This window comes from Carcharodon carcharias, chromosome 12, assembly GCF_017639515.1.
Source record: "Carcharodon carcharias isolate sCarCar2 chromosome 12, sCarCar2.pri, whole genome shotgun sequence".
NCBI classification, from domain to species: domain Eukaryota; kingdom Metazoa; phylum Chordata; class Chondrichthyes; order Lamniformes; family Lamnidae; genus Carcharodon; species Carcharodon carcharias.
Genome location: NC_054478.1, coordinates 17,490,050 through 17,634,228, shown reverse-complemented (window position 1 = coordinate 17,634,228; position 144,179 = coordinate 17,490,050). Strand labels below are relative to the sequence as shown.

General features: G+C 45.6%; 2 protein-coding genes across 6 annotated transcripts in view; both read right to left on the bottom strand.

Annotated features, from left to right (window-relative positions):
* The window catches only part of ptprnb (protein tyrosine phosphatase receptor type Nb), a 316,865-nt gene extending 306,996 nt beyond the window's left edge, over positions 1–9,869 (bottom strand). The window contains exon 1 of the mRNA XM_041201195.1: positions 9,769–9,869. The gene's annotated coding sequence lies outside the window, so the exon portion shown is untranslated. The remainder of the gene's footprint in view (positions 1–9,768) is intronic.
* Positions 9,870–57,061: 47,192 nt separating this feature from the next.
* On the bottom strand, positions 57,062–115,449 carry LOC121284957 (aspartyl aminopeptidase). Of its 5 annotated transcripts, none has more exons than XM_041200947.1 (16): positions 112,032–112,048; positions 104,118–104,208; positions 97,209–97,364; positions 92,317–92,405; positions 88,906–89,019; positions 86,430–86,555; positions 85,774–85,898; positions 82,417–82,501; positions 79,087–79,194; positions 75,827–75,904; positions 74,437–74,520; positions 71,792–71,952; positions 64,855–64,894; positions 62,554–62,655; positions 61,302–61,469; positions 57,062–58,089 (listed from the first exon to the last, which is right to left on the bottom strand). In XM_041200947.1, exons 5-16 carry the CDS (start codon positions 88,939–88,941, stop codon positions 58,039–58,041), a joined length of 1,164 nt encoding a protein of 387 aa, XP_041056881.1. In that variant the 5' UTR covers positions 88,942–89,019; positions 92,317–92,405; positions 97,209–97,364; positions 104,118–104,208; positions 112,032–112,048; the 3' UTR covers positions 57,062–58,038. The 5 variants fall into 5 exon arrangements, with proteins under 5 accessions (XP_041056881.1, XP_041056878.1, XP_041056879.1 ...); XM_041200944.1 differs by lacking the exons at positions 97,209–97,364; positions 112,032–112,048 and adding exons at positions 106,166–106,409; positions 107,012–107,678; XM_041200945.1 differs by lacking the exons at positions 97,209–97,364; positions 112,032–112,048 and adding an exon at positions 115,431–115,449.
* Positions 115,450–144,179: the final 28,730 nt, after the last annotated feature.

Below are 144,179 nucleotides of genomic sequence, written 5' to 3'. Positions count from 1 at the left end.
TAAAGACATCAAAACTTGTTCCTGAGCTAGGGGTAGTGGGATTACCAGCTGCATCCCCACTAGGTAAAGACAAGTTCTCCCTAGCTGCTTCAACCTGCCTTTGTCCCCAACCCTTTTGTGTTTGTAATTTTTTCTCCGGCATTTCCAGCTGGAAGGCTTGCTCTCAGACTTTTTCCTGGAACTCTTTTCCTCCCTCACCTGAAACTCCAACTCCAGCCTTCACTCTTCCAGGCGAATTTTGGCTGAGGTAAACTTGGTCTGTTTCAGGTAAAAGCCAAATACTGCAGATGCTGGAAATCTAATACAATTTAGCCTACTGCATTCGCTGCTCCCAATGCGGTTTCCTCGACATTGGAGAGACCGAACTCATACTGGGTGACCGCTTTGCGGAACACCTTCGGTCTGTCCGCTAGCATGACCCAGACCTCCCTGTCGCTTGCCATTTCAACACTCCACCCTGCTCTCATGCCCACATGTCCGTCCTTGGCCTGCTGCAATGTTCCAATGAAGCTCAACGCAAACTGGAGGAACAGCACCTCATCTTCCGACTAGGCACTTTACAGCCTTCCAGATTTAACATTGAGTTCAACAACTTCAGACCATGAACCCTCTCCTCCCTCTTGACCCCTTTTTAAATAAAATTTAACAATTAAAAGTTATATGTATTTATTCATTGTTTTAAAACCCTTTTTCACCATCCCCCACCATCATCCCACCCAACAAACCCCACCCCCCACCCCCTCTCCTTGATCCTGACACAGCCATCTGTCACTTATTGTGTTTTCACAGAGCACTGACCCTTGTTCTGCTATTGACATGTTCTGCTTTCTTACCTTTATGCCATCAGCACCTTTCAGCAGTCTGTACCATTACCAATCCCTTTGTTTTGTGACCATTACATCTTTGTCAATCTCTCCTCAGCTCCCACCTATCACTGACCTTCGATCTTACTCCCCCTCTTGAAGTTCCATCACATTTCTACTTCTCTTTAGCTCTGAAGAAGTCGTACAGACTCAAAACGTTAACTCTGCTTCTCTCTCCAAAGATGCCGCCAGACCTGCTGCGTTTTTACAGCATTTTCTGTTTTTATTGCTGGTCTGTTTCAGGTTCTATGTGTTCTACCTGTTCCAAACCTGGTGTGAGGTCTGGACGCTCAGCCTCCAGCTCCTCAAGTGTTTGGGGTACCTTGTCCTTACAGGGTAATCTGAGGTAGACTGGGCACTTTTCAGAACTGAAAAATTTGAGCAATAGGTGAATCTAGCTGTTTCACGCTGCTACTACGCAGCAGCAACACGAGTGGTATTCACCACGAACAGGATGCTGCCGTCAAGCCAAAAAGATGTTCTGCCTATCACACAAATGAGTAATGTGGTATGTGAATTTCAGTGCAAGTGTGATGCTGGGTATGTGGGCTGTACGTCCCAAAGACTGGCAGATCGTATCAAACAGCATGTCCCAGCCACTGTTCGCAACGGGCAGGGTGCAGACAGTACCCAACCAGCCCATGCCTACAAAACTCAAAACAGTGTCCAATATTAGATGTGATTCCGCGATTGGACAACACTTGCTAAATAATCCTCAGTGTCCGAAGAATTACACCAACAACCAAGTTGAGATTGTCAGTTGGGCTTGCAGTGTGGCACATTTGTGTGTACTGGAAGCTACATATATTAATACACAGGACCCTGTTCTTTGTAGACAGAAAGAACATGTACACACATTGCACCTGTTTCTGCTAAACAAAATAAGTGACAGCCATTCACTGGTTCATTCCTCAGGGCAATGCCTTGACCAGAGTCAAGCTGCTTGGTTTAAATTTCAAACAATACTTGGCAGTTAATGTCAGTCACCATTAACTGGTGCATTCTCCATGGCAACGCCTCTACCTGAGCCCACTTGCTTACAAATTAGCACTCTTCTCATACCATTTAAAGTTGTTACTTACCCTGACATTGGTATTCTTGAGATTGTTCTGATGAGTGCAAGTCAAAAAGCTTCAACAAAATGTCTTTTCTCAGCAATACTCAAGGCCTGTACTACCAAACAACTATCTACAAAATCTTCAAATTAAACAAAACCAATTACATAGATGTGAGGGGAGAACTGGCTAAGGTTAATTGGGTAAATAGACCAAAAGGTATGGAGGTAAATGAACAAAGAGAGTGGGAGACATTTAAAGAAACAATTCAAAATGTTCAATAAAAATAAATTCCATTGAAAAACAAAAACTCAGTAAGAAATGCCCACCTGTGGCTCACTCAGGAAGTTAAGGATAATATTACATTAAAAGTAGAGGCTTACAATGTTGCCAAAAAAAAAAACAGAAGCAAGTCTGAGGATTGGGAGTGTTTTAGAAACCAGCAGAGGGCCACTAAAAAATTGACTAAAAAAAGGGGGAAAAAAATAGAATGAGAATAAATTAGCCAGGAATATAAAAACAGATCGTAAAGGCTCTTATTAGCATAAGTAAAAGAGTAAATATAGTTAACGTTAGTCCCTAAGCAGCAGAAGCAGGAGGAATTATCATGGGGAATGAGGAGACGGCAGTGGCATTGAGCAGATATTTTTTGTCTGTCTTCACAGTAGAAGGCACAAGTTTCAGACCAGCAACAGACGGTAACCCAGGGGCTAAAAAGCGTAAGGAAATTAATATCAGTAGAAAAGAAGTATTGGAGAAACTTGAGGGGCTAAAATCCAACAAATCCTTGGGGCCTGATGGCTTACACCCTAGGGTTCTAAAAGAGATAGCTGCAGAGATGGTGGATGTGCTATGATTTTCCAAAATTCCTTTGATTCAGGAGCAGTCCCATCGTATTGGAAGTTGGCAAACGTTACACTGCTTTTCAAGAAAGGAGGGAGAGAGAAAACGGTGAACCGCAGGCCAGTTGTTGGGAAAATACTGGAACCTATTATTAAGGAACGCTTAATAATGCACTTGGAAAAGCATAGTATGATTAGAACAAGTCAACACGATTTTACTAAAGGGAAATCCTGTTTGACAAGTTTAGAGTTTTTTGAAGATGTAACTAGTAGGGTAGATGAAGGGGAACCAGATGATGTAATATACCTGGATTTCCAAAAGGCATTCAATAAGGTGCCAAACAAAAAGGTTAATAGGCAAGATAAGGGCTCATGGAATTAGGGATAATATTTTAGCATGGATAGAGGATTTGTTAACTGATAGAAAGCAGAGAGAATGGACATAAACGGGGCATTTCCAAGTTGGTAAAGTGTGACTAGTGGAGTGTGCTGCAAGGATCAGTGCTGGGGCCTCAGCTATTTACAGTTTGTATCAATGACTTAGATGAAGAAACAGAGAGTAAAGAATCAAAGTTTGCTGATGACTCCAAGCTGGTTGGGAAGGTAAGCTGTGGGGAGGACACAGAGAAGCTGCAAAGAGATATAGACAGGTTGAGTGAGTGGGCAACAAGATGGCAGATGGAGCATAATATAGGGAAGTGTGAAGTTATCCACTTTAATCATAATAGAAAGGCAGAAATTTTAAAAAAAGGTATGAAACTTTTAAGTGTTGATGTTCAAAAAGACTTGGGTGTACTCAGACAAAGAATACCGAAATTTAGCATGTAGGTGCAGCAAGTAATTAGGAAGGCAAATGGCATGTTGGCCTTTATTGCAAGGGGGGTTGGAGTACAAGAATAAAGAAGTTTTCTACGGCAGTACAGGGTTTTCTTGAGACCACATCTGGAATACTGTGTGCAGTTTTGGTCTCACATTTAAGAAAGGATATACTTGCATCGGAAGCGGTACAGCAAAGGTTCACTAGATTGGCCGCTGGGATGAGGGGATTGTCTTATGATAAGAGGCTGAGTAAATTGGACTTATATTCTCTGGAGTTCAGAAGAATGAGAGGCGATCTCATTGAAACCTACAAAATTCTTAAAGGGCTTGAAAGGGGTGATGCTGAGAGATCATTTCCATTGGGTTGGGGAATATAAAACACGAGAGCGCAGTCTCAGTATAAGTCAATCATTTAGGGCTGAGATGTGGAGAGATGACTTCAGTCAAGGGTTGTGAATGATTGGAATTCTCTACCCCAGAGGGCTGTGGATGCTCCATTGTTGAATAAATTTAAGGCTGGGACAGACAGATTTTTGGTCTCAGGGAATTATGGGATTTGGGGAGCAGCTAGGTAAATGGAGTTGAAACCCAAGGTCAGCCATGATCATATTGAATGGTGGAGGAGGCTCGATGGGTTGAGTGGTCTACTCCTGCTCCTATTTATTATTTTTTTTTAATTCGGCGTCGCTGGCTAGGCCAGCATTTATTGCCATCTCCAGTTGCCCTTGTTTAGAGGACACTTAAGAGTCAACTGCATTGCTGTGGGTCTGGGGTCACATGTAGGCCAAACCAGGTAAGGACAGCAGACTTCCTTCCCTAAAGGACATTAGTGCACCAGATGGGTTTTTATGACAATCGACAATGATTCAGACTTTTAATTCCAGATTTTTATTGAATTCAAATGCTACCATCTGCCATGGCAAGATTTGAACCCGGGTCCCCAGAGTATTACCGTAGGTCTCTGGATTACAAGTCTCCATCGCCTCCCCTTGCCCTTGTGATCTAGATAGTGGGCATTGAGTTTCGAATTCCCTTGCATCTGGTATGAAACATGGAGACAGACAGTGTTGGCCCATCCTTAAACAATGAGATGTGTGAATTCCACAGCTGGCTGTGAGTTACCCTCATCTATATCCATATTTAGTTGGGTATTCACCAGAGACTTGATACTGTCAATAGTTTAAATACCATAATTCACATGATTTGCAGCAGTTATCTTAACAGTTTTGTGTGTGTCCAACCTTTGAAAGTATTGACTGGAAGTTCATAATACAACATATCCTTTACTGGGCGTGCCAGTAGGGTGTCAATGTATTAGTACAGGTAACAGGAGAATGATTCTTGCTGTAAGGACCCCAGAGTTCATCAAATCATCAAGGATAAATTCCGACTCACTCTTACCCTTAAAAGATGTACGCTTATTAGCAAATCTTATTTGATATCAATTATTAAGAAATTATGGCTAGACATCTGTTTCTCAGTGATATTGGTTGAGGGATGAGTATTGGCCAGGACAACAGGGAGAACTCCCACTCTCTTCCTCAATATAGTGGCCATGGGATCTTTCTCGCCCATGTGGGGGCACTGGGGGGGGCTCAGTTTAATGTCACTCACTGGGACACAGAGCTGGAGAGAGACAGAATGATGGGAATATAGCCCTAACCAAGAACTTTTTCAGCTCAACTATAATGGCCTTGTCTTCTAGAAGTTCAGTGTGGCCTCTGGTCATGGTCTGGAGAAGGGAAGACTGAGAAGCAGCACAATAGCAGTGGCTGGATTTTACAGGGTCCCATATTCCACACCCCTCCCACCCTGGATGCAAATATTTTTTAAAAATTAAATTAATTTACTGGATGTTAGTGTCGCTGGCTGGGCCAGCATTTATTGCCCACCCCTAGTTGCCCCTTGAGAAGGTGGTGGTGAGCTGCCTTCTTGAACTGCTGCAGTCCATGTGGTGTAGGTACACCCACAGTGCTGTTAGGGAGGGAGTTCCAGGATTTTGACCCGGTGACAGTGAAGGAACGGCGATATATTTCCAAATCAGGACGGTGAGTGGCTTTGGAGGGGAACTTCCAGGTGGTGGTGTAAATACGAACATGCATACAAGCTAGGAACAAGAGTAGGTCACTCAGCCCCTCGGGCCTGCTCCGTCATTCAATAAGATCATGGCTGATCTGAATGTGACCTCAACCCCACATTCCCGCCTACCCCCGATAACCTTTCAACCCCCTGTTTATCAAGAATCTATCTAGCTCGGTCTTAAAGCCTCCAAAGACTCTGCTTCCCCAGCGTTTGAAGAGAGAGTTCCAAAAACTCACGACCCTGTGAGAGAAAAATTCTCCTCATTTGTCTTAAACGGGCGACCCCTTATTTTTAAACAGTGACCCCTAGTTCTAGGCTCTCCCGCAACAGGAAACCTCCTCTCCACATCCACCCTGTCGAGATCCCTCAGGATCTTAAAGGTTTCAATCAAGTCGGTCGGGAGCCCGCCCACGAATAAGTCAGCTGCCCTGCAGCCAATGAGCGCTTTACAGGGTATTAGTTGGGGCAGGGCGAGAGTTCCACCCCCAGCTGGGGAGGGGAGTCTGACCTCAGAGGCCCACCGGCCAACGTGATTGGCTGGCAGCTGGGTAATCCCAGCAGCGCCAGGTTCGTGTGGTGGCCACTGCCGGGACTACAGCCAGAACCCAAGGGAGAGCGGGCTAATGGAGGCCGGACTTCAGGCAAGCCTGGGGTATCACCAGGGTCTGACTGGCAAGGGGGGGTGTGGGGGGGGGGTGCTGAGAGAGAGGGGTGGGGAGCTGGGTTAGAGGGGCCAATTCCTATGTTTGTATGACACAGAGTGAAGATAATTGGCTAAAGAACAAAATGAGATGATGGGAATTTATTTATTTATTTACACAGTGAGTTGCTGTGATCTGGAGCATGCTGTTGAAAGAGTGCTGGAAGCAAGTTCAATAGGAACTTTCAAAAGGCAATTAGATAAGCATTTGCGGGGCTATATGGGAAGAGTCGAGTGGGACCAATTGGAAAACCCTCTCAGAGAGCTGGTGCGGACATGATGGGCTGAGTGAGTGGCTGAGTCATTGAGTGTATTTAAGAGCGAGATAGATAGGTTCTTGATTGGTAAGGGGATCAAAGGTTACGGGGAGAAGGCGGGAGAATGGGGTTGAGAAATTTATCAGCCATGATTGAATGGCGGAGCAGACTCGATGGGCCGAATGGCCTAATTTCTGCTCCTATGTCTTATGGTTCTGCTCTTATGGTTATGGCTGCGTGGGAGGGTCAAAGGCAGGTGTATGACCTTGGTGATGGGTGCCTCCAATTGGCACAGGGGACCCCCCCCCAGAGTCCCACCCCCCCACCCCACCCTGTTGTCTGACATCAGCCCCCGCAGTACCTAGTAACCAGGGCTACCTACCTGGCATGGACTTCCTCCATCGCAGGTAAACTGGCGGAGGAGGGACGAGGCACTTAAGTGGCCATTAACTGACCCCTTAAAGGTCTCAACAGGCTCAAGGCAGAGCTGGCCCCCAGTGCTGCCACCACCCCACCCCCCCGCCCCCCCAAATAAAATGGGAGACAGGTCAGGGGGCGGGCAGGTCACGCACTGCACTTCACCAGCCTCCCTACCTTCAAACGCAGCAGGGGAGCATCAAATCCAGCCTGAGCTGTCTAAAATTGGGAATGGGTCAAGTTAGGGCAGACGTAGAGAAAACGTCTCCACTTGTAGGGGAGACTAAAACGAGGGGTCATGAATCAGAGATAGTCACTAATAAAAATAGCGAATTCAGGGGAAATTTCTTTCCTCAGTGTGATGAGAATGTGGAAGATGCTACCTCAGGTGGTTTAGATATATTTAAGAAGCTGGAGGAGGGAGAAAGGAATAGAAGGATATGTTGTTAGGATAAGGGGAGGGGGTGGGGGAGTCTCACGCGGAGCATAAACACAATCGCGGACCAGTTGGGCTGAATGGCTGGTTTCTGTGCTGTGAAATTCTATGTAAAACAAAAACTCTCAGCCAAGTTCAATCAAGTGTCCAAAGGGCAGGAATCAATGATTAGTGGTGACAAATGCTGCTCTTTTACCCCCACCCATTCCCCATATCCCAGGGAACAGAGGTTATTGGATGCTCATTTATCACAACATAACTAACTTAGCTGGCACAGAGATTAGAGGTGGGCCAAATACCAAATCACACAACACAGGGGGACACCATTTGGCCCACCATGTCTGCACTGGCTCTTTGGGAAGAACAGGAGAGTGGGACTAATTGATTAGCCTGTCAAACAGCCCTCCAAATGTTTCCTTCTAAACTTTTTATCTAATTGCCTTTTGAAAGTTCCTACTGAACTTGCTTCCAGCATCCTTTCAAACAGCATGTTCCAGGTCACAACAACTCACTGTGTAAAAACATTCTCATCATCTCATTTTGTTCTTTAGCCAATCATCTTAAATCTGTGTCATACAAACATACGAGTTAGGAGCAAGGGTACATGGGAACATAGGAGCAGAAGTTGGCCATTCAGCCCATTGAGCCGCTGCTCTGCCATTCAATATGATCATGGCTAATCATCCACTTCAATGCCTCCCCCCGCCCCCAACAAAATGATCCACATATCTCTATGTCATTGACATTTCCTCATTCAGGGCTCCTCAGGGTAGTGTCCTCGGCCCAATCATCTTCAGCTGCTTCATCAATGACTTTCCTTCCATCATAAAGTCAGAAGTGGGGATGTTCGCTGATGATTGCACAATGTTCAGCACCATTCACGACTCCTCAGATACTGAAGCAGCCCATGTCCAAATGCAGCAAGACCTGGACAATATCCAGGCTTGGGCTGACAAGTGGCAAGTAACATTCACGCCACACAAGTGTCAGGCAATGACCATCTACAACAAGAGAGAATTTAATCATTGCCCCAGGACATTCAATGGCACTACCAGCACTGAATCCCCCACTACCAACATCCTGGGGATTGGGGATTACCATTGACCAGAAACTGAATTGGACCAGCTATACAAATATTGTGGCCACAAGAGCAGGTCAGAAGCTAGGAATCCCAACTCCCCAAAGCCTGTCCACCATCTACAAGGCACAAGTCAGGAATGTGATGGAATACTCCCCACTTGCAACACTCAAAAAGCCTGACACCATCCAGGACAAAGCAGCCCACTCACTTCACACCCCAGCCATAAACATTCACTCCCTCCACCATTGACGCACAGGAGCAGCAGTGTGTACCATCAACAAGATGCACTGCAGGAACTCACCAAGGCTCCTTAGACAGCACCTTCCAAACCCACGGTCACTACCATCTAGAAGGACAAGGGCAGCAGATAGATGGGAACACCACCACCTGGAATTTCCCCCTCTGAGCCACTCACCATCCTGACTTGGAAATATATCACCATTCCTTCACTGTCGCTCAGTCAAAATCCTGGATCTCCCTTCCTAACAGCACCGTGGGTGTACCTACACCACATGGACTGCAGCGGTTCAAAGCGGCAGCTCACCCCCACCTTCTCAAGGGGCAATTAGGGATGGGCAATAAATGCTGGCCTAGCCAGCAATGCCCAAATACAATGAATGAATTTTTAAAAATTAAAAATCTGTCAACCTCTACTTTAAACATACTCAGTGCCTGAGCTCCCACAGCCCTCTGGGGTACAGAATCCCAAAGATTTATCACCCTCTGAGTAAAGAAATTTCTCCTCGTTTCGGTCCTAAGTGGCTTCCCCTTGTTTTGAAATTGTGTCCCCTGGTTCTAGACTCCCCAGCCAGGGGAAACATCTTATCTCCATCTACCCTTTAAGTGTTTTGTAGGTTTCAATGAGATCACCTCTCATTCTTCGAAACTCTAGAGAATACAGGCCCAGTTTGCCCCAATCTCTCTTCATGAGACAGTCCCACCATCCCAGGAACACATCTGGTGAACCTTTGTTGCACTCCCTCCAGGGCAATAATATCCTTCCTAAGGTAAGGGGACCAAAACTGCACACACTACTCCAGGTGTGGTCTAGCCAAGCCTCTATACAATTGAAGCAAGACTTCACTCCTCCTGTAACCAAATCCTCTTGCGATAAAGGCTAACATTCCATTAGCCTTCCTAACTGTCTGCTGCACCTGCATGTGAGCTTTCACTGACTTATGGACAAGGACACCCAGGTCCCTTTGTAATCTCTTACCATTTAAGAAATACTGTGTCCTATGGTCACTGACCAGATAAACATGGAGATGAGGAGTGGAATCATATAGAACAAATTTTGATCAATTCTGATCACATCTCAAGGAAGGGGCAGAAAAAATGCGACTCCGATAATCCCTGCAGTGTGGGCCCCTGCTTCACGTTAATTAAAGGCCAACTCGCTCAATTCAAAGAGTCAGTAAGAAACTCTTGTGTTTTCCTCCACAACCTTGAAACCCTTTGTTGCATCAAAGAGAGAGAGAGAGAGAGAGAGAGCCATTGACTGTACAATTGTTCATAGAAAGACTTGGCCATTGCCATGGCAACAAAGCGAGCATGCGAATCTCTGGCTCATGAGGCCAGAAGCTGCGTTGCTGGCTGCGAGGGTAGAGTGTGCAACTTATTAAACGTGAGCAGACAGATCACAGGCTGAAGCATGAATTTAAACACTTTCACCAATCCCCCCTCCAAGCGCCTCACAAGCATCTTCCAAAAGGATTCTTTTCCCCCCCTCTTTCTCTCTCTCTCTCTCTCTCTGTCTTAAACTAAGCTGGGCAGGAGGGGAGGTTAAGACAAGTCATTGGGTTTTTTTTTCTTTCAGTTTCACTTCTGATGGTCTCGCATCGAGTACTGCAGCGTGAGTCAACCCCAGTGATGCAGCCACCAGTCACATCACAAGCTCCAGCCAATGCCATCGCAGCTTAAAAAGGGAATGGGAACGTCATAATGTCGACAGCAAGCCCCAGACTCTCTCAGATCATCAGACGCAGGATAAGAAACCACTTCATTGAATATCTGCATGGTGCCCTCCAATAACGTCTCCTACACTGGGAATGGCTCCCCACGTGAACCAACAAAGTTTTAACTCTACGCAATTTGAGTAAGATTGGCAATAATTAACTCCCGCCCCCACCACCTCTATGTTTTCCTCGCAAGGGAAGCAGTGACTTGCGTTTATTAGTGCCACATCATTCCCAGAATGCTTCACCTGTACAGAATCATACAGCAGAGGAGGAGGCCATTCAGCCCATCATACCTATGCCAGCTCTTTGAAAGAACTATCCAATTAGTTCCCCCTCCCCCGACTCGTTCCCCCAGAGCCCTGCAAATTTCTCCAGTTCAACTATTGATCCAATTCCCTTTTGAAAGTTCCTATTGAATCTGCTTCCACCGCCCTTTCAGGCAGCGCCTTCCAGACCACAACAACTCACTGTGTAAAAAAAATTTCAGCTTCCCTCTGGTCCTTTTGCCAATTATGTTAAATCAATGTCCGACCCCTCCTGCTATTGAAAACCGTTTGTGTCAGAAGAGGGTTAATGTGAAATTAGCAAAAAAGACAAACAACGAGGATTCTACCAAAGGCCACCCACTGCAGAAGAGGCTATTGCATGAATACAGAATTCTACACATTGGGAGTGAGGAGGAGATGGGTGTGGGGGGCCTCTGGGAGCGAACAGGAGGAGCTGGGGGTGGGGGGTGCTTCTGGGAACGAACAGGAAGAAACAGGGTCCACTGGGATTCTATACAAAGGGATTAAATCCATCCAAACACTTCATGACCTTTTATCTTTGAGGTACAGCAACTGCTGGAGACAAAGGTAGCCACCAATTTTGTGCACGAGAATTATTTATTTTAGCTGCGAGTGATTGAGGGAAGAAATAATCAACAAGGAATCAGGAGAAGACCCCGGCTTCTCTTCAAAACAGAACCCACAAATCCACCCAGAGAGCCAGAGGGTTAACATTTCATTGGAAATGCCCTTCTAATGACAGAGCATTAACTCCCTTGGTACTACACTGGGTGTGTCAAGAGCATATTTCAACAACAACTTGCATTTATATAATCCCGTTAACACAGTTAAACACCCCAAGGTGCTTCCCAGAAGAGTTATCGGATTCAACTTGAACACTGAGCCACGTAAGGAGATGTAAGGACAGGTGGGAAAGAGCTTGGGTGAGAGGAGTAGATTTTAAGGAGCATCTTAAAGGAGGGGAGAGAGAGAGATGCAAAGAGGTTTAGGGAGGGAATTTGAGATTTCAGGGCCCCGGCAGCTGGAGGTGCCACCACCGATGGAGCAAAAAAATATTGGGAAAGCGGAAGAGGTCAGAGTTAGAGGGGAGCAGGGGTGTTACTGCTCTGCGGGACTGGTGGTTAAGGAGAGGCGAGGCCATGGATGGTTCCGGATTAAGTATCTCATCTTGAAGGTGGTACGTGCGACAATCCCCCAGTGCTTCACTCGAGTGTCAGTTTAGAGGGCAAGTGGGAGAAGGGGGGGTGGAGGGGAGGGTGCGTCTATACAACATGGGGATGGGGAGGAAATAAAAACTGGAAAAGTGTGCGTCAGCACTTTACCCAAAGGATACCATTGAGAAAGATAGAGATTGGGTAAAGTTTGGCCTAGAGGGCGAGAACAATACAGAATTTCAAAGATGGACAGTGGGAGCTGGCAGATAATCAATGGGTCCTCAAATTTTGGCCTTGTCTGGGCACAGTGACCAGGACGAATAAGCAATTTGTAAACGGTTGGGCTGAGCTGTCACGTTATGGTGAAAACTCCTCCTCCTATTGGAATTCATGGGCTGGGCAATGCTGGGCCTCCTGCATGAGGCTTTGTCTGGTGAAAATTCCAACAACCAGGAAAGGGTTAAGAAACGACACTATTTCTACACCCCCCCCCACCACACTCTGACATCTGTGTCCTCACCCCCCCCTACACAGTTCCAACAAAGCTCAACAGAAACGGGAGGAACAGCTCCTCATCTTCAACTGAGCACTTTACAACCTCCTGGGCTCAACAGGAAGTTCAAAAATTTAAGGTCAGAACCTTTGCTCCCATTTTTCCCTCAGACAGCAGATGGTTGATACTTGCGCTGTTGCCATTTACACCTCCTCTAAATCCATCTTTTGTTTCTTTACTCGTCCAATTAACAACTCCTTTTTCACTATCACCCCTTTTGTTATTTAACCTCTCCTGCATTTCACACTAACACAGAACTTCCAAAGTGCTCAAGTCTCCAACTCCCCTCTTGCCCTCCCTTTGCGTTTGTGTAAAACTTGTCACATCTCTAGATAATCTGCGGGGGAGGTGGGGGTGTGGATGCAGTGGTGTAGTGGGTAGTACTGTGACCGGACTAGTAATCCAGAGGCCCAAACTAAAGCTCTGGGGACAAGAGTTCAATTAATAAACCTGGAGTATGAAAGCTAGACTCAGTAATGGTGACCATGAAACGATCAATTGTAATAACCCACCTGGCTCGCTAATGTCCTTTAGGGAAGGAAATCTGCATTCCTTACCTGGTCTGGCCTACATGTGACTCCAGACCCACAGCCACATGGTTAACTTTTAACTGGCCCGTGAAATGGCCCAGCAAGTGACTCCGTAACGTGAGCGGGCTGATTAATAATCTTGTTGTAAAAGGACATTTAGGGATGAGTGACCACAATAAGATAGAATTTTACTTTATGTTTGAAAGTGAGGTAGTTCACTCTGAAGCAAGGGTGTTAAAGTTGAATAAAGGAAATTGTGAAGGCATGAGGGACAAATTGGCTGAGGTGGATTGAGAACATACATTAAAAGGTATGACTTCACATAGGCAATGGATAGTCTTCAAAGAACTATTACATAGCTTACAGCACCTATACATTCCTTAAAGGTGCAAAACCCAAAAAAGTCAGTCAACTGTGACTGACAAAGGAAGTTAAGGATTGTATAAGATTAAAAGAAAAGGATTATAAAATTATCAGAAGTAGTAGTAAACCTGAGGATTGGGAGGTTTTTAAGAATACAGGAAAGGATGACCAAGAAACTGGTAAAGGGAGAATAGAATATGAATGCAATCTAGCAAAAAATCATAAAATTGGATCAAAAAAGCTTCTGCAGGTTGTAAAAAGGAAGCATTTGGCTAAGACAAATGTGGGTCCATTGCAGGCAGTCAGGAGAATCCATAATGGGGAATAGAGAAATGGGAGAGAAGCTAAATGATTCTTTCGTGTCTGTTTTCACTGAGGAAGATACAGAAAATCTTCCAGATTTAGAGATCCAAGGGACTAAAGAGAGTGAGGAATTGAAGAAAATTAGTATAAGAAAGAAGGTTGTATTGGAGAAATTAATGGGACTGAAAGTTGATAAGGGCTGATATCCTGTAACCCAGAGTGTTGAAAGAGGTTGCTATAGAGATAGTGGATGCATTGGTGATCATTTTCCAAAATTTCATAGATTCTGGAATGGTTCCTGACGATTGGAATGTAGCAAATGTCACCCACTGCTTAAGGGAGGGAGAGAGAGAGAGAAAAAAACAGGGAACTACAGGCCTGTTAGCCTTACATCAGTAGTAGAAAAAAAACCTAGAATCTATTATAAAGGATGTGATAAATGGGTACTTGGATAATCATGATCTGATTGGGCATAGTCAGCATGGATTTGCAAATGGGAAATCATGTTTGACGAACTTGGAGTTTTTTTTTGAGGACGTTACTAACAAAATTGATAAAGAATCGATGGACGTGGTATCCTTGGATTTTCAGAAGGGTTTTGATTAAATCTCCCACAGCAAATTGATTAGCAAAATAAAAGCACATGAGATGGGAGGCAATATACTGGCAAGGATTAAGGATTGGTTAACAGGCAGAAAACAATAGGAATAAAGGGGTCATTTTCGCACTGGCAGGCTGTACTTGGGCCCCAGCTGTGCACAATATATGTCAATGATTTGGATGTGGGGACCAAATGTAATATTTTTAAGTTCACAGATGATACAAAGTTAGGCAGGAATGTAAAAACAAAAAAACTGCGGATGCTGGAAATCCCAGTTTACATTTGGTCTCTCCAATATAGAGGAGACCAAACTGGGCGACCGCTTTGCAGAACACCTGCGGTCTGTCCACAAGAATGACCCAAACCTCCCTGTCACTTGCCATTTTAACACTCCACCCTGCTCTCTTGCCCACATGTCTGTCCTTGGCTTGCTGCATTGCTCCAGTGAAGCCCAACGCAAACTGGAGGAACAGCACCTCATCTTCCGACTAGGCACTTTACAGCCTTCCGGACTGAATATTGAATTCAACAACTTTAGGTCTTGAACTCTCTCCTCCATCCCCACCCCCTTTCTGTTTCTTCCCCTTTCCTTTTGTTTTTTCCAATAAATTATATAGATTTTTCTTTTCCCACCTATTTCCATTATTTTTAAATATTTTTAAATCTTTTATGCTCCCCCCACCCCCACTAGAGCTATACCTTGAGTGCCCTACCATCCATTCTTAATTAGCACATTCGTTTAGATAATCACACACACACGTTCACACACACACACACAGACAAACACACACACAGACACACACACACACACACGTACACACACACACACACTTATATTTCACCCCTTCCTGGGATTCACCTAGTTCTGCTGAAGGGTCATGAGGACTCGAAACGTCAACTCTTTTCTTCTCCGCCGATGCTGCCAGACCTGCTGAGTTTTTCCAGGTAATTCTGTTTTTGTTTTGGCAGGAATGTGTCTTGTGAGGAAGATATAAAGCAGCTAGAGGTGCAGCAGACAGTTAGGAAGGCTAATGGAATGTTAGCCTTTATCGCAAGAGGATTGAATACAGGAGCAGTGAAGTCTTGCTTCAATTGTATCGAAGCTTGGTTAGACCACATCCGGTTTTGATCCCCTTACCTCAGAAAGGATGTTATTGCCACAGAGGGAAGACAATGAAGATTCACCAGGCTTGTTTCAGGGATGGTGGGACTGTCTTATGAAGAGAGATTGGGCAAACCCGGCCTGTATTCTCTAGAGTTTCGAAGAATGAGAGGTGATCTCTTTGAAACCTACAAAATACTTAAAGGGATTGACAGAGTAGATGCAAGTAAGATGTTTCCTCTGGCTGGAGAGTCTAGAACCAGGGGGCACAATTTCAAAATAAGGGGGAAACCACTTAGGACCGAGATGAGGAGGAATTTCTTTACTCAGAGGGTTGTGAATCTTTGGAATTCTCTACCCCAAAGGGCCGTGAAAGCTCAGTCACTGAGTATGTTTAAGGCAGAGATTGACAGATTTCTGATTAACAATAACGTAAAGGGCTATGGGGATAGTGTGGGTAAAAGGCATTAATGTGTTCGATCAGCCATGATCGTATTGAATGGCCTTCTCCTGCTCCTCTGTTCCAGGGCAATTAGGGATGGGCAACAAATGCTGGCCTTGCCATTGATGTCCACATCCAATGAAAGAATAAAGGAAACTATTCCCAGTTCTGATGAAAGGTCATCGACCTGAAATACTAACTCGGTATCTCTCCACAGATGCTGCCTGACTTGCTGAGTATTTCCAGCGTTTACCCATTTAAGCACAGGCTGAAAATTACACTTCATGCCAAATCACTCTCCTGTTTCTGGGCTAATTAGTAAGTATGCAGATGACACTAAGGTTGGAGGAGCTGCAGATAGTGGAGAGGATTGTCAAAAGATACATCGGGATATGGATCGGTTGGAGACTTGGGCGGAGAAATGGCAGATGGAGTTTAATCTGGACAAATGCGGGGTAATGCATTTTGGAACCCTTAAGTGCATCGACGGGCAGAGGGATCTGGGGGTACAGGTCCACAGGTCACTGAAAGTGACAACGCAGGTGGATAAGGTAGTCAGGAAGGCATATGGCATGCTTGCCTTCATCAGCAGGGGTATTGAGTATAAAAGCTGGGAAGTCATGCTGCAGCTGTATAGAACCTTGGTTAGGTTACACTTGGAATATTGTGTGCAATTCTGGTTGCCACATTACCAGAAGGATATGGAGGCTTTGGAGAGGGTGCAGAGGAGGTTTACCAGGATGCTGCCTGGTCTAGAGATTATTAGCTATGAGGAGAGTTTGGAGAAACTCGGATTGTTCTCACTAGAGCGACGGAGATTGAGGGGCGACTTGATAGAAGCTTACAAAATTATGAGTGGCATGGACAGAGTAGATAGTCAGAAGCTTTATCCCAGGGTGGAAGAGTCAATTACTAGGGGACATAGATTTAAGGTGAGAGGAGAAAACTATAGAGGAGATGTGTGGGGTAAGTTTTTGACGCAGAGGGTAGCGAGTGTCTGGAATTTGCTGCCAGAGGAAGTGGTGGAAGCAGGTACGATAGTGGTGTTTTAGAGGCAGCTTGACAAATACATGAATAGGATGGGAATAGAGGGATACGGACCCCGGAAGTGCAAAACGTTTTAGTTTGACAGGCAATATGATTGGCGCAGGCTTGGAGGGCTGAAGGGCCTGTTCCTGTGCTATACTTTTCTTTGTTCTCAGCTTCTGATAGGCAGGAAATTTGTTCTTTCTTCCTCCCTGTCTGTTCGTCCATTCCCCTCTTCAACTCCCCCCATCCCAACCCCATTTCATAGAGAAAAAATTCCCAATCCTCATTCCTTTGTATCTTCAACCTGTTTTTTGTGCACCTTTCAAGCCTCTCCCTGTGGATGACACACTTTAAAGAGGCTGTTACGATGAAAGTTAATTAGAAGTTAAGCTGGATCAGGAGGAGAGCTGCCACTTCCACCCACACACACACAGCCTTGAAGGGTGGTGATTGAGGGGAGGGAAAACAGAGTGAGTCAGTCACTGAATATATTTCTCCCACACACTGGAAAAATTCGTCACTTCAACGTTTCAAGTCCTCCGAAAACGCACAGGGTCGAACCAGAGGGGGCCGAGATTGTTAAAGCACCTCAGCATACTGATTCAGTGACCACACCCCACCCCCCCACCCCCCAACCCCCCCACCCCTACCCCCCACCTTCATCAAACACCATTCAGTTGCATTGCTCACATTGTAAATCAGTTCAAACACGGGCAAGGAAACCTCCTGCTGATTCCCACCTACTGCCCTCATTCAGATGATGAATCAGTGCACTTCCATGTTGGACATCGCTTGGAGGAAGCACTGAGGGCAGCAAGGGTGCAGAATGTACTCTGGGTGGTGGATTTCAATGTCCATCACCAAGAGTGGCTCAGGAGCAGCACTACTGACTGAGCTGGCTGAGTCCTGAAGGGCATAGCTACTAGACAGGGCCTGTGGCAGGTAGTGAGTGAACCAACGAGACAGAAAACCATATTTGACCTTGTCCTCACCAATCTACCTGTCACAGATGCATCTGTCCATAACTGTATCAATAGGAGTGACCACTGCACAGTCATTGTGGAGACAAAGTCCCACCTTCACATTGAGGATACCCTCCATCGTGTTGGGTGACAGTACCACTGTGCTAAATGGGATAGATTTTGAACAGATCTAGCAAATCAAGACTGGGCATCCATGAGTCACTGTGGGCCATCAGCAGCAGCAGAATTGTACTCGAACACAATCTGTAACCTCGTGGTCTGGCATATCCCCCACTCTACCATTACCATCAAGCCAGGGGATCAACCCTGGTTCAATGAAGAGTGCAGGAGGACATGCCAGGAACAGCACCAGGCATTCTGAAAAATGAGGTGTCAACCTAGTGAAGATACAACACAGGACTACTTGTGTGCCAAACAACATAAGCAGCAAGTGATAGACAGAGCTAATCGATCCCACAACCAACGGATCAGATCTAAGCTCTGCAGTCCTGAAACATCCAGTCGTGAATGGCGGTGGACAATTAAACAGGAGAAGGCTCCAAAGTCCCATCCTCAAATTATGTCACCTCATGTGATATCAAGAAACAGCTGAAGGCACTGGATACTGCAAAGGCTATGGGCCCTGACAATATTCCAGCAATAGTACTGAAGACTTGTGCTCCAGAACTTGCTGCGCCCCTAGCCAAGCTGTTCCAGTACAGCTACAACACTGGCATCTACCCGGCTATGTGGAAAATTGCCCAGGTATGTCCTGGACACAAAAAGCAGGACAAATCCAACCCGGCCAATTACCACCCCATCAGAATACTCTCGATCATCAGTGAAGTGATGGAAGGGATCATCAACAGTGCTATCAGGCGATACTTGTTTAGCAATAACCTGCTCACTGATGCCCAATTTGGGTTCCGCCAGGGTCACTCAGCTCCTGACCTCATTACAGTCTTAGTCCAAACATGGACAAAAGAGCTGAGCTCCTGAGGTGAGGTGAGAGTGACTGCCCTTGACATCAAGGCAGCATTTGACTGAATGTGGCATCAACCAGCCCAAGCAAAACCAAAGTCAATGGGAATCAGGGGGAAATCTCTCTGCTGGATGGAGTCACACCTAGCGCAAAGGAAGATGGTTGTGGTTGTTGGAGGTCAGTCATCTCAGCTCCAGGACATCACTGTAGGAGTTCCTCAGGGTAGTGTCCTAGGCCCAGCCATCTTCAGCTGATTCATCAATGACCTTCCTTCCATCATAAGATCAGAAGCAGGGATGTTTGCACATTGTTCAGCACCATTTGCGACTCCTCAGATACTGAAGTAGTCTATGCCCATATGTAGCAAGAACTGGACAATATCCAGGTTTAGGCTGGTAACTGGCCAGGAACATTCATGCCACACAAGTGCCAGGAAATGACCATCTCCAAAAAGAAAGAATCCAGCCACCTCTCCTCCAATGGCATTACCATCACTGAATCCCCCATGATCAACATTCTGGGGGTTACCATTGACCAGGAACTGAATTGGACTAGCCATATAAATACTTTGGCTAGAAAAACAGGTCAGAGGTTAGGAATCGTGCAATGAGTGACTCACCTCCTGACTCCCCAAAGCCTGTCCACCATCTACAAGGCACAAGTCAGGAGTGTGATGGAATACTCCCCACTTGCCTGGATGAGTGCAGCTCCTACAACACTCAAGAAGCTTGACATTGTCCAGGACAAAGCAGCCCACTTGATTGGCACCACATCCACAAACATTCACTCCCTCCACCAGCAGTAGCAGCAGTGTGTACCATCTACAAGACACACTGCAGGAATTCACCAAGGCTCCTTTAACAGTACCTTCCAAACCCGTGACTTCTACCATCTAGAAGGACAAGGGTAGCAGATAGATGGGAACACCACAATCTACAAGTTCCCCTCCTAGTCACTCACCAACCTGACATGGAAATATATCTCCGTTCCTTCACTGTCGCTGGGTCAAAATCCTGGACCTCCCTCCCTAACAGCACTGTGGGTGTACCTACACCACACGGACTGCAGCGGTTCAAGACAGCTCGAGAATGATTAGGGACGAGCAATTAACACTGTCCTAGCCAGAAATGCCCACATCCCACAATGAGTTAAAACATAAAATAGCAATGCACATTCAGACTGATTAACATCAGGGAGTGAGGGGTCATTTCGCAATCACTTCTTATTTCTGTGGAATCAGAGATTGCTGAAGAATCAGAGCAATATCTCCATCACTTACCTCTGGTCCCACAGACCAAATCTGGCCTGTGTGTTAAGATCTTAATGTGCATCGCGTTCGATTCTGTCCCAATCCAGCTCCCTTGGGAATGGGTGCACAACATCAACTTTCAAGACAACTGATTCCTAATTAACACTGAACAACGGAAACACCTCAAACGGACAAACATAACATAATGTAACTGCAGTATTCTCACTCTGTATCCATGCTGTACCTGTCCTGGGAGTGTTTGATGGGGACGGTGTAGAGGGAGCTATTCTCTGTATCTAATCCCTTGCTGTACCTGTCCTGGGAGTGTTTGATGGGGACAGTGTAGAGGGAGTTTTACTCTGTATCTAATCTCTTGCTGTACCTGTCCTGGGAGTGTTTGATGGGGACATTGTAGAGGGAGCTTTACTCTGTATCTAACCCCGTGTGGTACCTGTCCTGGGAGTGCTTGATGGGGACAGTGTAGAGGGAGCTTTACTCTGTATCTAACCCCATGCTGTACCTGTCCTGGGAGTGTTTGATGGGGACAGTGTAGAGGGAGTTTTACTCTGTATCTAACCCCGTGCTGTACCTGTCCTGGGAGTGTTTGATGGGGACGGTGTAGAGGGAGCTTTACTCTGTATCTAACCCCGTGCTGTACCTGTCCTGGGAGTGTTTGATGGGGACAGTGTAGATGGAGTTTTACTCTGTACCTAACCCCGTGCTGTACCTGTCCTGGGAGTGTTTGATGGGGACAGTGTAGAGTGAGCTTTACTCTGTATCTAACCCCGTGCTGTACCTGTCCTGGGAGTGTTTGATGGGGACAGTGTACAGGGAGTTTTACTCTGTACCTAACCCCGTGCTGTACCTGTCCTGGGAGTGTTTGATGGGGACAGTGTAGAGTGAGCTTTACTCTGTATCTAACCCCGTGCTGTACCTGTCCTGGGAGTGTTTGATGGGGACAGTGTAGAGGGAGCCATTCTCTGTATCTAACCCCGTGCGGTACCTGTTCTGGGGTGTTTGATGGGGACAGTGTAGAGGGAGCTTTACTCTGTATCTAACGCCATGCTGTACCTGTCCTGGGAGTGTTTGATGGGGACAGTGTACAGGGAGTTTTACTCTGTATCTAACCCCGTGCTGTACCTGTCCTGGGAGTGTTTGATGGGGACAGTGTAGAGGGAGCTTTACTCTGTATCTAACCCCGTGCTGTACCTGTCCTGGGAGTGTTTGATGGGGACAGTGTAGATGGAGATTTACTCTGTATCTAACTCTGTGCTGTACCTGTCCTGGGAGTGTTTGATGGGGACAGTGTAGAGGGAGTTTTACTCTGTATCTAACCCCGTGCTGTACCTGTCCTGGGAGTGTTTGATGGGGACAGTGTAGAGGGAACTTTACTCTGTATCTAACCCCATGCTGTACCTGTCCTGGGAGTGTTTGATGGGGACAGTGTAGAGGGAACTTTACTCTGTATCTAACCCCATGCTGTACCTGTCCTGGGTGTGTTTGATGGGGACAGTGTAGAGGGAGCTTTAGTTCGAGTCTAACAAGCACAAGAAGAAAATAAATAAACTAACAAGGAGAAATCGCAATTCCAATCTTTAACAGTAGGAATCAGGACTTACCATTCACACAGTGCTCCTCATGTGAGCAGAGCCTCTCTTCAAACAGACAGCCTTCAAAATAAGAGAGAGAAATATCAAACAAGCTCGAATATTAGAATTTCTATTACAACAGTCTTCAAGAACTACTCAATATTGCAAACGACAGGCCTCCAGGCAACCCAGTGCCTAGCAACGGGACCATAGCAACCGCTCAGGATCTGACCACTTCACAGGAACAGCGCCAAGAATTCACTGAAGAGTCCACACCAATGTTTGCACAGAACACAACCAGCAGAATTACAGAGTTGGAGTTTGGAGCTGTAAACAAAACCTGACATCCCCCATCCCCCAGCCTGATTCATTTCACATGGTCCCGTCTCCCTCCAGAGGCCAACTGCCAGGTAACCATCTTTGCGAGGTTCACCGTCGCTCAGCTGGTGGCTCATACATGGGCCAGGAGGTCATTGGGGGTGGGGTGGGGGGTAAAGACCCTGCCCCAAGGACTTCAGCACATAATTGAGATCGACCCTCCCAGTGCAGTACTGGGAGAGTGCAGCACTGTTGGAGGTACCATCTTTCAGGCAAGGCCAATCCCAGGCCTTGTCTGCCCCCTCAGATGGACGTAAAAGACCAAGGCCGCTATTTCGAAGAACAGGAGGGGCAGTTCCCCCATGCGTACTGGGCCAATATTTATCCCTCAACCATTATCGTTAAGAAAGTAAATTATTTGGTCAGTGTGGTTAGCGGAACCTTGCTATACAAAAATTAGTTGCCATGTTTCCCTACATCGTAACTTCAAAAGTATTTAATTGGCGGTGAGGTGTCCTGAAGTCATCAAAGGCGCTATAGAAATGCAATTTCTTTTTCGTTTTTAACTGAGCATTTATGTTTGCCGCAGGTCTGGGTAGGGGTGGGGGGCGGAGTTTGATCAGCTCGGACACAGTCTCATGACTCCGAGAACACATGTGTACACAGATGCTGCTGGGAGAGGAGGTAGGTCCTGCATGCATCACCTGCCCTTTCCTCACACAGTTCAGTAGCCTTCCCAAAACTGACTGATCACTGGAGTGAGATACTGGGCGTATCGACATCTGAATAGCCGCACCTCAGCATCAATCACAGTTCAGCCAAAACTCTGCTACTCAGTCCCATGGGAAGACGGTGCCATAGTGGTAATGTTACTGGACTGGTAATCCAGCAGTCCAGGCTAAATTTAATTAATAAATCTAGAAGATATAGCTTGTCTCAATAATGGTGACCACGAAACTGTCGTTTGTTGTAAAAAAACCATCTGGTTCACTAATGCCCTTTAGGGAAGGAAATCTGCTGTCTTTACCTGGTCTGGCCTACAGTGATCATTGTATTGTATGTTTTAGGGTGATGATAGAAAAGGACGATAGACAATCCAGAGTAAGAATAATTAACTGGACAAGAGCTGACTTCGATGGGGCAAGAACGGAGCTGGGCCAGATAGACTGGAATGAAAGATTGGCGGGAAAAACTGCAGCTGAACAATGGGCTACCTCAAAAAAAGAATTGGTTCAGGCACAGTCAAGGTATATTCCCTCAAAAGGGAAAAGGTAGGACAAACAAATCCCTGGATGGAAAAGGAGATAGAGATTAAGATAAACAAAAAAAAAGTGTCACAGGTGTCATGTAGAAAATGCAATTGAGAATCAAGAGGATACAGAAGGTCCAGAGGGGAGGTGAAAAAGCATGTTAGAGAAGCGAAGAGAGATTATGAGAAAAGACTGGCAGCCAATATAAAGAGGAATCCCAAAGTCTTCTATAGGCATATAAATAGTAAAAGGGTGGTAAAAGGAGTAAGGCCGATTAGGGACCCAAAAGGGAATTTACACATGGACAAAGGGGCCATGGCTGAGGTATTAAATAAATACTTTGCATCCGTCTTTAACAAGGAGGTAGACGCTACCCAGGCCATGGTGACAGATGAGGAAACTCTGTCACTAGAAGGGTTCAAAATTGACAAGTTATTAGTATTGAATAGGCTGGGCTTGTTGGTACTTGAGGTTGACAAGACACCAGGACCGAGTGAAATGCATCCAAGGATATTGAAGGAAGTGAGAGTAGAAATTGCAGGGGCACTGGCCCTAAGTTTTCAGTGTTCTCTAGACTCAGGGGAGGTGCCAGAGGACTGGAGAATTGCGAATGTTACACCCTTGTTCAAAAAGGGATAAGCCCAGCAATTATAGACCTGTCAGTTTAACTTCAGTGGTGAACAAAATTTCAGAAACAATTATTCGGGATAGAATTAGTGGTCACATGGAAAAATACGGGTTGATAATGAAGAGCCAACATGGATTTCTAAAGGGGAAATCGTGTTTATCTAACTTGCTGGGGTTTTTTGAAGAGGTAACAGAGAAGGTCGATGAGGGTAATGCTGTTGATGTGGTGTACATGGACTTTCCAAAGGTATTTGACACAGTCCCACACAACAGGCTTGTGAGAAAAGTTATTGCTCATAAAATAAAAGGGACAGTAGCAACAGGGATACAAAATTGCCTGAAAAATAGGAAGCAGTAACGGTCAATGGATATTTTTTGGGTTGGAGGGAGGTTTGTAGTGGAGTTCCCCAGGGGTCGGTATTGGGACTCTTGCTTTTCCTGATATACATTAATGATCTAGATCTTGGTGTGTAGGGGACAATTTCAAAGTTTCAGGATGATACAAAGCTTGGGAGTGTTATGAACTGCAAAGAGGATGGTGTGGAACTTCAAGAGGACATAGACAAGTTGGTGGAGTGGGCTGATAAAGTTCAATGCAGAGAAGTTTTCTTTTATTCATTCACAGGATGTGGGCATCGCTGGCTGAGCCAGCGTTTATTGCCCATCCCTAGTTGCCCTTGAGAAGGTGGTGGTGAGCTGCCTTCTTGAGCCGCTGCAGTCCATGTGGTGTAGGTACACCCACAGTGCTGTTAGGGAGGGAGTTCCAGGATTTTGACCCAGTGACAGTGAAGGAACGGTGATATATTTCCAAGTGAGTGACTTGGAGGGTAACTTCCAGGGGGTGGTGTTCCCAACTATCTGCTGCCCTCGTCCTTCCAGGTGTCAGCGGTCCTGGGTTTGGAAGGTGCTGTCTAAGGAGCCTTGGTGAATTCCAAGTGTGAGGTTTTGCATTTCGGTAGGAAGAACATGGGCAGACAATATAAAATAAGGGGTGAAATTTTGAAGGGGGTGCGGGAGCAGAAATACTTGGATGTATAGGTGCATAGATCATTGAAGGTAGCAAGACAGGTGGAGAGAGCAGTTAATAATGCATCTAGTATCCTGGGCTTTATTAATAGGGGCTTAGAGTACAAGAGCAGGGAAGCTATGCTGAATTTATATAAGATTCTCATTAGACCTCAGCTGGAGTATTGTGAAGTAATCTGGGCGCCACACCAAAGGAAGGATGTGAATACATTGGAGAGAGTGCAGAGGAGGTTTATGAGAATGGTTCCAGGGGTAAGAAACTTCAGCTATAAGGATAGATTGGAGAGGTTGGGACTGTTCTGCTTGGAGCGAAGGTGGCTAAGAGGAGATTTGATAAAGATGTTCCAAATCATGAGGGGGCTGGACAGAGTAGATAGAGAGAAGCTGTTCCTGTTCGTAAAAGGATCAAGAACGAGAGGGCACAGATTTAAAGTGATTTGCAAAAGCAGCAAAAGTGACGAGAGAAAAAACTTATTCACACAGCGAGTGGTTCGGGTCTGGAGTGCATTGCCTGGAAGTGTGGTGGAGGCAGGTTCAATCGAGGCATTCAAGAGGGCATTAGATGATTATTTGAATAGAAACAATGAGCAAGGGTACGGGGAAAAGGGAGGGCAATGGCACTAGGTCACAAAGCTCATTTGGAGAGCTGGTGCAGACATGATGGGCCGAATGGCCTCCTTCTGTGCCATTAAAATTATGTGACTATGTGATACATGTGACTCCAGATCCACAGCAATGTGGTTGACTCTTAACTGCCCCTCTGAAATGGCTGAGCAAGCCACTCAGTTCAAGGGCAATTAGGGTTGGCAATAGGTGACACCCACGTCCCATGATAGGATAAATAAAAATCCTCTACAATTGCACTTGCTGACCTACATTGGCTCCTGTGCCAGCAATGTCTCATTTTAACCCTCCTTATTGTCATGTTCAAGAATACCTGCTTTGCCCCTCCTATCTCTGCAACCTCCACCAACTCTACCACCCTCCGAAACATCTGCAACCTCTTGAACATTTCCAGATTTCCATCGCTCCACCACTGTGGCTGGACCGCAAGTTCTGGAATTCCCTCCCTAAACCTTTCCCCATCTCTCTCATCCTTTAAGATGCTCCTTAAAACCTCCCTGTTGACCAGGCTATTGATCACCTGTCCCAAGCATCTCCTTATTTGTGATGTTTTAATACAGGTGCTACATAAATACAAGTTGATGATGGTGTTTCAGAGGAGAAGTGGAGAAAGTGTTGAAGATTAATGATCGGAGTGTTTTTTCCTGTTTCAACAGTAGAGTCAATGAAGTAATTTAAACAAATGAACATTGTTTTATAAATCATCTTCTGGAAACCTCTCTTTCTTTAAAAAAAAACGTTTTATTTTTAACCTCAAGTAATCAGAGCTAAAACTAATTCACTAACTCCCCCACACGAAATTGAAATAATATGTCAGACTGGCATCTAATAAAGCAGAAGTGGGTGAGCAAGGCAGACAGGCAGAGAGGGAGCGAGAGATACAATCAATCTGCAGTCCTCCAGGGGCCTGAGCTGCAAGTCTGTGACTCATCTCTCCCAACCCAGAAACTCATTTATTCACACTGTCCTTTCCCATATGATTTTATTTTAAATTTCCAAAGAGGAGAATCAGTGCAAAATTAAAAACGGAATTATCGCACTTGACGTAGGCATTGAGAGAGAGAGAGAGACACACACACAAAAATTCTGCAGTCCTTAACTGGATGAAAGCAGCTCAGTAAAATCTGAGAGAATGATAGTCACCCTGCTCTGATTATATTAGATCTGATATTTTAATACATGTATATCTGGATGCTTGTCTAATCAACTCTTAATGAATTCTCAGCCCACAGAGTGAATTATAAAATGTGGACATCACATCAAATTACATTGAATTTTACAGCACAGAAACAGGCCATTTGGCCCAACTGGTCCATGCAAGATGTTTATGCTCCACTTCAGCCTCCTCCCGCACCTTCCTCACCTATTCCATCGGCAGAGTCTTCTGTTCCTTTCTCCCTCATGTGTTTATCAGGCTTCCCCCTTAAATGTATCCACACGGTTTGCCTCACCTACTCCCTGTGGTAGTGCACTCCACATTCTCACCACACCCTGGATAGCGAAGTTCCTCCAAGATGCCTTACAGTGTGAGGCATCAGCCCTTCTACCCTGTCTCAGATCTCTCCAATTAATCACGTTCCTCTGCCCTCTCCCTAACTCCGTTCCATTCTCTCTCTCCCCGATACGTGCCTACTTCTCTTTGAAAAGCTCCTGCAGACTTAGCTCCCAAAACTCTGTTCCTGGTCAGCCATTCCACATACTAACAGCACTCAGTAAAACCAAAAACATTCTCCCAGTCTCTCCCCTCGTAATTATGGTGACAGTTTTCAACTCATTCCCACTTATTAACACCCACCATCAACTGAAAATAGTTCCTTTATCAAAAGGGGAAAAAAAAGCTTCAAATTTCTCGCACTAAGGAACTTGCATTTATATAGTGCCTTTAACAACCTCAGTCCATCTCAAGGAGTATTACAGCCAACCAAGTGCTTCTGAAGTTTAGTCACTGTCATAATGTCAGAAACTTGGCAGCCAATTTGCACGCAGCAAACTCCCACAAACAGCGAATGAGTTAACGATCAGAGAAACTGCTTTGGCAATGTCGGTTGATTGAGGGCCAAATATTGAAAAAGGACGCCAGGAAAAATTCCTGGGTTCACTCTGAAATATTGGAAAAGCGGCCATGAGGTCTTTTACGTTCACTGGAGGGTGCAGACGGCTTCCCACTTTAACGTCTCTTTTCAAAGGCTCCCTCAGTTAGTCACTTGGTCGTACAGAGGTTGAGCTTTGCTGAAAGAGGAGACATTTTGTCAATTCAGGACATTTCGCAAGAAAGTACCAAATTGCAAAGGGTACCACAGTTGCGTGCAGTATGAATTGTTGCACCCTTTACAATTTGGTATTCTTGTGAATTGTCCTAATGAGTGCAAGAGAAAAAACTTTGACAAAATGTCTCTTTTCTACACATCACCCAGAGGATGGGAGGATTGCACATCAGTCTCCCATGACAGCTTGAACAGCACCGACACTGAAGGGACAGCACTCAAAAGGCTGACTGGTCTATTCTCGTTATTCGCTTCTACTCAGCCCTGTGGCAGCTCGACACAAAATCACCTGCTTCATACAACGGACAGTAGCCATTTTGCTAACAACTGGCCTCAATCTAATTAGCGACAAGGTTACATATCCAAGTCTCTCTCTCTCATTACCTGCTCACAATGACCCAAGCAACTTCAAAATAGGACAGCGATGACCTTCATGCAGCAAAAAAACAATTAAAATAGATAGCTGCTTGGGTGCGTCTGCTGAACATTTGTGCATTTTGCTTCAGGACACCCTCACTCACCAAATTACACCCCCACCACCACCACTCCCCACCACCCCCCCCCCCACCCCACAACAACCGCCTGCCCCTTGCCTGCTCCATGCAGCCTCACAGTGAAGCAGGATTCACTGCCCGTCTTCAGCCTGGGTCCTTGGATCCATCACCAAGACTGGCTTGCTAGCACCCATACTGACCGAGCCCTGAAGGACATACCTGCAGAATAGGCCTGCGGTAAGGGAACCAACAAGTGGGGGGGGGGGGGGGGGGGGGGGGACCGACTTGACCTTGTCCTCACCAATCTATCTGCCTCAGGTGCGCTTATGCGTGACAGCAATCACCGGAGTGACCACCACAAAGTCTTTGTGAAGACGGTCTTGTCTTCATACGGAGGATACCCTCCATTGTGTTGCGTGGCACCACACGATTGCTCCTGTATCTCGTTATTTTCTCGATTAAAATGGTCAAAATCGGCCAATTACATTGCTGTCTGAGGGATCTTGCTGTGCACAAACTGGCTGCCGCGTTTCCCACTCTATAACGAAAAGTATTACATCAGACATTGAGCGAGATGCTTTTCATGACCTCATGATGATCCCTGTTGCAAAAGCTTTCCTGGTGTCCTGACAGTCCCTCCAATAATGCACAGATAAGCTGTTTTATATGTTCTTTCATGTGATGTGGGCTTTTCTGGCTGGGCCAACATTTATTGCCAATACCTAATTGCCCCTTGAGAAGGTGGTGGGTGAGCTGCCCTCTTGAACCGCTGCAGTCCATGTGGTGTAGGTACACCCACAGTGCTGTTAGGGAGGGAGTTCCAGGATTTTGACCCAGCGACAGTGAAGGAACAGCGATATATTTCCAAGTCAGGATGGTGAGTGACTTGGAGGGAAACTTCCAGGTGGTGGTGTTCCCATCTATCTGCTGCCCTTGGCCTTCTAGATGGTAGCGACCGTGGGTTTGGAAGGTGCTGTCTAAGGAGCCTTGGTGAATCCCTGCAGTGCATCTTGTAGATGGTACACACTGCTGCTACTGTGAGTTGGTGGTGGAGGGAGTGAACATTGAAGTTAGTGGATGGGGTGCCAATCTAGCTGTGGGATCTTCCTGTGCACAAGACGGCTGTGCATTTATCTACAGAGCAGCAATACCGCATATTGTGTGAAGTGCTTATAGTGAAGCTTGATATGCTGGTTTCAATCCAAGTCTTTCTTGCCCCGGTGCCTGGGCTGAACGGGTTAAATGATGAGAAGTCATAACACTAGGACCTGTACTCATTAAATAGAGAGGTCTGAAGGCCAATTTAATTGATTTATTTAAGATGATTAAAGAAGATAGAGTAAATAGGGAGAAATTGGTTCTTCTGGTTGGGGGGGGGGCGCTTGAAGAGATGCGGGGAGTCCAGAACAAGGGAGCAGAACTGTAAAAATTTAATCCAGGCTGTTCAGAGTGATGTCAGGAAGCATTTCTTCACACTAAGGGGGTGTGGAAATCTGGAACCTCCCCCCCCCACCCCCCCCACCCCCCACCTCACCAAAACACTGTTGAGGCTTCGAGTCACCTGAAAACTTCAAACACAAATTGGTAGGTTTTTGTTGGGCAAGGGTATTAAAGGGTAGAGGACTAACAGTGTTGGACTGGGTTAAGATACAGGTCAGCCATGATCTGACTGAAAGGGCGGAACAGGCTCGAGGGGTTGAATGGCCTCCTCCTGTTCCTGTGCTCTCCTCCAACCTAGCTGCATTAGGAATTGAGCTGCCCTTCCCCCCCCCCCAACCACCCCCCACCACCCCCACCCCCTCCGCATGAGACATTTTTAATTTGGTCTTTTTGCCTCGAGCGACACTGTATAAAATTAAAGTGAGCTGTTTGGGTGAGGAAAGAGTGGCTTCGCTGTTCCAAAAAAAAGACAAAATTCATGCTTACGCATAATTAAAAGTCAGCAGCTTGCCTCGGGAGTATTAATGCGAGACATTCAAATCAGCTTCACTGTAGCTAATGAGATAGATCACATCCCCCCCCCCCTCCAACCCCCCCAAAAAAAAGTGTGGAGATCGAGTCCGAATTCCGGGAATGACACCAAGACTGGAGCCAAGACTTCTAACCCTTGCAGCAAGGTTTAACTGGACCAGATTATTCCAATTCATTTGCATAGTGTTCACTTCTTTTTCCATAATGTTGTCAGTTGTTGAGTGTGTTCAAGGCAGAAGTTATTTTTAGATCTTTGGCTACCAAGGGAATTCTTTTTTCCCTTTATTATTTCACAGGATGTGGGTGTCACTGGCCAGGCCAGCATTGGTTGTTCATCCCTAATTGGCCTTGAGATGAGGGGCTTGCTTGGCCATTTTAGGGTGCAGTTAAGAGTCAACCATGTTGTTGTGGGTCTGGAGTTACATGTAGGCCAGACTGGGTAAGGACGGCAGATTTCCTTCCTTTAAAAGGACATTAGTGAACCAGATGGGTTTTTGTGACAATCAATGGTAGTTTTGTGGTCACTGGGGCTAGCTTTCAATTCCATGTTTTATCCTTCTGTCCTCCTTCTTCCTTAACCGAGGTTTTCCACCCACAGTGGTTGACAGGGCCCTCAACCGTGTCCGGCCCATCTCCTGTGCATCTGCCCTCACACCTTCCTCTCCCACCCAGAACCATGATAGGGTCCCCCTTGTCCTCACTTATCACCCCACCAGCCTCTGCATTCAAAGGATCATCCTCTGCCATTTCCGCCAACTCCAGCATGATGCCACCACCAAACACATCTTCCCTTCACCCCCCCCGCAACCCCTGGCGCATTCTACAGGGATCGTTCCCTCTGGGACACCCTGGTCCACTCCTCCATCATCACCTACACCTCAACCCCCTCCCACGGCACCTTCCCATGCAACCGCAGAAGGTGCAACACCTGCCCCTTTACTTCCTCTCTCCTCAAGGGCCCAAACACTCCTTTCAAGTGAAGCAGCATTTCACTTGCACTTCCTTCAATTTAGTCTACTGCATTCACTGCTCCCAATGCGGTTTCCTCTACATTGGAGAGACCAAATGCAGACTGGGTGACCACTTTGCAGAACACCTTCGGTCTGTCCGCAAGCATGACCCAGACCTCCCTGTCGCTTGCCATTTCAACACTCCACCCTGCTCTCTTGCCCACATGTCTGTCCTTGGCTTGCTGCATTGTTCCAGTGAAGCTCAACGTAAACTGGAGGAACAGCACCTCATCTTCCGACTAGGCACTTTACAGCCTTCCGGACTGAATATTGAGTTCAACAACTTCAGATCATGAACTCTCTCCTCCATCCCCATGCCCTTTTGCCAATAATTTATATTTTTAAAATATATTTTTCTCTCCCCACCTATTCTTAAATCTATCATTTTATTTCCACCTTTTAGCCCATTTCGATCCCTTCTCCCCACCAACACAACCCCCCCAATCCACCCCACCCCCACTAGGGCTATCGGTCACTTGTTTGTCCTGCTTTCTACCCTTAATGTCACCATTAGCATATTCCTTATATAATATCACCTTCGTCAACACCCCTTTGCCCTTTTGTCTACGACATCTTTGGCAGTCTCTCCTTTGCCTCCACCTATCGCTGGCCCCTCTATCCACCTGTCCCACCCCCCTTAAACAGCTTATATTTCACCTCATTTCTATATTCCTTTAGTTCTGAAGAGTCATATGGACTCGAAACATTAACTGTGTTTCTCTCCGCAGATGCTGTCAGACCTGCTGAGTTTTTCCCACTATTTTTGTTTTTGTTCCATGTTTTAGCAATTGAATTTAAATTCCACCAGCTGCCGTGGTGGGATTTGAACCCGTGTCACCCCACAGCATTAGCCTAGGCCTCAGGGTTACTAGTCCAGTGACATCACCAGTACACCTCCATCTCCCCAAAGGTAACTGAAGAGTGAAAGACCCCAGAATAGATCCGTGTATTTCAGAGGGTGGGACAGACACTGAGACCAGAGGACCAAATACAAAATACAAGATGAAGGAGACTGTGCTGAGTCTTTGTTAACGGGCACTTAGTTGAATACTAGCTCTTAAAACACCTAGCATATCCTTTGGGTGTAAGACTTAATTTAATATTTCATACAACGCTGAATTGTGTAGCTCATAATCAAAATCCAAATGCAACTTAGTGGAAAGTAATACTGTATGCAACGTCCAAGTCCCTAACATTCAATTGGCAGTAGATGAAGCTGATTCCACTGGATCCCATCCACCAAAATTCTGTCCTGTCCCATCACTACAGCTTCTCTGTCATTCAAACAACTGGTTTAATGATCTCAAGCCCCCCTCCGGTTCAGCACTCCAGAACAGCAGTGGGGCATCGCTGTGGATTCAGTGGCGATTGGAGCCATGGCACTGTGACTCACCGACAGGAGTGCCGCTCACTGAGTCAGGCTCAGCAGTCTCTGCACAATTTTCTACTGGGATTTGTTGCTACTTAGGGATGGTTAATTAATTTTGATCTATATTGGCTCCTGGTCCAACAGCACCTCGAATTTAAAATTCCCCTTTTCGAATCTTTCCATGGCCTTATTCTTAACCTCCCCCCAAGAATCCTCCGATATCTCTGTGTTTCTCCAACTCTGGCCTTGACTGTGCCTGGCTTTTACTTCTCCACCATTGGCGACCGTGCCTTTCGCTGTAGGAGGCCTCAAGCTCTGCTATTCCCTCCCTAAACTCCTTAAAGCCGACTTCTTTGACCAAGCCTTTGGTTACCTGTGCTAATACCTCAGGTGGCTCGGTGTCCAAATGATGTCTGACTACGCTCCCGTGAAGCATCTTGAGATGCTTTACTACACTAAAGGTGCTATATTGATGCAGGCTGTTACTTTGTGTGAAAAAAAAAGCTTAACTTAAAACTCCGTTAGGTTGGAGGTGCACGAGGTGGAACTAACAGGCAGCTCTCATACCTATAATCTTTGCATGCTATCAATTATCCCATGGCTATATAATGCTGCATTTCCCTGCCAACGGCCTTAGCAACCAACCAACGTCTGGTGATAAAGGTGCAGCAAGCACAAGGAATTAAAGAAAAACGTGCAGAAACTCTTTTTCTTCGAACTGAGAAACAAGAGGAAAGGACAGTGCCAGGAATAAGGGCTGTAAGTGGCCTGGAGTGCAGGATAGTCCCAGGCAGACAGCGAGAGGGACCAAGCCAGAGACCAATCAGAGTGCACAATCCAGGGATCCCAGCTCCCTCAGGGTGAATCAGAGTAATGGACACGGGTGCATCATTCACCATTGGTCTCTTGTCTGGAGATCAGGGTCAGAGTGCAGTTAGTGGACAGGGACAGAGCTTGTGTGGTCAGTTTCAAATCTCCAGGTAACAGGGTCACTGAATGGACAGTAGAAAGAAGCAACAGGGGGATGTGGTGACAGAGAACGTGTTCTTAGAAGATGACGGGAACATTTACAATGTAGCTGGAGTTTTATAACAACCAAGCAGAACACCTGTCTCTGGCTTAACACTCTTAATAGGCTTCATGGGCCAGTTGAATATAGGTCATGGTCAGCCATGGCTCTCGGGAGTATCAAAGGCCCAGGTCTCATACACATTAAATGGTAGGGCACTGAGGAGAGCGGAGGAACAAAGGGATCTGGGAGTTCAGATACATAATTCCCTGAAAGTGGCGTCACAGGTAGACAAGGTTGTAAAGAAAGCTTTTGGCATACTGGCCTTCATAAATCAAAGTATTGAGTATAGGAGTTGGGATGTTATGGTGAGGTTGTATAAGACATTGGTGAGGCCAACTTTGGAGTATTGTGTGCAGTTCTGGCCACCTAACTACAGGAAGGATATCAGTAAGATTGAGAGAGTGCAGAGAAGATTTACTAGGATGTTGTCGGGTCTTAAGGAGTTGAGTTACATGGAAAGATTAAACATGTTAGGACTTTATTCTTTGGAGCGTAGAAGAATGAGGGGAGATTTGATAGAAGTTTACAAAATTATGAGGGGTATAGACAGAGTAAATGCGAGTAGGCTCTTTCCACTTAGATTAGGAGAGATAAACACGAGAGGACATGGCTTTAGGGTGAAAGGGGAAAGGTTTAGGGGGAGCTTCTTCACTCAGAGAGTGGTGAGAGTGTGGAACGAGCTACCATCTGACGTGGTAAATGCGGGCTCACTCTTAAGTTTTAAGAATAAATTGGATAGATACATGGATGGGAGAGGTCTGGAGGGTTATGGACTAGGTGCAGGTCAATGGGACTAGCGGAATAATATTTTGGCACAGACTAGAAGGACCGAATGGCCTGTTTTCTGTGCTGTAGTGTTCTATGGTCTCCCAGTCAGCGGTGAGCACCACCCAGTGTGAAGATCACCACATCCCAACATTTTTTCCTCCTCACCGCTGGGTCTTCCAGTGCCGGCTACAGCAGCGAGACGACAGAGCAGGTCACCTGTGGGGTGCACTGGCAGTATCCCTGCCAGAGCACTGCAAAGGACACACCTCCTTTTTACCACATCAGCTGCCGCATTAAGGTAAATGTTTAGAGGTCTCAAAGGATTTCAGCGAGGGTGGGGGAGCGGGCGGGTAGGTGAGGGAAGGGGCAGAGTGGTAGTTGAATGCAGGGGCAGGGGGTGGGGGGAGGTTGGCTGGGAGTGAGAGCGGGGGCTCTGTGTGGGGAGCGGTGGGTTGAGTTACACTGTTAACCATCGAGTTACACCAGAGATTAAATTCTAGGAGAAGTATCCAAGTGGGTAGAACATATCCAGTCCAAGGCCCGGTACTGAGCTCAGTACAAGAGACGTTTGCAGAGGATCCCATGCAGGGCCAAACGTCCCATGCAATTACTGCGCTTGTGCACACGTCAGGGCTTCCGATAGGTCCTAAAGCACAACAGCAGCGGGTACCTCAACATTCGCCACTGTTGGCATCAGAAGAGTCGGCTCAATGTGTTAACAAGCCCACTTCCAGGAACTGGAACACACAACCCAGGCTGACACACACATTGCAGTGCCGAGGGAATGCTGCACAGTCAGAGGTGTTGATGAGATGTTAAACCGAGGCCCCAGCCTGCCCAGGGGAACATAAAAGACCCCCACAGCCACCATCTTGAAGGGCTTTTCTCAATGGGAAATTAAGGATGGGCAATAAATGCTAGCCTAGCCAGCGATGCCCACATCCTGTGCGTGACTAAATGAAAATTAGCTGGGGAGTTGTCCCCCTACCCCCGGCATATCCTGGGACCAACATTTATCCTGCAACTAATATCTTTAAAAAAAACAAAAGCAGATTTATCTGGTCATTATCACATTGCTATTTGTGGGCTCTTGCTGTGCGCAAATCAATGCCGTGTTTCCCACATTACAACAGTGGGCCGCATTTCGAAAAGTAACGGGCAGTCTGCGAAGCACTACAGGACATCCCCGGGGTGGGAGAGGCATTTTAAAGATGCAAATTTCCATTTTGTTCCCCTCGCACCGCAAAAGCAATAATATTAACATCTGCACACTGCGCCTCGAACCTTATTAAATGTTCCACCGCAGTCTTCTCCCCAAAGCACAGCAATATTAAGCCGCTGATCAGTCTGTGCCTCGTTGCCACTGATCTTTCACAGTTTTCAGGATTTAATTCGGTCAGCACAGCAGCTATTCCCAGCTCCTCACTTTTCTGACTTCCAAGCACTTCCACCCTCTCTTCCCCCAACGTTTGGGATTAAAGATAGATTTTTGGGGGCTGGTTTGAAACGTGACCCGTTGGTCAACGGTTTCATCTGCTCCCCCAGTCCGCCCGCTCCACACAGACACAGGAACAGGAGGAAGCCATTCAGCCCCTCAAGTCTGTTCCACCATTGACTGAGATCATGCCTGAATAGTACCTCAGCCCTTGTTCGATGTCCCTCACCACATAACTGAATTCAAACTCCATCTCCCTCGATTACAAATCACTCCACAGGATCATCCTTTGCCGGCTCTGCAGGTTCCTTCACAGTGCCCCCTCCCTGCAGAACAAACCCTCTGTCCCTCCAACTCTGGCCTCTTCCTCCCCATGGTACAACCCCTTCAACAAGCTTGCTCCAAACCAGCACTCCACATTTACTACCCCCCCTCCCCACCTAATCTACTCCCCCCCCAAACTCCTTCCTCCCTCTCCACCCTCCTTCAAAAACACTCCATGAGATAATGTCAGTGGACTAGTAACCCAGAGACCCAGTGTAATGCCCCAGGCCTCACAGCAGCTGGTGGAATTTAAATAAAAACCTGGAGCAGAAAGCTAGCGCGGCGACCAGGAGATTATCACTGTTTGCCGTACAAACCCATCGGCCTCATTCACGTAAATCCCTGGTAAATATTTCCTGCACTCTCTCCAGTCTCCCACCCACTCCAACATCACTAGGGCTTGGTGGCTGTTGATTCCTCCCTGGAGGGAGAGAGGTCGCATTTATATAGCGCCTTTCACAACTTTAGGGTGCCCCACCTCCCCCTCCCCTGCACTGCCCCCCACCAAACACAGAACAGAGGTTAAAAATAATTGGTAAAAATCCAGAGGAGAGATGGAGACGGTGTGTGTTTTTTTTTTGTAAAAGCCAGGCAGTAAATTATGATGACCTAGAATGCGTTGCCTGAAAGATCAGTAGTAGCAGACTCAATAGTAACTTGCAAAGGAAAGAAAAATTGCAGAGCTAATGGGAAACAGAACAAGGAGCCAACATTCTCTAATCTCCCCTCACTGGGCAAGCCCCTTTCGATGCCCCTTTCAGATTGCCATGGGCAGGGCAGAGCAGGCGTGCATCTTAAAGGGGCCCCCTCCTTATGCACCGTACGTTCCCGGTTGCTCCACGAGGGGAGAGGGGCAAACAGCAGGACTAGCCGGACAGCTCTTCAAAAGGGCCAGCACAGGCGCGACTGGCCGAATGGCCTCCTCCTGCGACTAGGTAGTCGGAGCATCGGTACCGTGTCCTTTCTGAAAGGCGTATTGGACAACATTGATCCCTCAACCAGTAACTGGTCATGGAATCAATTTGCCAGTCAATCTGCGCACAGAAAGATCCAAACACAGCGGTGACTTAATGACCAGTTGCTGTTGAGGGATCAATGTTAAGCCAGGAGGCCTTTCCCAAACACACAAAAGGCAGAGACGAGGGCCTCGGTTTAATGCCTCATCTGAGAGATGCCACCTCGTGATGGTGCAGCACTCCCCCCCACCCCCCAGTAATGCACTGGGAACGTCAGCCTAGGTTATGGGCTCAAGGTTCTGCAGAAGGCAAGATGCTACCGAGATATGTCTGGCACAGCCGTGCATATAAAGAAGCTTGCACATTTATGAGTGGTTCGTGCAACCATTACTAACATAGCCACCTAAGAACACCATCCTCCTCCACTGGCTTAATGAGTATGACTAAATGTTATCCCCCTCTGCCTTGTTCAAGTGTGCGCCGTTAAAAACCATTTTACTTCCCTCACATCAAACCTCCTTTTGCAAACCAACAAAATGCTTCTCCAGTCCATTACCACACTCTACATTACCTTGAATTCATTTCCCTAGACCGCACTGCACACAGTTGTCAAGGTCAACCAATCGCTAAGGAGCGAACGTGTTATTTTTTTTTTTAAAAATACAAGGCCGGATATTAGAAAGGAGGTGGATTGTAAAGTGACAAATAAAAGGTTGTAGCTCAATTACTTGCGATGAGCCATAAGCGTAGCACTGAAACAGGTTACAATCGCTCTGCCTTACCCAGCACCCTCCTTCCCCCACTTCTGGGCTGGCAAACCTGCTTCTCGTTCAATTATTCCTGCTGCTGCTTGCTCTCTCTCCCCACCACCCCCACCCCCCACCCCTTCACTCCTTTCCATCAACATCCTGCAGCTATCCATTTTCTATAAAACTGCTATCGTACAAATGTTGCAGCACCCCCTCCCCACCCCCCCCCATCCCTTAGTCAATAATATCCTCTTATATACACTTGAATTTTTTTCTTTTGAAAATTCCTTGTTAGAATTTGCCCCCAATGTTTTCCCATCTTTTTAAATTTATTTTTCACGGGATGTAGGTGTCGCTGACAAGGCCAGCATTTGTTGCCCATCCCTAATCGCCCTTGAACTGAGTGGCTTGCTAGGCCATTTCAGAGGGCAGTTTGTGGGTCTGGAGTCACATACAGGCCAGACTAGGTAAGGACAGCAGATTTTCTTAAATCCTAAAGGGTCATTAGTGAACCAGGTGGGTCATTACGACAATCGATGATAGTTTCATGGTCACCATTACTGAGACTAGTTTGCAATTCCAGGTTTTATTAATTGAATTTAGCTGCCATGGTGGGATTTGAACCCCTGACCCCAAAGCATTAACCTGGGATTCTGGGTTACCAGTCCAGTGATACCACTGTTTCCCTGAACACACATGCTATACCCATCAGCACCAGTCTCATAAACCTACCATCTTCTAGATCCAGAGCTGTCACCCTCCCTCATGGATCTGGTGAGGACCAGGGCACTGATACTCCTTGCGGTGGCTTAAATGAATTTCTACCTCTCTTAATATTAAATTCCATTTGAATAGAAACATTTAACTTTAGCCCTTTTTCCACCTGCCATTCCCCTCCCTTTATATTTAAATACAAACATTAAGTTGCTCTCTTTCTGCCAGATTATTTTCCCCCTCCAATTTTATTCAGATACAAACATTAACATGTCAACTCCACCACCTGGTCTATCCCACTGTATATCCCACCCCACTGCCTATCCGCTCCTATTTAAATACAAACATCAACTTGCGCCACGGGGCCGGAGTTACTCAGTAGGTAGTGCCCCTGCTTCTAAGCCACAAAGCCCTGGGTTCATGTTCCACTCCAGAACTAACAGACCTCAGATGAGGCTCTCATACAGCTCAGAGACACTCTACACCATTCTCCAAGGGGGGAAAAAAGATTGCAAAGATGTGGACAACATCAAATTGCCCCCTCTGTACCCGTTCAATTATCCCCACCCCTCAAAATCTATTTAAGTACAAGCATTAACACCCCTTTCTCTCGAGCTCAGCAGCGGAGTGAGTTAATTGTCCAATTGCTACCTCCTTTTGTCTAATGTTATCATCTTTTATCATTTAATTCCCTCTGCCGTCCACTCATTACAAACTTCCCTGTTTTCTTTCCTTGCTAAAGTAGCAGCTGAAATCCTGCTACATTTTTAAACTTTTTCCAGAGCTAATGAAAGATCATCGACCTGAAATGTTAATTCTACTCCTCTCTCCACAGACGCTGTCCGTCCTGCTGAGTATTTCTGGCATTTTCTGTTTTATTCCCTCTGACTGGTTACCCCATTCCATTTAAACAGAAGCATGAATCCACCCCTTCTCTTTGCCTGCCCATTGCCCATCCACCCTTTAACCATCGAATCCTATTTAAATATAAACATTAACTCACATCTTTCTTTCTACCTAGTTATTCCCTTTCTTCTCCAAACATTGACTAAGATTTAATGATTTAGGCAAGAGATGCAGGGGCATGCGAGGAAGAATCTTTTTTTAAAAAATACACAGTGCGTGGTAATAGCCCAGAACTCTCTGACCACGAGAGCAGTGGGAACAGAATCAATCAACAATTTCAATAAGAAATTGGATGGGCACAGGAGGGAAATAAACTTATAGAGCTACAGGGACAGAGCAGGGGAATGGGACTGATTGGATTGCTCTACAGAGAGTCAGTATGGGCTCAATGGCTAAATAGCCTCTTTCTATGCTATTGTGACTCTATGATCTCTTTCGCACTGACTGGCTATCCTGACCCCAACCCCAACCCCCACCTCTAATTAAATAGAAACATTAACTCACCCCTTCTCACTGCCTGAAAATCCCATCCCACCGTCTCTCCCATCCCACCGTCTATCCCACCCCACCGTCTCTCCCACCCCACCGTCTCTCCCACCCCACCGTCTCTCCCACCCCACCGTCTCTCCCATCCCACAGCCTATCGCACCCCACCGTCTCTCCCATCCCACCGTCTATCCCATCCCACCACCTATCCCACCCCACTGTCTATCACACCCCACTGCCTATCCCACCCCACTGCCTATCCCACCCCACTGCCTATCCCATCCCACCCCACTGTCTCTCCCACTGTCTATCCCACTGTCTCTCCCACTGCCTATCCCATCCCACTGTCTCTCCCACTGCCTATCCCATCCCACCGTCTCTCCCATCCCACCGTCTCTCCCAGCCCACCGTCTCTCCCAGCCCACCGTCTCTGCCAGCCCACCGTCTCTGCCAGCCCACCGTCTCTGCCAGCCCACCGTCTCTCCCAGCCCACCGCCTATCCCATCCCACCGCCTATCCCATCCCACCGTCTCTCCCATCCCACCGTCTCTCCCATCCCACAGTCTATCCCATCCCACCGTCTCTCCCATCCCACTGTCTATCCCACTGTCTATCCCATCCCACTGTCTCTCCCACTGTCTCTCCCACTGTCTATCCCATCCCACTGTCTCTCCCACTGTCTATCCCATCCCACTGTCTATCCCACCCCACTGTCTATCCCACTGTCTATCCCACCCCACTGTCTATCCCACCCCACTGTCTATCCCACTGTCTATCCCATCCCACTGTCTATCCCACTGTCTATCCCATCCCACTGTCTATCCCACTGTCTATCCCACTGTCTATCCCACTGTCTATCCCATCCCACTGTCTATCCCACTGTCTATCCCATCCCACTGTCTATCCCACTGCCTATCCCACCCCACTGTCTATCCCATTCCACTGCCTATCCCACCCCACTGTCTATCCCTTTCCACTGTCTATCCCTTCCCACTGTCTATCCCTTCCCACTGTCTATCCCATCCCACTGTCTATTCCACTGCCTATCTCACCTCACTGTCTATCCCACCCCACTGTCTATCCCACCCCACTGTCTATCCCACCCCACTGTCTATCCCACCCCACTGTCTATCCCACCCCACTGTCTATCCCACCCCACTGTCTCTCCCACTGTCTATCCCATCCCACTGTCTATCCCACCCCACTGTCTATCCCACTGTCTATCCCATCCCACTGTCTCTCCCACTGTCTATCCCACCCCACTGTCTATCCCACCCCACTGTCTATCCCGTCCCACTGTCTATCCCGTCCCACTGTCTATCCCGTCCCACTGTCTATCCCGTCCCACTGTCTATCCCGTCCCACTGTTTATCCCGTCCCACTGTTTATCCCGTCCCACTGTCTATCCCGCCCCACTGTCTATTCCACTGCCTATCCCATCCCACTGTCTATCCCATCCCACTGTCTATCCCATCCCACTGTCTATCCCATCCCACTGCCTATCCCATCCCACTGTCTATCCCATCCCACTGTCTATCCCATCCCACTGTCTATCCCATCCCACTGTCTATCCCATCCCACTGTCTATCCCACCCCACTGTCTATCCCACCCCACTGTCTATCCCACCCCACTGTCTATTCCACTGCCTATCTCACCTCACTGTCTATCCCATCCCACTGTCTGTCCCATCCCACTGTCTGTCCCATCCCACTGTCTGTCCCATCCCACTGTCTGTCCCATCCCACTGCCTGTCCCATCCCACTGCCTGTCCCATCCCACTGCCTGTCCCATCCCACTGCCTATCCCATCCCACTGTCTATCCCATCCCACTGTCTATTCCACTGCCTATCCCATCCCACTGCCTATCCCATCCCACTGTCTATCCCATCCCACTGCCTATCCCATCCCACTGCCTATCCCATCCCACTGTCTATCCCACTGTCTATCCCATCCCACTGCCTATCCCATCCCACTGCCTATCCCATCCCACTGCCTATCACATCCCACTGCCTATCCCACTGTCTATCCCATCCCACTGCCTATCCCACTGTCTATCCCATCCCACTGTCTAGCCCACTGTCTAGCCCACTGTCTATCCCATCCCACTGTCTAGCCCACTGTCTATCCCATCCCACTGTCTAGCCCACTGTCTATCCCACTGTCTATCCCATCCCACTGTCTATCCCACTGTCTATCCCACTGTCTAGCCCACTGTCTATCCCATCCCACTGTCTAGCCCACTGTCTATCCCATCCCACTGTCTAGCCCACTGTCTATCCCATCCCACTGTCTAGCCCACTGTCTATCCCACTGTCTATCCCATCCCACTGTCTAGCCCACTGTCTATCCCACTACCTGGTGATGCCAGTGTAGTGCTGGGCTGCAGATGATGCATTCTCCTTACCGTAGGTGCGAGGGCTGCAGCTTCCCGGTTTCAGCAGCAGCAGCAGCAGCAGCAAGAGGTGGAGAGGCAGCGGGGAGCGGAGCTGAGTCGCCGGCTTCATCCTCGCAATCAGCCTCATAGGGAGAGGGAGGACCTGGGTCACCTTGAGCCGCTTACATGGCCCAACCCTGGGCAAGATGACTGGAACAGGAGCTGGGCGGCAGTGAGCTGTTGCACCGGGCGGAGATGCGCCGCTCACTGCGCCAACACCTCGCCGACTCTCAGCTGATCCATCAAAAAGGAATTGATACACCGGGGCGCGTGCCCGCGGCGTGGTGGTGGGGGGGGGGAGGGGGGGGGGGCTGACGTCAACCGGTAGCGCGCATGACATCAAATCCAACCTTAAGCCTCCCGTGTAAACATGTCCTGTGGTGCTCATTCATTGCGAACTCACATACACACTTGTCCCTCCGTCAGCCCCACACCCAAATCTCGCATTGAATTTCTACCTGCCCGAATTTCCTCGTTGCAATTCCCAAACAGAATATGCTGCCTGCATTTAAATAGCGTGTTTATAGGGGTTATTATTGTGTATTTATATAATTTTAATTGTGTATTCAGATAGTGTACTTATATACTGGAATTATAATTGTATTTAAATTGCAAATATATACAATCGTATAATTGTAACATATAACTGGACATTTCAGAATTGATACATTCCAACCAGAAAGAAAAATTCCAAGGGGAGGACCCACCATCCATGGTTAACTGAAAAAAGTTAAAGATTGTATCAAACTCAAAGAAAAAAGCATATCATTGCATAAGGAAGGGTGGGAGGTCAGAAGATTGGACAGAATGTAAAAAACAAACAACAAAGAATGACTAAAATATTAACGAGGGAAAAATTAGAGTATGAGAAAGCTAGCTAGAAATATAAAGGTGCTAGTAAGGGTTTCTATAGATACTTACATAAGAAAAGAGTTAACAATGTGAGCGTTGGTCCTATTGAAAATGAGTCTGGGGAATTAATAATGGAAAATAAGGAGATGGCAGGTGAACTGAACCAATATTTTGCTTCGACCTTCACTGCAGAGGATGCAAGTAACATCCCAGAAATAGCTGTAAATCAGGGACTGGGAGGGAGGAACTCAGGAAAATTATAATCACCAGGTAAAGTGGTACTTAGCAAACTGTTGGAGCTGGGGGCTGACAAATCCCCAGGTCCTGATGGACTTCGTCCTAGGGTCTTAAAGGAAGTGGCTAGCGAGATAGTTGATGAGTTAGTTTTAATTTTCCAAAATTCCCTGGACATGGGGAAGGTGCCATTAGATTGGAAAATAGCAAATGTTACTCCTTTATTTAAAAAGGGAGGGAGACAGACAGTAGGAAACTACAGGCCAGTTAGCTTAACATCTGTCATAGGGAAACTGTTAGGAGCTATTATTAAAGGTATTATGGCAGGGCACTTAGAAAAATTCAAGGCAATCAGGCAGAGTTAACATGGTTTTGTGAAAGGGAAATCGTATTTAACCAATTTATTGAAGTTCTTTGAAGGAGTCACATGTGCCGTGGATAAAGAGGAACCCGTGGATGTACTGTACTTAGATTTCCAGAAGGCATTTGATAAGGTGCCAAATCAAAGGTTATTGTGGAAAATAAAAGCTCATGGTGTAGGGGGTAACATATTGGCATGTTTAGAAGATTGACTGGCTAACAGGAAGCAGAGATTGGGCATAAATGAGTCATTTTCTGGTTGGCAGGATGTAACTAGTGATGTGCCACAGGGGTCAGTGCTGGGGCCTTAAATTTTTACAATTTATATCAATAATCGGAGGAAGGGACCAAAGATATGGTTGCTAAATTTGCTGGTGATACAATGATAGGTAGGAAAATCAGTTGTGAAAAACACACAAGGAGTCTACAAGGGGACATAGATAGGTTAAGTGAGTGGGCAAAGATCCGGTAAATGTAGTTCATAAATAGTTGTTTGGTAGTACAGATCTTGAGTATTGCTGAAAAAAGAGACATTTTTTGTCAAAGCTTTTCATCTTGCACTCATCAGGACAATTCATAAGAAAATACCAATGTCAGGGGAAACCAGATATTTATATTGTATGAGAAGAGAGTACTGATTGGTTGGCAAGTGGATTCTGATTGGTAGCAGTGGCATTGCCCTGGAGAATGCATCAGTTGATGGTGACATGACAGTTATCTACCAAGCATTGTTTAACATTTTAACCAGGCGGCTTGATGGGTCAAGACATTGCTCTGGGGAATGAACCAGTGAATGGCTGTCACTTATTTTGTTTAGCTGAAACAGGTGCAATGTGAGTACATGTTCTTCCTTCCTGCAAGGAACAAGGCTCTGTGTACTAATGTATGTAGTTTGTAGTACATGTAAATGCACCACACAGCGAGTCCAATTGACAATCTTAAATTGGTTGTCAGCATAATTCTTAGCACACTGAGGATTATTTAGTAAGTGTTGTCCAATCGCTCCTGGCATGTCCTCCTGCACTCTTGAACCAGGGTTGATCCCCTGGCTTGATGGTAATGGTAGAGTGGGGGATATGCTGGGCCATGAGGTTACAGATTGTGTTTGAGTACAATTCTGCTGCTGCTGACGGCCCACAGCGCCTCATGGATGTCCAGTCTTGAGCTGCTGGATCTGTTTGAAATCTGTCCCACTTAGCATGGTGGTAGCGCCACACAACACGATGGAGCGTATCCTCAATGTGACAGCAGGACTTCATCTCCACAACAACTGTGCAGTAGTCACTCCATAATTAGGAAAGTTAATAGGATGTTATCATTTATTGTGAGGGAAATTGAATGCAGAAGTAGAGAGGATATGCTTCAGTTGGGGACACTGGTGAGATCACGTCTGGAATGCTGTGTACAGTTTTGGTCACCTTATTTAAGGAAGGATGTAAATACATTGGAAGCAGTTCAGAGAATGTTTGCTGAACTAATACCAGGAATGGGCGGGTTGTCTTATGAGGAAAGGTTGGACAGGTTAGGCTTGTATCAGCTGGAGTTTAGAAGAGTAGGAGGTGACTTGATTGAATCATGTAAGATCCTGAGGGGTCTTGACAGGGTGGATGTGGACAGGATGTTTCCTGTTATGGAGAACCTAGAACTAGGGGTCACGTTTTAAAAATAAAGGGTCACCCATTTAAAACAGAGATGAGGGGATTTTTTTTTCTCTGAGGCTTGTGAGTCTTTGGAACTCTCTTCCTCAAAAGGCAGTGGAAGCAGAGTCTTTGAATATTTTCAAGGCAGAGCTAGATAGATTCTTGATAAACAAGGGGGTGAAAGGTTAATGGGGGTAGGCAGGAGGTTACAGTCAGATGGACCATGATCTTATTGAATGTTGGAGCAGGCTTGAAGGGCTGATTGGCCTACACTTGCTCCTAGTTTGTATGTAATTATGTACTTAAGTAACGCATATTTATATCATGTCGAAAATGCTCGAAAAACTCAGCAGATCTGGCAGCATCTGTGGACAGAGAAACGGAGTTGAGTGCAATATGACTTCTTCTGAACTTTCTGTTTTTATTTCAGATCTTCAGCATCCACAGTTTTTTTGCTTTTATCATATTTATATAATGCCTTTAACATACTAAAATGTCCCAAGGCACATCACAAGAATGGAGTGAAGCAAAATGTCACAACAATGTGCAGATTAGGTCCGGTGACTAAAGGCTTGGTAAAGGAGGTCAGTTTTAAGGATTGTCTTTAAGCAGAAAATAAAAGAATTGATGAGGAAAGAGAGGTAAGAAATTGCAAAGGGGGATCTGGCAGGGCCGACAGCAAACTGGACACCAATTAGGAACTGGAAGCGATAAAAAATGCCAAACTGCACAATATCTTCAGCAACTGTGTAGACAGATCCCCACACACGTAAACCTGGTTGAGGCCAGATGGGACTGTCCATTCCAGGATAGACTTCCTGTTTGTGCCCCGAGCGTTCCCGGTCAAATGAAGCCTGTGTTCTTCTCTGAGCGCTGCCTCCTACTGGCCGACTGTCACCCTCCGGGAGACCAGAGGGTTGACAGGGAGACATGGAAGCTGAAAGTGTAATTGCTGACCCCAGAAAATATTGAGAAACTCAAAAGAGATTACAAATGTTGGAAAACCGTGAAACCTCTCTTTGAGTCGCCATGCCCCGGTGGGAAGAGGTTCTTCATCCTTGAAGGTTTCAGAAGGCAAGAGAGAGACTGAGGGAAATGTCGCGACTTCAGAAAAACATGCAGAATCTGGTCCTACTGGAGTGTCGAAGTCAAGCAGGATCTCCAAGAAGTGAAAAGCCAGCAGATTTCATTCTTCATGACAGAGGCCTTCAAGATCATTTGTCGGTCCAGAATCTGCCCCCTTTCTCCTTCCAAAAGGTACACAGACAGAGCTCTGTAATCAGCAGCCTGGAGGAAGAAGACTGACATTTTGAGGGTCAGCAAATCCTTTTGTGCTGATTGGATGATGTGAAGCCCACAGACAGCATGGCCTCCCAGTCACTTCCTCTCTTCTATCACAGAGCTCTTGGATGGTAGATTGTGGGAGAGCCTGGACAAACCATTAACTCTGGACGAGCTGTCAAAGGTCATCAGGTCCTTCGGGATGAGTAAATTTCCAGAAGTGAGGGTTTGCCAACGGAGTTGTATTCGGCTCTATGGGACTGCATTGGCCCAGACCTGCTAGAAGTGTATGAGAGTATACATGTCAGAATCCATCACCCTCATCTACAAGCGGAAGGGGGAAAGGGAGGAAATTGGAAATTGATGACTCATTTCGCTGTTTAACATGGGCTACAAAATTCTGTCCCAGGTCATTGCCAATCGAGTCAAGTCTGCTTTGGAGTTGGTGATCCACCCTAACCAAACTTGTGTTGTACCCAGCAGGAAGATCGCTGATAGTCTCACGCTACTGAGGAGTACAATATATGATCACCTATGTGCAGGACTTGGGGGCGGTGGTGGTTGGTGGAGGTCTACTTCATCAACTTGGACCAGGATAAGGCATTTGACAGAATATCGCACACCTACATGAAGGATGTGCTCTCCAAAATGAGGTTTGGGGAGGGAATCTGCAATTTGATCCAATTGCTCCACACAAACATCAGAGGCACAATTTCTATCAGCGGGTGGGAAAGCTTTCCAATCACATCTGGAGTCAGGCAGGGCTGCCCTCTCTCCCCTGTATTCTTCGTGCGTAACATGGAGCCTTTCTGCCGAGACAATCAGGAAGGATGTGGGCCTAAGAGGGGCAATGATCCCAGGCAGAGGAGGCACTCAGGTCAGAGGCTCCCTGTACATGGAAGATGTCACCATCTTCTTTTCAGATCCGCTCTCACTGTGCAGCCTGATAGGCACCTGCGACCAGGCCGAACTGGCCTCGGGAACCAAAGTAAATTGTGGCAAGAGTGAGGTCATGTTCTTTGGGAACTGGGTCGACCAATCCTTTGTCCCCTTCACCATCAGGTCAAACTACCTGAAGGTGCTGGGGATATGGTGCAGAGGGGCTTGGGTGGGGGGGGGTGGTGGTGTGGTTGCGTGGTGGTGGTCAAAGACTGGGAGGAGTGTATTGTCATGGGGAACCAAAAACTTGGCATGTGGGGGCAATGCCCCCTGACTATTGTGGGTAAGAATCTGGTCATCAGGTGCACAGTGCTCTCAGTGTCGCTATGGGTGGCACAGGTCAGGCCCATACCCCACTCCTGCACCATGGCCATCACCTAAGTCATCTTACGCTTCACCTGGAGGTCGAAGATGGAACGTGTCCCCAGGGACACGATGTTCAAATCTCTGGACAAGAGGGGAAAAAATTGACCCAACATAGCCCTCATCCTGATGGCCAGCTTTGTGTGCGGCTGTCTCAAAATGGGCTTGGACCCTCGGTACACAAAGACCAAGTGTGACTATATGCTGAGGTTCTATCTGTCCCCGGTGTTGTGAAGGATCTGGCCACATTGCTGCGGAGTGCTCCATTCAGTTGGACCGTGCCATTGCAACAGTCCCTCATGGAGAATTTTATGCAGAGAAACACCTTTGACCACAAGTCCATCTGGCGATGGTCTCCACATAACATCAAGGCTCTGCGGGGAAAGGAAATGGTGGATCCTGTTGGGTGGTTTCCTGAGTGGACTGTCAAAGTTATTTGGCAGGATGCCTCATTGCCAGAGCTTTCAAACAAGCAGCAAGCCAATCAGATCCTTCCTGAATGCCTGAAGTTTCACCTACTCCGCATACTGCCCTTGAGGCAGCTGTGGCACAGAAGAGACTGTCACCTACTTCCTTGTGCCTTTACGAAGAGGATCTGGAAAGAGATGCAGTAGCTTTTGTCAAGGTTCATCCTGTGCAGCTCCGTGACACAGGACTCTGTGCTCCAGGGGCTGTTCCCAGGGACACACACCGAGACAAGTATCAACTGCAGCTGGAGGATCATCAACTCGGTGAAAGACGCTCTTTGGTTTGCCCGAAACTTGTTGGTCTTCCAGCGCAAAGAGTTGTCCCTGACTGAGTGTTGCACACTGGCGTATTCCAAGGTCCAGGACTACATGCTGAGGGACGCACTAAAGCTTGGGACAGTCACCACAGAGGCTCAATGGGGAAAGGACACTGCCTAACACTGACCTGCCATGGTAGACCGAGGGGCTGGCAACAGTGCAAAACCCCTCGGGCATGAAATGTATTTTGTAAATATGACATGTAGTTGCGATTGTGCCACATGCTGTACAGAAAGAACTAGAACTGGGTTGCACTTTCGGTGATGTCCAATTGAACGGCTATGGAATGTAATTTTACAATTTTTTGTGAATAAAATATACTTTTGGAAAAAAGAGGAATTAATACCAGAACTGCTTACAGATCTTGAGGAAGTAAAGAATAGATGGAAAGAATACAAAGACCTGAATGACAAAGATCTAGACCCAAAGAAAGAAGAGACAGTGGCATTGTGGTGATGTTACTGGACGAGTAATCCAGAAGCCTGGGTTAATGTTCTGGGGACAAGGGTTCGATTCCCACCATGGCAGCTGGTGGAATTTAAATTCAATTAATAAATCTGGAATTGAAAGCTAGTCCCAGTAATGATGACCATAAAACCATTGTCATAAAAACCCATCTGATTCACTAATGTCCTTTAGGGAAGGAAAGCTGCCATCCTTACCTGGTCTGGCCTCCATGTGACTCCAGACCCACAGCAATGTGGTTGACTCTTAACTGTCTCTGGAATGATGTGACACATCACTCAGTTCAAGGGCAATTAGGGGTGGGTAACAAATGCTGGTCTTGCCAGTGATGCCCACATCCCATGAAAGAATAAAAAGACAAATTCCCAGCAAGATTAAGGAGCTGTTCTTCTGGAGTGTGAAATATTTAGAGCCAAGAAAGAACTGAAGCCTGGAAAAGCAGAAGGGTGTGAAGGAAGTACCTGGAAAGATGGGCAACAAGAGAATTGATTAACTTGTGTGAGGAGGTGGACACTAGGAAGACCTTTTGAGGAGCACAACGGTCCCATTGGAGAAGGCCACAACCACCATGGAACATGAAGAGATCACAGCATAACTTTGGCTATGCAGGAATCCAAGGTAATATTCAAGATCTTAGCAAACAGATTGGAAGCCAAAGCAAGCTATTACATTGGCTGTGATCAGTTCAGTTTTGGGAAGGATCATAGGATGGGAGAGGCTACAGAATATTAAGTGAAAGAAGCAGCCAATACAAGCAAGAAATGTATACCTGCTTTGTGGATCATGGAAAAGCTTCTGATCAGGTGAACTGGTAAAAGCTGTTGAAAGTCTGGAGGTGATCAGAGTTGATTAGAGAGATAAAAGAATGACTGTGGCTCTGTACACGGGACAGCCGTCTACAACAGGATAGTGTTTAATGAAACTGAACAAGGTGTAATCAGGAGCAGATTGAGACAAGTCTGTCTACTATCACCATTACTCTTTAACATCTGTGTAGAAGCCAGGATAAAAGAAGCATTAGACGAAGTACAGAAAGGTGTCGGAGTAGGAGGACAATTGGCGAAGGGAGTGCTTTCAAGTGTCTTGTTGAATGGGACTGAAACATGAAACCTGAGCAAAGTGAACGTTTGAAGATTGGGAAGTTGTGAAATGTGGTTCTGGAGAAGGAAGGAGTGGGTCAGTTGGAGAGAACGCCAGAGCAATGAAGAAGTTCTCAGGGCGGTGGAGGAGGAAAGATCATTGATGAATATCATCAGGAAATGGCAAGATGGCTGGATTGACTATATTCTAAGGAATGAGAAGATGCTGAAGGAGGTTCCGAAGAAGAATATTGGACTTGAAACGTTAACTCTATGACTATAGGAAGATTAGAGGGATGTAGGACCAAGAGGGAGAAAGAGAATGATGATGTTAGATAACTTGAAATTGACAATGGGAGGCTCCTACAAGCAACTGAAGAGGCAAGTGCAAGACCGTGAGGCACAGAGAAATAAGCAGAGGATCAGTCTTTAGGTAGATCATCATTACCGCTTAAAGGAGAAGGAAGAGGTGTCGGGAAGGAATTCCAGCGCTTAGAGCTCAAGTAGCTGAAGGCACGGCTGTTAACAGTAGAGCAATTAAAATCAGGGATGTGCACAAGGTCAGAATTGGAGGAGCACAGAGACCTTGGAGAATTATGAGGCTTTATTCTATTATAATTGTGTATTCAATTATGTATTTATGGATTATAATTGTGTATTTATATATTATAATTACTGGCACATAAATGTACCATTTAAATGCTCAACCTGAACAGAGGAAGGATAGGGAGAGAATAAAGTTTTAAAATTGCACACAGGGGAGTTGTACACCTGAAAATCAAATACAAATTACATTCAAACCAAAATATTTATATTCACATATGAGTTAAGAGGCTCAGGTGGTAACACTCTCGCTTCTAAGTCAAAAGATTCCTGGTTCAAGTCCCACTCCAGGACTTGGACACGAAAATCATGGCTGAGACTCAGTGCAGTACTGAGAGAATGCTGCATCACTGGAGGTTCTGCTTTCGAATTGTGATCCATTTGCCCTGTCTGGAGAATGACCACTATTTTGAAGAGCAGGGGAATTTTCCCTGGTGTCCTGGCCAATATTTACCCTGCAAACGTCACAAAAACTGGTTATCTGTCCATTATCACATTGCTGTTTGTGGGAGTTCATTGTGCATAAATTGGCTGCTGCATTATCTACAACAGTGATTGCACTTCAAAAGTACTTCATTGGCTGAAAAGTGCTTCCAGATGTCTGATGGTTGTGACAGGTGCTATATAAATGCAAGTCTTTCCTTTTTCTAAAGCGTGTGACTGGACATTCAGTCGGGATCACTTTCTTAATGTCCCCATCTGAGAATGGGAATTTTCACCTCTTTACAACAAGCAGAAAACAGGGGGTGGGGAAGCTTTGCAGACCAGTTCATACCCATGCAGAAAACGGTCAAGACATCTGGCTTCGGATCCTGCCCCCTGGGGGATAGTATGGAGGCACAGCATTTGAAAAGAAATGGAACTAGGGGCAAGGAAGATATATCCAAGCGCAAGGAAAGGCACAGAATGAGCAGTAAAGTGACTAATAAGTCACTTCTTGACTGACAAGCAAGTCAAAGGTTAGAGAGGGTGGGTGGGAATGTGGGGTTGAAGCTACAATCAGATGAGCCATGATTTTATTGAATGACGGAGCAGGCTTGAGGAGCTGAATGGACTACACCCGCTCCTAATTCGCATGTTCGTATGGAAAGTGCTTATGTGGAGATGAGGAGATGGTAACAAGGCATCAATTATCTCACCAGGAGACAATACAATGTAAAACATAAAAGCAATAGACCAGGCAGAGTGTTTGTGAATAGGTAAGGTGGAGTAAAAAAAGAAAATGCTGGAAAAACTCAGCACGTCCAGCAGCATCTGTGGAGAGAGAAACAGAGTTAACGTTTCGAGTCCGGATGACTCTTCTTCAGAGGGGAGGAGGGTTAGAAAGGTGGGGGGGGGGGGGTCAGGCAGGCAGAAAGAGAAACTGGCAAAGCAGGGCATGCGGCACTGGCCCAGGCACTTAGGGGAAGAAACATGCGGGTCTTTGCCAAGAGTGAATACCAATCCGTTGGCAGAGTTCCCTGAAAGAGGATGGCCTCCACCTGAGCACCAACCAGCTTCTAACCTCCCACCCATCCCCGTAACCACTTACACATCCATCACGTGCCACCAGCACCTTCCCGCCAGAGAGAAAACGGGAGCTCCGGTCGAGGTCTCAAATTTGTGAAGTCAATATTAAGGTCAGATGCCTGTAAAGTATTTGCAGATACCGTACGACGAGATGCCCAAGCTTCCTCATCCTTTACTGTGGGCTGGATTTGGACAACACATTGCATTTATATATCAACTTTAACTTAACAATACACTCCAAGCACATCACAGGAGCATTGTCAAACAGAATTTAACACTGAGCCACACAGATATATTATGGAAAGTGACCAAACACTTGTTCAAAGAGGTAGGTTTTAAGGAGCATCTGAAAGGAGATAAGAGAGGCAGAGAGTTAGGGAAGGAATTCCAGATCTTAAGGTTCAGGTGACTGAGGGCATGACCACCAATGGTGGAGCAATAGAAATCGAAGATGTGCAAGAGTCCAGAATTAGGAGTGCAGAGATCTGAGAGGAATGGAGGGCTGGAAAGGTTATGGAGGTGCGGAGGGGGTAAGGCTATGGTAGGATTTAAAATCAAGGATGCGAATTTTAAAATCAAGGTGTTGCTTACCTGAGAGCCAACAAAGCTCAGGAAGCACAGGAAATGAGGTGTGAATGGAGGTCGGTGCGTGTTAGGATGCAGATAGCTGTGTTTTGGATGACTTCAAGTTTATGGAGGGTAGAACATGGAAGGTTGAGTAGGAGCGCGTTGGATTAGTCAAGTATGGAGGTTGTAGCAATGAGCCAACACACAATGTCACCCAGGCCCCAGGTAGAAGCAGTTCTATGCAATGCAGCAACAGGTACTGAACTCACCACTTTCAATCCCACCTGTAGTTTGTAGGGTAGTCTATTTTTTCTACATTAGACCTCTTTGTGATGCATTGTCCTGTTAGCAATGCTAAAAAAGTAGCTAATTTTAGGCCCACTCCCTTGCTCTTTCCCTCCGCCACTGCAAATTTTTCCTTTTCTAATATCCATCCAATTCCCTGTTGAAAGTAATTGTGGATAATTTAATAGATACACCCACTGTCCTTTCGGACAATGTCTTCCAGATCATAATGCACTGTGTAATTTTATCGTTCCTTATATCACCGCCTGCTTCTTTCAGATGAACTGGTAGGTTGTTGCCCTTAATGTTTGTAAAGACGAAACACCTGTTCAGAAACAGTATTACACATTTCCCCCATACAGCCCCTAGTCTCTGCACTGACTGTGACCCAGTTGGGATTTTGTGACAAAAGCAAAACACTGCAGATGCTGGAAATTTGAAATAAAAACAGAAAATGCTGGAAAACTCCAGACTGGCAGCATCTGTGCAGAGAGAAACAGAGTTCACGTTTCCAGTCCGTGTGACTCTTCTTCAGAGCTGAAGAGAGGTAGAAATGTGCTGGATTTTATACTGTTTAAGAGTGAGTGGAGCAAATAGCAGGTCAGGGATAAGTGGGAACCAGTCAGGTTTTTATGACAGTTTGGCAGCTCCCAGTCACTCTGACTGATCCCAGCTTGCTACTTCCAGGTTTATTTAGTTGCCTTTTTAAATTGAATTCACATTGATGGGATTTAAACTCTCATTCTCCAAATTCTAAATTACTGAAACAATGACATAACCATTGCACTATGGTACCCCAAAGCCCCCAGAGTTAGGTCCCACTTTTTGTTTTTTGCTTTAGGACTTTTTAAAAGCCAATTGAAATGAACATGTGTTCTCTGGATTATTAGTCCAGTAACATAACTGCTACAACCACCATCGAGGAAGCAGTGTTGGACAGGACACCTTGGGAACTCCCTGAGCTTCTCCAAATGATGCCATGGGATCCTTAACATCCACCAAACAGATGGGACCTCGGTCCCAGGCTTCACACTACAAGCTAGGTGAAGATATTTGTATTTTTAAACAGCTGAGTTGCTCTGCTTGCATGGGTTTAACATAAATAAAATTCCATAATTACTATGTGGGACTTCAGAGCTGCATTGAGAGTTCATGAGGCCCAAGGCAGAAAAAATATTTGGGCTTCAGGGTCAGGGTGTCTCTGCCTGCATCACTACCCCCCACCCCCACCCCTGTCCTTACCCCATCCCCCAGCCCATTTCAAGCCTTTGGTAAAGTGCATGTTGAGATTGGCCCATCAAATGTTTACCCAGTGCCCAGTAGGACAACCATTTGCATTTATGTAGTGTCTTCAACGTAGTAAAATGTCCTCAAGGTGCTTCACAGCAGCACTTTATCAGTAAAAATAGGACTGAGCCACATATGGGGATATAAGGAAGATGAGCAAAAGCTTGGTGAAGGAGCGAACGTTAAAGAAGCCTCTTAAAGGAGGAGAGAGGGAGAGCCAGCAGGGTTTAGGGAAGGAATTCCAGAGCTTAGGCCCCAGACAGCTGAAAGCACAGCAGCTAACTGTGGAGCGATAAAAATTGGGGATGCTCAAGAGGCCAGATCCCAGAATAGACGTACCACATGGACTGCGGTAGTTCAAGAAGGAGGCTCACTAACCAGGCTATGGGCCTGGTGCTGGAAAATGGGATTAGAATAGTTAGGTACTTGTTTGACCGACGCAGACTTGATAGCCAAAGGGCCTTTTTCTGTGCTGTAGGCCTCTATGGCTCTAATTTGCAGGGTTATGGGGAAAAAGCTAGGTTGTGAGACTAAATTCAACAGCTCTGTCAGAGTCAGCACAGGAACAATATGCCAAATGTCTTCTTTCCATATTCTAAAGTTCAATAAGATCCTAAATAGAATATTTCATATAACATATACTGTTACCATATCATCTATACTGGTTCTGTTATATAATTAGATTCTAGCATATCTAATACATTGTTATTAGCTTAATGTATCCAACATGTTGATTATGTGATATAATGAGTTCATGTTAAAAAAATACTTAAGAATGTGGAGAACGCTAGGAGCTTAAATCACACCATAGCAGCCAGGAATTTAAAATCTGGAAGGAAAATCTAGTCTCAGTAACGCTGATCATGAAACTACCAGATTGTCATAAAACACATGGGGTTCACTCATGTCCTTTAGGGAAGGAAGTCTGCCTTCCTTACCCGGTCTGGCCTACATGAGACTCCAGACCCACAGCCACGTGGTTGACTCTTAACTGCCCCTCTGAAATGGCCCAGCAAACCACTCAGTTGTCTCAAGGCCTATTGGGGATGGGCAACAAATACTGGCCTGGCCGGTGGGACCCACATTCTGTGAATGAATTAAAACAATTGGGGTGTGAGGTTTTCTCCTCACGTTACTGCACAGGAACAAAAAGCCAGGGTCTGCAAACAGTCCGGGAACTGGCTCAGTTTGACTTGGCGACCAGAAAGTGCCAAGATTGTAGCTTGCAGGAGCGCCTGCATCTTGACTGCCCTTCCTTGGCTCCCCAATCAGAAAACTGCGAGAATGCTGAGTCCAAAGAATAGAAGGGCTACCGAGACTGTTCTTCACCCAACTGCATCTGGAAGTGCACAGGGAAAAAAATCAAAGCCCGGGAATTTTAAAATCAGACTGCCAGCCAATTGACCTATAACGTAGCTAATATCAACAGCATGAACTGCTGGCCCAATTAATAGGCGGAAGCTCGTTTTTTTTTCTAAGAAAGAGGAGACTGGGAGGTGGCTTGATGGAGGTCTGTAATATTATGAAAGGGTTTGGCTGAGTTGGCATAGAGATGTTGTTTCCATGTGGGGGAGACCAAGACAATATAAAATGATACCCCTCCTTCAGGTACCTTCCCTGAGAGGGTGTTGGCGACCACGGACTTCCATTGGATTGGTCCACGACTATGCTTGGTTTGCCATTGCCTTCTGCAGTTTGGCTTACCAGGAAACTCTCCTCTATTCCATCAGGAGTGAAAGGGTTTAACAGACTGATAATCAACCCTTTTGGCCAGGTTGTGAATGCACCTTCCGTGGCCATAAAGTGGGACTTGAACCCGGAACTTCTGGCCCAGACATAGGGACACTACCCACTGCTACACCAAAAGGTTTAGTATCAAAGACAACACTGGTCTTTGGGGAATAGGGAATGAGGCGGAGGGCCAGGATGTAAGAAACCGATTCGTATCATGGGAAGGACGGTTTACCCAACATGAAAACTAGGGTGAAATAAAAGTACTGCATTAGAGAGGAGGCAATTTTATTTGATCTTTGCTCTCTAACCCTCCTCTCGTCTCCAATGCCATCACCATCCATTGCACACAGGGGCCACCTGCTGAATAGCTTCAGTCAAAACTGTTCTAGAACAATCCGTAACCGGCCTCTGGGTGCAGCTCCAAGGTGATTGATCCCTCTTCCCTCTGAATCCAGCTCCCATCAGTCACTGATAGCAGGAGCTGTTCTCCAAGGAGCCTCGACACTCTCTGCAACAAGGACTTGCATTTATACAGTGCCTTCAACTCAGTAAAACACCTCAAGGTGCTTTAAGAAGCATACACATCACCATGGGAATAAGGAAGATTGTGTGTCCACAGCCAACTTTGAACTACAACGTTTATTGCTTATTCAAAAAGTGATGTAGTTTAAGAGACATGCATGACGTGTCATAACTAGTAAAAGTGCCTTGTTTTCCCTCGCTGTGTTGCTGGGTTTGTCTCTGCATTTGGACTTTTCCATATCAGTTGAGCAAAGTGTAGATATTTGTTCCTGAGATTAAAGCCACAATGTGGGAGGTGGCCATTTGGCCCGTCACTCCGGTAACAGGGGTGCAGCTAATTACCCATGTCCCAGGCATCTTGCAGGAAAACCCTTGCCTTACCCATAAGCAGGAGTTGGGAGAGACTCAGTGATTCAGTACGGTGCCCCTACTTCCGTTCAAACCTCCGCTCCTCACCAGCTCTCCCCATGATCCTGGAGATCGAGCTATGGTTTAGTTACGAGAGATATAATGGGGTAACTTTAACGCCACTGCCTGTGCCAGGAAACCCTGTGGGGATCTGGAGGAACCCTGGTTTGCACCTGCCTGATTTTGCTGTTGACTTCACTGAAATGAGGTGCTGTTAGGTATGTTTGTTAACAAATGTGAGGCAACAAATCAGAGAGTATGGTGCAAGAAGCATGTTGCACGTTATGACGTGATAGTTCCTACAGAACGCTGCTACCAACAAGCATGGAGACTACACGGGGCTAAGTTTTCAAAGTACACGTGTGAAATTTGGATAAGACTGGAACATGACTGCCCCTCCCAGAATCCCAAGTACAAAATTCACCCAAATGTTTCGGAATAGATGTAGAGTTACAGAGCCTTAAAATATCACCCCGTTGTAGTGAAATACTAAGCAGCAGTTTGTAAACACTTTCCAGATTCTCGTTAATCAAAAGTTGCATAATTAAAAATTGTCATCCTTCAGAGGTCAGAGGTGGCTATGTGGATTAAGCCCTGCTGAGCTGAGTCGTCCAGTTCAGTCTGCGGTCGGACAGGCCTCCGAGCCTCTCGGGGCCAAGAAGCTGCTGGCCTCAATCAACGGTCACACTGCTGATCACAGCCGGGAAGAGGTCGAAGAATCCCTGGGAGAAAACAGAGATTAAACGGATCACTCGGGCAAAACAAGGGATTGTCCAGCTCCGCACCACCGCCCTCCCACCACCAAATACCTGTCGCAAAGTACTCATGGGTTGAACGTTGCTGAAAAAGAGAGACATGTTGCTGAAGCTTTTTATCTTGCACTCATCAGGACAAATGCAAGAATGCCAAATTTCAAACGATCACCACAATTTATACTACAGGAGAAAAGGGTGCTGATTGGTTGGCAAGTTGACTCTGATTGGCCAAGGCGTTGCTTTGGAGAAAGCGATGGGGAACTATAGGCTCTCCAAGCTCAAGGATAATTCAAAAAAAGGTGTAAGGCTTGAACATATTCCTTCAGTTTGCAAAGAATGGGTATGTTCCAGCATTGTTCACTTTTTTGAGAGCAAAGCCTTTCTAGGCTGACTTGCCAACTCTTCAGCCTACAGGCAAATGGAGGGCACCACTTGATGGCGTGGCAGCTGTTTGGCATTTTATAGACCGAGATCATCCCTTGAGTTAGAGGCTTGACTCTGTATTAGCAACGGAAGAAAACACTCCTTATAACACTGAGCAATACTGCCACCGTCTGGTGGTATCATGTTAACACACCCAATAGAATAAAACTAAAGTATAGCGCCAACCGTACAAGCAGCTCTGAGCAGAGTTAACTGAACAAGGGAAATTAATCATCCTGATTCTCATCCTTGTTTACAAATGCCCCCAAAGTCTTTTCCTCTTCCTAAATCTGTAACCTCTTCCAGACCTACAAACCACTGTGATCTCTGTGTTCCTCCAAATCTGGGGTCTTGTGCGTCTGATTTCAATCATTCCACCACTGGCGGCTGTGCCTTCAACCCTGTAGGTCCTGAGCTCTGGACTTCTCTCCTTAAACCTCTCCTTCTTTAAGGCCCTCCTTCAAACCTTCCATCACCGACCAAGTTTGTGGCCACCTGTCCCAATATCTCCTTATGGGGCTGGGTGTCAAATCTTCTACGTCAACACTCCTGTGAGGTGCCTTGGGGATGGTTTTACTACATTGAAGGTGCTATATAAATGCAACTCGCCGTGAGGGCAAGACTGAGACAATCTGGAAGAATGGGCCCTGTGATTCCGGAGGCACCAAGAAGCGTTTGCAGATATGCTTTCCATCTTCCTGCTTTCCTCTAAAATGGTGGGAGAGATCTCTTCTGGCTGAGACATTAGCTGGGCACCTCACCTTTCCTGTACAGGGCAGTGGGGAGGTTTCAACAGCTAGAAAATGAATCCCTAGGCTGCAGCACTGAAATACATACCCACGTGCTGCTATTTACTGCACCATGGCGTCAGAATTTGCCACTTTATATATATATATATATATATATATATATATATAAGATTCCACAGCTATGAACAGCTCTCGCTGGCTTATGGAATTGAGAGAAAAGAAAGGCTGCATTTATATAGTGCCTTTCAGGACTTCATGCTGTCCCAAAATGCTTTGCAACCAATGAAGTACTTTTGAAGTACATTGCAGGAAACACAGAGCCAATTTGCACACAGCAGGTTCCCACAGACAGCAACGTGATAATGACTGGATAATCTATTTTGGAGATGTTGGCTGAGGGGGAAATATTGACCAGGACACTGGGGAGAACTTGTCTGCTCCTCTTCAAAATAGTGCCCTGGGATCTGACCCAGCTGAGAAAGCAGATGGGATCTTGGTCGACTGTTTCATTTGAAAGCAGCCCCTCAGACAGTGCAGCACGCTCTCAGCACTGCAATGTAGGCATCAACGTGCTCGTTTTGCCCAGACCTCTGGAATGGGACTTGAATCCATTAACCTCTGAAACAGAGGCAAGAGTGCTACCCACTAAGGCATGGCCTTACGAGGCTCTGTAATGACAGATAACACCAGCTCTAGATTAGTGCAGGTGCACACAGAAACATAGAAAATAGGAGCAAGAGTAGTTCACTCGGCCCTTTGAGCCTTTTCTGCCATTCAATACAATCATGGCTGATCCTCTAACTCAATGCCATACTCCTGTGCTCTCCCCTTACCCCTTGACAATTTTAGAGTCTAGAAATCTATTTCCTTCTTAAATATATTCAGTGACATGGCCTCTACAGCCCTCTGTGGTCGAGAATTCCACAGGTTCGCCACCATCTGAGTGAAGAAGTTTCTCCTCATTTCAGTCCTATACGGTCTACCCCATATCCTGAGACTGTGATCCCTTGTTGGAGATCCCCCCCAGCCAGAGGAAACATCATCCCTGCAGCCAGTCTGTCCATCCCTGTAAGAATTTTATGTTTCCGTGAGATCTCCCACCAGGTACCACACTGTAATACAGATGCAACAAATACCTGACTTGTAATGGGGCAGGCACCTCATGTATGACATTGGACTGTTAAAATAGGGTTGGAAGAGAAAGATGTCTGAGCATTGCTCAGGTTTACGCCATGTGACAACAAACAGAAGCTTACTGAAAACCGGGCCATATGTTGTAGGAACATAAGAACAGGGATGACCATTCAGCCTCTCGAGCCAGTTCCGCCATTCAATGTGGTCATTGCTGATCAGCATCTTAACTCCATCCACTTGCCTTGGTTCTGTAGGCCCTTCCCAACAAAAGTCTATTGCTCTCAGATTTGACAATTTCAACTGACATCCACACCCCCCCCCGCCCCCGCCGTCTCAACAACCTTTTGGGGGAGAACGCCCCAGGTTTCCATTACTCTTTGTGTGAAGTTTTCCCTGAGATCAGCCTAGCTCTAATTATTGAGGTTATGTTCCCCTTGTTAATTGGCTCCCCTGTTGATGGAGGCTCTGCATTTATCTTAAATCACTGGGCCTAATAACATCACTGTGTCAGCCAATAAGGTGGAGGCGAGGGCGGGTCTTACAGCAAGGCTGACAGCAAACAGAGTCTACTTCAATAGAGTCTCTATGAACTACAGCAAACCCAAAGTCCACAGGTCCAAACTGAAACCCTACATCATGACTGAAAGTCCCCCGATAAAAACCGGTAATTTCTCCAGCAGAGTGCTGTGTGGACAACAGTTAGATCATACACAATCAATGCCCGTCATTTACTACAGCACAGTCTCCAGATGGAACTGATGGGGGAGAATTATCCAAACATCTCCGCACTGGCCGCGACTTGTGGTGTCATTTTACCTGACTTAATTTGTGTACTGACTGCTAATGCGTGCCAGAGAGCAGCGTGTTGTTTACCTTGAATAGCGTGATGGTCTGGAGTACACTGGAAGTACAACACATCTCACGGATGGAATGCATGGCCAACTGCGGGGACCCCAAGTCCAATACTTTCAGCCCGAGGCCGGAGGCGAGGATGGGGCCGATGGTAGTCCCACAAGAGCTGTCGTTCCTTACCATGACATCCTGAAAAGAATTTGGTTTGGAGGTTGTTTAGAATTTATTGAGAGCGCATCACAGTGTTTTGTGAAGAAGCTGAGATTGTTCTCAAGATACAGGCGGTTAAAGGGTGGTTTAATATAAGTCTTCAAGATCATGAATGGGTTATAAAGTACATTTAAAAGAAAAACATATTTATTCATTCACAGGATGTGGGCGCTGCTGGCTAGGCCAGCATTTGTTGCTCATCCTCAATTGCCCTCGACAAGGTGATAGTCATAGAGGTCTACAGCACAGAAAAAGGCCCTTTGGCCCATCCAGTCTGCACCAGTCAAACAAGTACCTAACTATTCTAATCCCATTTTCCAGCAGTAGGCCCATAGTGAGCCTCCTTCTTGAACTACCGCAGTCCATGTGATATGTCCACAGTGCTAATAGGAAGGAAATTCCAGGATTTTGACCCAGCGAAGGTAAAGGAATGGCAATATATTTCCAAGTCAGCATGAGGCGTGGCTTGGAGGGGTCTTGTAGGTGGTGGTGTTCCCTTAAATCTGCTGCCCTTGTCCCTCTAGATGGTAGAGATCGCAGGTTTGGAAGGTGCTGTCGAAGGAGCCTTGGCGACTTTCTGCGGCGCACCTTGTAGATGATGCACACTGCTGCCACTGTGCGACGGCGGTGGAGGGAGTGCTGCCTTGCTCTGCGCGGTGTCGGGCTTCTTGAGCGTTGTTGGAGTGCGCTCATCTAGGCAAGTGCACACTCCTGACTTGTGCCTTGTAGACGGTGGGCAGGCTTTGGGGAGTCAGGAGGCGAGTTACTCGCCGCACGATCCCCAGCCCCTGACCTGCTCTTGTAGCCGCAGTCTTTATACGGCTAGTCCAGTTCAGTTTCTGGTCGATGGTGATACTCAGGACTTTGGTGTTGATTTGCTCCATCTCCCTTGATAGCCTTATGAAATGAAAACCCCACTGTTCTCAATCTGAGCATTTCAATCGCAGCCCCAGCATCAATAGCGTTTTAGGGGAGAGAGAGCTCTAAATTTCCACCACCCATGTGGGTAATGTCCTGCAACACCTCCTGCCTAAAATCTTAAAAGGACGGGCCACAATCTTACCTGGAGAGGGACATCCACACATTTAGCAATCTCGCGGACTATGGCAGCAGTGACAGCATTTGAGGCGTATCGTTGGTTGCTGCTAAATTTAATCACTGGCCCCTGAATGGGAATAAGAAAGGGCATCGTTAACAAATCTTTCAGGAGCAGAAGGGAGCAATGGCCAACCAGCGCTGGGCCCAGTGGCCCTCGCCCTCAGTAAAGCCCACCACAATCCAGAAAAACTGCACGGAATCACAAGACCAGTTTCATTTAAGTTTGGTTCACTGATTTTCTTCCATGGCCCGCGTCCTAGCTCACATCAAGTGCCATTCGCGGGTTATCCACTGTGTTCGGTCACCAACATCAGCTCCTGGTCTGGCAACACTTCAATTTTAAATTTCCCATCCTGTTTCTTAAAACCTCTCCATGGCCTCCCACCTCATAAGCCTCTGGGATCTGGCCTCTTGAGCATCCCCAATTTTTATCGCTCCACAGTTAGCTGCTGTGCTTTCAGCTGTCTGGGGCCTAAGCTCTGGAATTCCTTCCCTAAACCCCGCTGGCTCTCCCTCTCTCCTCCTTTAAGAGGCTTCTTTAACGTTCGCTCCTTCACCAAGCTTTTGCTCATCTTCCTTATATCCCCATATGTGGCTCAGTCCTATTTTTACTGATAAAGTGCTGCTGTGAAGCACCTTGAGGACATTTTACTACGTTGAAGACACTACATAAATGCAAATGATTGTCCTACTGGGCACTGGGTAAACATTTGATGGGCCAATCTCAGCATGCACTTTACCAAAGGCTTGTAATGGGCTGGGGGATGGGGTAAGGGCAGGGGTGGGGGGTAGTGATGCAGGCGGAGAGACCCTGACCCTGAAGCCCAAATATTTTTTCTGCCTTGGGCCTCATGAACTCTCAATGCAGCTCTGAAGTCCCACATAGTAAATATGGAATTTTATTTATGTTAAACCCATGCAAGCAGAGCAACGCAGCCGTTTAAAAATACAAATATCTTCACCTAGCTTGTAGTGTGAAGCCTGGGACCGAGGTCCCATCTGTTTGGTGGATGTTAAGGATCCCATGGCATCATTTGGAGAAGCTCAGGGAGTTCCCAAGGTGTCCTGTCCAACACTGCTTCCTCGATGGTGGTTGTAGCAGTTATGTTACTGGACTAATAATCCAGAGAACGCACGTTCATTTCAATTGGCTTTTAAAAGGTCCTAAAGCAAAAAACAAAAAGTGGGACCTAACTCTGGGGGCTTTGGGGTACCATAGTGCAATGGTTATGTCATTGTTTCAGTAATTTAGAATTTGGAGAAGGAGAGTTTAAATCCCATCGCTGTGAATTCAATTTAAAAAGGCAACTAAATAAACCTGGAAGTAGCAAGCTGGGATCAGTCAGAGTGACTGGGAGCTGCCAAACTGTCATAAAAACCTGACTGGTTCCCACTTATCCCTGACCTGCTATTTGCTCCACTCACTCTTAAACAGTATAAAATCCAGCACATTTCTACCTCTCTTCAGCTCTGAAGAAGAGTCACACGGACTGGAAACGTGAACTCTGTTTCTCTCTGCACAGATGCTGCCAGTCTGGAGTTTTCCAGCATTTTCTGTTTTTATTTCAAATTTCCAGCATCTGCAGTGTTTTGCTTTTGTCACAAAATCCCAACTGGGTCACAGTCAGTGCGGAGACTAGGGGCTGTATGGGGAGAATGTGTAATACTGTTTCTGAACAGGTGTTTCGTCTTTACAAACATTAAGGGCAACAAACTACCAGTTCATCTGAAAGAAGCAGGCGGCGATATAAGGAACGATAAAACTGCACAGTGCATTATGATCTGGAAGACATTGTCCGAAAGGACAGTGGGTGTATCTATTAAACTATCCACAATTACTTTCAACAGGGAATTGGATAGATATTAGATAAGGAAAAAATTTGCAGTGGCGGAGGGAAAGAGCAAGGGAATGGGCCTAATTGTATATGACTTTCAAAGAGCCAGCATAAGCGTGATGGGCAGAATGGCTTCCTTCTGTGCTGTATCACTCTATATATCTATAAATCTGTTTCTTCACGGCACTGTTTAAGGGATAAATGTTGGTCATGGCAATGGAGGGAAAGCCTGGGGTTCCATGAATAGTGGCGAGGGACCTTAAACGTTGGCTGGATCAGCAGGACGGGCAGAGGGAGTCTTGTTTAACAGAATGGGCAAAATCAAGGGCATCAAGCAACAAAAGCGATATGCTTCATTTTTAAAAACAGAGGTAATTTTACCGCTCACTCTGAAAGCTTTGGAGAATTTAATAGATGTCCATAAATCTCACCTTGTGCAGAGCCGGCATGTGATTTTCCTCATGTTTCTCTCTGAAAATAGAAAGCAAATTTCATTGAGTTCTGGAATAACGTTCTTGTTTAAAGCGGGGCGGGGGGGTCTAAGCTTCTCTGCTCCCGAGGGCCCCCACACTTCCCGTGTAAGAAACATTCTGCAGACCCCCTGTAACATAACATATATCTATATATTTTTTTTTTAGAGTGGCCGCTGTCACATGGATTAAAAACCAGTGACAAATTAGCGTACAGCAAGATCCCACAACAGAAAACCACATGGATCGCCATATACGTTCTTAAGCCCCAGGTGCATTTCTCAATATAAAAATGGTCACTTGTCATGGCCGTTCGCACCTTAGGTCAACGATGACCCTGGGATTTGGCAAGCTCCTGGTGGCAGTGAGGGTGCAGCAGGAAGGCAAGTCACAGAATCTTTACAGTGCAGAGGTCAGCCCACCGAGTCTGCACCGGCTTCTCTGAAACAGCATTCTACCTGGTCCCACTCCCCTGCCTCATCCTCACGACCCTGCACGTTCTTTCTTTTCAGGCAATCCAATTCCCTTTTGAATATCTCGATCGAACCAGCCTCCCCCACCCTCACAGGAAGTTTGTTCCAGACTCCAACCACCCTCTGGGTGAAAACATTTTTCCTCACATCATTTTTATCCCTTTTTCCAGTTGTTTTGAATCTGTGGCCTCTAATTCTTGATGCTCCCCTGATTGGGAACAGTTTCTCACTATTCATCCTGTCCATTGTTGGAGAAGGAAACAGTTAAAGGAGTTCAATTGCTAATTACTAGTTATCAACCTAAGTACCCATTTGGTTGCATAAAAGGGATAATAGGTGAGACATGTTCTCTCTGTAGAGAGTTTTATGCACCAGTAACAAAACTCTATCTGAAGGGATCTGTCTTGGTCTCGGTCTTTGTTATCAAATAGCTATTGAAGCTTAACATCCATACTCCTCAGGATCTTGTCTCCCCCTCAAGTCTCCTCTCAATCTTCTTTTCTCCAAGGAAAACAATCCCAACCTCTCCAATCTATCCGCATAGCTAGAGTTCTTCATTCCTGGAATCATTCTTGTGAATCTCCTTTGCACTCTCTCCAATGCCTTCACATCCTTCCTTAAGTATGGTGCCCAGAACTGGATGCAGCACTCCAGCTGAGACCTGACTAGTGTCTCATACAAGTTCGACATGACCTCCTCATTCTTGTACTCAATGCTCTATTAATAAAGCCTAAGATATTATATGTTTTATTAACTGCTCTCTCAACATGCCCCGCCAGCTGCAATGACTTATATATATATATACACTAAGGTCCCTCTTGTTCCTGCACCTCCTTTAGAGTTTCTCCCTTTATTTTATACTCTCTCTCCATATTCTCCCTGCCAAAATAAATTACCTCACGTTTTCTGCATTGAACTTCATCTGCCACTTGTCTGCCCAATCCACCAGCATGTCTATGTCCTTTTGAAGTTCAAGGCTATCCTCATCACAGTTGACAACGTTTCCATTTATCGTATCATCTGCAAATTTTGAAATCATGCCCTGAACACCACTGTCTAGGTTATTAATATATATCAGGACGAGGAAGGGTCCCAACACTGATCCCCGAGGATCTCTACCACAAACCTTCCTCCAATCTGAAAAACATCCATTAATTACTACTCTCTGTTTCTTGTCAATCAGCCAATTTCTTATCCGAGTGCCTATTCTCTCTTTTACTCCATGAGCTAGAATTTTGCTCACAAGCTCAATACCATCTAGAAGGACAAGGGCAGCAGATAGATGGGAACACCACCACCTGGAAGTTCCCCTCCAAGTCACTCACCATCCTGACTTGGAAATATATCGCCGTTCCTTCAATGTCGCTGGGTCAAAATCCTGGAACTCCCTCCCTAACAGCACTGTGGGTGTACCCACACCACATAGGCTGCATCATTTCAAGAAGGCAGCTCACTACCACCTTCTCAAGGGCAATTAGGGATGGGCAATAAATGCTGGCCCAGCCAGCAAAGCCCACATCCTGTGAATGAAAAGAAAAGTCTGTTGTGTGGCACTGTATCAAATGCCTTTTGAAAATCCATACACACATCATCAACAGCATCCTTATCAACTTTCTCTGTTAGCTCATCAAAAAACTCCAGCAAGTTAGTTAAACATGATTTTCCCTTAATGAATTCATGCTGCATTTCCTTAATTATCCTGCACTTGTCTAAGTGACTATTAATTTTGTCCCAAACTATAGTTTCCAGAAGTTTCCACTGAAGTCAAACTGACTGGTTTTAGTTGCCGGCTTTATCCTTGCACCCTTTTTTGAACAAAGATGTAATATTCGCAATTCTCCAGTCCTCTGGCACTCTAAGGACCACCAGTGTCTCTGCAATTCCCACTGTCGCTTCACTCTGTACCCTTGGATGTATCTCATCCAATCCTGGTACCTTATCTATTTTAAGTAAAGGTAGCCTTTCTAAAACCTCCTCCTTCTCAATTGTAAATTCTTCTAGTGTACCAGTTACCTCTTCTCTCACCTCGGCCTAGGTAGCATCTTCTTCCTTTGTAAAGACAGATGCAAATTACTCATTTAAAACCTCCATTATTTCTCTTGCAAGTCCCCTTTTTTTATCCCTAATCAACCCTACTCTTTCTTTTACCACCCTTTTATTATTTATGCTTATAGAAGACCTTGGAATTCCTTTTTACATTAGCTGCCAGTCCTTCTTATGCTCTCTCCTTGCTTTTATTTGTTTTCCCACTTCCCCTCTGGTCTTTTATTCAGCCTGATTCTCCAATGTATTTTCTGACATCCATCGCACGTACTTCTTCCTTTTCATCTTCACTTCTATCTCTCTCGTCATCCAGGGCACTCTGGATTTATTTGTCCTATCTTTCCCCCTTTCCCCTTCAAGGGAATATACCTTGACATTGTCTGCAATACTTTTTCTTTGAAGGTGGCCCATTGTTCAGCCACCATCTTTTCTGCCAACATTTGATTCCAACTCACACAACTCAGATGTATTCTCACCCCATCGAAGTTGGCTTCCCCCAATTAATTATCTCTGCTCTGGTTTGTTTCTTGTCCTTTTTCATGGCCAATCTAAAGCTTATGATACAATAGTCACTGTCCCCTAAATGCTCTCCCACTAATATTTGATCCACTTGGGCCAACTCATTCCCCAGAACCAGGTCCAACAGTGCCTGCCCTCTCATTGGACTGGGAACATACTGCTGCAGAAAATTATCTTGAACACATTCCAGGAACTCTGGCCCCTCTTGTCTCTTTGCACTAATTCCTATCCCACTCTATATTTGGATAATTCCTGCATCTCCCTGTAATTTCTTTGCAAATTTGTTTCTCTATATCCCTTCCACTATGGTCTATGCACTACACAAATTGATGTTATTGCACCTTTTTCATTCCTTACTTCTAGCCAGAGAGATTCTGTCCTTGATGCCTCTGGAACATCCTCTGGAACATACTGTAATGCCATCTTTAAACAATGTTGTCACTCTTCATCCCCTTTTCTTCCTTTCTTGTCTCTCTTAAACACCTTCTACCCAAGAATATTTAACACCCAGCCCTCCCTTCTTTGAGCCAGGTCTCTGTTATTGCAATAATAATTCCATGTCAACTCGTGCCTGTAGTTCACTAACCTTATTAACCACACTCTGCGTATTCACATACTTGCACATTAGCCCTGATTTAGGCTTTTTTACTTTCTCCCTTTGACCCCATCTAATGACTTACTATTGCCTACTCTAATTCTATCAAACTCTCAAAGTATTCTATCAACTTGATACTACTCTCTGCTTTACCCTCCTTATCAGTTAATATTTTTCTACTTCCCATTGACAGTTCCTCTCCTCTCCACTCTGAATTTGCCCTCAGGATCCCATCCCCCGGCCAATCTAGTTTAAACCTTCCTCGACTGCATTAATAAACTTCCCCACAAGGACATCAATCCCAGTCCTGTTAAGATGTAACTCGTCCTTCTTGTACAGGTCCCACCTGCCCCAGGGCCAGTCAGAATGCCTCAGAAGTCTAAAGCCCTCCCTCCTACTCCATTTCTCCAAACAGAACTTACCACATGAACCTAATTCGTTACTCACTCGGTCTCCATCTCACTCAGGTGTAGTCACCTGTTTCCTCATGCGCCCCTTACTGTTACACTCAGTGAATTGACTTGTGAAACAAATTATTGGGGTAAAGAGGCTGAAGTAGGCAGTAGGCTGAAGGAATGGAATCATGGGGTGATGAGATGCTTTTCGGTAGAGAGAGGGAATTCTTTCCTAGGCTGTGGACATCGCTGGCTAGGCCAGCATTTATTGCCCACCTCTAACTGCTCTTGAGAAGATGAGTTGCCTTTTTGAGCTGCTGCAGCCCATGTGGTGTAGGTGTAACCATAGTGCTGTTAGGAAGAGAGTTCCAGGGTTTTGACCCAGCGACAGTGAAGGGATAGCGAGATATTTCCAAGTCAGGATGGTGAGTGGCTTGGAGGGGAACTTCCAGTTGGCGGTGTTCCCATCTATCTGCTGCCTTTGTCCTTTTAGGTGGTAGAGGTCGCGGGTTTGGAAGGTACTGTCAAAACAGCCTTGGTGAGTTGCTGAAGTTCATCTTGTAGATGGTAAATATTGCTGCCACTGTGTGTTGGTGGTGGAGGGAGTGGATAGGTGAAGTGGGTTGAAGTGGGTAGATGGGTTGTCAATCAAGCGGGCTGCTTTGTGCTGGATGGTGTCAAGCTTCTTGAGTGTTGTTGGAACTGCACTCATCCAGAAAAATGGAAAATATTTCATCACACTCCTGACTTTGCCTTGGATGGTGGATAGGCTGTGGGGAGTCAGGAGATGAATTACTCAACACAGAATGCTCAGCCTCTGGCCTGCTATTATAGCCACAGTATTTATATGGCTCGTCTAGTTCAGTTTCTGGTCAATGGTAACCCCCAGGATGTTGATAGTGGGGGATTCAGCGATGGGGAGGCGATGGTGTAATGGTATTGTTGCCGGACTCATAATCAATAAACCCAGGATAATGCTCTGGGGACCCGGGTTTGAATCTCTCCATGGCAGATGGTGGAATTTGAATTCAATAAAAATCTGGAATTAAAAGTCTAATGATGACCATGAAACCATTGTCAATTGTTGTAAAAACCCATCTGGTTCACTAATGTCCTGTAGGGAAGGAAATCTGCTGTCCTTATCTGGTCTGGCCTACATTTGACTCCAGACCCACAGTAACTTGGTTGACTCTTTAATGCCCTCTGAACAAAGGCAATTAGGGATGGGCAATAAATGCTGGCCTAGCCAGTGATACCAACATCCCATGATTGAATGAAAAAAAATGTCAATGAATGTCAAGAGGCAATGGTTAGGTTCTCTCTTGTTGGAGATGGTCATTGCCTGACACTCGTGTTGCCTGAATGTTACTTGCCACTTATCAGCCCAAGTCTGAATGTTGTCCAGGTCTTGCTGCATTTGGACATGGACTGCTTCAGTATCTGAGGAGTTGCAAATGGTGCTGAACATTGTGCAATCATCAGCGAACATCCCCACTTCTGACCTTATGATGGAAGGAAGGTCATTAATGAAGCAGCTGAAGATGGTTGGGCCGAGGACACTACTCTGAGGGATTCCTGCAGTGATGTCCTGAGATGACTGACCTCCAACAACCTCAACCATCTTCCTTTGCACTAGGTATGACTCCAACCAGCAGAGAGTTTTCCCCAATTCCTACCGACTTCAATTTTGCTAGGGCTCCTTGATGCCACACTCTGGCAAATACTGCCTTGATATCAAGGGCAATTAATCCTACCTCCCCTCTCGAGTTCAGCTGTTTTGTCCATGGCAACGCTGATGTACAAAAAAGCGGCTCAGGCTTTCCTTTCATACCACAAGGTGCTTTATACCTTGCGTTTTCTTATTCATTCATGGGATGTGGGTGTCGCTGGCGAGACTAGCATTTATTGCCCATCTCTAATTGCCTTTGAGAAGGTGGTGGTGAGCTGCCTTCTTGAACCACTGCAGTCCATGTTGTGAAGATACTCCCGCAGTGCTGTTAGGAAGGGATTTCGGGTTCTTGATCCAGAGTGAGGATAGCCATAGCTTTAATATTACTGGACTAACAATCCAAACTAATGATCTGAAGACATGAGTTCAAATCCCACCATGGCAGCTGGGGAAGTTAAATTCAATTAATAAAACTGAAATAAGGTTCTAATCTCATTATTAATGATCATGAACCCATCGGATTGTCATAAAAACCCATCTGGATCAATAATGTCCTTCAGGAACTAGAAATCTGACATCCTTGCGCGGTCTGGCCAAAACCTATCCTTTTTCATCAATTCATAAAGATTAACGCTCAATGACTCAAATGTCATGCAAATACGGTTGCAGAGTGTGTGAAGATTTCTTGCATGTGAATGACATTCATGTTATTGTCTCTGTCTTACTTTCCAGGTGCTCCAGAATCACAGATCCACAGCAGGATGGATGACACTTAACTACCCTCTGAAATGACCTGACAAGCCATTCAGTTGTATCAAACTGCTACAGAAAGGTTATACCTGCTAGAATACACATGACATTGGTTTAATCTTTTTAAATAACAAGCAAGAGAGCTAGGTGAACCATTGCCATGCAATTCTGCACTGTTTTGTTGACTAGTTGTTTGTTCACCCAACTACATTGCTAGTCTAGACATCAGAGAGGAATAAAAGCAAAAAACTGCGGATACTGGAAATCCAAAACAAAAGCAGAAACAAAAACAAAATCTATTTTTCCTTGGTTCTGTTGAAGAGTCATACGGACTCGAAACGTTAACTGTGTTCCTCTCCGCAGATGCTGTCAGACCTGCTGAGTTTTACCAGAGAGGAATAATCTGGGCAGCAACAACATGTCATCCTGTAAAAGAGGAATTTAGAACACTTACGAGTAGTTGGGGTGGACAGCATGTGCCATGTCCGAGCTGATCATGAATGACTTGGGCATGGCTTCCTCAAACGCAGTCAGGTTTTGGCTACTGGAAGACAGGCGACGTAAAATTAACTCTGTCAGGGAAGACCCTGCTCCCTGGGCACTCTCACTGCCAACCTTCATACCCGGGGAGCGAGGGAGAGGGAAAAAAAAAAACAAGATTAGAACTTGGGTTCAAAGCACAATTGTACTGGAAGCATTCTAGCTTCCTAGGAACAAAGAAACAGGAACAGGCCAGTCAGCTGCTTGAGCCTGTTCCTTGATTCAATGTAACCTTGGATTAAGCTGCATTTTAAAGACACAAAAAGCCTCTTTGCTTCCAGGGAAGAGCAGAGAGACTTGGATCCAACAGGACTGTGAATAGGGAAGATTTCTAGTCAACGTAAAGCTTTGCTGGCCTGAAATTTCCAGCTGGGTGAGGAACGACCTCCCAATTCCACCAGCAGTTGAGTCCCAGGATCTGTCACTCTGACAAGTGCCGGCCATGGTTCAGGGGGTGCTGGGTGATTACAGTCGTGGATTCAAGCCCCAGTCCAGAGACTTGAAGACAAAATCTCAGCTGACACATCCACTGCAATACTGAGGGTGTGCTGCACTGACGGAGGTGCCATCTTTCAGATGAGGTGTTAAACCGATGTCCTTCCCGCCCTCTCTGGAGGACTTAAAGAGCAGGTGGATTTTTCCTGGTGTCCTGGCTAATACTTATCCCTCAAATAAATATCACTAAGAGATTCTCCAGGCATTTACTTGATTGCTAGCTTTGGGATCTTGCTCTGTGAAAACTGGCTGTCACGTCTGAGAACGGCACTATATAAATGCAAGTCCATCCTTCTTTACTCAGAGCAGGCAATGTGATAATGGCTAGATGATCTGATTTGGTTGAGAAATAAATGTTGGTCCGAATAACTCCTTCACTCCTCTTCAAAATTAGTGCTGTGGGATCTTTTAAATCCACCTGAGACAGCAGATGGTGCCTCAGTATAAAGTTTCATCCTGAAGACAGCAGCTCAGACAGTGCAGTGCTCCCTCAGTATTGCACTACTGTGTTGAGCCTGGATTATGGACTCGAGTCTCTGGAGTGGGATTTGAACACAAAACTTTCTAGCCCCAAGGTGACAGTGTTACCCACTGGACCACAGCTGATGCCACTGGGGGCCCATTAAGAACATAAGAAGTAGAAACAAGGATAGGCCATTCGGCCCCTCCAGCCTGCTCTGTCAGTCAATAAGATCATGGCTGATTCAATTGTGGCCTTCATTCCACTTTCCTGCATGGATTCCATGAACCTTGACTCCCTCGCTGATCTAATTCAGCCTTGAATATATTCAATGACCCAGCCTCCACTGCTGGCTGGGGGAGAGAATTCCAAACTCTAATGACCCTCTGAGAGAAGAAATTCCTCCTCACATCCATCTTTAAAGGGAGACAGACCCCTTATTTTGAAACTGTGGCCCCGAGTTTTAGATTTTCCCCCAAGGGGAGACATCCACTGAGCATCCATTGAGGGAGGTGGCTCTTTATATGGAAGCTTTAACCTGATGGTAGAGTCACAGACCCGGATTTACATACAGACAGCTGATGGGAAGGAAAATGGGGCACTGGGTTTTTGTTGCACTTCTTCTAATGTAAAGCAGCTCTCGCTTGTGACGCTGTACGAACAGCAGGCAGCTGGAGTGTTGTTCATTTACAATGAACAGCCTAAAGGTTTGTGAGATCGATGAGGGATCCCGGATCAGCTCTCCATAAACAAGAGGGACTGGGGGAACGTGCCGTTCACTGAACCAGGTGCGATTTAGCACACTGAACAAGGGGAAAGGAGCGATAGAGAAACTGCGGTGACCTCTGAATTGCCTTTCGGAATAAGGTCACCGTTGTTTGTTGCACAGAGTTGCATGCGAGCTTGAAAGAACCCACAATTCCCCCACACACAACACCACAAATTATAAACCGAGATGACACTCCTGCAGACAAGCAACTGAAGCACCATGTGTAATGCATGAACTCAGGTGGATAGATGGCTAGTGTGTGGCTCAGAACGATGCCAACAGTGTGGATTCAATCTCTGTACCGGCTGTGGTCATTCATGGAGGCCTGCCTTCTCACCTGGCCCCATGCTTGATGTGGAGTGGTGCCCTTCAAGCTACACATAACCAATTGTCTCTCTCTAATGGAGACAGATATCTACGGTCCTTCATGGACTATGGCTAATTTCCTTAATTACCTTAGCAGAAGTGATGTCTGTGGGCTTTTGACATTCATCCATCTTGCATAGCAATTACACACAGAAATAGGACATTCAGTCCAAATGGCCCATGCTGGTGTTTACGCTCCACATGAACCTCCTCCCAACCCCCCTTCAGCTCATCTTATCGGCGTATCCTTCTACTTCTTCCTTCCTCATGTGTTTACCTAGCTTCCCTTAATTGTAACTCTGCTATTCACCTCAACCGCTCCCCACGCTAGTGAGATCTACATTCTCACCACTCTCTGGGTAACGAAGTTTCTCCTGAATTCCCTCTTGGATTTATTGGTGACCATCTTGCACTGATGGCCACTAGCTCCGGTCTTACCCGCAACGTCTACCGTATGAAAACTTCTTACCTCTTCATTGTCAAACAGCGTAACCACTCGGATATTGCTGTCCTCTGCAAGCGTCCCACCCTCCTTGGACGATTCTATCAGACCCTGCAGAGGATACAGAAAATGGCCTTACTGTCGAGGCATTAAAACACAAAGTGGAAATGTCACGCGCCACTTTACTTCAGTGGGTAGCACTTGCCCGTCTTGGGTCAGAAGGCTGTGGGTTGGCGTCTCGGGCTTTTCACTCACGCTTCTGTCATGTCAGCCGTGGCTCATCAGCATTGCTCGAACCCACGACCTTCAAACTCGGAGGCGAGAGTGCTGTCCACTCAGCCATGGCTGGGGTTTCAATCAGTCTAACGTCAGCAGTGGGAAAACTACTGGAGAACATTGTCAAGGACAAAATAAATTCTCATTTACATAGCTCATTTAGTATAGTAAATTCCCAGGAGCATTGTGAAACAAAATTTGGCCCCAAGCCACAGAGCAGATATTAAGACAGATGACCAAAAGCTTGGTCAAAGAGACAGGTTTTAAGGAGCAACTTAATGGGGAAAAGAGAGGTAGCAAGGTGGAGGGGTTTAGGGAAGGAATTTCAGAGCTCAGCATCCAGACAGCTGAAGGCACGTTACCCAATGGTGAGGTGAAGGAAGTGGGTGATGCCTTACGCAAGGACTGGAGAAATGCAAAGATCTTGGAGGGATGGAGGAGATTACAGACATAGAGGGATTTAAAAACAAGGATGAGAATTTTAAAATCAAGGTGTTGCTGGGTTGGGAGCCAGTGTAGGTCAGCAAGCACAAGGTCGATGGGTGAACAGTTTGTGGTGTGAGTCGGATTATAGGCTGTAGTCAAAGTAAAAGTAACATGGAGGGGCAAGTGCGCAAGCAGCCTAAATGGCTACTGAACAGAAGAACACAATCAACAGAGACACCACGTTCGGCTGTACGTTACTAGTGACTAAAATTGGACTGCGGCGGTTCAAGAAGGCAGCTCACCACCACCTTCTCAAGGGCAACTAGGGATGGACAATAAATGCTGGCCCAGCCAGCGAAGCCCACATCCCCTGAACGAATAATAATAAAATTTGCAGTAATTAGACACTGACCGGGTGACTACTGACAACAACTTACACTTACATAGCGCTTTTAACATGGTAAAATATCTTTACAGCAGAATTCCCAAACAAAACTTTTCACCAAACTACACGAGGAAATATTAGGACTGGTGACGAAAAGCTTGGTCAAAGAAATTAGTTTTAAGGGTGTCTTAAAGGAGGAGAGAGAGAGAGAGATACGGAGTGGTGAAGAGGATTAGGGGTGAATTCCAGAACGGTGTCCCTTTTTCCTCATTGCTTGGTATCAGCATTAAACGGAGCTGCATTCAGCTGAAGGTGGTTAAAGCACATTACCTGCAGAGCACAGTAGCAGCTGTGTAAATTATCCAATCGTGGTGCAAATATAAATTCCTTAAAAGCACCGCCCAGAGCCTAGAAAGGAGAGCAGGGAACCTGGTAAAGCACAATGAAAGCAGCAGCAACTATACCACATCAACCTGCCCTTGCACACCTACAGACAGTGATCAATGCAGCCGCTAAAAATTAAACAAACCAACATTTCCTTGTCTTGTGGAGTAAGAAGCAGAGTTAATAGTTCAGGTTAATGATCTTTTGAAAGGTACCGAAATGTTAACCCAATTGGTCTCCTCACAGTTATTTTTGTTATTCATTCACAGGATGTAAGCATCGCTGGCAAGGCCAGCATTTACTACCCATCCCTAAATGCCCTTTAGAAGGTGATGGTGAATACAACTGAGGCCATTTTAGAGAGCAGTTAAGGGTCAACTACACTGCTGTGGGTCTGGATGGGGCAAGGATGGCAGATTTCCTTCCCTCAAGGACATCAGTGAATCAGAGGGGAACTTCCAACAATTCAGCAGTTTCATGGTCACCATTACTGATACAAGCTTTTTATTCCAGCTTTATTTAATTAATGGAATTTAAATTTTCCAGCTGCTGTGATGGGATTTGTCTCAGGCCCATGGATAATTATTCCAGGACTCTGGAATGCTGGTCCAGTAACATAAACACAATGCTACTGTACTCCTATAAATGATGCTGCATGACCTGCTCAGTGTTTCTATTTGCGACATCCAGCATCTGCAACATTTTGCCCTTGTCTTCTTCTCTGACCCTCCCCAACACACACATAAATGCTGAAGCCATAAACCGTGGCCCACACTACCTGTGCAGAACAAAACATCAAAGGGTGGTAGAAGTTTGGAACTCTCTTCCGCAAACGACAACTGATGCTAGATCAATCATTATTATAAAATACGAGATTATAGATTTTAGTTATCCATTGGTGTTAAGGGACTAAGGCAGCAGTGTGGAGTTAGATCACAGATGAGCTATAATTTCACTGAATGGCGGAAAAAGCTCAAGAAACTGAATGGTCTCCTTCTGCTCCTATCAACTGACATCTTTTAAATAAGATTAGAGATTAGGGACAGGTTATGGGCAAGTTGAACTTGCATTCATATACTGCATTTCACAACTTCAGGATGTCCCACAGTTCTTTACAGCCAATGAAATGCAGTCATTCATGTCATGTAATGGCCATGTAATCTGTATTTTTTTTTTAGGTGTTGGTTGAGGGATTTATGTTGACCAGGAGAGCGGGGAGAACTCCCCTGCTCTTTTTCAAATACAGCCAAGGGTTTCTTCTTGACATCTACCTCTGACAGTGCAATATTCCCTCAGTGTCAGCCTGAATTTTGGGATCAGGTCTCTGGAGTTGGTCTTGAAGCAGCAACCACCTGATTCAAGGAGATGAGAGTGCTACCACTGAGCCAAGACTGGCACAAAGAGTACAGAGAAATGGTGAACTTCTGAATTAAGGTAATGGGTGCCTGCACGAGGGAAAGGAACATTTTTCTACTTGTCATATCATGTGTCCCAACAAATACTCCCAGGACAGGTACAGCACGGGGTTAGATACAGAGTAACGCTCCCTCTACACTGTCCCCATCAAACACTCCCAGGACAGGTGCAGCACGGGGTTAGATACAGAGTAAAGCTGCCTCTACACTGTAATCATCAAACGCTCCCAGGACAGGTACAGCACGGGATTAGATACAGAGTAAAGCTCCCTCTACACTGTCCCCATCAAACACTCCCAGGACAGGTACAGCACGGGATTAGAAACAGAGTAAAACTCCCTTTACACTGTCCCCATCAAGCACTCCCGACAGGTACAGCACGGGGTTAGATACAGAGTAAAGCTCCCTATATACGAATGCTTTCAAAACATCTGGGACACTTCAGATAAGACACTTTACATAAAACAGCAACAGGTCATAACCGTACACATAATGCCATGTACCTATTGTATATATATATATATATATATATATATGTATATCTATATACACGCATACAAGAATGTGCATGCATGTACACAGCTTTAGAAATGCATAGAAGCCATCCATCCACACATGCGCTTACTGCTATTTTAAACTTATAACATTTCAACTGCTCATTGAGTTTGGAGGAGTGTCAAGCCAACAGCAACCCCTCTTCTTTGCCCCAATCTCCTAAATGTGCTGCCTCCTGCTGGAGTACAGTTCCACAAGGTAATGCCTATTCCTTGCCACCAGCCAGGTGACCCTTTCTCAGGTGAGCGTCAGGAGGCCACTGCAGCTTGGATGGCATTACAGGTCAGCCTGATCCCCTCTCAGCCAATATCACAAGTTATCACACAGCAATCAGGAGCAGGAACCCTGGTAGATATTCCGCCTGCCCCACCTACTCTCCCACACCCTTACTCCAAGTCAACTATTAGTACTGTGGGTGAGATCACACTGAGCTGCGAACCTGGAACCCCAGCGACTTGACCACAAAACATAGGCTGACAGACAAGGGCAGTACTGAGGGAGTGCTGCACCTTCACAGGTGTCATCTTGCAGATGAGGCACTAAACCGAGGCCCTGTCTAGTTCTGAGCAGTTGTAAAAAGATTCCACAGTCACTACATTGAACAAACACAGAAGGGGTGGCAAGGAGTGGGGAGCATCCTGGACCAATATTTATTCCTCAACCAACATCACTAATGCAGATTTACCTGGAAAAACTCAGCAGGTCTGGCAGCATCGGCGGAGAAGAAAAGAGTTGACGTTTCGAGTCCTCATGACCCTTCAACAGAACTGGAATTCCAGTTCTGTTGAAGGGTCATGAGGACTCGAAATGTCAACTCTTTTCTTCTCCGCCGATGCTGCCAGACCTGCTGAGTTTTTCCAGCTAATTCAGTTTTTGTTTTGGATTTCCAGCATCCTCAGTTTTTTGTTTTTATCACTAATGCAGATTACCTGGTCATCACCACCTCTGGAAGCTTGCTATGTGGAAATTGGCTGCTGAGTTTCTTCATCATTACAGTGACTACTCTTACTTCATTGGCTGTAAAGCGCTTTGGGATCACCTGAGGTCATGAAAAGTACTATATAAATGCAAGTCTTTCCTTTTTTATTTTTTCTCCATCTGGCACTGCACTTACCAAACAAATCACCTGTGGAAGCTAACTCATCACTCTAAATATGATCGCCAATAGCTGCATTCTATGAAGCCACCTCACAAAGAGAGACAGAGAGGGAAAGAGAGAGAGAGAGAGAGACTCACCCCAGGCTGAGTATCAGCCAGACACAGCTCAAAGTCTATGATGTTGTCCACATTCACTCCCAACTGTGTGCAGAGCAGTTTCAAAAGGACAGGGTGGTGTTTATCTGACTGTGGATGAAAGCAAACCGATAAAAACTCAGTAGGAGTAAGAGGGAAAAAAATTAAGAGTACCTTTCATTTATATAAATGATAATAAAAACATACTTTTGGGCAGAATTTTCCACCCTTCGGAGGGGGGGCGGGGGGAGGGAATTCAGGAGCACGTGCCTCTGATCGGTGCTCCCAATCGGGGGCACGCCGCCATTTTACACCATTTTAAGGCCCTCTCAGCATGATGTCTGCAAGGAAACGCTATGCACTCCCCGTGCAGCAGAGGCTGGGGTGGGGGGGTGGATTTCCTGAGCCGAGTGCGCTTTCGCATGCGCGTGAAAGAGCACATCATCTCCCTGAGGCTAAGCGCCGCCTCAGAGAGATCGGCTCCACATTAATAAATGGTAAAAACAAAGAAAAAAAAATTTCCCTGACATTTCCCTTCCTCATGTGACACTGTCACATGAGTTGGTACATGCCCATCACTTTTAGTTACACTTTTATTAAATTTTAATAAACCTACATGAAACCTCATCTCGCCTATCATCTAAGGTTGGACGGGCAGGTCCACTAATTACGTTAAGTACTTTGTCAATGGCCTCAATTGGCCATTGACAGGTCAGCAGGCACATAGCTGATTCAGCTGAGACTCCGCCGACCTGAAAATTGAAATGAGGCGGGGTGACGTTGGGAGTTCCGCCCGACATCATCCTGCGTCATTTTATGCATCGGCGAGCGGGCCCAGCACCCCACTCGCCGACTGGGAAATCCTGGCCTTTGTTTTGAAGAAACACCTGCAAGGGGTGATGGTGGTAGGGGAAAAACATTTCAGCCCAGCAATCTGGTCGAGACCTGAATCCACCTCACCAGAGTAGAAGGACAGCATTCTGAAAAACAGATGGCGTTCAACTAGGCCCTTATCTCAATACAGTCAGCACAGAAGGCCATTCAGCCCTTGGGTCTATGCTGGCTCCCTGTGGAGCAATCAGGTTAGTCCCATTCCTCCACTCTATCCCCATTGCCCTGCAAGTTTATTTCCCTCATGTACCCATTCGAGTTCCTTTTGAAAACATTCATCATCTTTGCTTCTACCACCCCCATGGGCAGCAAGCTCTAGGACATTACCACTCACTGTGTAGAAACATTTCTTCCTCACATTGCCCTTGCATCTCTTGCCCAAAACCTTAAGTCTGTGTCCCCTGGTTCATGTACCATTAGCTAATGGGAACAGCTTTTCTTTGTCTCCCTTATCCAAACTGGTCATAAACTTGTACAACTGACTCATCAAATCTGCCGTCAATCTCCTTTGCTCCAAGGAGAACAACCTAGTTTCTCCAATTTAACCTTGTAGCTAAAATCCCCCATCCCTGGAACCATTCTAGTAAACCTCCTCTCCACGCTCTCAAGGTCCCTTACATCCTTCCTAAAAAGTGTGGTGACCAAAACTGGACGCAATACTCTAGTTGTGGCCTAACCAAAGCTTTGTAAAGGTAAAATGGGAGGTTAACTAACAGAGAAGCTGGTGAAACTGTGCTAAATCAATCCGTCAACTTTGGAACGTGGTCTTAAAACAAAGACAGAAAGGTTCAATGTGATCCTCCAGATACACAAATAACATTACTATACAGACATCAACATTTCCAAGTGCTTTTCTGTTACAGTAATTTTAAAGAACAAATCAAACATTTGTTATAGTTCAAGACTGAAAAATGATGTGAAAAGTTATTTGCAAAGCCAGACACCCATATTCCCAACAAAGATCTGTAAAGACTGCAGCTGTCTAAGACAGATAAAAGTTTGTCTGGACGGTGACCTTCCTCTCAGCTCTAATCGCTCTTGCCAATGCTCAAACAATCAACAATATGGCTCCTCCAATTATTCCTCGCATTCTTCTCTGAATATTCTGTCCTATACACTCTTCCCTCTTTGCCTCTGAACACCCTATCCATTCACCCTTCCTGGGAACAACATAGGAACATTGGAAATAGGAGGTAGAGTAGACCATTCAGCCCCTTGAACCTGCTCTACCATTCATGGCTGATTTTCTACCTCAATGCCAGTTTCCCCACACTTTCCTCATATCTTTATATTTGATATCTTTAATATCTAGAAATCTATCAATTTCCTACTTTGTCTCTGAATATCTCGTCCACACATTCTTCCTCCTACTGGATGAAGTCAGTAGTCATGACACCATTTCTTACACAATCATCTCCTAGGCTTTATAAACTTCGTCTGTCTCATTTTTCCACTCCTCCTACAATCTATTTCTTTTCCAAACCTCTTCTGACCTCTTCCGACAAAGCCACAGCTTGGCAATTTGGCGTTAATGGCAAAGTTCTAAAGTGTGTGCAGGAACAGAGAGACCCTGAGGTTTCATGTCCATAGATCTTTGAAAGTGGCAGGATACCTTGAGAGAGTAGTTAGCAATGCATATGGGATCTTGGGCTTCATAAATAAATAGTGGTACTGAGTACAAAAGCAGGGAAGTTATGCTGAAACTTTATAAAGCTCTGGTTACACTCCAACTAGAGGTTTGTGTTCAACTCTGGTTACCCCACTTTAGGAAGGATGTGAGAGGGTGCAGAGGAGATTTTCCAGAATGGTTCTAGGGATGAGCAATTTTAGCAACAAGGATAAGATAGAGAAGCTGGGGTTGTTCTCCTTGCAGCAAAGGAGATTTGGGGGAAGATTTGACAGTGGTATATTAGATTATGACAGGTTTAGATAAAGGTGGACAAAGAAAAGCTGTGCCCATTAGCTGATGGTACAAGGACTAGGGGGCACAGATTTAAAGGTTTTGGGTAAGAGATACAAGCGCAATATGAGGAAAAACCTTTTCACTCAGCGAGTGGTAATAACCTGCTGCTTAGGAGAGTGGTGGAAGTGAACATGTAAATGGTTTCAAAAGGAAATTGGATGAGCATTTGAGGGAAATAAACTGGCAGGGCTACGAGACAGAGCACAGGGTCGGGGGGGGTGTGAGAGAATGGGGCTGACTGGATTCCTCTACAGAGATAATTATGCATTTCAAAAATCTTCTATTACAAACTTGCAACAATCGCAGCTCCTTTTCCCTCATCTCTAACCACATGTTATTCTGTAAGATAGCCAAGGCCTTTCATCTGAATCTCTCAATGATAAACCTATCCATTTCACAAGAGAAATGTAATAAATATTATTATACTGGTCCGCAAGGGATGAATTGGCTTTCAAATAATAATGAACATGTTGATTCACCATTTGACACGCATTGCTGGCATTTCCAGTAGATTTCACTCCCAGTTCTAGCTGCTCCTGCACAGCTGTAGCTATGATCGGAACCCTGGAGAGGTACACACAGTTAGCATTCAGCATAGCTATCAGTGGGATTTCACAAAAATTCCAAAACACCAACTTATAGACTGCGGATGTAATTGGCAAACAAGTTTGATATAGATATCTGCTGGATAATAGATTTTTTTTAGGAAGAATGAGACGGTCACATACTCCTTGGAAAGTGAATGTCCAAATGGGGTAGAGAAACAAGGGGATCTCAGGGGGTACAGATACACAAATCATTACAAATAGTGATGCGGGTTAATTATGTCATTAAAAAGCAAAGGACTGAAATTCATATCTAGAGGTTTAGAGTTGAAATGCAGAAAAGCTATGTTAAACTCTTTGGTTAAAACATACTTGTGAACATTTCAGTTCTTCATACTATAAAAAAAATATAAAGGCACTCTACTGAAGGTGCAAAAAATGTGCAAGAATGATAGCAGAGCTGAGAGGTTATACCTATCAAGAAAAGGTTGAACAGGCTAGAGCGCTGTCTCTCTTGAGAAAAGAGGTGACTGAGGGATGACCTGATAGAGGTCTTTAAAATTATGAAAGGGTTTGATAAGGGTAATGTAGAAATTATGTTTCCACTTGCAAGGAAGTCTAAAACTAGGGGCCATTTTGATGAAAGTATAATAACTTTCATAATATTTTTCTGGTTATTGTAAAGGTTAGGTTTATGAGTGTAAGTGCAGATGGTTCTGTCTGTGTGATTTAATGACATTTGGAGTCAAGTAGACTGCAAGCTTGAAATCATCAAAAGAAGCTAGGTGTAAAAATGTGCTAGAGATGCTAATGAGTTGCTGGTTTAGCACGTAAGGTGTGAAAGGAATTTGCATTTTTAGACAAATGAAGGGATTGTTTGGATTTCAATGGGATTTTAGTCTGTTTACAACTAGCCAGATAAGCAAGGCTAAGGAGTGTGTTTATTTTTCCCAAAGGTTACTGACAATATTGACAACGTGAAAGTTTTTATATTATGAGTAAGATACAGTTTCAAAGGCATATGGAACAATAGAATTTACATATTAAAGAGAGAGAAACCTATATAAAGGAGAATGAAAGGTGATGTGGAGAGGACCATGTAAGATCTAATAGGAGTGAAACAGCCTTCAAGAAGCCTCCAGCCATTTGTGCATAAGTCTGCTATGTAAAACAACTGAAGTTGGGGAATCCATTTGGAATTCCACTGTCAAGTGAGTACTGTGTTAATTTGGTGATTTTGTTTTAAATCTAAAATCTATTTTGGACTGTTGCTTTAAAGGGGTGTAACTGGGAGTCAGGTCAGTTAGGAATTTTAAGATTTGTTGTAGTAGTAAGAAATTGTACTTGTGCTTGAAATCTTTTTAATTTTGTTAATAAATATTTTAATTTTTAAAAAACCTCTAAAGGTCTTGGTGGACTCATTACTTCTGAAACCATGGCACACATCTCGTAATAAATACAAATTGCAAAACCGTTGTGACAGTGTGACCAAGTTTCCCTTGTGGATTTGGTCTGCCTGGCACATATCACCTGCCACCTCATAACACCATAAATATTAGATAGTCACTAATAAATTTATGAAGCAATTCAGGAGAAACTTCTTTACTCAGAGTGGTGAGAATGTGGAACGCGCTGCCACAGGGAGTAATTGAGGTGATAGTATAGATACATTTAAGGGGAAGCTAGGAGGGAGAAATGAAGATGATGTGTTGATCGGATGATTAAATGAAGAGGGATGGAAGGAGGCTCGTGTAGAATGGACTGACATAGACCAGTTAAGCTGAATTGCCTGTTTCTGTGCTGTAATACTTTATAATACAACTTTATCCAGTTTGGTGTACAACAATAATGACTTACTAAGAAATTGTGCTTCGGAAAGGTGAAGTGCCCTGATGGCTCAGTGGGTTTATACAGTAAATTTATCGGTCTAAGCTGAACTCACTGATCTTAGTGGGGTGTGGGGTAAGAGGGGGTGGTAGTAAATGGGACTGAGTTGGCTGGTCTTTCAAAGGCAGATTGGCACAATTTGGTAGCCACCGTTTGTTTGCAACAGAACTCTTTAGGATCAAACTACTTTTGGTTTGAAGTATAGTAACTATTGTAATGTAAATATCGCAGCAGCAAATTTCCACATAGCAAGATCCCACAAACAGCAATGACCAAATAATACATTTCAGGTAAGAACAGAAAATGCTGGAAATACTCAGCAGATCAGGCAGCATCGGTGGTGAGAGAATTAGAGTCAAGGTTTCAGGTCAATCGCAATTCAATAGAATTCTGATGAAAGTTTGAATGACGGACATTAACATGAAATATTATTTGTTTCTCTCTGCAGAGATGCTGCCTGACTTGCTGAGTGTTTCTAGCAGTATTTTAATTCTATTTTAGTGATGCTGGTTGAGGGATAAACATTGACCAGGACACTGGGAGAACTCCTCTGCTCTTTGTTGAAATATCTGTACGAATATAAGAAATAGGAGCAAGAATAGGCCATTCGGCCCCTCGAGCCTGCTCCGCCAGTCAACAGGATCATGGCTGATCTGGTTGCAGCCTTCACTCCACTTTCCTATCTGACCCCCCCATAACCTGTGACTCCCTCGTCAATCAAAAACCTGTCTAACTCAACCTTGAATAAATTCAAGACCCGGCCTCCATTGTCCTCTGTGGAACGGAATTTCAAACACTTAACCGGGTAAAGAGGAGAAATTCCTCCTCGTCTCCATCCTAGATGGGAGACCCTTTATTTTGGAAGAGTGGCCCCCAAGCTCTAGATTCCACAACCCTGAGGGGAAGCATCCTCTCAGTATCCATCCTGTTAAGATCCCTCACTTGCTGTGACTGTGGGATCTTTTACTTCCTCACGTGAGGGCAAAAGGGAGCCTTGCAATTCATCCGAGCTTAGTGGGTGTATAGAACTGAAGTATAGGGCTGGACCCTATCACTCCCTTTTCGACCCAAAATCCGATTCTTGTTAAACTTAAATGGCACCTTGCCCTGCTGTAATAAAGTGTTACAGCCAGAGAACTGGGTGTACACCCTGAGCCAGGACTCTATTCATTCTCTGAAGGCTCCCTCATCACCCACCAAAACAGGTGGGACGGTGGACTAAAGTTTCAGCTGAGGAATGCGCCTCCGATAGTACGGCACTACCCTTCAGGCTAGATTGTGCACTCAGGTCTCCAGGGTGGAACCCGGACCCATGGTCGGTAGTGGGAATGCGATTGCCAGCTGAGCTGAGGGCAGGGCGAGTCCCTCAGCGCATTACAAAGGCTGCCAACCATGCCAGCGTACAGGTGAGTCTCCTTGTTGGGTCCAAAGTTGTCGTTAATGTCTCTCTGCAGGTGGATGGCCAGATGAGGGATACGAAGGACTGGATCAGCCACATTGACCAGGCGATGCTCCACTTTGTCTCCATTCTAGAAGCAGAAGAAAAGCAGAGATCTAAAGCAAGTAAAAATTGCTGCATCAAACTGTATGCACCAGAATGACATGGCATTGGATGCACTGCAGACAGAAGAGCTGGAACAACAACAACCTGCATTTACAGAGCACCTATAATGTAGTAAAATGTCGTAAGGTGCTTCATAAAATTTGACTCCTTACCAACAGAAGGAGATATTAGGACAGGTGACCTAAAACTTGGTCAAAGTGGTCAGTTTTAAGGAGCATCTTAGAGAAGGAGAGAGAGGTGGATGGTTTTGGGGAGGGAATATCAGAGTCTAGGGCCTTGGCAGTTGAGGACATATCCACCAGCGATGGAGCAACGGAAACTGGGAAAACGCAAGAGGCCAGAATTGGAGCAGCGCAAAGATCTTGGAGGGTTGTAGGGCTGGAGGTTCCAGAGATAGGGGGAGAGGTTATGGATGTTTTAGAAAACAAGGATAAGAATTTCAAAATTGTGACATTGCCAAACCTAGAAGCCAGCGTGGCCAAGGAACCCAACTTACCTTCACCAAAACCCTGCCAGCCATTGTGAGGTCACGGTCGAACCAGGTATTCCAGATTCCACCACCGTAACACTCCACTCCCACCTGCAGGTAACCCACTTGCGACTTCTTTGACCTGAGCTTTACCTGGTAACATAAACAAATTGAAACAAACTCAACACCTGTCAACCAATAACGCAAAGAATGCAGTACTCCCAAAACCGCCCACCAATACACCACACGCGTTGCAGCAGTTCAGGAAGGCCACTCATCACCACCTTTTCAAGGGCAATTGAGAGATGGGCAACAACTGCTGGCCTTGCCAAAGATGCCCACATCTCATGAACAAGCATAAAAATAAAAACATGCACATAGACTGGGCAGCAACTAGAATCAAATGTGACACCAAAGTTGCAAACAGATTGGCTTAGTTTCAGACTCTTTTTTAAAAATTCATTCACAGGATGTGGGTGTCGCTGGCTGGACCAGCATTTATTGCTCATCCCTTGTTGCCCTTGAGAAGGTGGTGGTGAGCTGCCCTTTTGAACCACTGCAGCCCATGTGGCATAGGTATATCCATAGTGCTGTTAGGGAAGGAGTTCTAGGATTTTGACCCAGCGACAGTGAAGGAACGGCGATATATTTCCATGTCAGAATGGTGAGTGCTGCCAGGGAGAGGAATGGAGTTGGTAGGTAGGGAATGGAATTTGAAGCGGGGACTGAAAACAATGGCTTCAGTCTTTCCAATATATAACTAGAGGAAATTTCTGCTCATCCAGTACTGGGTGTCAGATAAGCAGTCTGATAACTTAGCACCAGTGGAGGTGTTGGGAGAGGTGGCAGTGAAGTGGAGCTGGGTGCCAGCATGCATGTGAAAACTAATGCTGTGCCTTTGGAGAATGTCGCCGAGGGGCAGCATGTAAAAATAGGAGGGGGACGAGGATAAATCCTTGGGGGAACACCACAGGTAATGGAGCAGGAGCAGGAAGCAAAGCCGTTACAAGTGATTCTCTGGTTATGATGAGATAGTTAAGAATGGAACCAATGCATGTTGCTGTTAAATCGGTTCTTTTTTTTCACTAATGTTGAGGGGTCAGTCCTATAAGGTTGGGGTTAATTCGCATCCCTTAGGCAGCATTCAGGAAACCTTACTCTGTATCTAAGCCTCATCACACCTGGCCTAAGAGCAGTCTGGGTGCAAAAAGTGGGAAAAGTATTCCATTCCCAACTCTGATATCCCCTAACTTGGTAAACTTAAAAACACAAAAAGAGAAGAGAAAGGAAAATATAGAGAGAGGAAACAGAGTGAGGGGAAATGAAGAGAAAAAAGGAAGATAAAAGACAGTTCTCCAAACAGGTAAAGAATTAAAGAAATCTTTGCTTCCAACAATCATAGAATAATACAGCACAGGAGGCTGCCATTTGGCCCATGCCAACTCTTTGAGAGAGGCAGCCACACCCCTGTTCCTTCCTCGTAGGTGTGTAATTTTTTTCCACACCGTCACTTGGTAGTACAGGACTTGAATATTGCTGGAAGGGGAGACATGTTACCAAAAACCTTCCTCCTGCACTCATCAGGACAAAGGCAAGAATGCCAAATTTCAAACAATCACAACAAAAGAAAAATTATACCATAGGAGAAAAGGGTGCTGATTGGTTGTCAGAACAACTCTGATTAGCCAAGGAGTTGCCATGGAGAAAGAAGTATAGGCTCCCCTGGCTCCCAGGTAATTCAAAAGAGGCGCAAGGCTTGAAAAGTCAAGCTCTTAACATGGCTCACTTACGCTTGCTAGAAGTGACATACATTTATATACAGTGGCCCATTCTCTGCAAACAAAAGGAATTTGTCTAAGCCTTCTCCATGGCAATGCTTCAGCCAGAGTTGAGCCACCAACCAATTAACACCCTTTTCTCCTGTAGTATAAATTGCTGTGAACATTTGAAATTTGGCATTCTTGCAATTGTCCTGATGAGTGCAAGACAAAAAGCTTTGGTAACAAGTGAAGTTGAGACCACAATCAGGTCAGCTATGATCTTGTTGGATGGCGGAGGAGGTTTGAAGAGGTGAATGGCCTACTCCTGCTTCCAAGTCCTATGTTCAGCAATTTGTTTTCCCTTCAAGACGTTAGTCAATTCCCTTTTTTCCCCAATTATGTGAGGCTGGTTTGTTTGGAGTCTCTGTGTGGATGAGAAAACTTGGAGCAACAACCAGTTCTCCTCTGATAGTGGAACTTCATTACCCATTCTCCAGTTGCACCCTTCCCTAAATTATCTGTCAGACGTTTTATGAGAAAATGCCTTGCATGAGATGTTGTCTTGTTACACTGCCCATTAGCACCAATCTCTTTCTGTCTGAGATCAACACAGCTCACAGAGCATGGCGAATTACATTTGCTTTGTGATATTTGTACTGTACTCAACACAGTTCCTGTCCCTCAGATATTCACCGACCCGACCTGCAAAATCAAGACCATGTTAGGTGATATTCCAGACTTACCCGCAGGCAGGGGCTGTCCGTGTGAGCTCCAATCATGCTGAATCCATTCCCTGCTTTGTACTTGCCTCCCACCGCAAAGGCAATTATTGTAGAGTAGTTCCTCGTCAGGTAATACTGTTTAAAGCAAAGGGAATTACACAGAGCTTAGTTGGCAATCAGTAGATTGTGCTTGACGCACATTTTTTGATTTAACTACAGAATCTAAGGGGCTCACAAGATCTTGGATGAATAACTGAGAAGCTTGATGAGGATAAGTACGGCTAATGTTGTGTATATGAGCTTTCGTAAGGCATTTGATAATACCAACAAAATTAAAGCCCATGGGTTGATAGGGAAAGTAATATGGATGCAAAATTGGCTAAAGGACAGAAAGTGGAGAATTGATGTGGAGGGAGGAGGTAAAGGGACAAGTGTTGTACCTTCTGCGATTGCATGGGAAGGTGCTGTGGGAAGGGGATGAGGAGTTGGGGGTGATGGAGGAGTGGACCAGGGTGTCATGGAGGGAGCGGTCCCTATGGAATGCTGACTGATTGGGTGGGCGTGGGGCACTGAGGGGAAGATGTGCTTGGTGGTGGCATCATGCTGGAGTTGGTGGAAATGGCGGAGGATGATCCTTTGAATGCGGAGGCTGGTGGAGTGAAAGGTGAGCACAAGAGGGACCCTATCATGTTTCTGGGAGGGAGGGGAAGGGGTGAAGGCGGAGGTGCAGGAGATGGGTCGGACACAGTTGTGGGCCCTGTCGACCACAGTGAGGGGGAAACTTCGGTTAAGAAAAAGAGAAGACATGTCAGAAGCACCGTTTTGGAAGGTGGCATCACTGGAACAGATGCGACAGAGGCGGAAAAACTGAGAGAATGGGATGGAGTCCTTACAGGAAGCAGACTGTAGTCAAGGTAGCTGTGGGGGTCTGTGGGCTTTTAATGAATCTTGGTGGACAGTCTATCACCAGAAATGGTGACAGTGAAGTCAAGGAAGGGAAGTGTTGGAGATGGTCCATGTGAACATGAGAAAGGGGTGGCAATTGGAAGCAAAATTGATCAATTTTTCTAGGTCCAGACAAGAGCATGAAGCGGCACTAATACAGGTCATTGATGTACCAAATGAAGAGTTGTGGGAGAGGGCCTGTACAACCACAACCATATTCCTTTATGCTAGTTATGACTCCAACTAGTGAAGAGTTTTCCCCTGATTCCCATTGACTTCAGTTTTGCTATGGCTCTTTAATGCCACAATTAGTCAAACGCTGCCTTGATGTCAACTGCAATCACTCTCCCCTCACCTCTGGAGTTCAGCTTTTTTGTCCATCTTTGGACAAAGGCTGTAATAAGGTCAGGATCTGAGTGGTGGTGACAGAACCCAAAGTGATAGTCATTGAGCAGGTTATTGCAAGTAAGTGCCGCTTGATAGCACTGTCGACGACACTTTCCATCACTCTGCTGATGATCGAGAGTAGACTGATGGGCCAGTAAATGTCCAGGTTGGATTTGTCCTGCTTTTTGTGTACAAGACATACCTGGGCAATTTTCCACATTGCTGGGTAGATGCCTGCTTTGTCGCTGTACTGGAACAGCTTAGCTAAAGGCACAGTTGGTTCTGGATCACAAGTCTTCAGTACTGTTGCTGGAATGTTGTCAGGGCCCATAGCCTTTGCAGGATCCAGAGCCTTCAGCCGTTTCTTGCTTTAACGTGGAGTGAATCAAATTGGCTAAAGACTGTCATTTGTGATGGTGGGGACCTCAGGAGGAGGTCAAGATGGATCATCCACTCAAAGACTATTGCAAATGCTCAGCCTTGTCTTTTGCACTGATGTGCTGGGGATCATCATTGAGGATGGGGAATCTGCAGAAACTCCTCCTCCTGTTAGTTGTTTAATTGTCCACCTCCATTCATGACTAGATGTGGCAGGACTGCAGAGCTTAGATCTGATTCGTTGATTGTGCAATCGCTTAGCTATCTCTCACTTGCTGCTTTTGCTGTTTGGCGTGCAAGTAGTGCTGTGTAATAGCTTCATCAGATTGGCACCTCATTTTTAGTTATGCCCGGTGCTGCTCCTGGCATGCCCTCCTGCACTCTTCATTGAACTAGGGTTGATTCCCTAGCTTGATGGTAATGGAAGAGTGGCAAATATACCGGACCTTGAGGTTACTGGCTGTGGTTGAGTGCAATTCTGCTGCTGCTGATGGCCCACAGTGCCTCATGGACACCCAGTCTTGAGTTTCTAGATCTGTTTGAAATCTATCCCATATAGCACGGTGACAGAGGGTATCCTCAATGTGAAGACGGAACTTCATCTCCAGAAGGATTGTGTGGTGGTAACTCCTACCAATAATGTCATGGGAGATGCATCTGTGATAGGTAGATTGGTGAGGACAAGGTCAAGTATGTTTTTCCCTCCTGTTGGTTCCCCCACCACCTGCTGCAGAGCCAGTCCAGCAGCTATATCATTTAGGACTCAGCCAGCTCGGTCAGTAGTGGTGCTACCGAGCCATTCTCGGTGATGGACATTGGAGTCCCTCACCCAAAGTCCATCTGTGCTCTTGCTACTCTCAGTGCTTCCTCCATCTGGTGTTCAACATGGAGGAGCACTGATTCATCAGCTGAGTTGGGGGGTGGGGGGTCGTCAGCAGCTCTCCTTACCCATGTTTGACCTGATACCACGAGGCTTCGTGGGGTCCACAGTCAATATTGAGGACTCCCAGGGCAACTCCCTGTTGACTGTATAACACTGTGCTGCCACCTCTGGTGGGTCTGTCCGGCCAGTGGGATAGGACATACTCAGGGATGGCGATAGTGGTGTCTGGAACAGTGTCTGTAAGGTATGATTCCGTGAGGATGACTATAACAGGCTGTTGCCAGACTAGTCTGTGGGACAGCTCTCCCAATTTTGGCATAAACCCGCAGATGTCAGTAAGGAGGACTTTGCAGGGTCAACAGGGCTGGGTTTGTCGTTGTCATTTCCAGTTCGATGTTGGATAATTTGACTGGTTTCATTCCTTTTTGTAGACTTTGTAGCAGTTGTTGATACAACTGAATTTAAATTCCACCAGCTGCCGTGGTGGGATTTGAACCCGCGTCTCCAGAGCATTAGCCTGGGGCCTCTGGATTACTAGTTTAGTGACATTACCACTACCCCACCACCTCCCCCTTGTGGAACTTACATCAGCAAGAATGTTTGCAGTGTCAAGAGGGACAGGGAGAAAAAAAAATCACTTCAGGAATAACTCGTGAATCAATATTATGGGTTCAGGTGGTGGGGGAGTGTATTTCTACGCAAAGACTTTAATTCTGAAAGCACTGTGACCACCAAGCTGTAAGGTTAATTTTCTAATTGGTTCTAGTGGAAACCCCTGAGATGAGCGACTGCCTCTGTATCACAGTCCCCATGCTTCCCCCCAACCCCCTGCCCCTCACCTTGTTGGTAGGTTTCAGGTCCCAGTGGTCAATCTCCTTTAGTTCCTGGAAGCCAGCTGAACGAAGATGTCGCTTGCACTCTTCAACAACTGCAACAAGAAAGCCGTGAACTGATTACTCACCCATATCAGGTTGCTCAATTCATAAAAACACTACCCAGTGTGATATGTACCTAATCATTCAGAACAGCAAGATCTCTGACAACTCTGATCTGGGAACATCGGGACATTAGAAATAAGAAGAGGCCATTTGGCCCCTCAGTAATGTTCCATCATTCAATTAGATCATGGCTGATCTGCATTTCAGCCCCAGCTACCCACCATATCTCTTGATACCCTTCAATCTCTCTCTCTACTTCACATCCTCATTGTCCAAGGATTGTTAATCATGGCTCATGCCACGATATTACCATGGGACAAAGCGAGGAGGCAGGCACCAAGAATTACCTCAGCCGGCACAGGGATTGAACCTGTGGTTAGCGTTATTCTGCACCACATGCTAGCCATTTAACCAACTGTGGTAACGGACTCCCTCACTGATAGCCTTACTCAATAAAAATCTATCAATCTCAGACCTTAGAGCTCTAATTATCCCCAAGCATCTACGACATTTTTTGGCACGGGCGGGGCAGTGTTCCAGATTTCCACACCCCTTTGTCTGAAGAAGTGCTTCTTTTCACCACCACTGAACAGCCTGGCTCTGCTTTTAAGATTACAGCCCACTGTTCTTAATTCCCTCACCAGAGGAAACCGTTTCTCTCTATCTACCTTATCAAACCTATTCAACGGCTGAAACACCTTGATTAGATGATTCTTCAGTCACTCCACTGAAGGAAGAACAAGCCTATCTCCTTGTCATTTAACCCTTTCAGCCCTGGTATCATTCAGCTGCATCTGTGCTGCACCTGCTCCAAGGCCAATTTGTCCTTGCTGAGATGTGGTCCCCAGAATGCAATGCAGTACACTAGGTGGGGTTGGTGCTAATCTTCCTCGGGGTGTTTCAAGCCCACGAATGCAGCTCAAACCCACATTTTCCAATTCCAGGAGCGGTAGACGAGGGCACTACAAGTCAAACTGAGCTGACTCCTTGGAAAAACTGAAGAAACCGGAGCTCCTCAGCCTTGAAAGGAAGAGGCCGAGAGTGAACTCTCAGACGATATCAGTAACCAGCACAGAGAAGGTAAGTCTGGGGCAAAAGTTAAACAGCAACAGGTCGGGGGCAGGTTCAGACTGGTGGGGGGTAGATTTTGGTCTTATATCAGGAAGCCCTTTTTCAGACCAAGCAGGTGGCAGAGTGGCGATTCAAAAAGTCAGCCACAACTCAGCTGATAGCACTCTGGGCCAAATCAGAAGGTTAGGGTTTCAAGTCCCACTCCAGAGACTTGAGCACAAAACTCTAGGCCTGGTGCAGTACTGGGGGAGTGCTGCACTGTTGGAGGTGCTGTCTACTGACATCAGTTTTAAACTGTCCCTTAGGTCTAGTTTCTCCCACAAGGGAAAACATCCTTTCAGCATCCACCCTGTCAAGTCCCTTCAGAACCTTATCTGTTTCAATTACCTCTCATTTTTCTAAACTCCAATGGATACAGGCCCAGTCTGTCCACCTTCCTTCGTATGATAATCCCCCATCCCAGGGATCAGTAGAATTCTAACTGAATTTTTTTGTTCCAATCATTTGGGCCCATTTCCAATAATCTTGGTTAAAAAGCAGTCCGAAAGGGTACTGAAAGCAGACTCTGCAGTAACTTTCAAAAGGGAACTGGATCCCCAACTAAAAAGGAAAACATCTGCAGGGTTATGCGGAAAGACCAGAGGCAGGGAGGGGGTAGCTGGGCCAACTGGATATCTCTAGGGGAGACTTGGCACACGCACAATAGGCTGGATAGTCTCCCTGTGCTGTATGATTCTAACTATGAGTGCAAGTACATGATTGGTGACCCAGGCTGAGAAGGGCCACAGAGCTGAATTAATTAGGGAGTTTAGTCAAGGCACATAGCGTTGACTGTCAGACAGTTATTGATTAAGAACTTCATTTGTCCCAGGTTAACTCATTCATCCAAAAAGGACTGACAGTCTTTTCCCTCACCAACAACTTGTATTTATATAGCACTTTTAATATAGTAAAACATCACAAGGCACTTCAGCAAGAGCGCTATGAGACAAAGAGTGACAGCGAGCCACGTAAGACAGACGCCCAAAAGTTTGTTCAAAGAGATAGGTTTTTAAGAAGCATCTTAAAGGAAGGGAGACAGAGCGAGAGAAAGAGGGAGAGTGTTACAGTGAATTTTAGGGAGGGTTTTGCAGAGCTTGGGGCCTCAGTTGCTGAAAGCATAGCCCCACTAGCGGAGTGAAGAAAATTAGGAATGTACAGGAGGTCTGAATTGGAGGAGAGCAGAGATCCTGGACAGTTGTGGGGCTGGAGGAGGTTACAGAGATAGGGAGCAATGGCAATGGAGGGATTTGAACACAAGGATGAGAATTTTAAAATTGAGGTGTTACCAAATCGGGCAGCAAGCACCAGGGCGATGTGTGTAATGAACTCTGTGCGAGTTAGGATGCAGGCAGAGTTAGAATCATAGAATAGTACAGCCTTGAAGGAGGTCATTCGGTCCTCTGAGTCTGTGCCAACTCTTTTGAAGATCAATCCAGTAAGTCCTACTTCCCTGATCTTTCCCCATGCTCCTGCAATTATTTCTCCTTCAAGTATTTATCCAAATCCCTTTTGAAAGTTGCTACTGACTTTGTATCCTATCAAGCAGTGCATTCCAAATCCTAACCACTCATTGTATAAAAAAAGATTTCCCACAAGTCACCTCTGGCTCTTTGGTTAATCACCTTATGGATGAAAACAAGTTTATGGAGGGTGCAGAGTGGGAGACCAGCTGGATAGTCTATTCTCTGGAAGATTTGCAGAATGACATGGAAATGAAGATGCTGAATCCAACATATCGGAACTCTGTGCTGAGTACTGTGCAAAATCAACTTATCACAGGGTGCAACCTTGTAAGTGTACTTCAGACCTTTCATTTTATGGTTATAGTCATGAACTAGGTGTCAGCCTTTCTTCAGTCGATAGCACGGTGTCAGAAGTTTGTCTGCTCAGGCCCCACTGCAGAGGAGCCTCGAGCATTCAATGTAAGCCGACACTCCCAGTGACAGTACTGGGGGAGTTCTGCACAGTTTGAGAGAGGCAGCAGATGCATGGGAAACACTACTAGCTCCAAGTTCCCTTCCTAGCCACACACCATCATGACTTGGAACTACTTGGAATTCCTTCATCGTTGCTGGGTCAAAACTCTGGCACTCCCTAAAAAAACAAGTGATCCAGAGGCCCAGGCTAATGCTCAGGAGACATGGGTTCAAATTCCACTACGGCAGCTGATGGACTTTAAATTTAATGTATAAATCTGGAACATGAAGCGAATCTCAGAAATGGTGACCATGACAACTATCATCAATTGTTGTAAAAGCTTATCTGGTTCACTAACGTCTTTTAGGGAAGGAAATCTGCCATCCTTACCTGGTCTGGCCTACATGTGACTTCAGACCCACAGCAATGTGGTTGACTCAACTGCCCTCTGAAATGGCCTAGCAAGCCACTCAATTCAAGGGGCAATTAGGAATGGGGAACAAATGCTGGCCTTGCCAACGATGCCCAGCACTGTGGGTGTATCTGCACTACACTGACTGCAGCAGCTCAAGAAAGCAGCTCACTGCCACCTTCTCAAGGGGCAATTAGGGATGGGCAATAAATGCTGGCCTACCCTCGACACCCACATCCCATGAACGAATAATAAAAAAATCATCCTTTGGATGAGATGTTAACCTGAGGGCCCGTCTACCCTCTCAGACAGATATAAAAATCCCACACAACTATTCAAATTAGAAAGGGGGAATTTTCCCAAGTGTCCTGGCCAACACGTATCTCTCGACCAACATGACTAAAAGAGATGATCTGGTCATTGTCCCAGTATTGTTTATGGGACCTTGCAGTGCAAAAATTAGGTTGCCATTTTCTAAATTACACTTCAAAAGTACTTAATTGGCCATAAAACAGTTTCGGACATCCAGTAGTCATGAAAGGGGCCCATATAAATGCAAGCTAATTCTTAGAGAAAGTTAATGAAACAAAGCTTCTCTACAGTGCCTGGTCTCCCAGAGTTCGAAAGTCTCACTCTGATTGAGAGAGAGCAAGGAAATAGAAAAATGTTGACCAGGGTTTCCACATCTGAACAGAGGAATTTCAGTTACATAGAAAGATTGGAGAAGCTGGGGCTGTTTTCCTTGGAGGAGAGAAAGTTCAGAGGGGGTTTGATAGAGGTATTCAACGTCAAGAGGGGTCTGGACACAGTAGACAGGGAAAACTGTTCCCACTGGTGAAATGATCGAGAACCTGAGGGCACAGATTTAAGACATGAGGAGAAAGATTTTCACGCAATGAGTGGTTAGGATCTGGAAGGCACTGCTTCAGAGTGTGGTGGAGGCAGGTTCAATCCAGGCATTCAAGAGGGAATTGGACTATTGTCTGGAAAAGAAAAACGTGCAGGGTTACTGGGAGAAGGCGGGGCAATGGCACTAGGTACACTGCTTATTCAGAGAGCCAGCACAGACACAATGGGTTAAATGGCCTCCTCTGTGCTGTAACAATTCTGTGATTCGGGTGTCAGAATGTGTCTGTATGTTGGTGGAGGACATGATCTTCCCTCTAAAGGTAAATCACCTACTGACACTCACTGTACAGCCTCCCAAACAATGGCTGGGCATTTGGGTGAAGGGCACAGTGTGGGTGCCAAATGCCTGAAGAACTTCACCGGAACAGCAGACAGCACCTTCAGAGGGTTGAAAATTGGATGGGGGACTAAAAATCAAACCTGAATGGTCCAATAAACTCACCCTAATGTCCTTGCAGTTTTTCATCAGCTTCAGCAAAGGGAACAAAGGTCCTGGGAGACTGCAACTGAGTCTGGATAAGATTGCTGCATAATCTGGACTCTGCAAACGACAGCTTCAAAATGCTTGTAATAATCAGCGATTTCAAAGGTATAGGCTCTGGAGAAGCAATTGGTCATAAAAGGAGCTCAATTAAATCGCTTCTGAAGAAGCCTCTTAGCTTTAATGGGATCTATGGTCCTTTGAAGAGACTCTCAACTTGTTGCATTTTCCACCAGCTGGATATGATTTTAAGGGATGAGCAATCAACATGAAAAACAGCATTTGGCTGCAGTTTTAACAGGGGATAGAGAACACACCACTGCTGTCGTAACACCATGAACAAGTGGAGCGATCACGTGCACTGGCGTGCTTTGCTTCACTGAGCTGATCACAGGCCAACAAGAAAAGCAGCCAAGCATTTCATGAAGACGCTGCTTCAGATCTAAATAAATGCTTTCCCTCCATTTTCTCCCCTTCTCTGCCTTGAAGGTGCTAACACCCTTGCCAGAGGTACAATTCCATGGGTACTCCTCCCAATTCCATGGGTACTCCTCCCCATCGTTTCGTCAAGTCAAGTGCCAGTTCTTCATGTGTGAGATTAGATGGTGTCGGCAGCTAGTGGACAGGTACAAAAAATAAATTATAAGGCCTTATGGAATAGATCTCAAGGGAGTTGGAATACAGAAAGGTGCAAGCTATATAAAGCTCTGGTTAGATTATATTTAGGCTACTGGGCACATCTCAGGAAGGATATATTGGCCTTTCAGGTGATGCACCGAATGGTACTGGGGCTAAAAGGGTTAAATTATCAGCACAGGCTGAATAAGGTCATAAGAATTAGAAGCAGGAGGAGGAAATTCAGTCCATCAAACCTGCTCTGCCACTCAATAAGATCATGGCTGATCTGATTGTGGCCTTAACTTCACTTTCCTGCCTGTCCCCCATGACCCTTGGCTCCACTTGTCAATCAAGGATCTATGTAACTCAGCCTTGAATATGTTCAATGACCCAGCCTCCACTGCTCACTGTGGAAAATAATTCCAAAGACAAATGATTCTCAGAGAAAAAATTCTTCCTCATCTCTATCTTAAATGGGAGACATCTTATTTTTAAACTGTGTCCCCTAGTTCTACATTCTAGATAGACCAGGCTAGCGTTCCTCTATGAAGGGGTATTTATTTGAGGTGTGTAAGATGATTAAAGGAATCAATAAGAAATAGCTTCTCTTTATTTACCCTATGGTGGGAAGTATTCAGAACAAGGAGGCAGAACCTTAAAGTTGCAGCTGGAAGTTTAGGAGTGGGACAGACTAGGAAGTCAGCCATGTGAGGGAAAGAGTGTTGGAGCCTCTACCATCTCTATCTATAGCTCCAGACTACAACATGCACATAAAAAGTGCACTGTTGCCACAGCAACTTGCACTCCCTGAATGAACTATAACATACCACAGCACCTGTCCATGTCATTCATACATGTGATAAAATATAAAATTTCTTGACAGATATGACGATTTGGACCTGTGCTAGCCCCAGCAATCCACCCTCATTGCATTTTCCCCCATCCTTTAACAGCCCAGGTTTTGCTGCCAAAATAACTCCCTGTTTAATGGCATTTGCCATTATTAATATGCAAATCATCCAACAAATTTACGGTGAGGGGGATTTCCTACGAGTTACGAATCACCACGAGCTGCTGGATGATTATACCACTCTGCCATTAGCCTCGTGAAAACAGTAACTCGCCCTCAACCTCCTTGTGAGTTTGTAGAAGTTGCTGCATTTGCACATCAATTTCCCATTCAAGTCATACTTTAAGGTTGGTACTTAACAGCAAAAGAGTCTTTTAATGGCCAGGTTTATGTTCCTGTAATGCCACTCAACCTCTCCAGTCCAGAAAGGAAACAACTGAAATTGTGGAGGCTCATTCAAGCGGCTAGTAAATGCTTCTTGGAGATTTTTTTTTAAACTTAAATTAAAACTATTAAAATTATTTTCTTATTTTTCCAACTGTCTCCTTTTTCTCTCTCTTTTAAGGTACTTTTGAATTGTAGTCATTGTAGGGAATGCAGCAGCCAATTTGCACACAGCAAGTTCCCACAAACAGCCATATCACAATGACCAAATAATTGGCTTTATCGTGATGGTTACTGAGGGATAAATATTGTACAAGGAAAGAGTAATGTCTTATAGTCAATGGTCTATAAATATATCCCAGCATCTTAATCACTCATTGTGACTTAACACGCTGATCACTGAAATCACTGTGAAGCAGAAGTTCAGACTTCATAGGGTTAATCGCTGCATCTTCACTGAATCTTAGTTTCCCCTCTCCAGTCCCCTTGTTCAGCACCACTCTGATTGCAAACTACAAATCACATCAGTTACGTGTATCTTTCACACATTACTGCAATGATTGAATTACTCAATTGTAAAAGGCAAAGAATTTCTCCTGGGAGATTCCTGCAGTGATTTATCTAACATCGAGGAACCAATGAAGGATAGAAGTTATGCTACAGTTGTAAAAAGCTCTGGTATAGGTCCTTTTTAGCGCGCAGAATCACAGAACTTTCGCAGCACAGAAGGAGGCCATTTTGCCCATCGTGTCTGCACCCGCTCTCCGAAAGAGCAATTCTCCGAGTGCCATTCCTTCGCCTTTTCCCTGTAGCCTGGCACATTCTTCCTTTTCAGATAATAGTCAAATTCCCTCTTGAATGCTACAATTCCCCTCCACCACACTCTCAGGCAGTGCATTCCAGATCCTAACCACTTGCTGAGTGAAAAGAATTTCTCCTCATATCTCCATCGGTTTTTTTTGCCAATTACCTTAAAACTGTGCCCCCTGGTTCTCGATCCTTCCACCAATGGGAACAGTCTCTCCTGATCGACTCTGCCCAGACTCCTCATTATTTTGAACACCTCTATCAAATCTCCTCTCGACCTTCTCTTCTCTAAAGAAAACAGTCCTAACTTCTCTGATCTTGTTACATAACTCAAGTTCCTCATCCTGGGAACCATTCTTATGAATCTTTTCTGCATTCTCTCTTCACATTCTTCCTAAAGTGCATTCAGTTCTGGGCACTGCACCTCAGCAAGGATATATCTGGCCTTGGACTGGGGTGCAGCACAGATTCACCAGAATGAAATGGATTAAATCATCAGGGCAGTTTGCATGGTTTTGCATTGTATTCCCTTGTATAGAAGATTGAGGGATGAATTCGCAGAATCACCAGTGCAGAAGAGGCCTTTGGCCCATCGAGTCTGCACCGACATGTGAGAAATACCTGACACACCTACCTACCTAATCCCATTTACCAGCACTTGGCGCATAGCCTTGAATGTTATGACATGCCAAGTGCTCATCCAGGTACTTTTTAAAGGATGTGAGGCAACCTGTCTCCACCACTCTCCCAGGCAGTGCATTCCAGACTGTCACCACCCTTTGGGTAAAAAAGTTTTCCCTCACAAGCCCCCTAACCTCCTGCCCCTCACATTGAACTTCTGCCCCCTTGTGACTGACCCTTCAACTAAGGGGAACAGCTGCTCCCTATCCACCCTGTCCATGCCCCTCATAATCTTGTACACCTCGATCAGGTCGCCCCTCGGTCTTCTCTGCTCCAACAAAAACAACCCAAGTCTATCCAACCTCTCTTCCTAACTTAAATGTTTCATCCCAGGCAACATCCTGGTGAATCTCCTCTGCACCCCCTCCAGTGCAATCACATCCTTCCTATAATGTGGCGACCAGAACTGCACACAGTACTCCAGCTGTGGCCTCACTAAGGTTTATACAATTCCAACATGACCTCCCTACTTTTGTAATCTATGCCTCGATTGATAAAGGCAAGTGTCCCATATGCCTTTTTCATCACCCCACTAACATGCCCCTCTGCCTTCAGAGATCTATGGACACACACGCCAAGGTCCCTTTGTTCCTCAGAACTTCCTAGTGCCATGCCGTTCATTGAATACTTCCTTGTCAAATTAGTCCTTCCAAAGTGTATCACCTCACACTTTTCAGGGTTAAATTCCATCTGCCACTTATCTGCCCATTTGACCATCCCGTCTATATCTTCCTGTAGCCTAAGGCACTCAACCTCACTGTTAACCACCCGACCAATCTTTGTGTTATCGGCAAACTTACTAATCCTACCACCCATTGATTTAATTGAGGTGTTTAAGGTAACTAAAAGAGTTGATAAGGTAGATAGGGAAAAACTACTTTTTCTGATGGGTTAAGTCCAGATCAAGAGGGCATCACATTAAAATTAGAGACAGGCAGCTCAGGGGTGATGACAGGAAGCACTTTTTCACACTAACGGTAGTGGAAATTTGGAACTCTCACCCCATCCCCACCCCCATCACCCCCCCAACTCCCACCCCAAAAAAAACTGTTGCTGGGGACCAGTTGAACACTTCAACACTGATATCAATAGATTTTTGCTGGGTAAAGGTATTAAGGATTACAGAACCAAGGTAGGTAGATGGAGTTGAGATACAGATCATCCATGATCTCATTGAATGGCGATGCAACAGGCTTATGGGGCTGAATGGCCTCCTCCTGTTTCTACATTTCTGTTCAAATACAGAGGAGAAGAACTGCTGAGTCGGATGCTGTTCTCACCCCTGTATTATCCAGCAGAGCGAGCGGACAGAAATCAGAATCATAAGCCTTGATTAAACTCCACCTGAAGGACACAGAGACCAAATGTATTCCCTACTTCTCGGGTCTAACAACCAAATTAAGTTAGCACTCGAACACAGCTTCTATTGGGTCTGAATGGTTTAGTTCAATACTCCTGTGGGAGAAGCAGAAACAAACTTATCCATTGGCTCGCCCACATTTACAATGGCAGCCATTGCTGTCATCTTAACAGCATGTAATTACACCCTCCTGCCAGTGGAGATGCTGTGCCACCACTGTCAGGACAACAGAATCTATAATAATATTAAGCAGTTTTGTCAGTATTGATTGGACAGTTTAAGCGATGGGTCTATTGGTGGGTTTATTTGGATGGTGGTGCCTGGGTACACTCAGTACCCGACTGTTACAATAAAGTATGTTTATTATTATTCTTTCACAGGCTGTGGCCAGCATTTGTTGCCCATCCCTAATTGCCCTTGAGAAGGTGGTGGTGATATCTAATTAACCAACTGTCACCCCACAGGTACAGAACAGTGTTTCGCAGGACAACATCACTGAACATAAAACCCTTTGCAAGGGGGAGGGGGAAGAAATGGGAGATGGGGGTGAAAAAACAGCAGGTTGTGGGGTGGAAGAACAACAGGGAGGGTGGTGGGGAGGGAGCATGGGAGGTATGGAATGTGAGAATGGGATGAGATAAGAAGGGGTGGAATCTGGGATGGGATGGGAATGATATGAAAGGAGTGAGGAATGGCATGAGAGGGATGGCATGAAAAGGATGGAATGGCACAGAATGGGGATTTAAAGTATTGTTGCAATAAAGATACTAATTACACTGCCGATGTCTGCAAGTTAAACTTGATTTTGAAAGGGAATTGACTAAATGAAAGGTTGAAGGGATATACAGTAAATCAATCTGAAAGGAGGAAAGATTGGGCGCTGGGAACATTAATAATGCTAAGAAAAGATTAATATTTTGAGTGTAATCTGTCATCAGAAATGGAAAGAGAAAGAGCCAGAAAAAGCTTTGCTCTGAAGGTTCTTTCACACCACAGTGGCCTTTGGGAACAATTTTCTTTTATTATTTGTTCATGTGGGCGTCGCTGGCTAGGCCAGCATTTATTGCCCATCCACATTGCTGTGGGTCTGGAGTCACACGTAGGCCAAACGAGGTAAGGACGACAGATTTCCTTCCCCAAAGGACATTAGTGAGCCCAGATGGGTTTCTACAACAATCAACAATGGTTTCATGGTCATCATCAGATTTTTAATTCCAGGTTTCTTTTATTGAATTCAAATTTCATCATCTGCCATGGTGGGAATCAAACCCGGGTCCCCCAGAGCATTAACCTGGTCTCTGGAATACTAGTCCAGTGACAATACCACCGCCTCCTCTAAAAATGGAGGTGGAATGTTGCCAAGACCCAGAGGGAACACCCTGTATTCATTCGACAGCTGCCCTGGGATCTTTCATGTTCGCCTGAGCAGGCAGATGGACCCAAGGGTTAACGCCTCATTCCAAAGACATGCTCAGTACAACACTCTGAGCATCAACCTAAATTACGCACCCAGTTTCATGCCACAACCTCCTGCCTCAGAGAAGGGAGGAAGGCTACCAACTGAGCCATTTTTGTACCGGTGAGCGGGAAGATATTTGCAAAGGTTTCCGTACAATTACACCCTTAAAAATCACACTGAAGGACAAAGCTGGGATGCAATGATCTACGGAATGGGTCATTACAATTGTATTGGGCTGGTCTCAATTGCAATCCAGTCAGCTTTGAAGTCGCTGACTTGCAACTGGGCAAACTGACTTGCACTCGGCAATTCATAGCATTCATAGAATCACTGAATGATTACAGCACAGGAGGCTTTTTGGCCTAACGTCTCTGTGCCAGCTCTTGCCAAGAACAAATCAGCTCAGCCCACTCCCCAGCCCTTTCCCCACTTCCTGCAAATTTTTTCTTTTCAGGTGCTTAGCCAGCTCCCTTTCGAAAGCCGTCCTGCTTGAACTGGGACATTGTCAGTTCAACTGCAGGCTGCATCACAATCGAGCATGAGCCTATCTTCAGGCAATGTCCACACACTGGATTTTTCCAAGAGTCATCGCTGGTAGGTATGGGTGAATGAAACTGGAACTCACAGGCTGTAAATCAGAAGCAGGCAACAGAAGTCTCCCTCATGACTTTTACATATTCTACAAGCAACAGAATGAAAAGGTCAGCTTACCGTGATATGGGGACACCCCCTTATCCACAAAGGACAGGAATTCCTTGGCAGCATTCTGTACTGCTTCTTTCAAACCTTTCGTACTCATGGCCTGAGTGGTGAAGAAGTAAATTAAACACATCAGATGACAACGCAAGAGGCAGTCTTAATATCTACCCCAGGTGAAAAGCACCGAAACACCCCAGCTTGATTTCAGAAACAAGTGGTTAAAAAAGCACATGGTATCCTTGGCCTTATAGACACATGACATCTACACCTTTGTATTCTAGTCCTCTAGGTATAAAGGTCAGCACTCCAGCATTCTGAATCACCCTCAACCTTCTCGTTCTAAGAGATAAGAGCTGCAGTCTATTTAGTTAATAAGAATATTTTCTCAGTTTTGTTATCATCCTTGTGAATCTTTTTTTGCACCTTCTCCAGTGCCTCTATATTCTTTTAGTAGTACAAAGACCAGGATTGTGCACAGTACTCTTAGTGTGGTTCTACAAAGGTTCTATACAACTTTAACATAACTTCTCTGCTTTATATTCAAACGCTCAAGAAATGGAGCCCAGTACTAGGTTTGTTTTTCTCGGCTTTGTTAACCTGTTTTGCTACTTTTAGTGATTTGTGTTCTGTACTACTAGATCTCTTTGCTCCTCTACCCCATTCAGATTCTTATTTTCTGTACTGTATTGTCCTATGAGGGGAGATTGAGGAGACCTGTATTCTCTATGGTTCAGAAGAATGAGACATATAAAATTCATGCAGGGCTTGACAGGATAGATGCAGGAAAGGTGCTTGCCCAGTTGGGGGTTGCGGGGGCAGGGTGGGGGGTGTCTAGTCTCAGAATGAGGGGCAGGCCATTTAGGACTGAGATATGGAGGAATTTCTTCACTCAGAGGGTGGTAAATCTTTGGAATTCTCTACCCCAGAGGACTGCGGAGGTTCAGTCACTGAACATATTCAAGACTGAGATCAACAGATTTCTGGATATTAAAGATATCAAGGGGTATGGGGATACTGCAGGAAAATGTCATTTAGTAGAAGATCAGCCACGATCTTACTGAATGATGGAGCAGGTTCGAGGGGTCAAATGGCTTCATCTTGCTTCCATTTCCTGTGCGAGTGACTTCCTTCCTCTTCCTACAAAATGCACCATCTCACACTTACTTATATTCATTTTCCAAGTTTATTATTAAGGGATATGGGAACTGGACGGGGAAAGTCGAATTGAGGCAGATCAGCCATAGTCTTAATGAATGGTGGAGCAGGCACGAGATGCTGAGGAGCCTACGTCTATTTTTTATGTCAGCTCAGTTGGTTAGATGGCACCAACAGCACAGGTTCAATCCCCGTACCAGCTGTGATGGTTCATGGAGGCCTGTCTCCTCAACTTGCCCCACACTTGCGGAGTGATGCCCTTTAGGCTATATATAACAAATTGTCTCCCTCCAATAGAGAGAAATGCCTATCGTCATTTGTGGACTATGGTTAATTACAAGAACATAAGAAATAGGTGCAGGAGTAAACCACATGGCTCGTCGAACCTGCCCTGCCATTCAGTACGATCATGGCTGATCTCGGGCTTCAACTCCACTTTCCTGCCTGCTCCCCAAATCCCTTAATTCCCTGAGAGACCAAAAATCTGTCAATCAAAGCCTTAAATGTATTCAGTGATGGAGCATTCACAATCCTCTGAGATAGAGAATTCCAAAGATTCACCAGTCTTTGAGTGAATTAATTTCTCCTCAACACAGTCCTAAATGCCTTATCCTGAGACTGTGCCCCCATGTTTTAGGTTCCCAGTGGAAATAATCTGTGTCCACCCTATCAAGCCCCTTCAGAATTTTGTAGGTTTCAATGAGATAGTCTCTCATTCTTCTCCAGAAAATGTAAGTCCAATTTACTCAGCCTCTCATCATAGAACAACTCCCTCATTGCAGGAACCAATCTAGTGAACCTTCACTGTACTGCCTCCAATGTAAGAATATCTTTCTTAAATGTAGAAACCAAAACTGCTCAGAGTACTCCAGGTGTGGTCTCAAGAAAACCCAATTACTACTTACCAATGACCAATACTATTTCTACCTTGCACGAGGCTTTCAGTGGAGCAAGTCTGTCCACATATGGAAGTTGTAAGTATTCGAGTCTTGTACGGACTATGGTAGTATGGTAGTTGGGAAATGTTAAGAGACAAATTGTTTGTTATGAAGACAATTGGGATGCACCTCCATGGAGGTGAGAGTTCTATTTGAGACTGGTGAAGGTTGCGAGATCCAGAACATCAATAGAAGCACTAAAACAGAGCTGCTAAAGGCAAAGAAATGGTAATTATTTGTCAAGTCTTGAAAAACTTGAAGAAACTGTCTGAATAATTAAGGATTTTGATTGCCCTCACTGTCTGTCTCTCAACTTGATGACATCTACTCAGGGTCATGAGTTGCTGCCACAGCTCTTCATGTGACTGAGCAGGTCGATTGTCAACCCACAGACTTTTGAGCACTCGGGACAAGGGGTACCACGAGCTAGTGGGATCTGGAGTGCAGGATTTTCTTCCTTGTCTTTCCTTCTTTGCCGCCTCATTGATAAGACAATATGGCTTCATGGGCAAGTTGTCGCCATTTTGAATGATTGGTAGCGAGCAATAATCTCAATGCTGCCAAGCTTCAAGGAGAGCTCAGGGTGCCTTTGAAGTGTTTCCTTTGTCCCTTCCTTTGCCCTACTGAAGAGCATGAAGGAGGTTGCGATAACAGCCCATCCTGCTCCTATGTTCCTATAACATGATTGGTCACTGCATGCCAACTCTGCTGCATCAACCATTCTCTGATTCTAAGAAGGTGTTAGAGGGGACAGAGATCCAGGGAATTCCTTAATTAATCAGGCATCACAGTAGAGTTCAAGTCTGTCCTTACACAAAGTCCCCAAGTGTCTTTTGCCAGCAGGAGTCACTCAAACAATCAAATGTGGGCACAGTCGAGATATCTTTTGTTAGCCATGACTCAGTTGGTAGCACTTTCGTCTGAGTCAGAAGATTGTAGGTTCCAACTTTAAGACTTGAGCACAAAATCAAGACTGACACTCCAGTGCAGTACTGAGGAAGTGCTGCACTGTTGGAGGTGCCATCTTTAGCATGAGATATTAAACCAAGGTCCTATCTGCCCTCCTAGATGGACGCAAAAGATCCTTTTGCATTATTTCGAAGAAGAGCAGGGGAGTTCTCCCCAGTGTTCTGGCCAATGTTTTCCCCTTGATCAACATGACAAAAATAGTTCATCTTGCTGTTGTCACACTGTTGTTTGTGGGAGCTTGCTGTGTGCAAATTAGCTACATTACAACAGTGGCTATACTTCAAAAGGGTCTCATTGGCTGTGAAGCTTCCAGTGCTCATGGAAGGTGCTATATAAATGCAAGTCTTTTTTCTTTCCTATGGTCAAGCTGTCCAGTTCCTACCCCATCCGAGAGTCAGTCCAGATTACCCGCCCTGACTGCAGCCACAAGCTTTGCTTACGATCTGCAAGCAGGCACAGCCCTGAAATGAAAATAAACACTAATTAACTTGATGACCTGAAAAACCAGCTCCAGTACTTTTTTAAATAAAAGCTTTCACCTCCACCCATCTCCAGATGGTTTGCTGCTTCAGTTTCACTTTGGGCTTTTCATTTTGTCTAAGTTGGCTAAGATAGACTGGGGAACTTTATTAAAAGGCATGATGATGGATAGGCAATGACTAATATTTAAGGAAAGAATGTATGCATTGCAACAGTTATATAGTCCTATCTGGCGCAAAAACATAACAGGAAAACTGGCCCAACCATGGCCAACAAAAGAAACTAAGGATAGTATTAGATCCAAAAGGAGTCATATAATGTTGCTAGAAAAAGTAGCAAGCCTGAGGATTGGGAACAGTTTAGAATTCAGCAAAGGAGGACCAAGAGATTGATTAAGAAGGGAAAATAGAGTATGAGGGCAAGCTAGCAAGGAACATAAAAGAGGACTGCAAAAGCTTCTATAACTACATAAGAAGAAAAAGATTAGTTAAGATAAATAAGTCCGAAACAGGAGAATTTATAAAAGAGAACAAGAATATGGCAGAGCAATTAAACAACTACTTCAGTTCTGTCTTCATGGAGAAGACACAAATAACTTCCCAGAAATACTAGGGAACCAAAGATCTAGTGAGAAGGAGGAATTGAAGAGAATTAGTATTATTAAAAAACAGTGCTAGCGGAATTAATGGGACTGAAAGCCAATAAATCCCCAGGGCCTGACAATCTATATCCCAGGGTACTAAAGGAGGTGGCCCTGGAAATAGTGGATGTGTTGGTTGTCATCTTCCAAAATTCTGTAGATTCTGGGACAGTCCCGGAGGATCGGAGGGTGACAAATGTAACCCCAATATTTAAAAAAGGAGGGAGAAAACAGCGAATTACAGACTGGTTAGCTTAACCTCAGTAATAGGGAAAATGCTAGAGTCTATTATAAAGGATGTGATAACAGGACATTTAGAAAATATCAACGGGATTAGACAAAGTCAACATGGATTTATGAAGGGGAAATCATGTTTGACAAACCTACTGGAGTTTTCTTGACGACATAACTAGCAGAATAGGTAAGGGAGAAGCAGTGGATGTGGTGTATTTGGATTTTCAGAAAGCTTTTAAAAAAGTCCCACATAAAATGTTAGTGTGCAAAATTAAAGCACACAGGATTGGGGGTAATATATTGGCACGGATTGAGAATTAGTTAACTGACAGGAAACAGAGAGTAGGAAAAATTGGTCATTTTTGGGAATGGCAGGTGGTGACTAGTGAGGTACCTCAGGGATCAGTGCTTGGGCCCCAGCTATTCACAATATATATCAACGATTTGGATGAGGGAACCAAATGTAATATTTCCAAGTTTGCCAACAACACAAATCTAGGTGGGAACGTGAGTGGTGAGGAGGATGTTAAGAGGCTTCAAGGCAATTTATATAAGTTGAGTGAGTGGGCAAATACATGGCAGATGCAGTACAAGTGTGAAGTTATCCATTTTGGTAGGAAAAACAGAATGGCAGAGTATTATTTAAATGGTGATAGATTGGGAAATGTTGATATACAAAAGGACCTGGGTGTCCTTGTACACTAATCACTGAAAGTAAGCATGAGGTGCAGCAAGCAGTTAAGAAGGCAAATGGTATGTTGGCCTTCATTATAAGAGGACTTGAGTACAAGAGCAAGAATGTCTTTCTGCATCTGTAGAGGGCCTTAGTCAGATCACACCTGGAGTACTGTGTACAGTTTTGGTCTCCTTATCCAAGAAAGGATATACTTGCCATAGAGGGAGTGCAGCGAAGGTTCACCAGAGTGATTCCTGGGATGGCAGGATTGTCATATGAGGAGAGATTGGGCTGACTAGGTGTACATTCACTGGAGATTAGAAGGATGAGAGGGGATCTCAGTGAAATGTATAAAATTTTGAAAAGGCTGGATAGACTGGATGCAGGGATGTTTCCTGTGGCTGGTTGGGGGCGGGGGTCTAGAACAAGGGGTCACAGACTCAGGATATGGGGTAAGCCATTTCAGACTGAGAATGAGGAGAAACTTCTTCACTCAGAGGTTGGTGAACCTGTGAAATTCTCTACCACAAGGGGCTGTGGAGACCAAGTCACTGAATATATTTAAGAAGGAAGTCGATAGATTTCTAGACTCTAAAGGCATCAAGGGGTATGGGGAGAGTGCGAGAGTGTGGTGTTGATATAGAGGATCAGCCATGATCATATTGAATGGTGGAGCAGGCTCGGAGGGCCGAATGACCAAATCCTGCTTCTATTTTTCTATGTCTATGTTTCTATGTTTTCTATTGCGGCATCATTGCAATTAAGAACGGAAAGAAAGACTTGGAATAATGTAGCGCCTTTCACCAACTCAGGATGCCCCGAAGCGCTTTACAGCCAGTGAAATATTTTTGAAGGTGCTGTCACTGCTATAACGAGGGAAAATTGGCACAGCAAGATTCCACAAACAGCAATGATATAGTGACCAGGTAATCTGTTTTGGTGAACATTAGTAGTAGAAGCAAGGGTAGACCAAACAACCCCTAGAACTTGCACTGCAGATATTCATTGAGGGCTAAATATTGGCCCAGGACACCAGGCAAATCTCCCCTGCTCTTCCTCCAACATAGTGTTGTGGGATCTTTGATGTCCTCCCCATAAGGCAGAAGAGATCTCATTTTAAAGTCTCAATTAGCTTTAACATGCCCAAGGCTAGGTGACTGGGAGGAGAGGTGGATGTAGGAACAGTGTTTTCCTGATCACTTCCTGTAACCTCCGTAGACAAGTACACAACTGGTCGCCAACTGTCCCTCGCAGACCAATAACCTGTCATTCACCAACTAAAGCTAGGCATGAAAGATGCTGCTACTACCTGTAAAACTGTGTGTGATCTTGTGGAAAAATGTTTCAAGAGGGGACAAGTTTAGTCAGGGAAGTGAAAGTATGGTAAAGTATTGTCACAGTTTGGGCTCTCCGCATACCAACTTAATCTCATTTCAGCTGGACATTTTCTGTATGCAGACAATAGTCTCCCATAGATTTATTGCCAGATCATAGAAAATTCTTACTGAAGCACAGGAGGGATGCCTGGCACCTGGCACCTCAGAAGGCAAAAACATACTACACTGAGTATCTCCTACATTACAAGACCTGGGAGCTTGGGGAGCCTATAGTTGGTTCCCTGTTGCTTCCTCAACGGCAACACGTCAGCCAATCAGTTGACTTGCCATAGAACCATAAAAAAAGTTACAGCACAGGAGGAGGCCATTCGGCCCATGTTTTCCATGCCAGCCCATGGACACCCAGGCGCCCTTTCTAATCCCACCTTCCTGCACCCAGCCCATAGCCCTACAACTTACAGCACTTTAGGTGCAAATCCAGGTACTTTTTAAAAGAGTTTTGAGTTTCTGCCTCTACCACCAACTTGGGCCGCGAATTCCAGACACCCACTACCCTCTGCGTAAAAAAAGTTCTTCCTCTTGTCCTCTTGTCCCCCCCTACACCTTCTGCCACTTATCTTGGAATCTATGCCCCCCTGGTTCGAGAATTCTCCGCCAAGGGAAACAATTTTATCCTGTCCACTCTATCTAATCCCCTCATAATTTTGTACACCTCAATCAAGCCACCTCTCGGCCCTCTTGGTTCTAAGGAAAACAACCCCAACCCATCCAATCTCTCCCGGAAGCTACGCTTTTCCGACCAATCAGCACCTTTGTCTCCCGCGGTATAAATTGTTCCCTTTAAAAATTTGGTATTCTTGTGTTTGTCCGGAGGGTTGGAAGACAAGAGGCTTCAAGCTGCAGGTCCCCCCACCACCACTGCCCCCCCCCCCACCCCCACCACCCCCCCCCCCAACCTTCTCACACCAGTGGACTATTTGGATACCGACTACGCTTCAAAGGGAAAGTACTTGGTGGGTGGGGAGGCCCGTTGGGCCTGGCCTGAGGTTGGGGGGGAGGGGAAAGGCGCTATATCAAGGCAACTCATCCTTCCTCCCCCCCCCCCCCTCCCCAGACAGATCTGGAAGGATGGGAGGGGTTGGGGGGAATTTATCCGTCTCCCTGGGCTGACAGCTTCACTAACCATGATCCTGCGGCCCAGGGTTTGAGGATAGGCCCGAGCTGAGCAGGGATGGGGGAGGGGGTTAGAGTCCCAGGTACCGGGGCCCGGGGCCCGGGGCCCGGGGCCCGCGCGTCGGTCACCGGCCTTTGCCCAACCCCCGCCGCCCGGCCCGAGGTTACGGGGAAGGCTCGAGCCGGGTTTGGGGGGGGGGGGGGTGGCCTGGGGGGTGGGGGGGGATTTCAGCCCGGGCTCTGGTGTTTCCCCCTTCCTTCCCCCCCCCCCCCCCCCCCCGGGGCCCTGAGGCCGAGGCCGAGGCCTGGGCCTGGCGCTCCTACCTGCATGGCTCCCGTCTCCCCGGCACCGCCGCCCCGCAGCGCCGCCCGCAGCCCGGGAGGAGGAACTGCAGCACCACCACCAACCGCACCACCCCACCCCCCCCCCCCACCCCGCACCGAGCCCCGCCCACCTGTCAATCACTCCCATGGCGGGGGGAGGGGCGGTCACCCACTGGGAGAGGGGCGGTCACCCACTGGGAGAGGGGCGGTCACCCACTGGAGGTAGGGCGGTCACCCACTGGAGGTAGGGCGGTCACCCACTGGGAGAGGGGCGGTCACCCACTGGGAGAGGGGCGGTCACCCACTGGAGGTAGGGCGGTCACCCACTGGGAAAATGGCGGTCACCCACTGGAGGTAGGGCGGTCACCCACTGGGAGAGGGGCGGTCACCCACTGGCAGTAGGGCGGTCACCCACTGGAGGTAGGGCGGTCACCCACTGGGAAAATGGCGGTCACCCACTGGAGGTAGGGCGGTCACCCACTGGGAGAGGGGCGGTCACCCACTGGGAAAATGGCGGTCACCCACTGGGAAAATGGCGGTCACCCACTGGAGGTAGGGCGGTCACCCACTGGAGGTAGGGCGGTCACCCACTGGGAGAGTGGCGGTCACCCACTGGCAGTAGGGCGGTCACCCACTGGGAAAATGGCGGTCACCCACTGGAGGTAGGGCGGTCACCCACTGGAGGTACGGTGGTCACCCACTGGGAAAATGGCGGTCACCCACTGGCAGTAGGGCGGTCACCCACTGGGAAAATGGCGGTCACCCACTGGGAAAATGGCGGTCACCCACTGGAGGTAGGGCGGTCACCCACTGGGAGAGGGGCGGTCACCCACTGGGTGAGAGGCAGTTACTCACTGGGAGAGTGGCAGTCACCCACTGGGAGAGGGGCGGTCACCCACTGGGAGAGGGGCGGTCACCCACTGGAGGTAGGGCAGTCACCCACTGGGAGAGGGGCGGTCACCCACTGGAGGTAGGGCAGTCACCCACTGGGAGAGGGGCGGTCACCCACTGGAGATAGGGCAGTCACCCACTGGGAAAATGGCGGTCACCCACTGGAGGTAGGGCTGTCACCCACTGGGAGAGGGGCGGTCACCCACTGGGAAAATGGCGGTCACCCACTGGAGGTAGGGCTGTCACCCACTGGGAGAGGGGCGGTCACCCAGTGGGAGAGGGGCAGTCACCCACTGGAGGTAGGGCAGTCACCCACTGGGAAAATGGCGGTCACCCACTGGAGGTAGGGCTGTCACCCACTGGGAGAGTGGCGGTCACCCACTGGGAGAGAGGTGGTCACTCCCTCACTCACTGGACGAGAGATGCCACTTTTACTCTTGCAGGGAGAGCAATGGTCACTTGGAGCGAGAGAATATAAGAACAAAAGAAATAGGAGCAGGAATAGGACATATAAATTTTCCCCTTTCTCTGCTTTTTAGTTCAAAGCTCTTCTCTACTGTCCTATTATTCTGTGATTTGACAGGACATTAGATCCCAGCCCAGATTGAGTGAAGACTTTCCTACTGGAACAGCTCTCTTTCCTCCCCAGTACTTCTGCTAGAATCTTGAATCAAAATCCCTTGTCTTCCACCCCAATCTTTGACTCAACGCCCGGCTCTGTTTGACCCTATGCCAATTTGCAAATTGGTCATTGCATCCAGAGTGTATTATTTTGGGGTTAAAAGCAAAATACTGCGGATGCTGGAAATCTGAAACAAAAACAAAAATGCTGGAAAAATTCAGTAGGTCTGACAGCATCTGTGGAGTCCATATGCCTCTTCTTCACAGCTAAAGAGAAATACAAATGTGGTGAAATATATACTGTTTAAGGAGGGTGGAACAGGTGAAGCTGGATAGAAGGCCAACGATAGCAGTGCTGCTTCCGATGCGGTCTCCTCTACATTGGAGAGACCAAACGCTGACTGGGTGACCGCTTTGCAGAACACCTTCAGTCTGTCCGCAAGCATGACCCAGACCTCCCTGTCACTTGCCATTTCAACACTCCACCCTGCTCTCATGCCCACATGTCTGTCCTTGGCCTGCTGCAGTGAAGCTCAATGCAAACTGGACGAACAGCACCTCATCTTCCAACTAGGCACTTTACAGCCTTCTGGACTTAACACTGAGTTCAACAACTTCAGACCATGAACTCATTCCTCCATCCTCACCCCTTTTTGATCCTCTCTTTTCAATATTCACTTTTTAAATTTTTTATTTATTTATTTTTTCCACTTATTTGCATTATTATTATTATTTTTAAAATCTGTTTCCATTTTTATTCATTGTTTTATCCCCATCTTTTAGCCTATTTTATCTTTTCTCCCACACCGTCCCCTCCCCCCACCCCACCCCCACTAGGGCCTCTGTCACTTGCTCATCCTGCTTTCTACCCTTAATGTCACCATCAGCACCTCCTTTAGCCGGTATCACCACCATCAACACCCCTTTGACCTTCTGTTTGTGACATCTTTCACAATCTCTCCTCTGCCTCCACCTATCACTGGAGTCCTTCTCTTTAGCTCTGAAGAAGAGTCATATGGACTCGAAACATTAACTCTGTCCTTCTCTCCACAGATGCTGTCCGACCTGCTGAGTTTTTCCAGCATTTTTCGTTGTTGTTGTTGTTATTATTTTGGAGGTTCTGCTTACTAACTGGCTCCTCAAGCTTTCTCAGCAAAACCTTATTTCTTATTCTACCTATGTTGTTGGACCGTGACAACTGGATCATCTCCCTCCCACTCCAAGTTCTTCTCCAGCCATGTGGAGATATCTTTAACCCTGGTGCTGGGCAGGGAACCCAACTTTCGGAACTCCCAGTCACGGCTGCAGAGAGCAGTATCTATTCCCCTATTCTGTTGCATTTCACTGCTACGTTCCTCTTCACTCCCCCCACTTGAATGGCACCCTCTACCGTGGTGCTGCAGTTTGTGTACTGATCCATACAGGCAGCAAGAACCTCGTATCTGTTGGCTAAGAGGCCGAACCCGGGACCTCTTTATCTCAAACATACACTCCTGTCCCTGACCACTGACCAATCCTGTACCTGTACCACTTCCTAACCCAAGGATTGTGACTACGTGCTGGGGCATAGCGTCCAGTAACTCTCGCCTTCCCTGATGCCCTCACAATGCCTGCACCTTGGACTCCCGCTCAACAGCTCTGAGCTGAAATTCCTGAAGAGACAGACACCCTCTGCGGACGTGGTTGTCTGGGATCGCACTGCTCTCTGCAAACTCCCACATGCTGCACGTGTGGCAGACTGCCTGCTTGGCTATCCCTATATAACCCTGGTTAATGTAGTTAAGTAGTGAAAGTCTATATTTACTCAACTTATTTTATCATTTATAGCCTTTTAACACATTACTTGATCCTACTTTGAGTTATAGGTAAATTAAATGAATTATTTACCCGCAAGACGAACCACTGAAGATATGAAGCAAAAAGCAGGACCTTGCTCCCACACTGCACCAAATTCCCAATTCCTCCACTCTGTTAGCGATGTCCTCTTGTTTACGAACACTCGGTGCACCAGCAGGTACTGTTTACTTTCATTAAACCCTAAGGAGCTTCACCCAAACTACAAGTGACCCTCAGCTTCCGGCGCAGAGTCAGGTCAGGCAATCACTTCCAGCTGACTGATTGAGTGATAACTGTTGTTTACCACGTACATAGGCCTCCCAGTAAATGTTGATTAACCTACAGTTTCTTTTCCAGTTTTTGAAGATTTACATTAAACGCAAGAAGTTAAACAAAATTGCAGTTAATGCAGTATTGCACCCAATACTACTTAGCTGAGAGTTCCACATTTATCAAATTCCCAACTTCTACTCCCCCTGTTCACACCCACTCTACGTGAGCACCGGTACTCAGTGACTGTAAGGCTGTTATGAACTGGTCCACCTACTCGAACTCAGTCGCAGCAGGAATTTCCCAGGAGGAGAGCAGCAGAAACGTTTTAGGGATGTCCCCAAAGCGTCCATGAAGAGGTCAAACATCCCCGGCGGCTCATGGGAGACCCTGGCCTGTGACTGACCAAAATGGGGACGTTTTATTTGGAAAACAGTGATCAGAGAGTTAGACTTTGTCAGGAATGTGCAGAAGCGGAGTCGAGGCATTGGAGGAAGCGCAAAAATCTCCAAACAACCCATCTACCCAACCCCTTCAAACACCACCTGCCCCGCAGATCATGCATTGGATTATCAGCCACCTCACAACCCATTGAACCAGAGTGGAAACAAATCGCATTCGATCCTGAGGAACTGCCTAAGAAGGAGGTTCATCTATGAGTGGTTTCCTTTTAATCATTTTGTTAAGCATTTGTTCCCTTTTGGGAAAGCTCACATGCTGACAATGCAGTGCCTTCCAATACAAACTACATGCAGCTGCCAGCGAGATATGAAGATGGCGGATAGTGACACCGACAACTCGGAGACAGTCGCTAACGGCCGTGACCTCTGGAGTCTGACTGTTTGGAGGAAGGTTGGAAGAGGCGAGCAGGAATGGAAAGCTCAGCTGGCCCAGAAGAGAGTCCAGAGAAAACTGGAGGCCAGTGAATAATACACCTTCTCAGCCCACTCTCTTCCCCCGTGGCAAATGCAGCAGAGACTGCCATACCAGACCGGGGCTCCTGAGCCACACCAGGTGATGTTTAATGCAGAGTTAACCACCACGGGGCAAACCATCGCCTGACAAGATGGAAGGCTGCAACCGAGGCATGTTTGAATGGGCCTCTCTTAAACATACCTGTGCTTGAGATTAGTGAGTAGGTGAAACTTGAGAGCCACGTTGATGGTAACTATTGTATGTTAAGGATTGATAAAATAAGCTAAGAGCTGTTACAGCAAGCAAATGTTGCATCAGCCTAAAGCAGGTGGTAGGATGGGACCCTCAATGCTGCAAGGACATCTATACCTGGACGTATGAAACCAGATAAGTTTAAACTCGGTACAGTTGAAGGTGATTGAATGCCTGGAGTCAGATGACCAGCACTTTGAGGTATAAAAGAGGAATGATTGTGAATGGCTCATGGCAGAAATAGAGGAAAAGGTGAGGTTGTTGGACTTGTGTGGGTGGATGTCAATACTGGAGACTGTCACTTGTCTAGTCAAATGAACGGAGACATTGCGCATGATTCTGCCCAGTCACTAAATGGGTAATAACTAATCGGAGCTGTAAACCACACCCATGGTACACCACTTCATATTGATCTCAGCATTGTGTTCAGTAAAGGCCTTCTGTCACCAAATGGTATCAGGTTGAATGCTTAAGTAAAAATTGTACTTGATGGTGATTCACTCTGCGAGTGGTGGTTATTCATTCATTGGGAGAGTGATGGTCATTCACTCTGGGAGTGATGGTCATTCATTCATTGGTTGACTGATGGCCATTTGCCTGTTGGGACAATATTGGCCATTTGTTCATTCAGAGAGTGATGGTCATTTACTCATTGAGGAGTGATTGCAATTCTTTGAGAGATTGATGGTAATTTGTTGGGAGACTGATGATCATTCATTGAAAACGTCATGGTCATTCATTGGGAAAGAGTCATTTCTATTGTGCCTTTCATGACCACAGCGTGTTCAAAGTGCTTTAAGAACAATCAAGGACTTTTGAAGTGTGATCCCTTATGTTAAGTAGGAAAAGTGGCAGCCAATTTGCACACAGCAAACTCCCACAAACAGCAATGTGATAATGATGAGATAATGTGCTTCAGGGATGTTGGCTGAGGGGTAAATATGGACCAAGACATGTGGGAGAATTTAGCTGTTCTTGAAAAAATGAAGTGGTATCTTTCATATCCAGCTGAGAGGGTAGACAGGCCTCATTTTAGCATTTGATCTGAAAGTCAGCACCTCTGACAGTGCAGCACTCCCTTGGTGCTGCACTGGTGTCTCAACCAAGATCATGTGCTCAAGTCCCTGGAGAACATAATAGAATCAACAACCTACAACCACAGAGGTGAGAGTGCAATCAACTGAGCCACTGCTGACACGGGCCTGGTTTCACCATGTGCATATAATTGAACTCCCTTTACCTTGTGATAAAAACAAAAAACTACAGATGCTGGAAATCCAAAACAAAAATAAAAATACCTGGAAAACTCAGCAGGTCTAACAGCATCTGCAGAGAGGAACATAGTTAACATTTTGAGTCTGTATGACTCTTCAACAGAACAGTTCTGATGAAGAGTCATACGGACTCTGTATTCCTCTCTGCAGATGCTGCCAGACCTGCTGAGTTTTTCCAGATATTTTTATTTTTGTTCCCCTTATCTTGAATAGAGCTTATTGCAAATTGAGAATGCTGATGTGTATCAAAAAATGCTCATCCATGACCTTATTAGTTCTAGACTTGATTATTACTCGGACCTGGTCCTATTCACCCATCACCCCTGCGCTCGCTGACTTACAGCACTCCCAGTATGGCAATGCCTCAATTTTAAAATCTGCATCATTAATATTGCTGAAAAAAGAGATGTGTCAAAGCTTTTTGTCTGGTACTCATCAGGACACTTTGCAAGAATACCAACATAAGGGAAAAAGAACAATTTATACTGTATGTGAAGAGAGTCCTGATTGGTTGGCAAGTGGACTCTGATTGGTAGAGAATGCACAGAATAGCTACATTCTAATGAGTAATTTTGGTCCTATAGAATGTGGGTCTGGAGAATTGACAATGGAAAACAAGGAAATTGCAGATGAATTGAACAGGTATCTTGCATCAGTCTTCACTATAGAGGATACAAGTAACATCCCAGAAGCAGCTATAAATCAAGAAATGGAAGGGAGGGAGGAACTCAGCAAAATTACAATCGCCAGAGAAGTGGTACTGAGTAAACTGTTGGAGCTGCGGGCTGACAAGTGCCTGGGTCCTGATGGACTTCATCCTAGGGTCTTAAAACAAGTGGATAATGAGATAGCTTATGCGTTGGTTTTAATTTTCCAAAACTCCCTTGATTTCAGAAAGGTTCCATTAGATTGGAAGATAGTAAATGTAACTCCACTACTCGAAAAGGGAGGGAGACAGAAAGCAAGAAACTACAGGCCAGTTAGCTTAACATCTGTCACAGGGAAAATGTTAGAAACTATTATTAAAGAAGCTATAGCAGGGCACTTGGATAAGCTCAAGGTCATCAGACAGAGTCCATAAGACCATAAGACATAGGAGCAGAAATTAGACCATTCGGCCCATCGAGTCTGCTCCACCATTCAATCATGGCTGATAAGTTTCTCAACCCCATTTTCCTGCCTTCTCCCCGTAACCTTTGATCCCCTTGCCAATCAAGAACCTATTTATCTCGGTCTTAAATACACTCAATGACCTGGCCTCCACAGCCTTCTGTGGCAATGAATTCCATACACTCACCACTCTCTGGCTAAAGAAGTTTCTCCTCATCTCTGTTCTAAAAGGTCTTCCCTTTACTCTGAGGCTGTGCCCTCGAGTCCTAGTCTCTCCTACTAATGGAAACATCTTCCCCATATCCACTCTATCCAGGCCTTTCAGTATTCTGTAAGTTTCAATCAGATCCCCCCTCATCCTTCTAAACTCCATCGAGTATAGACCCAGAGTCCTCAAACGTCCCTCATATGTTAAGCCTTTCATTCCTGGGATCATTCTCGTGAATCTCCTCTAGACCCTCTCCAGGGCCAGCACATCCTTCCTGAGATACAGGGCCCAAAATTGCTCACAATATTCTAAATGAGGTCTGACCAGAGCCTTATAAAGCCTCAGCAGCACATCCCTGCTTTTATATTCTAGTCCTCTTGAAATAAATGCCAACATTGTATTTGCCTTCCTAACTACAGACTCAACCTGCAAGTTAACCTCAAGAGAATCCTGGACTAGGACTCCCAAGTCCCTTTGCACTCCGGCCTTCTGAATTCTCTCCCCATTTAGAAAATAGTCTATGCCTCTATTCTTCCTACCAAAGTGCATGACCTCACACTTCCCCACATTGTATTCCATCTGCCACTTCTTTGCCCATTCTCCTAACATGTCCAAATCCTTCTGCAGCCTTCCCACCTCCTCAATATTACCTGTCCCTCCACCTATCTTTGTATCATCTACAAACTTAGCCAGGATGCCCTCATTTCCTTCATCTAGATCATTAATGTATAAAGTGAAAAGTTGTGGTCCCAACACTGACCCCTGCGGAACTCCACTAGTCATCGGCTGCCATCCTGAGAAAGACCCCTTTATCTCCACTCTCTGCCTCCTGCCAGACAGCTAATCTTCTATCCATGCTAGTACCTTGCCTCTAACACCATGGGCTCTTATCTTACTGAGCAGCCTCCTGTGCGGCACCTTGTCAAAGGCCTTCTGGAAGTCCAAGTAGATAACATCCACTGGCTCTCCTTTGTCTAACCTACTCATTACCTCCTCAAAGAATTCTAACAGATTTGTCAGGCATGACCTCCCCTTGATGAAACCATGCTGACTTTGCCCTATTTTACCATGCACTTCCAAGTATTCTGAAATCTCATCCTTAATAATGGACTCTAAAATCTTACCAACGACTGAGGTCAGGCTAATCAGCCTGTAATTTCCCGTCTTTGGTTTTGTGGTTTTGTGAAAGGGAAATCACGTTTAACCAACTTATTGGAGTTCTTTGAGGAAGTGACATGCTGTGATAAAGGGGAACCAGTGGATGTATTATACTTAGATTTCAAGAGGCATTTGATAAAATTGTCACATCAAAGGTTATTGCAGAAAATAAAAGCTCATGGTGTAGGGGTAACATATTGGCATGGACAGAAGATTGGCTGGTGAACAGGAAGCAGGGAGTAGACATAAATGGGTCTGTTTCAGGTTGGCAAGATGTAATGAGTGGTGTGTCACAGGGATCAATGCTGGGGCCTCAACTGTTTACAATTTATGTAAATGAATTGGCTGAAACAATGGATGGGATGGTCGCCAAATTTGCTGATGACACAAAGCTAGGTAGGAAAGTAAATTGTGAAGAGGACACAAGGAGGCTGCAAAAAGATATAGATAGGTTAAGTGAGTGGGCAAAGATCTGGCAAATGGAGTATAATGTGGGAAAATGTGAAATTGTCCATTTTGGCAGGAAGAGTAAAAGAGAGGTATATTATCTAAATAGAGATTGCAGAGCTCTGAGATGCAGAGGGATCTGGGTGTCTTAGTGAATGAATCGCAAAAGGCTAATATGCAGGTACAGTAAGTAATCAGGAAAGCTAACAACGTTATCACTTATTGTGAGGGGAATTGAATACAAAAGCAGGGAGGTTATGCTTCAGTTATACAGAGCATTAATGAGACCACCTCTGGAGCACTGTGTACAGTATTGGTCACCTTATTTAAGGAAGGATGTAAATGCATTGGAAGCAGTTCAGAGAAGGTTTACCAGATTAATACCTGGAATGGGCGGGTTGTCTTATGAGGAAAGGTTGGACAGACTAGGCTTGTATCCACTGGAATTTAGAAGAGTAAGAGGTGACTTGATTGAAACATATAAGATTCTGAGGGGTCTTGACAGGGTGGATGTGGAGAGGATGTTTCCTCTTGTGGGAGAATCTAGAACCAGGGGTCACTGTTTAAAAATAAGGGATCACCCATTTAAAATGGAAATAAGGCGAAATCTTTTCACTCAGAGGGCCCAGAGTCTTTGGAACTCTCTTTCTGAAAGGGTGGTGGAAGCAAAGTCTGAATACTTTTAAGGCAGAGGTGGATAGATTCTTGGTAAGCAAGGGGGTGAAAGGTTACTAGAGGTAGGCGGGATGCAGATTTGAGGTTACTATCAGACCGGCCATGATCTTATTAAATGGCAGAGGAGGAGGCTCGAGGGGCTGAATGGCCTACTCCTGCTCTTTGTTCATCTGTTTGTCTGCCACATGCAATTATGAGAGAGAAATATGGAGAAAGACCAGGGATTTTTAAAGCTGTGTTGGCGCGGTGTTGATCACACAAAAACTGCCACGCCTGTAAAGTGGGTTTGCGTACGTGCATCACTCTCAGCACTGGTCCCAAATGGTGATGTGGGAAGTCAAGTTGGCGATGGAAGAAGGGAGAATTAGTCTAGAATGCAATATCAACGAATGGCTACAGCGCACAAGGCGGCCATTCGGCCCATCGTGTCTGTGCTGGCCCTTTAAAGGAGCAATTCACCTCGTGCCTCTCCCCTTCCTTTTCCCCGCAGCCCTGCAAATATTTCCTTTTCAGACCATGATCCAATTCCATCTTGAAAGCCTCGAGTGAACCTGCCTCCGCCTCACCCTCGGGCGGTGGATTCCAGATCCTAACGTCTCGCTGAGCAAAAAGGTTTCTCCTCATGTCGACGTTACTTCTTTTGCCAATTCTTACAGTTCTGTGTAGAGAGCATTAACGTTTGAAGATGAAATATGAACCCCCAGCAATGAACCGACAGAACTTCGCCACAAGATTTCACGTTCTCAAACAAAGACAAGATTTATTGTATATCAAAAGGAATTAAGCAGAGTGAGCACTATTAACTCCACACTATGGTTTATCACTATGAGCTCAGTTTACTTTTTTACTCCCCACCCCCCCCCCCCCCCCCCCCCCACCCACCCCGCTTATCTTACAAAATCCTGAAGGTTTATTCATTTTTCCTGGGACCAAATCAGTAGATAAATCACAGGGTAAAAGAGACTCTGTCCACCAGAGGGAGAGGGGGAATCAGCCCTAAAGCCTGGCAGAGCTCCAAGAAATGAGTAAGCGTTTCTCCTTCGGGGCGTTGCCTCACACCAAAAATACATGTGAGGTTAAACTGCTAGAATCGCAAGGAAAGGGCCTCTTTGAGTTTTAATCTGAGTTCAGCCTCCAGTTATTACTGATTTGACAACCACTTGCATTTGTATTGCACCTTTCACATTGTGTAGCGCCCCAAAGTGCTTCACGGGAGCGTTAATCAAAACCAACATTTGACACTGTGCCACATGAGGAGGTATTAGCACAGGTGACCAAAGAGACCATAAGACCATAAGACATAGGAGCAGAAATTAGACCATTCGGCCCATCGAGTCTGCTCTGCCATTCAATCATGACTGATAAGTTTCCCCATTCTTCCGCCTTCTCCCCGTAACCTTTGATCCCCTTGCCAATCAAGAACCTATTTATCTCGGTCTTAAATACACTCAATGACCTGGCCTCCACAGCCTTCTGTGGCAATGAATTCCATAGATTCACCACTCTCTGGCTAAAGAAGTTTCTCCTCATCTCTGTTCTAAAAGATCTTCCCTTTACTCTGAGGCTGTGCCCTCGGGTCCTAGTCTCTCCTACTAATGGAAACATCTTCCCCACAACCACTCTATCCAGGCCTTTCAGTATTCTGTAAGTTTCAATCAGATCCCCCCTCATCCTTCTAAATTCCATCGAGTATAGACCCAGAGTCCTCAAACGTTCCTCATATGTTAAGCCTTTCGTTCCTGGAATCATTCTCGTGAACCTCCTCTGGACCCTCTCCAGGGCCAGCACATCATGCTGGCCCTTTGCAACAGCAACTCAGCTAGTCCCATTCCCATACCTTTTCCCTGTAGTCCTGCAAACATTTTCGCTTTCAATCATTATCCAATTCCCTTTTGAAAGCCGCAATTGAATTTGTCTAGGGCCGTTCTCCTTAAGGAAGGGAAGGTTGAGGGGAGATTTGATAGAGGGGCTCAAAATCATGAGGGGTTTGGACAGAGTAGACAGGGAGAAACTGTTCCCAGAACCAGAGGAGACCAACTTAAGGTGATAGGCAAAAAAAACAGATGTAACATGGTGAAAAACCTTTCCACACGGCGAGTGGTTAGGATCTGTGATAAAAGCAAAATACTGCAGATGCTGGAAATCTGAAATAAAAACAGAAAATGCTAGAAAAACTCAGCAGGTCTAGCAGCATCAGAAGGGTCATCCAGACTCGAAACGCTAACTCTGTTTCTCTCTCCACAGATGCTGTTAGACCTGCTGAATTTTTTCGAGTATTTTCTGTTTTGGTTAGGGTCTGTAATGCTCTGCCTGACAGTGTGGTGGAAGCAGATTCAATCCAGGCTTTCAAAAGGGAATTGGATAATTATCTGAAGCGAAAATGTTTGCAGGAGTACAGGGAAAAGGCAGGGGAGTGGGAAGAGGGTGAATTGCTCTGGCAGAGAGCTGGCATGGACACAATGGGCTGAATGGCCTCATTCTGTGCTGTAACCATTCTATGATTCTGTGGTATTTCTACCGTGCCTTTCACAATGTCAGGGCATCCCTAACGCTTCACAGCCAATAGACATTGTTTTGAAGTTTAATCACTGTCATAAAGTAGGAAACGCAACAGCCAAAGTTATGCACAGCAAGCTCCCAAAAAGCACAATGTGACACTAACAATATAATCTGTTTCAATGATGTCGGTTACAGGATAAATATTGGCCAGGACACCAGGGAAAAGTCCGTTTCTCTTCTATGCAATAGCCCCATGGGGTCTTTTACATCCACCTGAGAGGGCAGATGGGGCCCCAGTTTAACATTTTTTCACCCAAAGTCTGCACCTCTGACAGTGCAGCACTCCCTCAGTACCGCACTGGGAGTGTCAGCTTAAATTTTGCGTTCAGGTCTCTGGAGTTGGGACTTGAATCCAAATGTTCTCATACAAAGATGAAAGTTCCTTTCACAGCTTAAAAACTCTGAATATCAAAGCGGTTGCCAAGACACAGACAGCTGCCTTTATAACACAGCTTTATCTGCTGGCCCATGTGTCCGTGCTGCAGTGTCAGAAATGTCTATTCTTGGCTGTCTCAGCCCAGCCTTAAACATTCCTCTTGATTTGGCAACAAAACCCCTTTAAATAGGAGAGCAAAGACAGAAGGAATGTCTTTCACAGATGGTCTTTCGATACAACCAGACCTTTTGCATCAGCAGCTGTTAATGAGCACATCCATCTCTCCTAATGTATGTCAAATACACTCACTGCCCTGTCCGCCGTGTCCCTGTGGGTGGTGCCTTCTCTCGTCTCAGAATCAGAAGGTTGTGCCTCTAAGTCCCATTCCAGAGACTTGAACACGATTTCCAGGCTAACACTCCAGTGCAGTATCAAGGGAGTGCTGCACTTTTGGAGGGTCACTGCTAAGGGAGTGCTGCACTGTTGGAGGGTCAGTATTGAGGGTGTACTGCACTGTCAGACGGTCAGTGCTGAGGGAGTGCTGCACTGTTGGAGGGTTGGGACTGAGGGTGTGCTGCAGTGTCAGGGGGTCAGTACTGAGGGAATGCTGCACTGTCAGAGGGTTGGGACTGAGGGTGTGCTACACTGTCAGGGGGTCAGTACTGAGGGAGTGCTGCACTTTCAGAGGGTCAGTGCTGAGGGAGTGCTGCACTGTCAGAGGGTCAGGGCTGAAGGAGTGCTGCACTGTCGGAGAGTCAGTACTGATGGAGTGCTGCACTGTCGGAGGATCAGTACTGAGGGGGTGCTGCACTGTCAGAGGGTCAGAGCTGAGGCTGTGCTGCACTGTTGGAGGGTCAGTACTTAGGGTGTGCTGAACTGTCAGAGGGTCAGTGCTGAGGGTGTGCTGCACTGTCGAAGAGTCAGTATTGAGGAAGTGTTGTATTGTTGAAGGTTTTTGGATGAAATATAAATAAATGGAAATATTTCTTTTCATAGAACTGTGGCCTGGTGTCCCCTCCTTCAGCCTTCAGCCCTACAACCCCCTGTGATCTCCACACTCCTCAAATTCTGACTACCTGCGCATCCTAAACTGTAATCACTCAACCATTGGCAGCCGCGCCTTCAGCTACCTGGGCCCAAGCTCTGAACTTCCTTCCCTAAACTTCTTTGCCTCTCTTGCTTCCTTTAAGACGTTGCTTAAAAAACCCTCTTGGAGGGACAGCAAGAAATGTTTCATTGGTTGAATGTCAGCATTAAAGGGGAGTTTTCTAGCCAATCAAAACCCTGCATTCTGGCTGCATTTCCATTGATGGGGCAGAGTCCAGGGTAAACACAATCTCAAACAAGTTGGAGGCAGGCCATTCAGGAGGGTTGTTAGAAAGCATTTTTTCACAAAAAGGGGAGCGGAAATCCAGAATTCTCTCTCCCCAAAAGCTGTGGATACTGGGGGACAATTGATATTTCCAAAATGGAGATGATTAGCTTTTGTTGAGTGAGGATATTAAGGGTTATGGGGCCAAGTTGGGTTGATGGAGTTGAGGTGTAGATCAACCATAATTAATTGAATGGCAGAACAGGTTAGAGGGGCTGAATGACCTCCTTTTGGAACATTTCAATAAGAGCTGCCAATTCTGGTTGAATATTATCCTGCAAGTTTGATCATGTGAACTCTGAACTCCAACTGTCCCCACTTCACACACACCCGCCATTGGTTACCTGATATACCCATCAGTACAATGTTCCGCCTTCCCATTGGAGTACAAGCAGACTCTTTCTTACCTGATTGGATGATTGTTAACTGTCTGTCAAATGCCTTTTCTTCCTCCATCGCCAATATTTTTATAGCCAAGGGGGTGTGAGGTTTGGTTCAGTGGGTATTTCTCTTGCCTTGTGAGTCAGGTGGTTCTGGCTTCACATCCCACACCAGGGTTTGAGCCCAAAAACCCAGGCTGATGTTCCCATGTAGTGCTGTATTGTCAGAGGTGCTGCCTTTCAGGTGAGATGCTGAAGTGAGGCCCTAACTGTCCTCTAAGGTGGATGTAAAAGATCCTGTGGTGTTATTTTGAAGAAGAGCTGAGGAGTTTTCCTGGCTGATATTTATCCCTCAATCAACATCACAAGAAACAGATTATCTAGTCTTTTCTACATTGCTGTTTGTGGGAGCTTGCTGTGTATATATTGGCTGCTGTATTTCCTATGTTACAACTATAACTAGACTTCAGATGTACTTCAGTGGCTGTAAAGCGCTTTAGAATGTCCGATGGTCATGAAAGGTGCTGCATAAACACAAGTCATTCTTTCTTTCAAGGTAAGTGTAAAAAGCACACCTTTTCTTTTCATGTCATTGTGATTATTTTTCTCCCAGGGTTTGCTCTCAGCAGTGTGCTGGAGAGTAATCTTCAATTCCAAGAGACTCTAGGCCAACCCTCGAGGCTTGGCAACCTCACTTTCCTATACTCTGATGGCATGACATTCACTCAAAACCAAACAAGGATGAACACAGGACTTCGAGCCGATCGTATGGTGGCTCATACAGGATTCTGGGAGCAGGATAACATCAGCATGCATGCCAAAGGCATTCATCAACCAGTGGGAGTCTTGTCAAAACAACCCATTTCACCATGGCCCCGAGAAGGAAGACGTGACAGGAAGACAGTGGGGGGGGGAAACATGACAAGGGTTTCCTAAAATGGACTGGATCTGTGAAGCCTGGGCACGGTGCTCAGGATTCACGAACAGACTCCAAAACAGTGCTGTGTGTTATCGGCTGCCTCCAACACATTAACAATCTCTGCGTTACTGCATCACCTGCAAGCACCTCAGTCACACGCTTTCCCAGAAACAATAAAATGGTTCGTCTTTTATCAGTCCCATCCCTGCCCAGTTTTCTCCCCTTCTTCTCTGCTGCATTGTTCTGCTGGTGTCGAGTTCCAGTGGTGACCTCTCCTCTCTTTTCCCTCAGCTTTCTACCTCAGCGTAGAATAATACACAATTTACAATTCGGGGAAACCGGCCATTTGGCCAAATTTGTATATGCTGTTTAAAAGTTTTTTTTTTACAGGATGTGGGCGTCGTTGGCTAAGCCAACATTTATTGCCCATCCCTAATTGCCCTTGAGGAGGTGGTGGTTGGCATCATATGCCTTTAAGGGATCCAGTTTTAGCTTCACATTTGCTTTGAGCAGAGAACACACACAGAGCCCTGCAGCTCCGATGTCTTCAAGATTTATATCCATGTACGTCTGTTCACATGTGCTCAGACTTAATAAATGAATCAATAGCGTGATTACCCAATCCCTTATTGAGTGATTGGTGACTTTACATCACTATAACACACATGAAGGTGGTGAGCAACCCTCTTGAACCGCTGCAGTCCATGAGGTGTAGGTACACCCACAGTGCTGTTAGGGAGGGAGTTCCAGGATTTTGATCCAGAGACAGTGAAGGAACAGAAATATATTTCCAATCAGGATGGTGAGGGGCTTGGAGGGGAACTTGCAGGTGGTGGTGTTCCCACCTATCTGCTGCCCTTGTCCTTCTAGATGGTGGAGGTTGCGAGTTTGGAAGGTGCTGTCTAAGGAGTTTTAGTGAGTTGCTGCAGCGCATCATGTAGATGGTACAGACTGCTGCTACTGTGCATCAATGGTGGAGGGAGTGAATGCTTAAGATGGCAGATGGGATGCCAACCTAGTGGGTTGCTTTGTCCAGGATGATGTTGAGCTTCTTGTGTGTTGGTTGGAGCTGCATTCATCCAGGCAAATGGAGAGTATTCCATCACACTCCTGACTTGAGTCTTACAGTTGATGGACAGGTTTCGGGGAGTCAGGAGGTGAGTTGCTCACCATAGGATTCCTAGCCTCTGACCTGGTCTTGTACCCACAGTATTTATGTGGCTAGTCCAGTTCGGTTTCTGGTCAATGGCAACCCTCTGGGTATTGGTAATGGGAGATTCAGTGATGGTAATGTCGTTGAATGTGAAGGTGATGATCCAAATGGGCCTCTTTGTACCTTATTTATTCCACCTCACTAGCCCCTTCCACATTCCCTCTCCTCCATAACCATCTGTTGGCATCAAGCCCCACAGCTGATGGAGACGCTGTCTTTTGGATGAGACATTCAACCAAGATCCCATCTGCCCCGTGAAGCGGACATAAAAGATCTCAAGGCCACTATTTCCAAGAAGTGCAGGTTAGTTCACCTCTGAGTTCTGATTTATCCCTCAATTGTACATGACTGATAGACCAGATGATCTGGTCATGATCACATTGCTGTTTGTGGGATCTTGCTCTGTGCATTTCCTACATGATAGAAGCAGCTGCACTTTAAAAAGTGCTTTGTTACGTGTGAAGGACTTTGGGGAGTCCTGAGGCTGTGAAAGGTGCTATATAAATGCAAGTCCAATCCTTTTCTCTTCTATGTAAGTGGGTAGTTGTAAAAATAATTGTTCGCGAACACCCTCCAAGGAAAGGAAATTGATGCCCTGGACCAGTCTAGTCCACATGTGACTCCAGTCTCTCACTACCTGGTTGACACTAATGGCCTGTAAATGTAGCCTCGCCAGCAGTGTCCAAAGTCGAAGAATAGATATTTCATTGGACAGTAAAACAAACTGCATGTTGGTGAGTACGGACTGCTCCAGAAAAAAAATGATGCTCAGAACACTTCCTGACAAACTGTTAATAGCCTGTGATAATCCTTTGTAAGTCACAGAGTTATTACAGAATCACAAAACTCTTATAGTGCAGAAGGAGGCCATTCAGCCCATGGTGTCTGTATCAGCTCTCCAAAAGAACAACGCACCTGGTGTCACAGCACCTGCTTCTCCCTGTAACCCTGCACATTCTTCCTTTTCAGATAATAATCCAATTCCCTTTTGAGTGCCTCGATTGAACCTGCCTCCATCACACTCTCAGACAGTGTGTTCCAGACCTTAACTGGTCATTGTGTGAAAAAGTTTCTCCTCGTGTCTCCATTGCTTCTTTTGCCAATTACCTTAAATCTGTGCCCACTGGTTCTCGATCCTTCCATCAATGGGAACAGTTTCTCTCTATCTACTCTGTCCAGATCCCTCATTATTTTGCATATCTCTATCAGATCTCCTCTCAGCCTTCCCTTCTCCAAGGAAAACAATCCAAACTTCTCAAGTCTATCTATGTAACTGATGTTCCTCATCCCTGGAACCAGTCTTGTGCATCTTTTCTGTGCGCTCACTGATGCTTTCACGTCCTTCCTAAAGTGCGGGGTCCAGAACTGAGGCCAAACTATTGTCTAACAATCTCATGATGATGAGAGTCACTACAGCACAGAAGGAGGGCATAAGGCCCAATAAATCCCTGCCCAATTCATGGAAAGGGACAGAAAGCAAGAGTAGCAAAGTGACAGTAAGAAATGTATCTGGGAAGAGCCTGGGTCGGTGGGTTTAGGCAGAGGCTGCAGCGGGCTGGGTGTCAATGACTACACAGTTGTACCCATAAAGATTCAAGACTAGGTATCAATCTCAGAGTGAGGAACATTTCAAGGACCAAAGTGAACTGCCCGTAATTGTTTTCTAGGGTGGGTGAAAGAGGGAAATGGGACTCATGTTTCTATTTGAAAATCTAACGGTGAAACACAAATCACCCTGACAGTTTCCATAGCTGTGACTAAATAAACACACAGAGGGAGGCTGTGCCAGCTAATTTATTTCAGGCTGGAAGGTTGTTTGCAAAACTCAGAATCGACAAGTCATTGCCCCAGCTGAGCTGTCATTCCGATTAATGGGAAATTTGATTAGGGACAGGCTGCTTGTCCGAATTGCAGTCCTGGATCGGCTGAAGTTTCATCCAGTTCAATGTAAGGAAGATTTTACTCATTGTTTTCAACCTCTGCTGAACTTCCAGTTATGGCTCGGTGGGTCACACTCTTTTCTCTCAGTTACAAGATGGTGGGTTCAAGTCCCAGGACTTGGAGCATATAAGAAAACAAGGTCGACACTCCCAGTGCAGCACTGGGGGGAGCGCTACACTGTCAGAGGCGCTGTCTCATGTATGAGATGTTAAACTAAGGCCCTGTGTGCCCTCTCTGATAGATGTAAAACATCCCATGGTACTATTTTCAAGAAGTGTGGGAGAGTTATCCTCAACATCCTGGCAAATATTTATCCCTCATTGAACATCACAAAACAGATTATTTGGTCATCCCTAAATTGTTTTTTTGTGGGATCCTGCTGTGCATAAATTGGCTGTTGTGTTTTCTACGTTATAACAGTGATTATACTTCAAAAGGTACTTAATTGGCTGTAAAGTGCTTTGGGCCATCCTGTGATTGTGAAAGGTGCTATAGAAATGCAATTCCTCCTTTTTCCCTCTGTTCCCTAACAGCCAATTCCACCCCTCACACTTAGTTCACTGGCTGAGGCTGAACCTAATCATTCGCAACCTCAGCATTCGATTTGATTCTGAGCTGAGCTGTAGATCCTATATCTACTCTAACACCTAAAACCACCGACTTCCACCTCGATCCCTGCCTCCGCTCATCTGCTGCTGAAACACTCGGCCATCCCTTCATTATTTACCAAAAATGGCACCAGGGCTGAGGGATTTTAGCAACAAGGTTAGTTTGGTGAAGCTGCGGTTGTTCTCCTGGGAGCACTTGAAGGCATTTGACAAGGCGCCACGACAAGGGTTACTGCACAAAATAAGAGCTCATGGCATAGTTACTTACTGGCATGGATAGAGGATTGGTTAGCTAACAGAAAGCAGAGAGTAGGTATAAATGGGCCGTTTTCGGGTTGGCGAGATGTAATGAGTGGAGTGCCACAGGGATCAGTCCTGAGACCTCAACTATTTACAATTTATATCAATGGCTTGGTTGAAGGCACTCAACGTAAGGTTGCTAAATTTGCCTATGACACCAAGATAGGTAGGAAAGTAATTGTGAAGAGGACATAAGGGGTCTACAAAGGTATATAGATAGGCTAAGTGAGTGGACAAAAATTGGCAGGTGGAGTATAATGTGGGAAAATGTGAACTTGTCCACTTTGGCAGGAAGAGTAGAAAAGCAGCATATTATTTAAATAGAGAGAGATTGCAGGACTCTGAAGTACAGAGGGATCTGGGTGTCCTGGTACAGGAATCACAAAAAAGTTATTATGCAGGCACAGCAAGTGATTAGGAAGTTAAATGGAATGATGGTGTTCATTGCAAGGGGAATGGAATATAAAAGTAGGGAAGTTTGTATTGTTGAGATCCTATCTAGAGTACCGTGCACAGTTTAGGTCTCCTTATTTAAGAAAGGACATATTGCATTAGAAGCAGTTCAGAGAACATTTACTCGACTGATTCCTGGAATGAGGGGGTTATCCTATGAGGAAGGGTTGGAAATATTAGGCCTGTATCCATTGGAGTTGGGAAGAATGAGAGGTGATCTTATTGAAACATATTAGATCCTGAGGGGACTTGAGAGGGTGGATGCTGAAAGGATGTCTTCCCTTGTGGGAGAGACTAGAACCGGGGGCACAGTTTAAAAATAAGGGATCACCCATTTAAGATGGGAGATGAGGGCAATTTTTTTTCTCTCAGGAGTTTGTGAATCTTTGGAATTCTCTTATCCAGAGAGTGGCGAAGGCAGGGTCATTGAATATTTTTAAGGCTGAGTTTGATGGATTCTTGGTCGACAAGGGAGTCAAAGGGTGCAGGGGGTAGGAAAGAAAGTGGAATTGAGACAGCAGTCAAATCAGCCATGATCTTATTGAATGATGGAGCAGGCTTGAGGGGCCTAATGGCCTACTCCTCCTCCTAGTTTGTATGTTTATATGAGCAAAAGGGATTGAGGGAAGATTTGCGAGAGGTGTACAAGATTGAGGCAGGTTTCGATAACATAGACAAAGAGAAGCTGTTCCCACTGGCAGGTGGTGCAAGGCCTAGAGGACAGAGATTTAAGATTTTGGGCAAGAGATGCCAGGGTTGCGTTGGGGTGGGGGAGGGGGGTGGTGGAAGGAAGAACTTTTTTATGCAGTGAATAGTGATGACGTAGTATTCGCTGCCTACAAGGATGGTGGAAGCCAAGATGATGAATGATTTCAAAAGGAAATTGGATGGATGCTTGAAGGAACTAAACTTGCAGTGTTCCAGAACAGTGCGGGGAAATAGGGCTGACTGGTTTGCTCCATTGGGAGCCGACATGGACCCGATGGGCCGAATAGCCTCCTTCTGTGTGATAAAATACTCTATGACCTTATTACTTGACTATTACGATGCTCTCTTAACCATGGGAGGCCATGGGTTGTAGGATTTGAACTTGCATTCATCTAGGTAATTAGTCCAGATCTTCGGTTCACTAGACCAATGACATAACCAAGGCTGGAAATTCTTGATAAAGAAAAGTTAGCAGCGAGATGCCTGTAAATTTGAGATCATCCAAAACTCTGCTGCCCATGTCCTTACTCACACCAAGTCCTCTACAACTCTCCAACAGCAGGTCAGAGGCTGTGAATTCTGCAGAGAGTAACTCACCTCCTGACTCCCCAAAGCCTGTTCATCATCTACAAGGCACAAATCAGGAGTGTGATTGAATAACCTCCACTTGCCTGGATGAGTGCAGCTCCAACATCACTCAAAAAGCTTGACATTGTCCAGGACAAAGCAGTCCGCTTGATTGGCAGCCCATCCACAAACATTCATTCCCTCTAGCATCGACGCACAGTAGCAGCAGTGTGTATCATCTACAAGATGCACTGCAGGAATTCACCAAAGCTCATTCAACAACACCTTCCAAACCCATGACCACTACCATCTAGAAGGATAAGGGCAGCAGGTAGATGGTAACACCACCCCCTGGAAGTTCCCCTCCAAGTCACTCACCGTCCTGACTTGGAAATACATAGATAAAAACAAAAAACTGCGGATGCTGTTTTGGATTTCCAGCATCCGCAGTGTCTTGGAAATACATTGCTGTTCCTTCACCATCGCTGGGTTAAAATCCTGCCAATCAAGTGGACTGCTTTGTCCTGGAATTCCCTCCCTAACAGCACTGTGGGTGTACCTACACCACATGGACTGCAGCGGTTCAAGAAGGCAGCTCACCACCACCTTCTCAAGGGCAGTTAGGGATGGGCAATAAATGCTGGCCCAGCCAGAGGTGCCCATATCCCATGAATGAATAAAAGAAAAATTTTCTTTCAATTCTGGCCTCTTAAGCATCTCCGATTTTAATCTGTCCACCATTGGCAGCAGTGTCTTCAGCTGCCTGGATTCCGCTGCAGTTTGTTTTTGACAATTTATGTCTTTGTTTCACATCTTGGAACTTGCAGTGCGAGAGGGAGGATCCAGTTGTAGTGGTCCATGATATAGAAAAGACTAGGAAGGAGGTTCTGCTTAGAGATTATGAGCAAGTAGCGGATAAATTAAAAAGCAGAACCACAAAGGTAAGAATCTCTGGATGTGTTGAATGTGTTGCTCAAAGATTGGTGGAGGAGAAATGGCTTTGATTCATGGGGCTCTGGCACCAGTATTGGGGAAAGTGGGAGCTGTGCCGTTGGGACAGTCTTCACCTGAATTGTGCTGGGACAGTGTTCTGGCGAGATGTATCACTAGGTTGGTAGAGAGGGCTTAGAACTAAACTGTGGGGGGAGGGGATCATGTGAGAGGAGATGTAGTAAATCCAAAGGTAACAATGACATAACAAAGCAGGGTAATGATAACCAGGGTATGGCAGGAAGGGACAGAGCGTACAAACTTACAAGTGAACCAGCAGACAAGGCCAGAGATTATAAAACAAAAACAGAATTACCTGGAAAAACTCAGCAGGTCTGGCAGCATCGGCGGAGAAGAAAAGAGTTGACGTTTCGAGTCCTCATGACCCTTCGACAGAACTTGAGTTCGAGTCTAAGAAAGAGTTGAAATATAAGCTGGTTTAAGGTGTGTGTGTGGGGGGCGGAGAGATAGAGAGACAGAGAGGTGGAGGGGGGGGTGGTGTGGTTGTAGGGACAAACAAGCAGTGATAGAAGCAGATCATCAAAAGATGTCAACGACAATAGTACAATAGAACACATAGGTGTTAAAGTTAAAGTTGGTGATATTATCTAAATGAATGTGCTAATTAAGAATGGATGGTAGGGCACTCAACGTATAGCTCTAGTGGGGTTTTTTATTTTTTTTTATAATGGAACTAGGTGGGAAAAGGAAAATCTTTATAATTTATTGGAAAAAAAAAGGAAGGGGGAAACAGAAAGGAGGTGGGGATGGGGGAGGGAGCTCACGACCTAAAGTTGTTGAATTCAATATTCAGTCCGGAAGGCTGTAAAGTCCCTAGTCGGAAGATGAGGTGTTGTTCCTCCAGTTTGCGTTGGGCTTCACTGGAACAATGCAGCAAGCCAAGGACAGACATGTGGGCAAGAGAGCAGGGTGGAGTGTTAAACTGGCAAGCGACAGGGAGGTTTGGGTCATTCTTGCGGACAGACCGCAGGTGTTCTGCAAAGCGGTCGCCCAGTTTACGTTTGGTCTCTCCAATGTAAAGGAGACCACATTGGGAGCAACGAATGCAGTAGACTAAGTTGGGGGAAATGCAAGTGAAATGCTGCTTCACTTGAAAGGAGTGTTTGGGTCCTTGGACGGTGAGGAGAGAGGAAGTGAAGGGGCAGGTGTTGCATCTTTTGCGTGGGCATGGGGTGGTGCCATAGGAGGGTTAAAGGCTCTGTATCTGAACGTGCACACCATTCGTAACAAAATGGATGAATTGTTAGCACAGATAGAAATAAATATGTATGACCTGCTAGCCATCACAGATACATGGTTGCAAGATGATGAAGGCTAGGACCTGAATATTGAACGGTATTTGGCATTTCGAAAAGATAGGATGCCAGGAAAAGTTGGTGGGGTAGCTCTGTTCATTAATGTTGTTATTAGTATGGTAGTGAGAGATGACGTTTGCTCAAAAGAGCAAGATGTGGAATCAGCTTGAGGAGAAATAAAAAATATGAAAGGCAAGAGGTCACTTGTGGGAATAGTTATAGGTTCCCTAACATTTGTTACACTGTAGGACAGAGCATACAGGGAAAAAAATGGGGTGTGTAAGAAAGGGACTGCAATGATCATGGGTGGCTTTAATCCACATGTAGGTTGGGTGAATCAGATTGGCAAAGATAACCTGGAAAATGAGCTCATAGAGTGTATTCAGGACAATTTCAGAGCAGTGCATTCAGGAACCAGGGAATAGACTATTCAGGACCTGGTAATGAGCAATAAGACAAGATTAATAAAAGCCTCATAGTGAAGGAGCCTTTAGGTGACATCAGTCATATCATGATAGGATTTCACGTTCACTTTGAAGGAGGGAAGTGTCAGTCTAAGACAAATGTTTTAAATCTGAATAAAGATAATTAGAACATAAGAACTAGGAGCAGAAGTAGACCATTCGGTCCCTCGAGCCTGCTCCACCATTCAATAAAATCATGGCTGATCCGACTGTGTTTTGTGTTCCACATTCCCATCTGCTCCCAATAGCCTTTGACTCCCTTGCCTAACAAGAACCTATCCATCTCCGCCTTAAAAATATTCAATGACCCTAACATCACCACCTTCCGAGGCAGAGTTCCAAAGTCGCATAACCCTCTGAGAGAAAGAATTCTCATCTCTGTCCTAAGAGAGCGCCCCCTAGTTCTGGACTCACCCACAAAGGGGAAATATCCTTTCCACGTCCACCTTGTCAAGACCATTCAGGGTCAATCAAGTCACCCCTCACTCTTCTAAACTCCAGTGGAAACAAGCCCAGTCTGTCCAACCTTTCCTCATAAGACAACCTGGTCATTCCAGGTATCAATCTAGTAAACCTCCTTTGAACCACCTCCAACGCATTTACATTCTTCCTTAAATAAGGAGACCAAAACTGCACACAGTATTTGAGATGTGGTCTCACCAATGCCCTGTATAACTGAAGCATAACATCCTTACTTTTATGTTCAATTCCTCTTGTAATAAAGGATAGTATTCCTTTAGCCTTCTTAATTACTTGCTGTACCTGCATACTTACATTTTGTGACTCATGTACTAGAACACGTAGACCCCTCTGCACCTCGGAATTCTGCAGTTATTCTTCGTTTAAGTAAAGCGCTGCCTTTTTATTCTTCCTGCCAAAGTGAACAACTTCACATTTTCCCGCATTAAACTCCATTTGCCAGTTCTTTACCCACTCACTCAATCTATCTATATCCATCTGTAACCTCCTTATATCCTCTTCACAACATACTTTCCTACCTATCTTTGTGTCATCTGCAAAGTTAGCTACCATGTCTTCACTCCCCTCATCTAAGTCATTGATGTAAATTGTAAAAAGTTGAGACCCCAGAATAGACCCCTGCGGGACTCTGCTCTTCACATCCTGCCAGTCAGAAAAAGACCCATTTATGCATACTCTCTGTTTTCTGCCAGCCACTGACTCTTCTATCCATGTTAATATGTTACCTCCTACACCATGAGCTTTTATTTTCTGCAGTAACCTTTGATGTGGCACCTTATCAAATGCCTTCTGGAAATCCAAGTACAGTACATCTACAGCCTCCCCTTTATCCACTGCACATGTTACTCCTTCAAAAAAACTCCATTAAATTGGTTAAACATGATTTCCCTTTCACAAACCATGCTGACTCTTCCCGATTACCTTTAGTTTTACTAAGTACCCAAGTATAACCTCCTTAATGATTAATTCTAGCAACTTCCCATGGACAGATGTCAAGTTAATTCATCTATAGTTTCCTGTTTTCTACCTTCCTCCCTTCTTGAATAAAAGGGTTATATTTGCTACTTTCTGGTCTGATGGAACCTTTCTAGAATCTAAGGAATTTTGGAAAATTAACACCAACATATCGACTACCTCATTAGCCACCTCTTTTGAGGCCCTAGGATGAAGTCCATCAGGACCCTGAGACTTATCAGCCCACAGCTCCAACAGTTTGCTCAGTACCACTTCCCTAGTAATTGCAATTTCACCAAGTTTCTCTCTTCCTTCCACCTCCTGATTTACAGCTATTACTGGAATATTGCTGAAAAAAGAGACATGTCTAAGCTCTTCGTCTTGCACTCATCAGGACACTTGCAAGAATACCAATATAAGGGGAAAACAACAATTTATACTGTACGTGAAGAGAGTGCTTATTGATTGGCAAGTGACGTTGCTATGGAGAATGCATCACGATGGTGACTGGCAGTTAACTGCCAAGTATTGTTCGCAATTTAAATGAAGAAGCTTGATCCTGATTCGTCAAGGCATTGCCCTGAGGAAAGAGTCAGCGAATGGCTGTTACTTATTTAGTTAGTTGAACCTGGCGCACTGTGTGCATATGTTCTTTCTGTCTGCAAAAAAAGGGCCCTGTGTATTAATGTATGTAGCTTCCAGTAGACGCAAATGCGCCACATTGCGAGCCCAACTGACAATCTTAAGTTGGTTATCAACATAATTCTTAGCACGTTGAGGATGAGCCTGACGAGGGGATAATCCCGCCCATAATTTCGTTAGAAGCAGGTTGGAAAATGTTCGCTCGACTCATTCCTGGGATGGTGAGAGGTTGAACAGTTGGACCATATCCATTAGAGTTTAGGAGAATGAGAGGTGCCTTACTGAAACATATAAGATGCTTAGGGATCTTTATAGGATAGACACAGGGAGGATGTTTCCACTTGTTGGGGATGTAGTTGAGTATAAGATGTTTACCGTTTAAGATGGAGATGGGGAGAAAGTTTTTTCTCTCAGAGGGTCCTTAGTCTGTGGAATTCTCTTTCCCAGAAAGCAGTAGAGGTGGGGTCATTGAATATATTCAAGGCCGAGTTAGACAGATTTTCGATGGACAAGGGAGTCAAGGGTTATGGGGACAGACAGGAAAGTGGAACTGAGAGCACAACCAGATCAGCATGATCTTATTGAATGGCGGAGCAGGGTTGAAGGGCTAAATGGCCTCCTCCTGCTCCTAAGTCCCATGTTCCTTTGTTCCAATCTATGACCCCGAGGCCAAGATGTCCCTCACTGAGTTTTCTTTATTCATCGCTGGATGTGGGTGTCGCTGGCTAGGCCAGCATTTATTGCCCATCCCTAACTGCTCTTGAGAAGGTGGTGGTAAGCTGCCTTCTTGAACCACTGCAGCCCATGTATCCAGTGGATATAAAAGGTCCCATGACATTCTTTCAAAGGCAAGAAAGGGCAGTTCTCCTCAGTTTCCAGAGCCAACGTTTATCCTTCAAACAACACCCTAAAAAGCAGATGACCTAGTTAATTATCACATCGCTCTTTGTGGGAGCTTGCTGTGCACACATTGGCTGCTGTGTTTCCTGTGTCACAATGGCGACTGCATTTCGTTTGCTGTAAGTGTTGCACTTTTCAATAGGGTGGGGTAGTCTGCCTGCTGGCTCTCGTTGTAGCATCCTATACTGCCAAGCTGCTTAGACACCAGAGGCTGACTCTGGGACCTTCCTGATTCAGTGAATTAACACACACAGCTAAGGGAAAGTGACAACCATTTTAAAGAGTGTAGAATAAGTGAAATGTTAATACAGTGAACAACACATTTCAGTAGACACTGTTTCCTTGCCCACTACCACCGCAGTGACTTTCACACTGACACTCCACCCCTAAAGCCACCTTAGTCAGCAAGCAGTTGAAGGCAGCACCAATTTCTCTTGCTATCACCTGGCTTTCCACAGAGCCTGATCGGAGATCTGATGCAGCTGTTAGACTCTCAACACTGTCAAGTGTCCCAATGTTTCATCCTATTCTTAGCTCAGCAGCATCAAATAGCTACTGGTAGCTGACTGTCTGTAGAAAAAACAGATACTCCTGGGGTGACTCAGGCACATTTTTCTGTTCCACCAATAAAATAAATGACGAGTAACTAAGAGCACCATGCCGGCAGCTGAAGGAGATCCAATGTTTCTGGAGGGTGCAAGGGAATGGAACCAAACACTAGCCATGGCTCAGTGGTTAGCGCTCTCGCCTGTAATAGGAAGTTTGGATTTGAGCTCCCATTGACTCTGAATGAGGCATTTAAAAAGAGTCTCTAGGATGTGGACAATGCTTTTAAAGAAGAGCAGGGAGATCTCCTCAGTGTATTGACCGATATTTATCCTCTGACTAACATTACCAAAAGCAGATTATCTGGTCATTATCATATTGCTGTTTGTGGGAGCTTGCTGTGCACAAATTAGCTGCTGTGTTTCCCTACATCGCATCAATGACTATACTTCAAACGTACTGCATTGGCTTCTGAAATGCTTTGGGATGTCCTGAGGTTGTGAAAGGGATAGAAGTCTATCTTCATCTTTCATTGAGGAGGGGGCTTCAGTTACATGGAAAGACTGGAGAAGCTGGGATTATTCTCCTTAGAGCAGAGAAGGTTAAGAGGAGATTTAATAGAGGTGTTCAAAATTATGATGGATTTTATTAGGGTACAAAGGGAGAAACTGTTTCCAGTGGAAGGAGGGTCAGTAACCAGGGGTTACAGATTTAAGATTACTGGCAAATTAGCTAGCGAAGAGCGCTATACTATAGTGCGTAGTGGTGTTTCAATGATGAGATCCTGCAGAGTTGTAAATTTAAATATGAACCCTTTATTGTTAACCTTTAACTGTTTACAGATCTCAGGTTACTGTCATGTATGGTGCTGTTACCTCCATGCAGGCTGGTTCCAGAGCGCTCTCCTTGACTGTACTCTCAGTCTATTACTATGTGACTCTATACATCATACGGTGGCGCCGCTATTATCCAGTCCCGTATTAACCCTTGCTCTGCCAAGCACCTTTACATTACAATTGCATACAGGCACACCATACAACAAAAAGGTCAGTTTTTTTAACTCAGTGAGTTGTTGTAACCTGGAGTGCGCTGCCTGAAAGGGCAGTGGAAACAGATTCATCAAGACTTTCAAAAGAGAATTGAATAAATATTTGAAAAAGAAAAAAAATTGCAAGGCTATGGGGAAAGAGCGGGGGATTGGGACTAATTGGATAGTCGGAGAACTGACACTGACAAGATAGGCCGAATGGCCTGCTCCTGTTGTGTAAGTTTCTTTGATTCCCGATTAACCTCTTGGTGATTGTCCTGGTAGCATGACAGTTGTGGCTGCTCCATCGTTGAGTATATTCAAGGCTGGGATGGATGAATGTTTGATTTCTCGGGGGTCAAAGGATAAGGGGAGCGGGCAGGAAAGTGAAGTTGAGGCAATGGTCATATTGAATGGTAGAACAGGCTCGATGGGCCAAATGGTCTACTCCTGCTCCTGTTTCTTATGTTCTTATAAATACCAGGCTACCATAAGAAAACTTGCATTCATACAAAGCAATGACTTCAGCATGTCCCAAAGCACTTTACAGCCAATCGAGTACTTTTGCATTTTAGGCATTGTGATGATGTAGGAAACACCGCAACCAATTTGCGCACAGCAAGATCCCACAAACAGCAATGTGGTAATGACCACACGGTCTGTTTTAGTGATGTTGCTTGAAGAACAAACAGAACACCCAGGATAACTCCCCTGCTCTTCTTCTCTAGGTCAAATGGGTCAGTGCCAGCGACACCCTGTATCGCAAAAAATAATTTAAAAGATATTTCAGCTAGCCTGAGTAAACAAAGGACCTTTTTGTGTGCTGTTGCTCTGTTGCGAGCTGGTTTCCTCCTGAAAGCAATTAGGAACTGAGCAAAGCTAAAGCTTCAAGTTATCTGGCAGATGACAGGGCAACGGGCAAAAGTGAACGCAGAGAATAACTGGTGATTGCAAAGCTTCCCTGGAAGTCTTCCAGCCAAGCAGAGATGTGGCTGGCTTCAGCCCAGTCAGGTACCCTGTACAAGATCAGGGAGAGGAAGGTGGAGCTTATGATTGAATGCTCATCCTATTTATACCATGTCTCCCTCAGATGCCTGGGCCCTCAGCTGTGGAATTCTCTTCTTAAACTTTTCCTCCTCTCTAACTCTCCCTCTCCTTCTTTAAAGGCTCTCCTTAAGGGGAGGTGGTGGCATGTGGTATTGTCACTAGTCCCTAGTATTCCAGCAGCTCAGGGAAATGCTCTGGGGGCCTGGGTTTGAATCCCATGATGGCAAGTGATGAAATTTGAATTCAATAAAAAAAATCTGGAATTATAAGTCTGATGATGACCACAGAACCATTGCTGATTGTGTTGTAAAAACCCATCTGAGTCACTAACGCCCCCTGGGGAAGGAAATCTGTCCTCCTTACCTGGTCTTGAACACAGTTGACTCTTAAATGCCCCCTGAACAAGGGAAATTAGGGATGGGCAATAAATGCTGGCCTAGCCAGCGATGCTCACATCCCATGAACGAATATGTAAAAAAACTACCCCTTTGGCTAAATTCTTGTTCACCTGTCCTAATGTCTCCTTCTTTGTATCAATGTCAGTTCTCCAATTCTGCTCCTCTCAAGCTCAAACTCCTCTGGAGTTTAGAAGAACGAGGGTGATCTCCCTGAAACATACAAGATTCTGAAGGGGGTTTGATAGGGTGGATGCTGAGAGATTGTTTCCCCTGACTGTGGAATCTAGAACGTGGGGGCACAGTCTCAGAATAAGGGGCCAATCATTTAGGACTGAGATGAGGCGAAATTACTTCACTTAAAGGGTTGTGAATCTTTGGACGTTTTTACCCCAGAAGGGTTGTGGATGGTCTGTCATTGAATACATTTCAGGCTGGGATTGACAGATTTTTGGTCTCTCAGGGAAACTAAGGGATATGTGGAGCAGACAGGAAAGTAGAGTTGAAGCCTAAGATCAGCCATGATCGTATTTAGTGGTGGAGCAGGCTCAACGCACCCATATGGTCTACTCCTGCTCCTGTTTCTAGTGTTTATTTAACTACATTAAAAAAGAAAGATGTTGCATTTATATAGTGCCTTTCACAACCCCAGGACATCCCAAAGTGCTTTGCAGTGTATTTACTGTTGTAATTGTTAGAACCATATTTTCAAGACCTATAATTTATTTTAAAATGTGGATGGCCATGACTTTATTCGGACACTTGAGAGCTGACCTGGATTTTTTTCAAAAAAAAACAGCGTAAGTTCATCTTGGTCTGAAGCCTTTTCTAAGAAATCACATGACAGCAGCTAAATGACCGGCATGGCAATTGTGGAGGAGAGCTATTTGTTTGTTTGAACTGCAATCACTTTAATTGCTGGAAAATAAAAACTGTTTTAAAGGCAAAAGCCTCAGTGATTTATTGTAAATCACTTGTTGGAGGAGCTTCATGTTTTGAATTCAGTTTGGAATGAACTGAGGAGGGAATAGCTTCCCAGCTCATACTATCCTTGCCTTGCTGGAAATACAGTGTGGCTCTCAGTATCCAGCTAGAAATCCTTATCTCGGAGAACTCGTTTGTATTTGGACACCTGAGAGGCTGAGAGAAAAAGGATTGATCCGGCTCTATTTTCCTCTATGCTGATGCTCCGATGGTGAGACCCTCCAGACATCTACTGGGACCAGCCCATCCTCGCGTGAGGGGGCACCAGACCAATAGCATCAAAACCCTCTGAACCTTCTTAGAAGGTTTTTTCCTTCAACTGCCCACCTCTGTGGAGACCCTATTTGTTTGTCCTTTGTTTGTGTGTGTGTGTGTGTGTGTTTGTGTGTGTGTATGTGCTGGGATATTGTAAAAGGGATAGATAGATAGACACACTTCCAAAATAGAAATTATGGGTTAACCAGTTCTTGCAATTATTTTAAAAAAGAATTTTTGCTTTATAATAAATCAATCGTTCTGGGGTTATTGAAAGAATCCTGGCTAAAGTTTCTTTTATTCTGGATCTAACAGTAGTGAAGGTAAATAATTGGCCATTTAGGTGATTAAATTAAACACCTACGCTAATGGTACAACCAGTGGAGTAGTGGGGCTAGACAAACTGTGCACTCCTCCCATGCCAGTCGTAACATATTGTAGGAAACCCATTTGCACATAGCTAGCTCCCACCAACAGCAATGTGATAAATGATTGGATAACCTGTTTTTTCATTAATGACATTTGTTGAGGGGTAAATGCTAGATTGTCCATCATCTTACATAGGTGCAAGGATGCCAGTGACAAAATACTAGGCAAGACATAAGACCTTTTTTAAATTAAATCTTTCAGGGAATGTGGGCATTGTGCGAGGCCAGCATTTATTGTCCATCCCTGATAGCCCTTGAGAAGGCTGTACTGTAAAATAGGGACTTTTTTGCAGCTACCTGAGAGGGCAGACAGAGCCTCATCTGAAAGACAACACTTCCAACAATGCAGCACTCCCTCAATACTGACTCTAGGAGTGTCAGCCTGTATTATGTGCTCAAGTCTCTAGAATGGAAGTTAAACCCACGGCCTGAGCCTCAGAGGAAAGAGTGCCACCCACCAAGCATTGACTGACACCTAAATGTGTGACATACAGCAAGCCTTTGCTATTATGCCAAGAAAAAAAAAGATGTCTAATATAGTCAAACTCTGATTATAGATCCCTCTAAAGATAATATATCCCAAAGAGCTCATGCACAACAAATTTAAAACTTTGGAGTGCTCATTCCAATCAGGGCTCACACTCGGAGACTGGATTCCTAGCACCTT

Coding starts and splice junctions, on each gene's coding strand:
- LOC121284957 (XM_041200943.1), bottom strand. Junction 89,020..92,316: donor ACCTGAAACCTACCAACAAG/GTGAGGGGCAGG, acceptor TGCTTTAAACAG/TATTACCTGACGAGGAACTA. Junction 86,556..88,905: donor CGGACAGCCCCTGCCTGCGG/GTAAGTCTGGAA, acceptor TTATGTTACCAG/GTAAAGCTCAGGTCAAAGAA.